Source organism: Carya illinoinensis, chromosome 12 (genome assembly GCF_018687715.1).
Source record: "Carya illinoinensis cultivar Pawnee chromosome 12, C.illinoinensisPawnee_v1, whole genome shotgun sequence".
Taxonomy (NCBI): Eukaryota; Viridiplantae; Streptophyta; class Magnoliopsida; order Fagales; family Juglandaceae; genus Carya; species Carya illinoinensis.
Window position 1 is genome coordinate 10,215,825 of NC_056763.1, and position 144,179 is coordinate 10,360,003.

Below are 144,179 nucleotides of genomic sequence, written 5' to 3' on the forward strand. Positions count from 1 at the left end.
GATAAGTTCAAATGTTCAATCAAGAACAAGAGGAGATAAACTCAACTCACAATAAATAAAATTCATCAATTCTCATAAACTTTCATATATTGTATAACCTGCTCAAATGAGGCTACAAGTGGTTTAAATAAACAATCCCTAAAAACCCTACTGAATAGTGTCATGGGTACTGTAGCGTGAACAGTGCCGCACTACAGTAACCTCTAAAACCATTGTTCAAATAAAATAATAACTTTCCAAATAAGCCCTTGGCCAAAATACAAGGTCTTCCCAAAAATCCTAATTCATTAGAAATAAGACGTGTGGGCTGAACATCCCCCAAACCCAATTATTCTAGATTAATTCCTATGACTAATAAAATAAGCCCTTTTGATGAATATGGCCTTCAATAACAATAGGCCCAAGTCGTGTCTTCCATAGCGTATCACATGGATGAAAACTGGATCTTCTTCTCTCAAGCCCATCTTGAATATTGGGCTCTTGCTAGACTCGAACCAAGTGGATTGCACCAATCCTTGCATTGCTTCCCTGTTCTTCTTAGCTCTCGATTTTGTAATTGATCCTTAAGAATTGGTCTGCCTTGGGGCCCATCATTGTATGACCGAATCTTTTAAAGGATTAAGCCCATAAAATACTTTTTTTTCCATATGTGTATGTTCACTTGTATATTTTCAGCTAATCATGTATGTTCATTGATAAAGTTTTATTAAACACATTAGAAGATTCTAAGTTCATGAAAAGTTGGTGAAATGTGTATTTCAAGATTGTTAGGTTAACCATGAATGAAGAGCTATCATTATGTGATTTAAGTTCTAGAGGCATAAGACCAATTATCATGCATGCTAGGGTTTATATGTTTTGGCCATAGCATAATACATGTGAAGTTTTAAGTTTTGTCTCTTGCTTGTTACTTGAACGCCTTAGAATTTATGATTAAGAACATAGTTGCATGTTCTAATATTTTCAAGTCATAATGCGACATGTATATGGTTGCGCCTGATTTCTTGATGTATGGCTATGTTAAGTCTCGACATGCATTAGTATGTGTCTCATAAAAATGCAAAGTTTTATAGTCCATGTCACATACATTGGGCTGTGAGCTGTGAGGTATCCAATTATATGTTAAAGTCAAAGAAGAAGACATTGAGCTCTAAGACACGTTATACTATGTCATATGAACAAAAACCTGAGCTTGTGTGTATGTTTTAAATATACAAGAATGAAAGGCCATGGAAATACATTTTATGAAAAAGGTTATAAAAGTTCTTATACACGTTGTGTTTTCAAAAGTCAAATGCATAAGTAAAACTTCAGGTCCATGAATTAATTTTGGTTTGCTTTTATATACTTATGATAGATATTGCACGTTATTTGTTTACTTACTCAAATTTCTTGAGATCTAACTGTGGTAGTTTCCACTACGATTCCGAGTAAGGGAATGGTAGAAGTTGTGATAGGAACTCAAGAGGAAAGTTGTAACAGCCCGCTAAAAATTTACTATTGAAATTTCTATTGACTTTAGGAATCTCATAAAAACCCCATAAGTTGTCACGAATCGACCAATCGCACAAGTTTTAGTCTGTCAACTTAGTCAGTGTTATCACTCACTATAGTGAAAGAAATGCTATTTTAATTTTAGAGGTGGTTAGAAGTGTCAGAATACATTATGGTCTATGCCACTAGACTCAGTTGATTATTTAGGATTTTATGGCACAATAATCCATTTTCATAATTTCAGACAAAATGTTTGTTCGAAACTGTGAAATTATTTTTAGGGGCACTTCGGGATTGAATTTTGATAAATGATTTTCACTGTAGGTTAATATGAATATTTAGGATTTTTCAGTACTAATTTTATTATGCATTTTTTTGGAGCGAATAGTGTGATACCCCCAAATTTCGTTTGGGATCGGACAGACATTTGAAACGTCGAAACATGCAACACAAGATTACTTGCCCCCGTTCATGACATATAAGATGCAATGTTCCTAACATGCATCTAACATTATGCAATATTCACAGCAGATAAATTTTTTTCTTTAGCAATACTAAGCACCAAACTAAAAATATCTCAAATGCTTAAAACATATTTCATACATAAAGACCCATTGAACAACTAAGATCACAACATTAGTCCAAAATGGCTATGATCCAAAAGAGTACTGGAGATGCAACTCCATAGTACAAGTAGTAATTAAAGTTAACTACTATATTAACATTGACGTCACACCGTCGCTCAATCGACTGCATCTAGTTGGTCAGCTCCCGATTCTCCTTCCAGTCCTATAACAAGATTTATCATTCGGGAGGAATGGTAATTGGGACTACCACAGTGAGATTTAATTACAAATCTTAGCAAGTTAACATAAAACCTCCACACAGGTTAATGATGCATACATGGTAGTAAAAGCATGAATTCATAATCACAATCATAAGTAAGTGTAGTATAACTTAACATAAAACATAGCATAACTTTACGTAAAACATCGTATAACTGACATAAATTAACTAAAACATGAACTGACCTTGACTTGCTTGACATGAACTTGATCTGAGACTTGACTTAACATGAACTTGATCTAAACTTGACTTAACATGCACTTGGTCTGAAACTTGACTTAACATAAACTTGGAATCTTGATTCTTTAACTGCTTAAACTCAACTTCTTGACATGAACTTAAACTTGAACTGAAACTTAACTTACCATAAACTTGATCTGACTTATTGATTTAGCATAAACTTGGACTTGAATTCTGACAATTAAAATGATTTCGCCAGTCATTTCGTCAGGAATAGTGAATAATCAGAATGATTCCATCATGAGTATTTTAAAACACGTACCCTAACAATCAAAATGATTACACCAGGAGTACCTAGTAATACTCTGACAATCAGAATGATTCCATCACGAATATTTTAAAACACGTATCCTAACAATCAGAATGATTACAACAAAAGTACACAGTAATACTCTAACAATCAGAATGATTACATTACAATATTTTAAATAAGTACCCTAACAATCAGAATGATTACGCATGAAGTATCCGCATAACTGAACTTAAACTAAATTCTGACAATCAAAATGATTTCGTCAAAAGTAACTCACATGAATTACAAAAGGAGATGCTCAGACAATCATAATAATTCCATCACGAGTATCCTAGACATAACAAACTTGAACGTAACTCAAAAATCATAATAATTACATCACGAGTATCCTAGACATAACAAACTTGAACGTAACTCGAAAAACATAATGTACTTGAGATAGAAACATTTCGTAACATGGTATACCATGTAATATACAACATATTTAACATGACATACTTGCAACAGTGAATATTACATGACTTGACATACATGTAATAGATGGCATACTTAACATGATGTACTTGTAATGTATAGCAATACATGACAGAATATCTTGTGTAACAGATGAATAACTCATGACAGACTAAATTATGTGTAACAGAAAAATATGCGATAACTTGACATGGCATATATTATAACATAAATACATACACTGTAGTTCCTTTACTTATCACTCATACATAGTAAACTGCTAGTAAGTTAAGAGCTAACTTACCTCGATCTCTGCATTTTTATGAAAACTCAAGCGCAATCACGAGGAACTGTAATTAGTGATTCTAAAAGTTAGAACTAAATTACTAATTCTTTTACATATGAAAAAATACTAACTTAAGAGTAAAATTACCATTTTACCCTCTACATGTAATGACCATTTTACTCCTAATTTAAGGATTTTGCATGCTAACTCCAAAAGTCACCAAAATTTACGTGCCTCATTCAAATTTTATCCTAAACTCAAATATCAATTTAGAAAATTTTAAAATTAATCACAACTATTAAAACTCCATAGGGCCGAAATTTTCATATGTTATTTCCATTGATTTGTTTCTAACTTGTTTTGATCAACCTTTTGATCTATGACTTATAAGGATGTGATCTTCAAACCAAACCATCACATGATTTAAAAAGATGTCCTAAAACATATATAAGCTTCTAATTCAAGATTACATGGCCAAAAATCAACCAAAATATAAATTTAGCCAAGAACATCTACACCTTGGCCCATCTGAATATCTCTTTGCATAAAATTTCATACTTTTGAAAATAACATCAAATATCTTCAAAATAATACTCTAACATGTATATAAGAGGCTTTGGATCCTCAAATAAAATTATCAAAGCCATTGGAATAGATTTAAACCACCAGAGATTTAAACTTTCTCAAAACAGAAACTGTTTTTCCTCTTCCAGTTTCTAAGTTTCTAGATTTAAGAAAATATTTCATCAAAACCTTTAATCATGCAACAAGTCCTTAACCAATAATCATATACACATGTTAAAAATACTCCATAAAAATTTCGGACCAAGATCTATCCATTAGCTTGGTCAAAAACTCCAAAATATAACACACTCTCCAGTTTATCACCCAGAATGACCTTTCTAGAGTTTAAGCAATATTGGACTAACCAAATGATCTTCAAATGGAACAAATAAGCTATCCATGTAAACTAGACAAAAAAATTAACAACTTTTATGAGGAAACTTTATGATAAAACACTTAAAAAAGCTTTAAAATGGGCATGCAAAAGAACACCTAAAAGCTGTCTGAGAGAGTGTTTGGTGTTCTTTCAATGAAAAGTGTGAAGGAAGATAATTTCATGGAGTGGGCTGGAGATATTTTTGTACAAGATATGAAAGAGGATAAGGCTGAATTGAGGCTTGAGTGTTGGCCTTTCTTACCCAATAAAATACACAAAAATCAGCCTAAGATATTTTTTAATGGTGGAGTGTAGACTCGGAAGAGTGAGATGGCTCTTTGACTTTTCCCTTCTAAAACCTAGACCCTCTTGAAGACATCTGATTAGCCATGTGGGGGGATGAAATTACTTGACCAAAATCAATGCTAAGGTGCCCAATTTAGTGGGCCTTAGTGGGCCTAAACCAAATGGGCTTCAATTTGGGGTTTTAAGAGGGTTTGGGTTGCTATCAAGCCCAAATCTAATTTCTCTTAATCCAAGTGTCTAATACTATTCATCATGTGTGGTTACGATATTTCCATGTGTCCAATTAAAACTTCTCTAACTTAATTTAGACATTCCACATTGTGAATTTTGAAACTATTGCATTTGGTGCGCTTATCAATGTTACTATTCACTCCAAAAAAGTGCATTGTAAACTTGGTATCGAACAATCCTAAATATTCATATGAAGCTACAATGAAATTGTTTATCAAAATTCAACCCCAAAGTGACCCTAAACATAAATTCACAGTTTCGAACAGGCGTTTCGTCCGAAAATATGAAAATGAGTTATTACGCCATAAAATCTTAAATAATCCACTGAGTCTAATGGCACAAACCATAATGCATTTTGACACTTCTAACTAACTCCAATACTTAAAAACACACTTCTAATACCATAATGAGTGATAACACTAATTATGTGGTTAGACTAAAATCTATACGATTAATAGATTTGTGAAAACTTATGGGGTCTTCACGAGGTTCCTAAAGCCAATAGAATTCCACCATTGAATTTCTAGCAGGCTGTTACAAATAGTAATCTCGATAAGCGTACTAAGTGTAGTGTTTTCAAAAAATCATAGTGTGGAATATCCAAATTTGGTTAGAGAAGTTTTATTTGGACACATGGCAAGATCTTAGCCACACATAGTGAATAGTATTAGATACTTGGCACAAAAAGGAACCATTAGATGGATTTGTGAAGGAAATCAAGGTGTGAGATCATGCCACCTAAGTAAAACTTTTTTTCATCTGATCAACCAAATTGTCCTAGGCCAAAAAGGGTTTCAATCCTATCGAGACCCTAAATGGTTGAAATCCAATTGAAACTCCAAAAGCTTGGTTGATCCAATTTCTAGTATTGTGTTTAATCACTTGATTAAATCACTTCCCCATACTATTAATTCACAAAATTCTTGTTATGACATCATTATCCAACCTTTTAAACATTGAAAAATTGATTGGGCCAAAAGAAATTAGATTTGGGCTTGATAGCATCTCAAAACCTAACCAAACCCCATTTAAACCTCAAATTGAAGCCCACTTGGTTTAAGCCCACCAAGGCCCATGAATTTGGCCACCTTGGCAAAGCTTCTTGAAGAAGTTTCCTCCCCCACATGATAGACCATCCACTGCCCTTGGCTGCACCCAATAGTGCCTTGATGTGAAGGAGAAATCCACCTCATCAACCTCCATACCTCACAACTTCTGCGGACAGTCCTTTGCCCCTCACTATTCTCCACTTTATGTCACATATCCATATCCAATCAAGGGTCATTGAAGCTCATATCTCCCCCCTCCAAAATTCTTGAGTTGTACAATAAATATTTCACTCCCTTTCATCTTCTTCACCCCATTCTTAGAGAGAAATCCAAAAAAGCTCTCTCGGGCAGATTTCTAGGTCTTTTTGTGTATAGACTTTAGACCCTTTGTAAGTATTTTCACATGATGAATCCTTCATAAACGTTGTTCATAATTGAGTATCATTTCTGTAGATATATTATTTGTCTCATTCCATGGTGTTTTGGTTGTAAAAAGTATTTTTAACCATAGAAATGTCATTCAGGGCTTGAAACTGGAGAGTATGTTATGGTTTGGAATTGTTGACCAAGCTAATGGACATATCTTGGTCTGAAAATTTTAAGGAGTGTTTTTAGCATGTTTTTATGAGTGTTAATTGAGGTTTTGTTGCATTAATAGAGCTTTTGATGATAGAGTTTTATAGATCTAGAAACTTGAAAACTGGAAGTGGAAAAACAGTTTTTATTTGGAGAAAGTTTGAATATTTCGTGATTTGATCTTACTCTAAAGGTTTTGATATTTTTATATGACAATCCTAAGTCTCTTATTTTCATGTTAGGATGTTATTTTGAAAATATTTAGTATTAGTTTTAAAGATATGATTTTTTTATGTAAGTGGATTTCAGTTAGGCCTAAGATTTTATGTTTTTGGGTTAGATCCATGTTTTATTGAGTTTAGCCATGTGATTTTAAGTTTGATGGTTGGATCTTCTTTAGGACACATTTTTAAACCATGTGATGTTTTAATTTGATGATCTCATCTTTTTAAGCCATGGATCAAGAGATTGATCAAAGCTAGTTAAGAAAAACATTTCTGTTTTTGGACTAAGTGTAAAACCAAAATCTCCAAGTGTTATTTTATGATTTTGGTGACTTTAGTTTGATGATTTAAAACATGGTTGATCTTAAGATGATGTTATGATGTTAGAAGTAAGATTTGATTTTTTTGAATTTGGGAAATGTTTTGATTTAGGGTCAAAGCTTGTGATTCTAGGGTTTGGATCTTTTTGCAAAAATAGTTTGGTGTTGATTATTAGCTTTCCCTAAATGGATGTTTTAAGTATGGTTTTAAAGTTAGGATAGGAAGATCTTTGTTGTAAAATTTTGGTTTAAGCATGAGTTTTGAAGTTGGAATGAATTGTAACAAAAATAAGAGAAATGGCCTATGGATGTTTCGGCCATAATGTGTTTTCCATAGTTGTAATTTGTTTTAAATTTCTCTGAGTTGATATTTGAGTTTAGGACAAATTTTACATGAGGAATGTAAATTTTGAAAATTTTTGGAGTTAGGATGTGAAATCTTTAAGTTAGGGGTAAAATGATCATTTTTCCACATGTAGAGGGTAAAATGGTAATTTTGCTATAAGCTAGCTTGTTTTCATGCTTCTAATTGTTAGTGATTAAATTTTTAATTTTTTAGAATCACTATTTTCAGTTCCTCGTGTTTTGCACTTTATTCTCGTTGAACTCGACGATCGAGGTAAATTAACTCTTAACTTACTATCAGTTTATTGTATATGTGCAATGGGAAAGGGAACTACAGTTTATGTTTGTATGTTATTATATATGCCATGCCATCACATGTTTATCTATTACACAAATTATTCTGTCATGAAATACTTATCTGTTACACAATATATTTTGTCACATGTTACTATTGATTGCAAGTATGTCACATTACGTATGTCATCTGTTACATGTATGTCATGTCACGTATTATTCACTATCACATGTTATGCCATGTTACAAAATATTGTCTATTACATGTTATGCCATGTTACGAAATATTGTTTGTTACATGTACGCCATGTTATGAAATATTGTCTGTTACATTAATGTCTCAAGGTACATTATGTCTATCGTCTTACGTTCATGTCACGTTATGCTACATCAGGACTTCTGTCCTTTCGTATTCGTGTCATGTCCTGTCTTGAATACAATTTGTGTATCTCGAGAATAGTCATGTTAAGTTATTCATGTCAATCACGATCCTAAGTGCTAGGATGGGGTAATATCTTAGTGGAACTCCTTTGTTCACGCTAAAGTGTCTAAATAGATGTGAAATTTTCTGGGTTGATGAAGTACAGTCAATAGGTTGCGAATGGGGCCCAATTACTCAGTTACCGGAGCGTGCCAGACACTAACACCGATGGAGCCATATTTTATTTTACTTGTGTTCACAGCAAGTGTGGCACAAACAATTCATGGGGCCACAACGACTGTGGAGCATACACTACGTGAGGCACAGTAATTGTGACACATAGAATACGTAGGGCTACAACAACTATGGAGTATGTATTAACGCACTCACAGCTAGTGTAGATACCTGTGTTGTGATGCGATAATCGGCAGGGACACACGGTTCAAGGGGACCCGTGTAGCACCCATATGGTCACTTTATTAATTAAGTCTATTGAATAAGATTCCAAGTTCATCTATTTCATGCTCAAGTCATGTTTCACGTTACATTATGTTCAAGTTCTTATTCATGTCAAGCTTCAAGTTCATGTCCATGTTATGTTTCAAGTTCAAGTCCATGTTATGTTCCAAATTCACGTTCATGTTATGATTCAAGTTCATGTCACGTCAAGCTAAGTTTCAGTTTCAGTTCAAGTTATGTCAGCTCATGCCATGTTATGTCAAGTCACGTTATGCTTATTATTTCATGCCATGTTATGTCAAGTTATGTTATGTTTACTATTGACTTTGATGGTGCATTCATGCCTTTATTGCTATGCATACATCATTAACCTGTATAGAAATTTTCTATTAACTTGCTTAGATTTGTAATCAAATCTAATCATAGTAGTCTCAACTACCATTCCCCTTAAATGGTAGGTGATGTGTCAGGATCAGAGCAGAGAGCGAACATTGATAGACTGGAGGAGGTTGACTAGACGCCGCAAACAAGATGCAGAGCTTACAGCTTCTATAGTTAGTTTTTTTTTTGGACAGTATTCTAGCCTCATTAGTCGAATTACGTGAGTTACTCAACGAACTGGCTCAATAGTATATTTTGGTAATGTAAATATGGAGTCTAATCTCCCATGTTTTGAGATTACAGTCTTTTGAGACCCGTACTGTAATCATGGATATTTATTTTGTTAAGTATGCATGGATTATGCTTTAGTTATTTAGGATATTATAAGTTTGGTGCATAGCATTGCTAAAAACATTATCCGCTGCAAATATTGCATAATGCTAGATGCATGTTAGGAATATTGTATCTTATATGTCATGAATGGGAGCGAGTAACCTTGTGTCGCATGTCCCGATACTTCAGATGTCCATCCTATCCCAAACAAAAATCTGGGGGTGTCACAAAAGTCATGGAAAAGTGCAAGAGATCAGCTCCCTAGATCTCTAAGGAAACTCCAAAGAGATATGAAGTCTCTCTGGAGCCATCCATTTTGGAAAGGTTGGAAGCTGCAGACCAATTTTTCACCGAAGTGTTGCAGCTCTTTGAGGAGTTGAGAAGGGTTTTGAATTAGGATAATGCTAAGTAGGATTAGCCTTGCCAGAAGACATTTTGATATGGGACCCCTTTTGATGATGTATAGTTTATTTTGATAACAGTTGAAATGATGGTCCCATGTTTTGAGAGTTCTTTTGGAAAAAAAAAATTAAGTCTTTTGAAAGATTTTGTGAAAACTACTATTTTGAAATTTTGTGTTTCGGTACCATGATATCTATCTTATTTTATTTGACCTAAGTAGAATTTTTGCTGTGATATACTGCATACTACTAGATTAATAGGTGCATTGTATCTTAACTATTATGTACAAGGGATACGTAGCCTTGTGTTACATGTCCCAATGCTTCAGTCACCGTTCAATCCCAAGCAAGGGGATTGGAGCATCATAGAGTGGTGGTGGGCCATGGGCATTGCAACTGCGCTGCCGTGCTCCCTCTCCCTGCGTAAGTTAAAACTAAAGAAAAAGAAAACTGAGAGCAAAACTAAATTACTTTACTCCTACTCCTACTCTCACTTTAACTCTACCTTCCAAAGATGAAGAACACCTCTCCCTTTTTTATCCATTTCAAGCATCCAAAAGCCAAAGAAAATTGCATTCAAGCATATATCTTCGTGTGCTGTTGTAACCATGTCCTACTACCAAAATTGTCTCTAAACCTGAAATTCCTATGCGCATTCCGTCCATCTCGTTGTTGTTTCATTTCTTCTTTTCAAAACACCCATGTGTGTTTGTCTTCTTTCTTTCTCAACTTGCTGATGTAAAACATAAAAAAGGCAACAGCTAAAAGGGAGACCATGTTGCTATGTCCGTGAAAAACCAAGAAAAATGAATAAAGCTACATCTGTGATGTGCATGTGAGGAAGAATAGAATATAAAAAATGTGATGTATGTGAGAAAATATTTTTCAATTAAATCACAAGTTATAAAATTAAGCATAAAACATGCTATTAATCAATTTAAATCACAACCTGAATTTATGCTTTTTAACCATTTTTCCATCTAACAATAATAATATCATGAAATAATTAAAATATACTAGTTCTAAATGTATGAAATATGTAATAATTTAGCTCAATCATCTACGTTTTTGTTTAACTACAATTTTTATTTTTCATTGTTTTCTTTAAACAATTCCACATCACAGGCTGATAATAGGGTATGCAAGAATATTAAAATAGTGCACTAAGTGTAGAAATGTTGATCTTGTTATATATCCATACTATTCAAAATAATGTACTAAACTTTCAGGTAGGGGTGACAAATCATGTTAACGGATCATGTTCGTGTCATATCAAGCCGTGTATATTAAATGACATGGATCAACCCAAACATGACCTTTTAAGCTTAATGAGTCAAATTTCTAAACCCTAACATGATCTATTAAAATAATGGATTGACATGACTCAACCCGATCCGTTTTGAATTAATTAAAAATATATCAACACGACACGATCCATTTTGACCCATGTCAACCCGTTTATATAAATGGATTGAATTGACCCAAATAATCTATTTGATCGGACTAACATAATTTTACATAAAAGTTAAAATCACAATATCTCTAAAAAATATAAATTAACTACATAAGTCCAAAATTACAATTTAGAAGAAGTGTGAGAAGCGGTCGTGACTCGTAAGAACTAACTCAAATGAGAACTAAGAGAGAATGAGGGTCTAGAAGAGAGTTAGGAAATATGAAATAAGGTTAGGATTGTCTTTAGGTTAAAAAGGATATAATTATAATTTTGAGTAAAAAGTTTAACGAGCCACTAATAGGTCAACCCGAGCCATTAATGAATTTTATATTAACAAATCAATCCGTTTTGACCTGAATATTTTAATATCAAACCCAAGCCTACTAATTTCTTATCATGTTCGTCTGGATTAACAAGTCATGTCAGATATTGCTATCCTCTACTTTCAAGGCGGCAGAAAGGACGACATATAAATAAGTCTACTCGCAAACTTGTTAATTGACACACCAAACACATCTTTGATGTACAAATCTGACACATTATTCTACATAAAAAGTATTGGTATAACCATTTTACGAACATAATGGATCCCTAAAATTAGTAGTATGTTACACACCAAGTCTTTAATTGCATAAGTGAATATATAAATTATATAAATAAAAAAGAAGTGAAGGAAATAAAAATAGTAAGAAAATAAAAGAACCTACACGAGTGTATCAAATTAAAATTCTAAATAAATATATAGCAGTTACATTTCAAAGTCAATTAATAATAGTCATGTCCTTCCCATCCTAACCTTATTTATTTGCATGAAAATCTCTGTATATGTTAGCGTGCATTAGTGCAATTCTTTTTACATACTCTGACAGTTGACCCTCCTAAAAATATCGGAGATTCTTTTTTTCTCCCATCAATTAGAATGAATAATCAATTTCTTGGCCACCAAGCGAATGCCAGCATTTTGCAGATAATCATATGCATCCAAGGAAACGAAAGCATCCACAAAGGTCCCGGAAGTGAACATAGTATCAAGCTCTTCTGCATCAAATTTACTGAACACAAGCCTTTGAACCGCACCGGATGATTCTTTTTGATACATCTCAGTCCCATAAACAGCAGTATCCCCACATTCAGCGGTTGGTATGCTATTGTTACAAAGGAAACGCAGACCAAATCAGATGACGCTTCAATTAAAAACATGACAACACTTTTTTTTTTTTTTTTTTTTTTTTGGTCAAAATTAAGAAATTTTTCAAAAATGCAGAGAAAATGCACAAACCAAGTACACAAGGAAGTAAAGGGAAGAACTTGACAACACTAAAGTTAATACTTTATGTGCTAGCAAGTTATAAGAGAAACACAATAAAGAGAAATCTGAAAGACAATGACTGCGATTATATAACTCAAATGGTTGCAACTGCTAAATTCCTTCTTGCCTTGTTTTCAAAGTAACCGAATGAATCATATATATAAAAATCACTATACTTTGACATATGATTTAGTTTCCTTTTCATCCTCTTAGAGAAACTATGACAAACTTAACTATAGCTGACATGTTAAAAAGCATGTATGAAAGAGCATGCAGATTTCTTTGAGTGAGTGTTAAATTAACATATTTTGTGTCTTTACTGTGTGATTTTTACATGCTAAATAGACATTCACAAGTAAAACGAAATCCAATATTGATGATACTGCTTAATGAGGTTCCTTTGTTTTACCTTCTAGGAGAGAGAGAGAGCGAGAGAGAGAGAGAGAGTACTTACTGCAATCTCACTGTAGGGTGGTTAATGAAGCCATTTTTCCTGGTCACGACTGGCTTCCATTCAGAGCTGCTACCAGAATCCAAGGAGAGCTTCTGTGCTATTGCATCACATGCATCAAGAACCTTACATAAACTTTGTGATGCATTAACCACAAAGTTCAAACGCGGTCGGCCAGCATGATCAACAAACTTTGTACTTAAACCAAACCGCACTTTCAACCGAGTACAACAAAGTTGCAAAATGGCACCTTTATGCAGCAATTGTATCTTTTGACTCCCACAATGAAATGGAACAAAACATGCACCTATAGCAGAAATAGAAACTTCATCAGGCTCTAAAAAGCCCCCTGAGTTGCAGGAACCACTGGAGATGGGAGCTGTGGAAGTAATCTCAGAAGACTCCAGCATTCCTTCCATGGTGGTGTTGGTTTGAAGGGATTCAGATTCAATCCTTAGCAGGCCCATGTCAAAAGGATCTTGTCGAGATGTATTAGGTTCAACATCTTCTGCGATGCTGTGAGTCATAGGTGATGATATCGGACGAGTTTCCACCTTTTGTTTATTTGTTTGAGATAGCATCAGATCATTTTTTAACGTGGAACTTGATGAGGGCATATTCTTGTATAGGCTCACGCCATCTGGAGATGAATTTGCATTTCTGTGACTGCTTGCAGTAGCATTTGGAGAAACCCAACTGTTTGCCGTGAATGTATCCGGCAGGCTTGACTCCTGCATTTTTACATATTTTTGTCAATAGACCATAAACAACCTTATAAAACATGCAATTCGACCGGCAACTCTACTTAGTCTCATTCAATGTCACCAGGATGGACATAACACTTGTCCTGCCAAGCAATCACAGATGGGGGTCATCTGAGCTCACAGTAGATGGTAAGGAAAACTGGTAAAACTTTGAAAGACAGTCAGACCCGTATTAAAAGATAAAAGAATGATTACATCAAAAGATTGAATTGAAATACAAAAAGATAAAAGAAAAATTACTAAATTAGACTCCATTGATTCTTCCCAGTGGTGCCTCAGTATTTCAGGTCTTAGGCAATCTGAGTGCAATTTCGAGAAAGAAGATGGATGCCAAAGTAAGCCCATTATATATATATATATATATATATAGAGAGAGAGAGAGAGAGAGAGAGAGAGAGAGAGAGAGAGAGAGAGAGAGAGAGAGAGAGAGAGAGAGATGATATTTGGTAGCAATTAAATGAGAACCAAATCAACCCATGGAACAAATATGTCAGGAGCATATACGCACAAGCAAAGTGGAATTGATTAATTATTCGCTTCTACTGAGCTTTATACAGGATTTTTGCCTACCACCCAATTTTATGGCATGATGTATGATAGCATTGCCAAAAAGTTTTGAGTAATAATGTCAAATTCATGGTGGCATGCACTCAAGAATAGGTTCTATAACTTTCAAATTTATAGAATTACCAAGAATAAAACTGTCGCACAATACTTGAGAACTTCGAGATTCATCCGAACATCATCCAAGCTCCTGAAGAACCATAAACAGTTTTGAGGAAACACGAATTTGGGCAAGTCTAGAAGCATAGTGAGAGTAAAATAGTTCCTTGCAGGTTGTAGAGCACCTGTGAGTTTGCTGTCCAAGCCCAAAATAACTCGCAAGAGTGGCCATCTGAAACGAAAAATACAAGTATATCAATACTTTGAATTTTTACTTCAATTGCACTAAAATACAACTAGCCTCAAAACTTCAACATGACTATTTTAAGATTTCTCTGACCATGTATAGACAGACATAATAAATATGTTAAGGAAAACCATTAATAAATTGATAATGTTAAAGAAAATTCACAGGATTGCTAATACACATGATTGGGTGCACAGACTCCAAAGATATGAAAAATCTGTCAGATATGCAGTCATGTCTAACTAAATTTTTGTCAATAACCTAACACAGATACAGGCAGACAGCTCGATCAAGCTCTTGATTTTCTTCTTTAATTTTCTGTTACTTTCTTAGAAGGCTATAGCCTTGTATGCCTCATACATATAATTGACTTCTGCCACTTCAAAGTGAATAAAATTAGATGACAGATGATGTGAGAATCTTTTCTTTTAAATAATAAATATTCAATTCACAAGGTGATCTCCAAATTGGAAATTTAAACATTATTCTTAGCAGCATAAACAATAATGTAACAACCAAGGATGGCCAAGGCACATGTGGATTTATATCCCAAGAGGACTAATCATTTTGTTGGAGTATAAGCCCAGATGTGGCTTGAGTTTTGCTTGGGTCATTACAGATGGTATCAAAGTCAATCTCAGCCATAAGTATGGGATGTATCCCATACAAATTTAAAACGGGAGAGATTGTGATACCCCAGATTGTGCATAGGAGGCTAGTGAACGAGATTCCACATTGCCTCGTAGGGCTTAGTTCTTACAGTTCTAATGATTCCAATGGGTTACAATCGTCATTCACCACTCTACTGTACTCAATCTGTGGTCTTATAAATAGAAAAGAAAGAAAAAAAAAAAGAAGGAAAAAAATCCAGTGATTCACAGAACATCATATAGCTCAAGCCTCACAAATATATGCATACAGTTCATATAGCTGAAAAGTGCACATCCAAACGGCTTTTAAGTTTGCAATTGAACTTCTTTTGTCATAAATCCAAACTCATCCCAATTGTTCAACTTATCCACAGTTTTTTAATCCTTTTTATGGTAATGGACGTGGCTTCTAGCTCAGTCTGGAAGTCTGTAACAATTATCATTCAACAAGATGCTCTGAGTTTCATCAAGAACATAAAGTTTTATACCTTCATGTCACCAGCTCTCCTTCCAAACTTCTGAGTCAACAACGCCAACGAATCAATTGTGCCCTTTGGCTCTGGTGCTGGCCTACCAATCTCTGCAAATGCCTCCCGTATTCGTGGACAATCGAACTTCAGTATATTGTGTCCTGCCCAAATCCGTCCTATACACAAAATAAAAATAAAATATTCATTTATAAAAAAATATAAGATGTAACCAAAAATAAGACCTAAAACCATAATGTTAATCTGTCTTTCTTATGTGGCAAGTTGGCAACTTCAAAAATGGGCAAGTCAGAAGAGGAAGATGATAAATGTGATTATGAAAATGTTATCCATTGTCTTTATTTTTCCACTTTTAAAATGTGATAGAATGACAAATAGGATAATAGAAATTTTATATCCATAGAGTTCTCCCACAACTGGATAAGAGGAAATTCTCCCAGCAAACTTTATTGAACTGTCGTCTTAAAAAGATGAATTGTTAATCCCTGTGTCCCTGCGTCCCTGAGCATGCTCGCATAAAATGTAATAAAGTGAGTGTGAAGAATTCCTAGTTTGGAGGACCTCTGTCAGTTTTAATTAGTCATAAGCGATTAATGATAGGCATACCAACCACTGAATTTGAAAATAACAAGTAGTATTCAAAGAAATGGAACTAGACTCAGAATTTAACATCTTAATCCTGGCTGACAGTCCGGGATCACATAGTAAAAGAGAAGACATGCGTCCAACAAGTAAGCGTAATAATAATAGTTGGCCATAACGGAGCTGAGAAAATGCAGAGGGTAAAAACGTTTGCAATAAGAATTATTTTTTTATTTTTTAAAATTATTTGGTCTGTGGCCGAGAATAGATGATTCTCACTTTAACAGACCCTAATTCATGTGCCTAGCATGGTTAGTGTCTTTCATTTTCCTCAGATTCGTAGTAACCAAACAGACGGTAAGCTCTAACTTAGTCTAGCAATTGACATAAACGCAGCCTTAAAAGCGAAGTTATTGCTCATTCAACCAGTTTCTCAGCAGCCAAACCAGAGAGAGTGAGTGACTGACCGTGGAGAATGTCGTAGACCCGGTCGGCGACCTCTCGGAAGGTCGGGCAGGAAGCAACGGCCTCCCGGGTGATGCCGTTGCAGCGTACGGAAAAGGAGGAGATGAGAGAGAGGTTGGAGGGTCGGATCAAGGTGGAGTAGCTGTGCAGCTCCTCCAGTTTCCTGGGGCATACAAGGATGGCTCCGAACTCCAGGATGGAAAATCCCTGTCCGGGTCGGGTCGGCACCGTCGTCTCCACATCGAAGAAGGCGATTTCGGATCTTTCTTCACTGCTCAGCGTACCCATTTTGGCCTAAGCAAAAGAAGACAAGAGAGTTAATTCGGTTTCTGTGCTTACACGTGTGTGTATATATATATATATAATAAGCACAAGACAACAGAAGTTGGGTTTCTTCTCCTGTGGCGGCTTTGCCGCTTTAACCCCACGTAACGAATAATTCCTATTCCAAGGTTCTCCTGCCAAGCATCCCTATTCCCTTCAAAATCTTTTAATAAAGAAAAATCTTATATTGAGTTGGGTTTGTAAATTACATTTTCTTTTTATTGATACAATTGTTAAAAAAAAAAAATTAAAATTAAAATTTTATATAAATTAAATTTTATCATATCAATAAAAATAAAATGGATGATATGCTTTGTACACAACTTAATAAATATGCAAAAAGAATATTTTAACAAATAAATATATAGAACAAGTTAACATTAATATAAACATATGGAACACTATAAAATATTTACTAAGCCTATAATTAGATGTTGAATTGAGTTGAATTGATCTGTACTTAATTTTTTATGAAAAGTAATAAGTTGAGATGATAGAGTAAGTTTTATTAGATCCATTTAGAATAAATTTAAATATATTTGAATATTCAGATGAATTTAATACTATTTATGAGGAGTTGAAAAAGGTTATGTGTCCCACGTATAAAGAAGTATTGAGTTAAAAAATATTATAGATATCATGTATAAAAAAATTTTAAATTAGAATGAATTTAATAATTTTAAAAATATGTATTTAAATATTAGATTCAATTTAAAATTAAATTAAAATAAATTAATTTTAATACATTCTAACAATCAAACTAACTTTTGGCTTAATATATTTAATTTATTTGTACGAACCAAATCTGACATTTACTTTTTTTTAACAGTAGTTTTTTAAATATAAATATCAAATATTGCTATAAAGCTATTATTTTTTAATAATTTCTTAAGAAAGTTATATTTTCCACGATACGGCCACGTGCATTTAGTTAACATTAAGTGGAAAAAAAATTATCGACCTGTCTTCTTTCTAATAAACTAATCTACTAACTTTGATCGAAATTATCCCAAAAATAAAAAAGAAAAAAAAAAAACAGCCTACAGTTACTAAGAACTCAAAAAAAAAAAAAAAAAAAACCCAAATATTGGGAAAGATATAGATGATGACAAGTCTGATCTCCTTCCAAAGTCTTACTACATATTCGATATGAATAAAGGTGGGTAAGTAGATCAAAAAAAGCCTATGGGCTTTTTTAGAATTGTGGTATGAGTCTTTAAAAGTGATTAAATAACTTAAATTTTTTTTAAAATTTTTAAGGATATAATCATAATTTTTAGAAGTTTAAATAATTGTAATTTTTTTATTTAAAAAGTACTTTTTTAATTTATTTCCAAACAAATGTAACGTGTTTGAAAGTGCTTTTAAATATATTATTATTTAATAATAAATAACTTTTTATTAGCAAAACTTATTTCTTAAATTATAAATTATACATTCTAAAATTATAAATTATATAATATATTTTTACCACAGTACCAAATATTGTAAAACTGCTTGATGAATAGGGCGATAAATGAATCAGTCTGTTCGATAGCTCGTTCGGTACTCATTCGGTTAAAATCGAATCAAGCTCGACTCATGAAAGAACAAATTTGTTCGTTAAAGCAGATACTCGCTCGATTTGTAAATGACACATACTTAACAAAACTCGACTCGACTAAAACTCGTTTACGCTCGCTCATTTATGCTTGAGTCAACTCATTAGCTTGACTCGATTAAAATTCATTCATATATTGATAAATATATATATACACCTATACATGTATATATGTATTAGCTAATAATATAAGCATATCACTTTTATAATTAAATATATAATATGTATTTTAATTACTTATATCTATACAGTAAATATACTTCATAAGTATATTTTATAATTTGTATAATAATTAGTTGATAAAATTTAATAATTTCATATATTAGTACGTGGGAATCATATATGAAAGAGATATATTCTATTATATTAAGTGTATGTGTTAATAATATATGTAAGCATATAATATATTGTTATTTTAGATAAATATCAACTAGTTAGATATTAATTATTTATAAATTTTTTAAAATTTTAGAATTTAATAGAGGTTCTACTTGTTAGTTATATAAATTCAATATTAGTTTTTTTTTATTTATTTATTTAATTTATTAATTATTAAATCTTATTAAAAAAATTTAATCTCAAGTTTGAGTTCGGTTCGACTCGAACTCGTTTGTGGGATGAGTTCAAATTTAAATTTAAATTAAAATTTTAACTTATTGAGTCGAGCTCGAATAACAAATTAAAAAAAATCTCGAAGTCGAATATTTTGACTCGAGCGACTCGTCTCGATTATGAACACTAAGCTAAGTATCTAATTCCTTGTCTTTGTGTACAACCAAAGCTTTGATAAAAGGCCAACTTACAAGCAATACCGAAGCTACTAGATGGCCTTGCCCTATTCTCCACGTCTCCTTTTTTTTTTTTTGTGTTTTTAACGTCAAATCCAAATACTTGAATGGATTCCTAATTAAATCATCAACAAGCTAAAGGTTACTGTCTTATGGTGGTCCCTGGTCTGAGATATTTTCTTCTAGGTTCGATTTGGATAAACGAGTTGGAATTTGAATTTGGATTTTCAATCAAGAGATTTAAAATGTTTTGACTCTCTAAATGTCTTGATTTTATATATTTTTGTTTGGATGGGTTTTTTCAAATAAAAGGATATTCATTGTAACCTATTCGTTAGAATAATTTGAAATTCATTTTCATTAGATAGAATTTGATTCAAATCCAAATCTCATTTTTATTTTAAAGTACTATTAGAAATCTAATGGAAATTGTAATAGAAAATTTTAACTAAGGAAACCTTCTAATTTTTAGAGAAAATCAGCACCTCCAATATGGAGTGAGCCTTGTATTTCTTGTCTGTACATTCTTCTCACACTTATTATCTAAAGCAAAATAGATTAAATTGGAAATTGCTAAAGTGCCCTTAACAGGATAACGGGCCCATCCAAACACGTAATGCTATCTACTACAATTTCTAAATCAAGCCTAGAGTTTATTACAAAACCCTAACGTAGAGGCCCATGACCTAGTCCATCAGACTAACCCTTACTTTTGTCTCTATCTTCAACTCAAAGACATAACTAGTTCCTTCTAGAAGTCTCTAACACCGACCCCCTTCTCAGAAGACCTTGCCCACAAGGGTAACTGCCGTCGTAGCTACTCCACTGAAACTCATGAAGAGTCTTCTTCTGGTGCACTGCTCCATTTGACAAAAAGCTCAATCAATGGACGGTTTTGAAACTCTCTCATACACCGGTCCAAGATCCTCTTGGGTTCAACACAAAAAGCTCCATGAGGATCAAGAGGAGGCAGATCTAGTGAAGGCATGATCGTGGATTCAAGGTGTTTCTTGAGGAGCAAGATGTGGAACACCGGGTGGACAACTAAACTTAGTGGTAACTCCAGCTTGTATGCTAAGTCACTGATTCATTGTACTGTTGCAAGAGGACCAATGTAATGGGACAAAGTTTGGAACTTTGGCGTGTAATGCCATCCTTGTGGTGAGATTTTAGAAAATAATCTTATTTCATAACCTTATTTAAATATCATTTCATAGGTCATTTAAGTGTCATCTAAATGTCATTTTATTGTGTCATTTAAATATCATTTTATAACCTCATTTAAACATCATTTCTTAACATCAAGCATAAAGCTCAACAATTTACTTTATGAAAAATAAGACAATAGCTATTATATATAGCATCTATTTCACATGTATACAATTATTTTTGAGGTGCATAAATAGAGGCTGCCAAAAAAAGCCGTAACATACATATATATATATATATCTTAAAACATTATCGCTTCAGCATACTTTCCATTACATTATGACATTTTCCAAGATTTTTCATAAAAACTTTTCATTTTCAATTTCATATCATTTATAAAAAAAAAAAAATATTCTAGAAGAGTATAAACATAATAATTACCTATATTCCATGCTATTTTTATTTAATGCAGTCCATTTATATGCATGTTAGATTACAACATTCATACATAACTTAATGTCATTTCATTTTTAAGTGTATATACAACTTAAAATTATAAATGCAAAAAACTATTCTTGACTTATACTTCCTTCACTTAAACCCATTCAAATCATACTTCCAGCACATGACATTCAACTTGGTGTCCTTATACCTTAAAGTGAATCTCCATGCTTCATTTTAAAGATTCAAGCACAATCTATAAACTAAGTCACTCCCTTGCTCCATTCTTGCATAATCTAACCAACACTTTATATCATAATTTAAACCATGCATAATACACAACTTAAGTCAACCTTGATGCTCAAATATTGTATATTCATTCTTGATACAAATTATTTATTACATATGGTAAATCTATCACATACATGCATCCAACTAATTCATACATGTATCCTACCCATTTTATCACCCAGGATCAAACTATAGTTCACTAAAACGTCCACTTATATATACAAGCTTCATACACACTAACGCTAACATCCAACTCAAATTAAACATATACCCTGTCCAATTTTCGCCTAAGTTCAACATACAATCTACCCAAAATATCCACTTGTTTTTACAAGCTTCCTACAAGCCAACACATTCCTTCACATAGCACGTCCAAACCAGATAGTTTATCTCGACACTTCATGTGATGCCCCCAAATCCCCACGCATGGATACGGGAAAATCAAGACGTCCAAATGATGACAACATGGGTCACCACCCTATCGACGAGTGTCAAGTATGTGTAAAAGTAATAAATGTGCAAAAGAAAACACAGCGGATAACGAAAGTCATATAACTAAATACTAGAATTTTTTTTTTAGTTTAATACAAAGCTATTTAAAACATACATAATAAAATATTACAAAACACAAATATTATTCAAACCAACAACAAGCTTAAACTTCAACTCAAAATTCCGGTGGAGTCGCATCCTCGGGCTCAGCCTCCTCCTCCTCCTCGAACTTTGCATCAAAATCTACGGAACCACAAAATGGTGCCGCAGGTAAGTAAAATCCAAACACCACCAAATAAAAACATATAAAATTCAAACAATATGTATGAAAGGATGCCAATACACAAAACCCATAAAACCATATTTTTCCACGCATGCCAAAAATCTCATTTGGCCCAAAAACATAACCTTTCCAAATATCACGCCAAAAGTCTCATTTGGCCCATATCCAACTCAATCCATTAACCAATTAATCCGTATGCACCATGACCTCCCTTAGGGGTCATCCGCACACCCTGGCTCCTGTGCCACACCGCAGGTAACGACCACGCGTGTGACACCTAAACAAGCGATGCCTAGTTCCGTGCCCCGCGCATTCGTAGCCAAGCATCCTGTAGCCCTCGCCAGAGAAGGGCCACTGAGTCGGTGCATAGAGCGATGCCCTGTTCCGCGTTCGTAGCCAAGCATCCTCTAGCCCTAGCTCCCGTCGTCGCCCAGGGCCAACTCAGGGGACGTCACTCAGTATATTATGCTCCCGAGTGACCAGAGGAGTTCCACCGAGATAATAACCCATCTTGGCTTGGGCTCGTGAGACACACGCACCTGAAAATCTATTTACACCAATAAAACAGGATTTTCTCAATTTAAATAAAATGCACGTGCAGGCACCATGTAAATGCAATCTCAATGCACAAAACAACCAACCAACCATAAATCAACAAATCAAGCAACTCCGTCCTCAATCCATCCGACCCCCAAACTCCTCGGACTCAGTCCGGAATCAGCCAACCAACAGAAAATATTTATTATAAGAGTAAAATACATTTAAATCTAAAAGTAGAGTTTGAAAAATACTTACAGCGCTATACGATATTTTTTGAAAGCTCGCGGCGTTGCAAACGACTGAAGAAAAGCAACGTAACAGTGTAATTTACATTGTTTCCGTGGGTAATAAATTACCCACTTTCGAACGGGAACAAACCAAGGCAGGAAATTGATAGGGAATGGTCTTGAAATATTTATGAAACTAAGGGAAACGAGTTTTGGCCATGGGTGGTGGTGGAAATGGCGGTGGAAGGTCAAAAATGGGCTAAACGGAGATGAGCTCGTGGGAGCTGCTCCGTCAACGGATCGAGGCCGAAAATGGGTGGGTTAGGTCAGCAAGAGGTAGGGGAAGAAGTTGTGAAGAGATGGTGGCCAGAGGTGGAACGATGGCGCCGAAAACGGTGAAAAATCATGTGGCTTTGAGGAGCTCGTGGTAGCTAACGGTGGCTCGGATGGAGGTGAAACTTGGTAGGGATGTTCACTGGTGAGAGGGAAAGAAAACTGGGTGGGTGGTATAGGCCACGCAGCCGGCGAGCGGCAGTTCTGGGCTGCGAAAGCAACCGGCGACAGGGGAGAAAAACATGACTGGTGCCGTGACTTCCAGCCGTGCGTGGCGGCTAACGGCTAGTCCGATGGCTCTGAAAATTGGTGGGGATGATCTCTGGTGGGAGGAGAAGAGAATGGTAGAGGTGGTGTACTACACCCACCATTCTCTGGTGGACAGCGGAGAACTGGGCGGTCAAAGGGGCGACGACGAAAAGGAGAAAAGGAAGAAGAGCTGCGGGGAGAGAGAAACCGGGAAGGAAAGAAGAAGAAAAAGAAAGGAAAGGAAAGAAAAGAAGAAAAAGAAAAAGAAAAAGGGAAAAAGAAAAAGAGAAAAGAAAAGAAATGAGGTCCAATCCTCACTCCAAAAACCAAAACAGATCCGCCGAAAACGATTTTAAAAACCGTAAAACGACTAAATAAATTAAACACAACATCAAATAAATTAAAACCAATTTAAAATACATTAATTTAAAATAAATAAACCAATATATTAATTAAATTAAAAACAACCATTCAGTGAAAATACACGTAAAAGTGGGTCATCACACTTGACACAACATACAACTACATCACAACTAGACCACATTCCATCATGTCACACAGTTCACAACCACTTTTCAAACTACATAGTGATCCCATCACTTCACACTACACAACCATATCACAACTTCATATTTAATACACATCGCACAGCTCATAATTCACAATCATCAACAATAGAGCACATTTAGCAACACCATTTCAGTTTACAAACGTAATATTTGTGAGCTAAAGTGATAGGAATTTATACCCAAAATCAAGGTGCTGAATTGCTAATTGCTACTTGTTGTCCAATGGTCTCGTGGTGGTGGCTACAAACCTACAAGGAGGGGCTAGGTTGTGGTTTGAAAGAGACTTCCGTAACTGTGGGTGTTGCTATTAACCCGGTTTCTTGAGCATGGAAGTTTGATGTTTTGTTTTCGTGTAATGACGATGATGGTGTGTGACGCCCCCAAGACCCTACTTAGGATTGAACAGTGACTGAAGTATTGAGACATATAATACAAGGCTACATACTTCTCGTACATGATAGTTAAATGTAATGCACTTATTAATATTTAACAATATGCAGTATATTGCAGTGGAAAAATTCTACTTAAGTCAAATAAACAAAATAGATATCATGGTACCGAAGTACATAAATTCCAAAATAGAAATTTTTCATAATAATCATCAAAAGGTTTAATTGTTCCCAAAATAAACTCCCAAAATATGAGACCATCACAAAAAGTGTTATTAAAATAGGTCATCCATCAAAAGGTCCTATGGACCAAAACTGAGATCCATCAAAAGGGTCCCCATAACAAAATCCTTTAGTAAGGCCGATCCTACTTGGCCTTATCTTGATTTAACAATCTCCTTAATTGCTCGACAAGTTACAACACTTCAGTAATAAACCGGTCGGTAGCTTCCAACTTTTCCAAAATGGATGGCTCTTGAAAGACCTCGCGTCTCTTTGGAGTCTCTTAGGAATCTGGGGAGCTAGTCTCTTGTATTTCTCTATGACTATCTTCTTGAGCTCTTATCACAACTTCTACCATTTCGGGTAGGGGAATAGTAATGAAAATTACAACAATGAGATTTCGAGAAATCTCAGTAAGTAGACAAATAAGATGTAACAAATACTATAAGCATATGAGAGCAAACTTAAGGAATGCATGGACATGAAACTTTACTCATGCATGTGACATTTTGAAAACACCACATGCATCAAAACTTTCACAACCTTTTCCTTTTCATAAATATCTTTTTATCATTTCCTTTTTCTTCTATAAAACATGCATGTGAGCTCGAGTTATTGTTTATATAACATAGTATAATATGTCTTAGAGCTCAAGGCCTCAATTTTTAATTTTAACATATAAATGGATACCTCATGGCTCTCATTTGCACTGTGTGTTTCTTACTAGTAACCACATTAACCATTGGCCCACTTTGACCAAGGTGACTACATCTTACTTATTATCATTCTTACTTACAATCACCATAAGGCACTGACTAGCTTTAGGAGCAACCCGCTCCAGCATCCTGTCCTTTTAGGAACCATTCGAAATCCACTAACTATATTTCGTCGACTCAGGGGTTGCCACTCTATTTTAGACACTCCTGAGTGAGCGGAGGAGTTTCACTAGGACATTTCCTTATCCTAACTTTTGGGGTCATGGAAAAACTCTTAAAAGACTCTTTTACCTTTTTAGAAAAGTTTCACAAACTCAATGCATGTGACATGAACTATGAAACTTTGAACTTTTATGGGACAGATGAAATGCCGAAACTTAATTGTGACCATATAACAAATAATCATGCATATCCACGTACATCTTATGTTACGGCATGAAAATATTAGAAGATGCGATTATGTTCTAAATCAGAAACTGTAAAGCATTTGATCAACAAACAAGAAGCGAACCTTCACAACTTCACTTACATTATATAATAGCCGAAACTATAAACACTACCATGCAAGAGAATAAATTCCATGCTTTCAAAATTTTTAATCACAACATGCTAATCCTTTTATCTATGGTCATGGTCGAACTCTCATAGTATTAAATACATGTTTTTCCTCCATTTCCATGAACTTAGAATCTTCTAATGTATTTAACAAAATTTTTCCATATATAGCTGAAACATACAAGTAAGCGTGCTTAGGAAAAATCAAGCATTTTCTTTGAGTTTAATCCTTCAAAAGATTAAATAATGAACATTCTAAAAATCATGCAAAAATCGAAACCCTCAACATGGCTATCCATTCCATTTTCATGATATAATCTAACATCAATGAACACCATGTATGGCCGAACATATGAATAAGTATATTCATAGAAGAACAATCATTTCCTGGTTAGCATCTTATAAGAAACTCAATAATACAAAAAACTCCATAAGTATAGAATATTTCTTGCAAAGTTTGAAACCTTAGTTTTGCCTTTTTATTTCATTTTTGTCACATAAAAATAACAACATTTAACCATTATAATCATGAGTTGAACATTCACACAATAGATACGAGTGTAACATCATCATTTCATCAAGCAAAACCGTGCAACCAACAAGTAAGTTCACAAAGCATATACATCAAATATATCAAGTACAAGTTAGAAGTTTACTTAAAAAAAAAAAAAAAATCCACAATCGAAACACAAGCAAGCTGAAAATAAAAATATTAAAACGTTAGGTTCGGTTTGTGAGAAACCCTAACCATGTGTGTACGTGTAAGCTCATGGCATCTAGTCTAAGGAAAAACTTCCAACATTTTGGGCCTTCACTCACCAAGTCTGAAACTTTCATCAACTCAAACTCTAGTTTAAAAACCCTAAAACCATGTGTGTATAGGTGTGAGTTCATGTGGAAAAAGTCCTTATAACATAAGCTAACTCCGTCTAACTCAAGTGTGTGTGTGTGTGTGTGCGCGCGCGCGCGTGTGAGCATAAGTTCATGATAAACTTGCTAAAACTGAAAACTCCTCCTCTCAAAGCCGTGTGTGATAAAATGGAAAAGTGGGTTTTTTAGCTTCATACCTCTTATGAATCTCTCCTTAGAAGTATCCTTTAACCTTGCTTGCCTTCAAAATGGTATTTGAATAAAAAGAGAATAGTGGGAATGGTGTCTGGTTGGTGAGAAAGTGAAGGAAAGTGGAGAGGAAGGTGGTGGCCGAATACTTCACAAGAGAATTCTCCAAGTGACAAAAATGATATGATTTTCAGCACCCTCCCCTTTTTATAAGGATAAAAAGCTTGTTGCACAAGCCTAACACATTTGCATGGATGCCAAGTGGCATGTCACCCTAAGGCCTCTTCCTCTTCCTCCATCATTTGTGTGTATTGGAAACACAATAGCACTTTTGGACAAGTGGTGCCTTCTTCCTCAAAACCGAAACCTCCTTCTACTTTTGCTCTTCATTTCATGTCTTGGTTCAATGAACCTCATGGCTATTTGGCCTTTTCTCTAGTTAGGATCTCCCTCAATCTCCTACATGTGTGCATGTATGCCAAGTGGCATGTGAAGAGTGTGTGTGTGCATGGTGGCCGAAATTCTCCCTCTCTTCCCAATGTGATCTTCTTCCACCAATATCTTGGATATTGTGTGATTGGTCACACGGGTGGCAAAATGCCTCAAAATCCATGCCCCAGCCATCCACCTTAATGGATTCTCTTACAAAAAAAAAAAATCCTTCTAGTAACCTTAGTAGGTGTATAGCCCATTTTTCCAACAAGATCTTTCCATTTCCCAAGACAAACTCTTCACCTACTGTGGCTCCTCTGGCCCCCACTGGGGATTTGGCAATGACTGTGAAACCAGGACGTGCAACACAAGACTACACACCTCTCGTTCATGATAGATAATATGCAATGCTCCTAGATATTCTAGTAGTATGTAATGAACGTTCACAGAAAACAGTAAAAGGTAACGAGAAATCTAAGCAATACGTTAGGCAATTGCAAAGTATATGGTACAAAAAAATAAAAATAAAACTTTTATCCCAAACCTTGTCCCACACATCAACATCCATAACATGGGAGTTTTCAAAATATAGAAAGAGTTTGCAATTCTCAAAACATGGGACCAAAATCTCTCTCTCTCTCTCTCTCTCTCTCTCTCTCTCTCTCTCTCTCTCATAGTAGTTTTTCCTTCACCCACTTCTCTAAAGCCCGATCTTTATCCCTATTATTGAGGTGTCGGAAGTCCTTAATGAACTAGGGAATCTTAGAGATCTCATGATCTATAGCCTCCAGGTGCTCCAAAATAGTGGGCTAGAGCCTACTAATGCTCATCTTAGGCACGATCCTCTTTGGAGGAGGGGGTGCCGTTCTCTTCCTCTTAGTTATCGTCGTTATTCTCTATTCCTGTAACAATTTCTACTATTTTGGGAAGGGAATGATAGTGAAAAAATACAATAGTGAGATTTCGAGAAATCTTAATAAGTAATTACATAGCATACCATAGTTAACACAAGCATACAATAGGTATATGATGCAATGCATGTATGGACATGTAGTTAACTTATAACTAAGACCGAACTGAGACTCATGCTTTGACCATTCTTTACACTTATAACAGAGACTTAGCTTTGTTAGAAAACCATACTTTCATCATCTTTCATATCTTAGTTAATCACGTGATCTGGAATATATCATATCATATCATATCTTATGATTTGTAGGCGCGTGGCCTTTATTCTTACAACACTTGTGGACACATTACGGCTCCCCTATGCACCATGTGTTCCTGCTAATTACTGTACCATCAACGATTCGTGCACCGTGATGACTACGTCTTAACATAACTTAACTTATTAACTTGAAAACACTTTGTTGGGTTACATGCCTTGTGCACCCACTAGTATTAGGCGCTACTCCACTCCGACATTCTTGAATCCATCCAAGGCACATCAACGGTTCTTTGTCGACTCAAGGGTTATCACTCAATTCTTAAACACTCCAGAGTAGACATAGGAGTTCCACTAGGACATTCACTCGTTCTAGCATTTGGGGTCATAATAATTTTTTTCTTTGAAAATCACTCTTCCCACATGCTTGCGACATGAGACTTAAGACATGTATGCTAGTACTTGACATATGCCATATGAGATACTATGCATGAAATAACCAAGCATAACACGTTTGATTCATGGCATGATAACATAAAACACATGAGATATCAAAATACATACATGAAACTAGGAGATTAAGCCTTGGCTGAAACATTTATTCACAAAAACATGAAAGATCATCACTTGAACATGCTTCAAACCTCATCCAAGGTACTTAGAATTCATGGCATGGTAAAACAAGGCATGAAATCATGGCATTTGAACAAGATCTGAATCACTCAAGGCATGGTAAAACTGAATCATCAAAAATTTTAAAGTATCAATATCTTCTTCTTCAAAACCAAAACATATAAGGAATCTTATCACAATTTTTCATCATAAACCGGTTCATATTAGTCATTCCATATTATATTCCAAGTTCATGTAAGAGTATTTAATCAAGCAAACAAGAATAGCAATCAAAGTAATATAAACAAACAAAGGATTTACACAAAAATATACATGCATTAACAAGAAGTAAGTTGAGTATATACTTACAAATATCCTCGTAAAGAAATGAATAGAAAGTTGTAAATAAATATGTAACTAGTTAGAATGAAGGTTTTAAAAACCCTAATCCATGACTCTTAAGTGTGTGTGGTTTCTAGGGTTATCACTACGCTCAAACCAAACTTAGACCATTAGGCCTCTAGGGTTTTGAATTAAGAAATCCCTTGTTTCGCTCCTAGACTTGACCCAAACTTAGAATGAGACAAGAACATATGATGGGGATCAAAAATAGGAAGGATAGACACCTTCAATCAATTAGCTTCATGGGTTTCCAAGAAACCCTAATTTGGTTTTTGAGAAAATGTGAAGGATACGCATGTGCTTAATCACCTTTGAACTCTCTTGAAATTTAGATCTCATCTTTGAGTTAGAATGATGAAGTGTTAGAGCAAGGAACTAAGGAAACCAAGTCTTACCTTGGTTTTTCTTGAAGATGTCGAAATCTTCTCCTTAGATGAACTTTCCTTGTTTGGTTGAAAAGAAAATGTAAGAAAGTGTAAGGGTCCTCAAGTGAATGGGTGGATTCGGTTCAGAGAGGATGAAGATTCATACAAGTTTAAAAAATGGCAAGACTTAGGCGTGTTCTCCTCCCCTCTTATATACTTGGCCCCTTCATCTCCTTTTTTCTTAAATGTTACTTAGGTAAAACAGCTCATGCCTCTTCCTTTTCCCAACAAGCAAACTCTTGGCATGAAAGACAAGTGGCATAGGCGTGTGCCTTGCCCACAACTGTCCACCACCTTTTCATCTCCTTCCATTTTGTTGCTTCATTTTCTCAAGATAACTTCTCATGTGCCATTGGTTTACTTTTGAAACAACATGATAGGTGGCAAGCAAGGGTTAAACTTGTACTAGTAGTGGCTGAAAATTCAAGGGTAAATCAGTCCATTCCACAAATGTCTCTTCTTCAAATCTCCTAGAAACCCATGGCATGTTGGACACTTGGCAAAATCTGAAAACATTTTGAGTGTAAGCCAAGAAATTCGTAACCCCCTTGTGTCCCTTTAATTTCCCTATGCAAATCTCCTTGGAACTCCATTTTTGTCTTCCCTAGGCTCCCTTTTCTAGAACCATTGACATAGGAACTTAGTTTTTGGCCAATTGGGTGGTTCTAGGCATGTGGGGAAGGCAAATCCGAAAATCCCTTAGTCTTCCCTAGGTCATCTTTACACTTAGTTCTTCTAGAAGCTCCATGCATGTAAAACAAGTGTCAATCCCACTAGGGTAGGCGTGCAAGCCATCCCTTGGCTTTCCCTACACTTCTCTCTCCCCCTTAGTCCTCTATCAAGTTTAGATACATAGTGCCTTACATGTACGAAACATGGCACCATTGACAAGGGCATGGGTCTTGGGCTTTGGGCCATTGGGCTTGGGTTTCTCGTAGGGGCCGAAAGTTACTAAGGATTTTAGGGCTAGCTCTCTCTCACTTGGGCTCAAGTTTCTCTACTAAACTTATAAGGTCTCATCTTTACCCAAAATACTAAGGCCCTAAAATACTATGGCTTTGTAAAATAAAATATGACCCATGCTCTATTAGGTTTGGGTTATCACACCTACCCTTTTGTATATATGACACATGGCAAGAATCAAATCACTTCCCTCATAGTTGTCGTGCATGCCCTTTGGGCTTCCCTTAAGCTCCATCTTTTCATACCTTTTCATCTTCCCTCTTTGCATGCATGACAAATGACAAAATCAATCATGCTTCCCTTGTGCTTGTTGTATATGCTCTAATTCCATGGGCTCAAAATCCTAATTTTGCTATAAGGCCAAACCTTCCTGGGCTTGAGCCTTCCTTAATGCCTCTCATGCTTTCTAATCCAACCAAGCTATCACAAAAGGTTATTATTCCTTTCTTGGCCCAATGATCAGAGAAAAAAAAAATAATAAGTAAAAAACTTGGCAAAAACTTAGTTGTCACATGGTGCCTCATGTCATGGGCTTTCCTGGTGGTTTACTGGTGGTGGGCAGCTGTTCTGGGTGGAGTTGAGTTGTGGAGTAAGAAGACTTGCTCTGTCTTTTTGACTATAACGACAAGGATTGCTTGGGTTGCTAACTACTGATGTGAGATGGAGGTTTAAGGGTGGCTTTCGACAGTGCCACAAGCAGTTATGGGTGGCGGCCAAAAATGACAGAAACAAAGGGGGAGAAGGGAGATCTGGAGGGGACTAGAGAGGGAGGTTATGTTGGGGCAAAAACTAACATGGGGTGGCTTGATAGGTGGTGCTAGGCCGTGCTGTGGGCTATGCCGCAGTGGTGAGTGGTGGACGACAACAGAACAAAGGAATCAAGAGGGAGAAATTGAGAGAGAGATAGGCTGACGATGAGAGAGTGAGGGCCTGAGGGAGATGAAGGGGTGGTCATGGCATGGTGTGGTGGCGGAGGTGGCTCGTGGTGGCATGCATGATTAGAGTTTCTGGGCAATTAATATAGGGCCTACATCTTGGGATTCCGAATTTAAATCCTATGGTGGAGATTAAACATGAAGAAATAAACTAAACTAAACAAGTAGGAAAATGAAATAGAAATGCAATGGGGCTAAATCTAAAATTCAACTTAGTTTTATTAGTCCAAAAATAATACTTTTTATCATCAATTAAATTGATTAGTTTTAGTAAATATTTCTTAGCAGAAATAAAATTATCTACATGAGTTTTTGACATAAAATAAAATGATGAATATTGAATAATATTCCTAAAGAAATATCATCATTTAAATAAAATAATTTTTTAAAACTTTATTATTTTCGAGGCTCCAAAAATTAAAGAGGCTTACTTTAAAAATTAGGCTTGGTTCAATGACTGTAAAATACCCCATTAAAATCAATTTTGGACTCAAAAAAATATCTAGAAGATCTTAAAACGCTAGGCTCCATTTAAAAATCATCCACTAAATTTAAAAATAAATATTTAAGATTTAAAATGTAAAGGTGAGACTCGTGACCAATCGAGAGGAAAATGAGCGGTTGGTCACATGGGGCCTAAAGACACTCTACTGCCTATACTTCTAAAGCTTGAGATATACCAAATTTCCCACTTCGAATTCATGTTTGATATGGTACTTATCATATTATTTTTTCATTACTTCTGGTGCTGCCTGTAAATTTCTCTTCAATAACATTAAGATCTATTCCCTTGACCTCAAATGTGAATCTGTGATGCCCCCAAATCCCCACGCCCGAACACGGGGAAATTGAGATGTCCGGATGGTGACAACCCGGGTCACCATCCCATCGACGGGTGCCGAGTGTGTGCAAGGCAACATATGTGTACAGAGAAACATGCAGCGGATAACGAAAGTCGTAACTAAGTACCAGAATTTTTTCTTAACGTAATACAAGCTGTTTAAAACATACATAGATAAAATATTACAAAACACAAATACAGTTTTGACAAATATAAAACACCACATCAGCAGCCCGGCGGAGCCGCATCCTCGGGCTCAGCCTCCTCCTCTTCGTCCTCTAACTCTGCACCAAAGGCTACGAAACCAAAAATAGTACCGCAGGTAAGTAAAACCCAAACACTACTAGATAAAAACACATAAAACTCAAACAAGATGCATGATACATGCCCAATGCACAAAGCCCATAAAACACAAGTTTTCCACACACGCCAAAAACCCATTTGGCCCAAAAACACATCCTTTCCGAAAAACACGCCAAAAGTCACATTTGGCCGCCAAAAGTCCATTTGGCCCAATATCTCGCCAGAAGTCCATCCGGCCCAATATCTCGCCAGAAGTCCATCTGGCCCACGCCAAAAGTCCCATTTGGCCTCACAAACCATTATCCAATTTTAACCGCGTGCACCATGACCTCCCCTAGGGGTCATCCGCACACCCTGGCTCCAGTGCCACACCGCAGAGTACCACCGCGCGTGTGACACCTAACAAGCGATGCCCAGTTCCGTGCCCCGCGCGTGCATAGCCAAGCATCCTCTAGCCCTCGCCAGCGAAGGGCCACGGAGTCGGTGAGTAGGGCGATGCCCGGTTCCGCGCCCGGCGCGTTCGTAGCCAAGCATCCCCTAGCCCCACTCCCGTCATCGCTCTCGACAACTCAGGGGACATCACTCAGTTTATTCCGCTCCCGAGTGACCAGAGGAGCTCCACCGAGATAATAACCCATCCCGGCTTGGGCTCGTGATACACACGCACCCGTAAAACCACTCACGCCAATACACAGGCTTTTCACACAATTCCACAAACACACGTCCATGCACCATGAAATGCCATAACAATGCATAATAAAATAAACCAACAATCATAAATCAAATAAACAGGCAACTCCGTCCTCCATCCATCCGACCCCCGAAACTCCTTGGACTCAGTCCGGAATCAACAACCAACAACAGTAAATAATTGAATGAGCAGTATATATTAAAATCTGAAAATAGGGTTTGGAAAATACTTACAGCGCTATATGGCAATTTTAGAAAACAAGCGGCGTTGCAAACGGCGGAAAAACAGCAACGTCACAGTGAAAATTCACTGTGGCCGTGGGTTTGAAAAACCCACTTTTGAACGGGGACAAACTAGGACACGAGATTGATAGGGAATGGTCTAGGGATGGTTGTGAAGCTATTGGAAGTGGTGGTTGGCCGTGGGTGGCGGCGGAATCGCCAGAAATGGCCGGATTACCCAAAACGGAAAGCTAGCTCGTAGGAACTGTTCCAGTGGTTGTTGGAGGCCGGAAATGGGTGGGTTAGGACAACAAGGGACCGGTGATGAAGTGGTGAAGAAATGGTGGCCGGAGGTGGAGCGACGACGGCGGATCGGAGCAAAATCCGTGCGCCCTTCTTGGAGCTTTTCCGGCCAAACGGCCGGCCGGTTGGGGGTGGGCTTTGGAGGGGTGGTGCACCGGAGGGAGGGGAAAAGAATGGGACCGGTGGGGGGTCAAACGGTGGCCGGACGGCGGCGGTCTGGGCTGTTGAAGGGACGTCCGGCGTGAGGGAGAGGGAGGAGAGAGAGAGAGCTCGGGGGGGGTTCGGACGCGGGGAAGAAAGAAAAGAAAAAAAGAAAAAGAAGAAAAAAAAAGAAAAAGAAAGGAAAAAGAAGAGAAGGGAAAAAGAGAAAAGGAAAAAGAGAAAAAGGAAAAAGATGTAAAAAGAAATGAGGTCCAATCCTCACTCCGGGAAAACGAAACAAACCGCCGAAAATGATTAAAACCACAAAACAACTAAAAGAAATAAAACACAACCTCAAATAAATTAAATTAAATTAAAAACCAATTTTAAAACGCAAATAAATTAAAATAATAAACTAATATATTAATTAAAATAAAAACAATTATTTCAGCGAAAATACACTCAAAAGCGGGTCATCACATCCTCCCCTCCTTAAAAACAATTTCGTCCTCGAAATTGCAAATCAACCACCAACTTAAAGCAAGCCACATAAACGCTCATAAACCAACTGAGATCAAGATTAAAACACATACCTTCCTTATTCGAACAAATACGGGTACTGCTCCCTCATGTCCGCTGCTCGCTCCCAAGAGAAGTCTTGTGCTAACGGATCTCCCCAAGCCACTTTAACCAAAGGTATCGTCTTGGACCTCAACTGTTGCTCCTTCCAATCCAAAATGTGCGACGGAACAACTTCGTAAGTGAGATCCATTTGCAACTGAATACCTGCTGGGTCGACGAAACGTGGCTCTTGCTGTCCAAAGCTCTTCTTCAGGGATGATACGTGGAAGACATCATGAACATCTCCAAAATAATCCGGCAAAGCAACTCTATAGGCGACGGACCCTACTCTCTCCAGAATCTGAAAAGGGCCGACGTACCTCGGATCTAGTTTCCTCCTCTTACCAAAACGCTTAACACCTCTCATGGGAGAGACTTTAAGATAAACCCAATCACCAACTTCAAATGACAATTCTCTCCTCCTGGTATCAGCGTAGCTTTTCTGGCGACTCTGAGCTGCCGCCATTTTATCTCTAATGATCCGAACTTGGCTTTGCATTTCTTGAATTATTTCAGGTCCAATTACCCTACTCTCCCCAACTTCATCCCAACACAAGGGCGACCTACACTTTCTCCCATAAAGGGCTTCATAGGGAGCCATCTGAATGGTCGCATGGTAGCTATTATTGTAGGCAAACTCAATGAGCGGCATATGATTTTCCCAACTCCCTTGGAATTCTAGGACACATGCTCGCAACATGTCTTCCAGGGTCTGAATGGTACGCTCTGACTGGCCGTCTGTCTGCGGGTGATAAGTAGTACTGAACTTCAACTTAGTACCCAAAGCTGCCTGCAAACTCTTCCAGAACTGCGACGTAAACCTCGGGTCTCGATCCGACACTATACTCTTTGGTACGCCGTGTAGTCGCACTATCTCTTTGACATACAAACGGGTCAACTTACCCAAAGAGTCGGTGTTGTTAACAGGCAGAAAATGAGCACTCTTCGTTAACCGGTCCACAATCACCCAAACAGAATTCTTCCCACTAGGCGTTCTCGGCAAACCCACCACGAAGTCCATCGTGATATCATCCCATTTCCACTCAGGAATAGGGAGGGGTTGGAGCATACCTGCAGGTCTCTGATGCTCGGCCTTCACCTGACGGCACGTGTGGCATTTCTCCACATATAAGGCAACGTCCTTCTTCATTCCATCCCACCAGAAAGTTTTCTTCAAGTCTCGATACATCTTTGTACTGCCGGGATGAACTGAATACGGGGCCGCATGAGCTTCCGCCATGATCCGTTCTTTGAAATCTGAGTCCTTTGGGACCACTCTGCGATCTCGGAACCGAAGTATCCCATCACTATCCATGCTATAGTGCAACGACCCTCGAGATTTTCGGACTCTTTTCCTGATGTTCAGCAGCTTTGGATCCTTTCTTTGGAGAGCTTTCAATTCTTCAAAATCAGTTACCCGAATATCAAGAACTGAAGACAAAATCTCCACTTGCTGCGAACTCTCTATAAAGAGCCTTCTCATCCCACAAAGCAACGATTCCAATTCTGACGACTCGGCTTCATCTTCCAAATGAGACTTCCGGCTCAAAGCATCAGCAACTATATTAGCCTTCCCCGGGTGGTACTTGATCTCACACTGATAGTCACTGATTAGCTCCAGCCAACGACTTTGCCTCATATTCAGATTTTTCTGAGAAAACAAATGCTTCAAGCTCTTATGATCAGTAAATACCTCGCAAGCTTCCCCATACAAGAAATGCTGCCAGATCTTAAGGGCAAAAACAATCGCAGCCAATTCTAGATCATGCGTCGGATAATTCTTTTCATGGTCCTTTAGCTGACGAGATGCATAGGCTACAACCCGTCCTTCCTGCATAAGGACACAACCCAAACCAAACTTAGACGCATCACTGAAGACTACGAATGGCTTATGCGGTTCTGGGAGTGCTAACACTGGTGCCGTTGTCAACCTGTTCTTCAATTCCTGGAAGCTTCTCTCACATTTCTCTGACCAAACAAATTCTGTATTCTTCCGAGTCAAAGTTGTGAGAGGTCCGGATAGGCGAGCAAAACCCTCTACAAATCTTCGGTAATAACCGGCGAGCCCCAAGAAACTCCGAATCTCGCGCACTGTAATCGGGCGCTGCCATGACAATATGGCTTCTACCTTACTAGGATCAACTGCCACTCCGCCCCGGGAAATTACATGCCCAAGAAATTTAACCTCTTCCAACCAGAACTCACACTTGCTGAGCTTGGCGTATAGCTGGTGTTCTCTCAAACTCTCAAGTACCAGACTAAGATGATACACATGCTCTTCAACATCTCGGGAATAAATTAGTATATCATCAATAAATACTACCACAAAGGAATCCAGGTAAGGTTGAAACACCCTATTCATTAAATCCATGAAGGCAGCAGGGGCATTAGCTAACCCAAACGGCATCACCTTAAATTCATAATGCCCATACCTCGACCTGAAAGCAGTTTTAGGCACATCCTGGTCTCTGATTCTCAGCTGGTAGTATCCCGACCTCAGATCAATCTTAGAGAATACGGCTGCTCCTTGAAGCTGGTCAAACAAATCATCAATCCGCGGGAGAGGGTATTTATTTTTGATGGTCACCTTATTCAATTCCCGATAGTCAATGCACATACGGAGGGTTCCATCTTTCTTCTTAACAAATAAAACTGGTGCACCCCACGGCGACGTACTAGGCTGAATAAATCCCTTCTCTACTAACTCTTGCAACTGAGTCTTCAACTCTTTCAATTTAGCCGGTGCCATGCGATAAGGAGCTTTATGCACAGGAGCCGCTCCAGGTTCCAAGTCTATAACAAACTCCATCTCCCGAACAGGAGGTAGTCCGGGCAAGTCATCCACAAACACATCGGGGAATTCTTCCACAACTAGAATGTCTGCCAAAGACTTCTTCTCAGACGGCGTGGACACCATCTGCACCAAGAATGCATCCGCTCCCCATGCAATCTCTCGTCTTGCCTGAATCGCCGATATAATTATCGGTTTCTCTTTTAATCTACTCCCCACAAATTCTAGACAATCACCATCTGGAAGCTGAAAGCTAATTATCCGACTTCTGCAATTAATACTCGCAGAATATCGGTATAGCCAATCCATCCCGAGGATGATATCAAAACCCAACAGATTGAACACCACCAAATCAGCATCCAAGAATCTTCCCTCAAAATTTAACGGGCATCCCAAAGCAACCTTGGAACACCACACCATCTCGCCATCGGGTAGAGCCACTACCATAGACTTCGGCAACGGTTCCGTGACCAAGTTACACACCCGAGCAAACGTGGAAGACACAAACGATCGTGAAGCACCGGAATCAAACAAAGTACAAGCATAAAACTCATACAAACGAACTCTTCCTGAACCAAACACACAACCCATGAAATCCAAAAAAAAAACAACGAAGAAACCAAATGCACCAAAAATTAAATCCAACTTAAAAATTAAATTAATCCATACCTGTGATTACTCCAGCATCATGGGTCACTGGTGCCTCATCATCCACCTCTCCGGGTGTGACAGCATAAACCCGGGCTTGCACTGCTTGTCTCGGGTTGGTCCTTCTACCGTGTCTACCTCCACGGCTTCCTTGAACTCTGACGGGGCAATCCCGAGCAATATGTCCCACTTGGCCGCACCGATAACACTAGGGTCCGCTACTCGTCCGACACTCGCCCTCATGAGCTCTATTACAAGCTCCACAAACAGGCACACGTCCTCCCATGCGAACACTTGAGGATGCTTGAGGTCGAGTTCCGGTCCGCTGAACAAACTTCTGAGGCGAACCCGAGCTGCTTCCTTCACCAGAAAAACTCCGCCTCTTTTGCCCTGGAGGGGAGCCCATACTCAGATTATTTTCCCGCTCTATAAGGGTGGCCACATCCACTAACTCCTGAAAAGTGGATATCTGATGGCTGACCACCATACGGCGTATGTCATGACGCAGCCCCTCCTGGAAACAATCTGCTCGCATCTCCTCAGTGGCGACAATGTCAGGAGCAAACCGCTCAAGTTCTATGAACCTCCGGGCGTACAGCTCCACTGTCGCGCCCCCTTGGACCAGATTGGAGAACTCTCTTGCCTTTTGCTTCCTTACCAATGCAGGAAAGAAGCGGTCATTGAACTCCTTCTTGAAACGCTGCCAGGTCACCGCAGCGAAAGATCCCAGTTCAGATTCCAACAGCACTCTCTTGGTATCCCACCAATCAGAAGCGGTACCTTGCAAGAGATAGCTGGCGTAAAGTACTTGCTGTGCCTCAGTGCACCCACACACCTCAAAAGTCTTCTCCAGATCTTTGATCCATTTTCCAGCCTGAAGTGGATCCTCATTTCCAGTGAAGTGTGGAGTCCTATGCGCCAGGAAGCGCTCATAGGTGCATCCGGCTTGCACCATGCTACTGGACCCTCCTGGATACATCCAAGGCCCTCCCTGATATGGCCAGGGACCTCCTGGTTGTGGCCAATACCCTCCTTGTTGCGGACAAGGCTCTCCTGACGGTGGATAAGGCCCTCCTGATGGTGGGCAAGGCCCTCCTGATGGTGGCCAAGGACCTCCTTGTGGTGGCCAAGGTCCTTGTGGTGGCCAAGGCCCTGCCTGTTGAGACCTCGCACTCTGTTGCATAAACTCCGTCATCTGCTGAATTGCTTCGGCTATGGAGTCATCCCTGGAGGTATTGTCCTGTGGTTCCTGAGTATTTTTCCTTGGTCTCCCTGGTCTCCCCATATTTCTGTCACAACACCACTCTTGACCCTCCTTTAAGAAAACAAATAAAACCATCATAAAACCAACAAAAACAAAACAGCACCACACAGCAAGAAATAAAAGAAACTAGCATGCCGAAACATAACTAAATAAATAAAAACAAGCAAACAAGCTCACACAAATAAAACAAATAAAACAACTATACTTAACATAATTTTCAAAACACAACTTTAAAAACATTCTGGTACTACCTACGGGACATGTGGTTTTACCCAGAGCCAAACCGCTCTGATACCACCTGTGACGCCCCCAAATCCCCACGCCCGAACACGGGGAAATTGAGACGTCCGGATGGTGACAACCCGGGTCACCATCCCATCGACGGGTGCCGAGTGTGTGCAAGGCAACATATGTGTACAGAGAAACACGCAGCGGATAACGAAAGTCGTAACTAAGTACCAGAATTTTTTCTTAACGTAATACAAGCTGTTTAAAACATACATAGATAAAATATTACAAAACACAAATACAGTTTTGACAAATATAAAACACCACATTAGCAGCCCGGCGGAGCCGCATCCTCGGGCTCAGCCTCCTCCTCTTCGTCCTCTAACTCTGCACCAAAGGCTACGAAACCAAAAATGGTACCGCAGGTAAGTAAAACCCAAACACTACCAGATAAAAACACATAAAACTCAAACAAGATGCATGATACATGCCCAATGCACAAAGCCCATAAAACACAAGTTTTCCACACACGCCAAAAACCCATTTGGCCCAAAAACACATCCTTTCCGAAAAACATGCCAAAAGTCACATTTGGCCGCCAAAAGTCCATTTGGCCCAATATCTCGCCAGAAGTCCATCCGGCCCAATATCTCGCCAGAAGTCCATCTGGCCCACGCCAAAAGTCCCATTTGGCCTCACAAACCATTATCCAATTTTAACCGCGTGCACCATGACCTCCCCTAGGGGTCATCCGCACACCCTGGCTCCAGTGCCACACCGCAGAGTACCACCGCGCGTGTGACACCTAACAAGCGATGCCCAGTTCCGTGCCCCGCGCGTGCATAGCCAAGCATCCTCTAGCCCTCGCCAGCGAAGGGCCACGGAGTCGGTGAGTAGGGCGATGCCCGGTTCCGCGCCCGGCGCGTTCGTAGCCAAGCATCCCCTAGCCCCGCTCCCGTCATCGCTCTCGACAACTCAGGGGACATCACTCAGTTTATTCCGCTCCCGAGTGACCAGAGGAGCTCCACCGAGATAATAACCCATCCCGGCTTGGGCTCGTGATACACACGCACCCGTAAAACCACTCACGCCAATACACAAGCTTTTCACACAATTCCACAAACACACGTGCATGCACCATGAAATGCCATAACAATGCATAATAAAATAAACCAACAATCATAAATCAAATAAACAGGCAACTCCGTCCTCCATCCATCCGACCCCCGTAACTCCTCGGACTCAGTCCAGAATCAACAACCAACAACAGTAAATAATTGAATGAGCAGTATATATTAAAATCTGAAAATAGGGTTTGGAAAATACTTACAGCGCTATATGGCAATTTTAGAAAACAAGCGGCGTTGCAAACGGTGGAAAAACAACAACGTCACAGTGAAAATTCACTGTGGCCGTGGGTTTGAAAAATCCACTTTTGAACGGGGACAAACTAGGACACGAGATTGATAGGGAATGGTCTAGGGATGGTTGTGAAGCTATTGGAAGTGGTGGTTGGCCGTGGGTGGCGGCGGAATCGCCGGAAATGGCCGGATTACCCAAAACGGAAAGCTAGCTCGTAGGAGCTGTTCCGGTGGTCGTTGGAGGCCGGAAATGGGTTGGTTAGGACGGCAAGGGACCGGTGATGAAGTGGTGAAGAAATGGTGGCCAGAGGTGGAGCGACGGCGGCGGATCGGAGCAAAATCCGTGCGCCCTTCTTGAAGCTTTTCCGGCCAAACGGCCGGCCGGTTGGGGGTGGGCTTTGGAGGGGTGGTGCACCGGAGGAAGGGGAAGAGAATGGGACCGGTGGGGGGTCAAACGGTAGCCGGACGGCGGCGGTCTGGGCTGTTGAAGGGACGTCCGGCGTGAGGGAGAGGGAGGAGAGAGAGAGAGCTCGGGGGGGGTTCGGACGCGGGGAAGAAAGAAAAGAAAAAAAGAAAAAGAAGAAAAAAAAAAGAAAAAGAAAGGAAAAAAAAGAGAAGGGAAAAAGAAAAAAGGAAAAAGAGAAAAAGGAAAAAGATATAAAAAGAAATGAGGTCTAATTCTCACTCCGGGAAAACGAAACAAACCGCCGAAAAAGATTAAAACCACAAAACAACTAAAAGAAATAAAACACAACCTCAAATAAATTAAATTAAATTAAAAACCAATTTTAAAACGCAAATAAATTAAAATAATAAAGTAATATATTAGTTAAAATAAAAACAATTATTTCAGCGAAAATACACTCAAAAGCAGATCATCACAGAATCTCTCTCTGCATTTTGAGTAGTCCCTAAAACATATTGTGAGAGTGTGAGTGGAGGAACCCTATATAAGGCTTCAAATGGGGTTAATTTGGTAGAGGAATGTGACTTACTCAAAAATGAGTAGCACAAAAGCTATCCCAAGTGCAGGAGAATGTCGTGTAATAATTAAGAATAAAATTCCTAGATCGTCTCCTCGGGAAAAGTTGTTTAAATCCAAACTCGTACTAAATGGTGCAAAGTTTCACAAATAAAAGTGGTGGTATATACAATGAATGGAATGATGCAACGGAAATAAAAAGGGCACTAGTCATAGATTATATTCATATTTTTGGATTTGTTTTAGTGTCGAAATGGAACGTAAAAGACTAATAAATTGAAATGAAGAATTAAGAATTCAAGTACTCTAAGTAATTTTAATTAATCTGAAAATTAAATAATAAAATTGAATTTAATATAAATGTAATAGGAATGCATATTTAATAGAAGTTTAAAGAAACAAGAAAAATAACTAATATAAAATAAAATAAATAGCAAATAAAATGTCCAAACTTTTAATCTAAAAATATCAAGAATACACCATAAATTTCAAATTGAAATTAAATAAAAAGTAGGGAATGAAAAAATCAACCCAAATGAACGGAGATGGAGATTGAAAGCAATGGAGGAGGCTGGACTATAGCAACAATTGGACCCCTCAAGGAGCTATGCAATGGTGCTATAGCGTGAATGAAATTGACTGTATGAAAAGAGGGTCTGCGGCATTGAATATACCCAAGAGAATAATAAGGTGCAGCTGAAAAATGTCCAAAGAGTGAATAAAATTGTTTGCTACCAAAATGCCCCCAAAATAATAAATTGCTATGTGTGGCGCTGGGTGAAAATAAAAATGGAAACATATGTGTGCCGCATCCCCTAGGTTCAATCTTCTCAATAGAAAGAAAAGTGTTGTGACCATTTTGAAGTCCAAAAACTATCATTTTAGACTAATCCGAATGCCTTTTTCTTTTTAACATTTTTGACTTTTCTCTTTTCTAATTTTTGTATTATTTGGAAATAAGAACAAAAATAAAATAAAAAGAAATAATAGAATATCAAACTTGTGTTATGCATGTAAAAAAATATTACTCAATTAAATCACAAGTTATAAAATTAAGTATAAAATCATGTTATTAACCAATTTAAATCACAACTTAAATTTATGCATTTTGACAATTTTTCCATTTAAAACCAATAATAATGTAATAAAATAAATAAATTATATTGGTTCTAAATGTATAAAATATGCAATATTTTAACTCAATTACACCCTCCTACTAGTATTTTGCTAATCCTTGAGCAAAATAGTGAAAATTTAGTTGAGATGAATATTGCATAAAGATCAAAATTCAAACAAAAGCAATCAAACACAATTCTGAATTTTCACAAAAGGTGATCCATGATTACTCAACCCCAAGAGCTATACCCACTAAGACTGTCTCAACAATCCTTCACATAGAATTAGGGGAAATGTCTCAGAACTCAGATGTGTGTGTAGTTACACGGTTGTGTGTTCCTTATTACTAGTCAGGATTTGTCATAGGATTTTTCAACATTAAGATTAATCATTGCTGATTCTAACTACCTCAAAACTCAAGGGACTATCGGTTTTCACATCAACTCTGTTTAAAGGTTGAACACTCAACTCCCAAAGTTAGGGTAACTGTTTCTAGCCCTTTACTTAGGAAAGTTCACTAAGTTACATTTATCTTCTTCTGCTCTTTTTTTTTTTTCTCGATTCTTTTCGAATCCTTTCTTTCTTTTTTGCTTTTTTTCTTTTTTTCTTTGTTTGTCTTTTTTTTTAGCATGACTCGGTAATTCTGTAGTTTACTTCTCCTGTATTAAATCAGTAGACAATAAATGATGAACATTACAGGTGTAAGCATGTACAAAATGCCCTTCAAACTCTTCCATTTGTTCTATATAAATCTTATCAAGTCTCATCTCAATAAGTATAGCAGCTTAGTGTTTCAAACCATATATCAACTAATATGATGCATCAAAAATCATGTTCTATGCTCAAACTTGAAAATAAATCTTCATAAAATAATTATGCTGAACCACTCCACCTAGGTGCTCAAATTTCACAAAATACTATAAATAAAGTGTGTGTCAATCATATATGTATCAACGAACATTACATTAATGCAATTTTTTTTTTTAAATTTGTGCACACTCACTACCCACCAACTAGTGAGAGGTGTGGTTCTCAATGAATTGAACGAAAGAAAACAAAGTGCACAAGAATAAATAAGTAACACGGACAACCAATTACGTGATATAAAATAAAAGCAAAACAACAAATATAAATAAAAGATAAAATACAATTGAATAAATAAATAAATAAATCAAAATAAAAAAAACTTCCCCAGAGTCTTGCACAAGCAAAGATCTCTTTGCTTGGATCGAAAGCAGTTATAAATGGCTTTAGACATTTTCCATTGACTGTGAAGCTATTACCATTCTTTGGATTGACAATGTCTACCGTCCTGTGAGGATGAACCTCCTTTACAATGTACTACCCACTTCATCGAGATTTCAACTTCTTGGGAAAAAGATGTAGCCTTGAATTATAAAGGAGCACTTTCTGATCAGGGACAATATGTTTATCATGGATTTTCTTGTCATGCAAGGCTTTCATTTGCTCTTTTGCCAAGTGAGAATTGTCGTAGGCCTCCCTTCTTACTTCATCAAGCTTTGAAATCTGCAGTTTTCTTAAACCTTTGGCAGCATCAAGTGAAAAGTTAATTTGCTTAATAACCCAAAAAGCATGATGCTGAATCTCAATAGGTAAATGACAAGTCCGACCATAAGCCAATCTATAAGGTGACATCCCTAAGTTAGTTTTGAATGCAGTCCTATAAGCCCAAAGAGCATCAACCAGTTTTTCAAACCAATCATTCCAAGTGGGTTGGACAATTCTTTCAACAATAAGTTTAATCTCTCTATTGGCCAACACAGTTTGACCATTAGTCTAGGGGTGATATGGAGTAGAAACTTTGTGGGTCACTCCATATTTCTGCAAAAGTTTTTGAAAATGTTTGTTACAAAAATATGAACCCCCATCACTAATAATCGCCTTGAGCATGCCAAAATGTGCAAACAATTCTTTTAAGAAATGGATGACAACCTTATGATCATTTGTTTCACAAGGTATGGCCTCTACCCATTTTGAAACATAATCCATAGCAGCTAAAATATAAGAATTCCCAAATGAATTTGATAATGGTCCCACAAAGTCAATCTCCCAACAATCAAATATCTCAAGTGTAAGAATAAGGGAAATGGGCATCATGTTACGTGCTATAATTTTTCCAAGTTTCTGACAAGGCTCATATACCTTGCAAAAAAACTCCACATCTCTAAAAATAGTGGACTAGTAGAGTCCATTTTGTAAAATTTTGGCAATAGTTTTCTTAGCTGCAAAATGGCCTCCACAAGCCCCAGTATGGCAAAAGTGAAAAATAGAGGTAAACTCATCATCAGAAATACATCGACACACCAATTGATCATCACAATACTTAAAAAGATAAGGAGTGTCGAAGTAATAAAATCGTACATCTACAAAGAACTTACGCTTGTCCTGAGTTGTCCAATGCTTGGGCATCCAGTCAGTGACAAGGTAATTCACAATGTCCGCGAATTATGGAGCACGCGGCACTGCAAAAAGATGCTCATCAGGAAAATCTTCATTCAATGGAAGAATGGATGTAGACACATTAGGTAGTTGCAGTCGTGATAGGTAATCGGCTACCACATTCTCGACTCCCATCTTATCCCGAATAGTAATATCAAATTCTTGGAGCAAAAGAATCCAACGTACCAACTTGGGTTTGGCATTTTTACTTGCCAACAAATATTTAAAAGCAGAATGGTCAGTAAAAATGATAACATGAGACCCAATAATGTAAGAGTGAAATTTATCTACGGCAAACACAATAGCTAATAACTCTTTCTCGATGGTGGTATAATTTTTCTATGCGTTATTCAAAGTTCGACTTGCATAATAAATGACTGAAAGCTTATTATCCACTTTTTGGTCAAGAATGACACTAATAGCAAAATCACTAGCGTTGATCATAATTTCAAATGGCAAGTCTCATCGATGCCCAAGAAACAAGAAACAAGAATACAAAAAAAAAAATAACTAACATAAAATAAAATGTTGAACCCAAAGTTTCAAGGTTCGTGTAATTATATATCTACACATAGATTTTGATGATAACAAATGAATTTAAAGAATAAACGAGTCTCAAGGTCAAGTTGTCTACACAATGGAGTCAAGCACATCAAGGAACTAAGTTTGAGCAAGAAGGGAACAAGTTCATATTAAAGTCAGAGTAATGTTGTAAATCTCTTAAAAATTTAAAATTAGGATTAAAGCTCAAAATTAATATTTTATCATAAAGTATTAAAATACATTTTCTACATGTGCATATATTTTGAAAATTTTGAAAGATGATTGATTGTTATTTTTCACATGTACATGACATAATTAAATGTTTGAACTTTGAAAATATTAAAGATGATTTATTGTCATCTTTTACATGTGCATGCTTTATTTGAATATTTTTAAAAGTGATTGATGCTCTTTTTAACTTATGCAAAAAGTAAATGATTTTGTTTGAAAATCTTGAAAATATTAAAGATGATTGATTGTCATTTTTCACATGTGCATGCTTTATTTGAATCTTTTCAAAAGTGATTAATGCTCTTTTTTACTTATGCAAAAGTTAGATGAATTTATTTGAAAATTTTGAAAAGTAAAGTGTTCTTCTTTTGTCATATGCCAAAAGTAAAAGATTAGATTTAAATTTTTTGAAAAAGTAAATGATGTTGTCTTTGACATATGAATCTTTTTAAATTTGAATATGAAGTCCCATATGCCTATAAATAGATCATTTGAGAGCTTCACATTTACAATATCAAAAACATATAACATTCATTCAAAACTTTTATTCTTTTTTCTCTAAGTATTGGGCCTTAAATCTTGTTCATTTTGAGAGAGATATAGTTCGTACTGTATTTTTCTTATTTCATTCATTTAGAAGTGTTTTCTGATAACCTACCCACTATCAGTTCTTGTATCAGTAAAAGAGTGTATAACCCTTGTGCATGTAGAAAGTATTTTACACAGAGAATAGTTGAAATATGACGTGTAAGGTGATTGCAAGTGTAAAAGGTATTCTACATGGATCCTTTGTAGCAGTGTTGTTCAAATGTGTAATAAGTTTCTATCTCTATCTGAAGGAGGTTGAATAGTGAATTTGGGGATCCTCAAGGGGTAGCTTGAGACGAGAACGTAGGCAGTGGGGCCGAACCTCGTTTACGTACTGTGTTTGCTTCTCTCTTATCCTTACTCTTTATATTTATTGCTATTTTATATTTTATTGATATGTTATATTGTGTATTTGATTTATAATTAATAATTTTTTAAATATAACCCAATTCACCCCCCCTCTTGTGTTAGTCATCTGGGTAATATAAAATAAATAACAAATAAAATGCTCAAACTTTTAATCCAAAAATATCAAGAATACACCATAAACTTCAAATTGAAATTAAATAAAAAGTAAGAAATAAAAAGATCAAACCAAATGAACGGAGATGGAGATTGAAAGCAGTGGAGGAGGCTGGACTGTAGCAGCAATTGGACTCTTCAAGGAACTATTCAACAGTGCTGCATTGTGAATGAAACTGACTATATGAAAAGAGGGTCTGCAGCGCTGAATATACCAAAGAGAATAATAAGGTGCGGTTGAAAAATGCCCGAAGAGAGAATAAAATAGTCTGCTGCTGAAATGCCCCCAAAATGATAAATTGCTATGTGCAGTGCTGGGTGAAAATAAAAATGGAATCATATGCGTGTTGCGTCCCCTAGGTCCAATCTTCTCAATAGAAAGAAAAGTGTTGTGCCCATTTTGAAGTCCAAAAAGCATCCTTTTAGACTAATCCATATGCCTTTTTGCTTTTTGACGTTTCTCTTTTCTAATTTTTGTATTCCTTGAACCTAAAAGAAGGAAATAAAAAAAATAAAAAAATAAAAAGAAAGAATAGAATATCAAAATTGTGTTATGCATGTAAAAAAATATTACCCAATTAAATCACAAGTTATAAAATTAAGCATAAAATCATGCTATTAACCAATTTAAATCACAACTTAGATTTATGCATCTTTACAATTTTTCCATCTAAAACCAATAATAATGTAATAAAATAAATAAAGTATATTGGTTCTAAAGATATAAAATATGTAATATTTCAGCTATGTTAGACCATGACTCCCCCCCTCCCCCAACAAAAAGGCAGCCAAAAGGCCCACTCCTTCGGCCTATGGTGTACAAATCACCTAAGACACTGTTGTATGTAACCATTCACCACCTCATTCTGGCCATTAGACTAGGGGTGGTAGACTGAGCTGTAAGACAATTTAGTACCTTGTAACTTGAACAACTCCTTCTAGAAGGAGCTTGTGAAGATGACATCATGATCAGTGACTATGGTGAAAGGCATTCCATTTAGTCTAAATATTTGGAAAAATAAAAGACGTGCCATTGTAGATGTAGTGTAAGGGTGAGAGTGGGAGGAAATGGGCGTATTTTTTGAATCTATAATCTATCTACCACCACTAAAATTATAGAAAACCCATTGGATACTAGTAGGATCTTAGTGATGTCTATCTAGCTTCTAGTGGGAATTGGTAGTGGTTGAAGTAAGCTTGTAGGGTCCAACTTCTCTAGTTTGCATTTATAGCATACTAAGCACTCCTTAATGTATGTTTTAAGGTCCTTCTTCATCCCTGGCCAAATAAAATCAGCCTTAATCTTGTGCAATGATTTACAGTATATGACATGTACCCCATAAGGGTAGTCATGTATGTAGTGTAGAACTTGGGCCTTAAGGGGAGAGTTCTTTGACAAATAAACCCTTCCCTTTCTTAGTAACAGCCCATTCAATAAAGAGAACCCCTTATCAGTCCTGTAGGAAGCCTTCAAATTTTGTAATCACATAGGATCTAAGACTGTGATTCCAGCCAAGGATCATTCCTCCATTGTCTCGGTCTGTTTGGATAAGGCATTAACAACCTTGTTCTCCCTTCCCATCTTGTACTCTATCACAAAATAATACCCCAATAATTTGCTGATCCACTTCTTTTGAAAGGTCCCTATCTTTTGTTCCAATAAAAACTTCAGACTCTGTTCGTTTGGTTTGATGATAAAGGGCATTCCCAATAGATAAGGTCTTTATTTCTTCACTGCATACACTAAGGCTAGTAACTCCTTCTCATGGGTAGATAGATCCAAAAGCTCTCCCTTAAGAGCTTGACTAAGGTAGGCTAAGGGTCTACCCTCCTGCACTAACACAACTTTTATACCCACACTCGAGGCTTCACACTCGATAAGGAATGACTCGGAGAAATTAGATAAAGCCAAAACTAGAGGTTTGGTCATGGCTGTATTCAACTTTTCAAAGACTTATCATTAATAGTTTCCTTATTTAGTGCATTGTAGTCCACACACATATGCCAATTACCATATACTTTCCTGACCTGTAGCACAAGTGAGGAAAATGGTGATTAGCTAATTATTAAATTCCAACAACCTAAAACTCTTGAACTATTTTCTCAATTTCTATCTTCTGAAAAAATGGTATCTATAGGGCCTCACAGATATGGGTGCAATCCCCTCCTAGAGCTTAATAAGGAGGTCAAAACTCCTCTTAGGTGGCAACCCCTTTGGCTCCTAAAAAACCCAATTAAACTTGCTCAAAACTCCCTTTAACTTAGAAGGCACATTTGTATCTCATTTTCCAGTATCCAACTCAAAAATCTATAGGAGCATTCTCATCCTTTCTACTTTAGTCATCGGGGATAGTTTTGCTCAATCTATCCGTTCATGGGGCTTGGGATTCAGACCTTTGGAAGTCACTGAATTTATTCCCATGGTGAAAGTCATGGTCAATGAGGCAAAATCCCATAGTACTGGACCAAGGGTCCTCAACCAATGTATTCCCAATACTATATCACATCCCTCTAGAGGCAACAAAAAGAAATTAGTAGTAAACATATGCCCTTGCACTAGAAAATCTGCTCCTACTAGTTTACCTCCACTTTTTATTCTCTCTCCATTAGCCACCCTCACCTCTATTTGCTTCAATGAATTAATGGCTAACTTAACCTTAGAAATAATAGTAGCGTCAAGGAAGTTGAGGATACTTCCAATATCTATAAGAATCACCACTTGTTGTCCCTTCATTCTGCCCAACACTCGCATGGTACTTGGGTAAACTGAACCAACAATTGCATGGAGTGATATGTCAGATGTTTCTCCCCCAATATTTTGCACAATTACTTCCCCTTCTTCCTAATCTAGTTCCACATTTTCCTCCTCAATTATTTCACCCTCTTGTGAGAACTTCATTCCTTCCAGTGGGGTTCCATTTTTCCTCACAAAAATAACAGATGCCCTTATCTCATCTTTCCCTCATTTCATTGGTACTCACCCTTTGAATAGGAAGGGTTCCTTTGAAAGAAAATCCCTTGAAAGTTGTAAGATCTTTCTTGGGTGCAGGAGCTACTGACCCTGAGCCTCCTCCCTCACTATAAGAACCTTGGGAAGGTGAACTTTAATAATTTCCAGATTTGTTCTCTCTCTTTTTACTATTAATATTCCTTTTGGATTTTTGCTAGCCCAAAAGCTGAATTTCAATTGTGGGGCCTAAGCATTCTTATGGGAAGCCTAATCACATCCTTAAGTTCACTAAGGAAATAAATGAGTTTATAGTTTTTAGAAAGCCCTCTAAGATGATTCGAAAGTACCTTAAATTGAGTCATGTAAGTTGAGACAGTCATGGTTTGCCTCAATCTGGTAATAACCTTCAAGGGAACATCGTATGATGAACTCCCAAACCAAATCAATTATGAACTTCCAAACCGAATTTGCAAAGCTTGAATGAAAGAATCTCATGTATGGAAACTCCCCGTCTCCTCAACATCCTGAAACCAAACCAGAACATTTCCCTCCATATAGAAGGAAGACATCAATTTTTTTTTGTGATTTGGTATTGGGTGCAGTGCAAAATAGTGGTTCACTTTGTAAGCCCAACTAGTGGGGTTTTCCCCATAAAATTTGGGGAAATTAAGCTTGATTGAATGAAGTTGCGTTCCCCCTAAAGCTCTTGAACTTTCAATCTATAATTCTTCTTCATGCTTTCTGTAGGATCTTCAGCTCTCATGCCAATTTTGTTAGAAAATAGAAATTGTAATAAATAAATTGTAACCTTCTGATTTTTCAAGAAAATCAGCACCTCCAATATGGCGTGAGCCTTGTATTTCTTCTCTGTAAATTCTTCTAAGAACATTCTACTACACTTATAACCTAAAGAAAAACAGATTGATGCAGAAATTACTAAAGTGCTCTGAACAGAATATTGAGCCCATCTAAAGTATTGCTATCTATTACAATTGCTAAATCAAGCCAAGAGTTTAGTGGCCCACAGCCTGGCCCATCAAATTAACTCTTACTTCTATCTCTATCTTCAACTCAAAGACATGACCAGTTCCTTCTAGAAGTCTCTAACAAGTACCAGACCCAAACCCTCCATTCCAAATCCATCTATCCAAACGTACCACTAGAGGTTTGTTAGATGCGAATTTGTAAATTATAATATGGTCACTACTTTTCTAAAATCGTTATATTGCAATGGAAAAAGGGTAGTACTAATGATGTTTGGTTTGAATATGATTCCGGTAGTAATCTTTGGGAGTCGTAATTAGAAATGTTTTTTACATAGATAGATTACATTTGAAACAAAATTTTGATTCATTTGAATTTATCATCAGTTCCATTATCTTCTCTATTTGAATCTCACTTGGGTTGTTCTCTGAGATAACTTTAGGTTATTTATCCTAAGATATGTTTAAATCTTCATGTCTCTCAACACACCCCCGCAACTTCAATGGAAGCTTACGGAAAGACTTGATCTCTGATGAAGTAAGAGTCAATGGAGATGATTTTGGTGAGAAAGTGAAAATTGGGATTGGTTGCTAGGTAGGTGGCACCAACATTGTTGCACCATAAAATTAGGACTTGAGGATATTTTATGCCAAGTGCTTAAAGTAGAGATTGGGCCCAAAGGACTTCTATAGTGGCATAATTAGCGAGGGCCATGTATCAGCCTCGATGTTGGAACGGGATATAATTCATTATTATTTAGTGCTCTAGAATAGAAAATTACTGCAAAATAACACAAGTGGTTGTTGATAGAGCGACAATCATTCGGGTAGCTAGCCCAATTAGCATCGGAGAAGACTTGTAGTTGGGTTGAAGATGATCAGAGGATGAGGAGAGCATGGTTAATGGTAATCTTTAGATATCAGAGAATACTCCGATGAGATGTTGTTGGGTGGTGCATAAATTGGCAGACGGCAAATGGCAAAGGTGACGTCTGAATGGTGATGCTCAAATACGGCAAAGAACTTACCATACTTCAGTACAAAGTGGGGTTAAAAAAAGGTTCATCAGAGAACTTTGAAAGAGAGGCAAATGAAGACATCAGGAGATAAGAAGGGTTTTGCATTCTGCAAATTTTTTTTATATAGTAGATCATGAATGTACTAACGTTGGTTGAGGTTGTAATTCCCAATATAGCTTAGAAAATAATTTATTTTGTTATTATTTGTATTATTATTATTGTTGTTATTGTTAATGTGGTTATTTATTGTTGTTGGTATTATTTTATGTGTAATTTTCTGATATCATTTTATGTTAGTTAAATTATTAGGCACTTACAATCTTTTTATTTAACGTATTTCTAGGAGCCTAGCTAGGATTTGGAGTATTTAGTAGGCCTAATTATTTTATGGAGGTTAGATAAAGAGATTCGGATTTTGGGTCGGAAGGTACTTTAGGGTTTAAAAGTATCGGTTTAGATCTTGTTGAAGGATATTTTTGACTACGATGATGATTGTTAGCTTATAGGCCAATCCCATTAGGCATGTGAGTTAAAGAACTAAGACCCATAATCCACTAGAAGGCCCCGAACCGGGATCCGATAGACAAGGAAACCTTGATCCAAATTGTGATGCTCCCGTACATGACAGTTAACATGCAATACATATAGCATGTTTCTAATTGTATGTATAAATTATAGTGAAAAAAAAGGGTCTTAAACAATATATATATCGTACCAAATAAAGTATTCTATTTCATTCCAAAATAATGTCTTTAACAAAAGTCATACATCGGAAATTTCGGGTGCTAAACATTGACCCTTCATAGAACCACAAAATTCAACATATTGTTTTATGCTACATAGTTAAAACTTTATTCTACTCTTTTCAAAATCTGCTTGATTTTCACAATCAACTTTAGAACGATATCTACATAATGGTCAGTCAACTCAATCTTTTATCAAAGGTAAGTATTTCTTCAACTACCGACAACCAGTAGGGCTTGTGTTTTTCCATCTTAATTGCCATCTTCCATCACAACTTCTACCATTCCAGGAGGACGGTAGTGAGACTACTTAGTGAAATTTCTTAAAATCTTAGCAAGTTATACCATGAACTTATACAAGGATAACATAAGCATGAATAAGATAAACATAAACATGAATGCATGAGTACGATTGTGCATTTTCATAAAACTGTATTTTTTTCTCTTTTAATTCCTTTAAAAAAACATGAGACATAAATGCATAAAACTTTTCATTTCTTTTCTTGTTCTTTTCTCAATCTATACATGCATAAAACTTTTCATTTCTTTTCTTCTTCTTTTCTCAATCTTGTACATACTTATGGGTACCTCATGATTTCCCATAAACCATGTGCACCCGCTATTTACAGTACCACTTCACAATCATTTATTTATCTTTAATACAATCTCAATCTCCATGTATTCAGGTTCTATAAAGACATATGGAGGCAAAAACCCTAATTTGTTCTGAATACAATTATGTTCCTATCACAAGATTGCTTATTAACCATTTTCAACTTAGGATCCAAAACCCCTTTGAGACTTATATACATGAAATCATAGAACTTAAAACATGCATGGACTTGATCCAAAAGATTCCACACCATTATCAAAACTTTCCTAACCCATGAATGCATCCTTTCTTTCTTTGAATCTTACACAAAATTGTAAAATATCAAACACCCTTTTCAACTAACATGCTAATTGAATCCTTGAACCCATATAGACTCCAAATACTTTCACATCCTCACACCATGAAATCAAAAGAAGTAGAGAGGATAAGGATGGCTTCATGAGCTACAAGTCCTTGGGCTAGGTTTGGTTGCACCACTTCAATCGCCGACTTTCAGTTCTAACCAAGTGTGTGCCGCGTTGCTATGGAATGAAGAACAAAATCTGAAAAATTCTTAGATGTGTGTGTAAAGAGAGGAGAGGAGACTTCACAAATAGCTTTTTGGTTTTCCCTCAAGGGAGTAGGGTGGCTATAAATGCTAGGGTTTAAATACCTGCACAAAGCTCTCTCTCATTATTGCTTCAGATGCTAAATTCGAGATCCTCATTATTGCCTACTTCTACAAGGCTAAAGGGCGCTGTAATCTACTTGCGCAAGAAGGACAAGTGAAAGTTTGGGGCAAAAAGAGTGGTTGGTGTGTGGCTTTCTTCTCCCACAAGCTTTGTACTTAAATTGGCCAATAAAAAACTTCTATAACTAATGATTGCACTTATTCAAATCTATATGCCAAAATGTGCTTAAGCCTATTTGGCTTAGGTGGCCGGCAAGGTGTACACATTGAGCCCTCCGTTAAATGCTCGGCATTGGCCTTTGTCGTGTAGCAAGGTCCCACGAGCTCCCTATTTAATTCCTTACAACTTCCCATAATCATTTAGGGCTCTTCATTAAATGTAATACAAAATTTCATGAATCATTAATGATGCCTTATGCAGCACAACTTTTCATGAGTCCCTTAATGGCTCCTCATCAATAACCCAACCACTACTTAAACACTAAGTAACCAATTAGTGGACGGTGGGCAACAAAAATGTAGAGACTGGGGTGAGATTCAGCTAGCCCCTTTTCATCTTTTCATGCATTTAATGTCCCACCTTCATGAATAAGAAATCTAGTGTAAATGATTGCTCTAATTAATCATTGTCTTCTTAAAAATCATAGAGTAGTTTGGACAGCATAAACCATTTATGGCATGGGGATCAAAATCTGAAATGTTTTTGGAAAGAGCTCTCTTGCTAAGTGTCAGGTAAGATGATGGCAAGAAATCCAAGATGACTTAGCCCTAGATTAAAATAACCTATAGCTTTTGTCTAAGCTACCATAAATGATTGGATATCCAAAATGGAAGGACAAATTGATCGTCCACATGTAAACTTCGAATTGGGCAGCTTAATAAGTTACTTTGAGCTACTTTCTTTGCAATTATTCAAACCCAAAGTTTAATAAGCGAAACTTAGAGCATCACACTAACAGTTTGATCCAGCATCTAAAAACATGTTATAAAAAAACCACCCAGCCACTTGGTTCCATCTTCGTGCAAGTACATGCAACCTCCCCTAGATTTTTCTCTTGTTTCAATTCCAACAGCCTACAATCCTCACTACCAGGACTCCAAGCTCTACCAGGCCTTCTTCGACTGCTGCCCAAGCCATTGGTAAGTTCCTCACGCCTCTACTCCATACACACAAGCAACACGCATAAAAAACACGTATCTTCGCTCGATTTCGGTGGTAACCACCACCCACTGAGCCAAACTGAGGAACAAAGGTCATAGGCCACCCAATGAATAAATGGTCCCATATGACGTGCATGACTACATCTTGAGCCATCAGTTGTTTCCACCTCCACCCACTGCTGTTTGGACACCATTTGGCCCTAGGTGAGCTTAAATGCATGTTTGAGATTATAGTGAATGGTATAGCTTTTAGCTTCGAGTTTTTAATTATAGAGTTTAAATAATAAGTTTTACTATTAAAAAACTATTTATTATTCAGTAACCATATCTCTAAAGCATTTTCAAACATCTCATATTTGTTTGGAAATAGTATAGAAAGTTACTTTTTGAGGTAGAAATTATATAAAAGGTCAATTGAAAGTTGTAGTGCCATGTAAGTGAGAAGATCAAAAGGCAAAATCATAATTATCTGAAAGTTATATGGGTATAAACAGTAAAAATGACAGTAAACAGTATACAAATACTATACAACCCACACATTTTTCAAATTTCAAAAATTAAAAACTATCTCATCTCATCTCACTATCTAAATACATATTTTTTTCTACAAACTATTTTACTTCATCAGAACTGCATAACCAAACGCCCTTAAGGTTGGCAAGGGAACCCATCATGAACGAAAAAGGACGAGATCAGGATTAAAACCAGCATAAGAGCAGATAAGTCGTTTCGAAGATTCATGACTAAAACTGGGCTTGTTGTCGGGATGCCTCTTTAATATTGCCTTGTGGAATCCAATACCAAGTGCATATGGAGTCGGATAAGGTAAAAAAAATTTATAACTGGTGAGGTTTTAGTGTTTCTCATAAGGTTATAAACTCGTGATTTTGATGTAGTCACTAATGTTTACAAAACTAACAATCATATTGTGTCCCTGGTAGCTTCAACAAGCTTATGACCATACATCTGATCTTCAGTTTGGGGATTTCTGTGCCTTTCCCCCCGACTTGGAAAGCTCCATTTGTTGAGCAGCATCTACTAGTCAGAGTCGGAATCGGATAGTTGTGCCTGGCATGCATCTTTTGGTTCGACATCGGTCATGGAAGGGCCTTGATCGTTTCTTGATGCAACTCTAGTCCTCTCTCTCTTTTGTGGTCTACTTTCATCCTGCAAATGTGCATGTCAGCTTTTTACGCGAGTGGTCAACACATCTAAATTGCAGAGTACACAAAACTGTGCATATTCAATGGCACTGACTAGGATGGTTATACTCAACCAAAAAGAAAAAAAAGAAGAATGGTTTGGATTCAATGACGAAGTACATCCCTAAACAAGTGCAAGTCAAATAATCCAATATGGAAAATGTTAATTGATACCACGAAATAGCATTGTAAGTTGAGTCCCAATAATTAGAATTACATGAACAATAATAATCATTGCAGTTGGTAAGAGAGGAGCAGCAGAATAGAGGAAAGAACGTAAGAGTTCTCTTTTTACAATGAACATATAGAAGTTGCAAATACAACTGATAAAGCTTAAATAAAATTAAAGCAAGATATCCAAAGCTATCACTTACTTCTCTTGGTTGACTTGGCTGATTTGACTGACTTGAATGAGTTTGTTGACTCCTCCTCAGCCAGATGGCACCAAAAGACATCAATGCTCCTAGAAGCAAGTATGGACCATTCCTTGGATCTCCCAGGCGATCATTGATTCCCCTTATGATGCCACGAATCCTTAGCTTCATTGAGTTTGGTGAAAGAACCTGTTGCGCACCTTTAAACCATATAGGTTCAGAATCCTCGGGAACAAGCTCCGGACTTTTTGTTCTCTGCATTTGACAGACTGAAGAGCATGAAAAATGGGTAGATGACTCAGAACTGCACTTCTTAAATCCAGGTTTTTGACATTTTAATATTAAGCACAATGTAATAGCACTGATGGCTCACAATGCGAGCAGTCACCACCTCCAATTCCTAAGGGATTAATGCAGAAAGCCATCCAGGCGAAGTGGTACCATCGTACCATGATAGTTCCCCATATGAATATCAAAATTAACTTTGAAAATACTTTTTGCAGCACCCAAAATGCAAAAGGCTATTCTATTCCTCAAGCTTAGTATTGGTTCAAGAATCAGCTAATAGGACCAAGCAAGTAGCTTACGAAGGAGGGCAGATCCCTGGAGTCACCATCTCTGATTATTCCTGAAATCCACTCGATAATCTGTTGTAAAAGGAAACATTAAGTAGGCATCAAGAAAGCGCACCTTGTCATAAAGATGGTTTTTACATGCAATAAATCTTCTGGCTGAGCTATGTTTAAAATGATAAAATGACCACCAGAAAATATTTATGTACAGCATGTGTAAGTGAACATGGATCGAGGATTTGAAACTAAAATCAGCCAATTTTATATAAGTCACTATTCTACCCGCAGTAGAAAATTAACCAGAAGGCTTTTTATACCTGTAAAACTTCACTGGAACCATTGTACCTTGCCACTAGCTGTGATGCAGGATCCAATTCCTTACCTTGAAATGTATCCCATATACTTTGTGGCCTTTTCTCAACTTCAACTGTCATATCATCCTCAGTGGAATTCCTTTTGTAACGAACAATAAATAACCTAGGTACATCAGTCAGATCTCTCCTTGGTCCACAAGTTTCATACACAGTCTCTGCGCTAACATCAGAATGGAGACAGAAAAAGCACAATCCCTGGATCAAAAATCAATTATTAGAGTAGTCAGGGTTCTAGACAGTCACAATGGGAAGGATAGCGTAAATAAAGTAGTCAATTTCAGATGTAAAGAGATGTACAAGTCCACAACCTAACAATGTGTCTGGGAAATATGGCAAGGAAAGCCAAGACTATCACTCCTAGGGTTGTTCCCTTAAAGGAGAAAAAAATTAGTAAAGCACGAATACGTACATGAAACAAATTTCAGTCGTATGACAGATTGTATCTTGTACACCAAAAACAAAAAATAGTATCTTGGAATGTGATTCTCTTTGAGGGGAACCCAAATCACCATAAAAATAATAACAATACCAATAAACTTGATATATCTACATTTTCTTGCTTCATACACAAGAAGAAATTGCATTCAAATACCATTTTTTTTTTTTTTTTATGTCGGGGAACCTCTTCAAGGCAGGGCCCTTCGGACCCACCACCCCTGTAGAGTGAACACCAGTCTTGTGCACCGCACCATCGGAAGTTTCCCTACATGAAACTGGTTAAATTGCTGGATTTTCACTAGGGGGTGTGGCCCCAAAGAATTGTTTGCACTCATGAGGTGTGGAACCTTGGACCTTGAAGGGAGTGATATCCCAAAACCAAAGCCTTCACCAAATACTTTATATGGTGCAGCCAAAAAGCACCCTATTTTTGTTTGAACAAGACCATTTTAGAAATTAATCTAGCAAAAACACTTGGCATGCAATACTTTATAATGGCTGTCAATTCAGTCCAAGCCCGTTTGATGCAACCAAATATAACATGTAGCTAATATCATTGCAATAAAAATTATATTAATTAAAGCCTTAAAAATTCAATTCACCAATTGGGCAAAGGTTTTGTCATATGCCTATCTTCTGGATAGAATTGGACAAACCCTTTTTAACCAAGTGCTATCAACACGCATCATCACTTGCAAAATACTCGTATTATTCATTGACAAACCGTTCAAGTGCATTCAACAAAACTTAACTTCAAATCAACAGCGTGAGTGATGCAATAATTGAAACTAGAAACTCACCTTTTGAGCTTCGCCATCAAGCCAAGCAAAAGTCAACCGCTTGGTAGTTAGAGCTACAGCTGCAGGCGAGACGGATTCTTCTTTATCAGCTGCCTTTGACTCACTGTCATTTGACAATAATTTTTGAACCCTGCGCATGGTCTATGAACCAATGAATTTAAGCCACTTCCTAAACTAGAACACATGGCTCATAAACAGCAAGCATAAGTACATTCAATTGATTTCAGACAATTTGGATAAGAACACTTATACCAGGTTTACACTGACCATATTTACTTATTCCCCTTCCCACTCTTTTCTTCTTAGTTTCCATTCTTTAAGCTTTTTGTGGGGGCAATGTATCTATTACGTATACTCTGATACATTCAAGGTAATAAAAAATGGAAAGGAATGTAAATACTTAAATTAGGTGCATATATAACAAAGCTCTATGAAACTATCTGTATCGCCTATTAAAAAGATTCAAAATAGGCTTTCCAATCTGATATTCTTGTGCAGTAAAAAGCCACCAAAGTGGTAATTATCAACTTAACCAATGCAAACAAAAAGAAAAAAGGGGAAATGCTTTTCTTACAAATAATTTTTACAAAAAGATTTGGAGCCCTTCAATAAATTTTACATGATTAACACAGAACCACAACCCCCATGAATTTGGTGTGCAGAACATGCCACCATCTCATCCATTATGCATATCAAATTTGAAGTATTGTCTTCACATAAGAATGAACCACGTCACCACCACAACACTTTCTTCTAATAAGTTTTATGATTTAAAAAGTTTTGTAACTTTCATTTAATCTTATTACCCATCTTCAAACTCCATCACTTTCAATCTCCAACTGATTCAACATCCAGCCCCTTAAGTTTCCACTTAATTGTATCATTCCTTCAAAGCCATTGCTCTCTCAACTTTACAATTCATGAAACCTGCAAATAGTCACGCAGGCAATTTGTGGCAGAGAACTCCGGCTTTGATTCTGATGAGTAATCAAGCTTCAGGTCAGTAAAGCCCAAATCATCCATATAATTGACATCACTCTCTTTAAGCGAGAAAACACGTCAATTTGCTCCATTAAAACCAACATCAGGCTCAAGAAGGCCACCGCTCTTCAACCAATTCAATACTCTCCGAGCCCAACACTGAATGGCTCTCGCTCAGCTTTATGAACACTGCTAGGCTTCCAAGAATCAATCTCTCTGTGGCACAGAGAGAGCAAGAGAGATGAAGGAGAAGCTGATACCTCAGCTGGAGTCGGCGATGGCTAGACTAGAGGCGCTGTATACTGGGTTTGGTTCAGGAGGTGTACATGGGATAGATGGAGAAACGGCATAAGATTGGGGAATACATATTGGAGACCACAAAGATACAGCAAAATGCCTCTCAATCTGTATCATTTGCATTTGGTGCTTAAAACAAAATCTCAATCTGTATCATTTGCATTTTGTGTTTGTGCAAATTGTATTATTTTTAGCTTATGGCATTTATAGTATCACTGGCTGAATCACCATGTTTTGATACTGAAATTGGTCAAGTTGAGTGAATTTGATTCTGCTATTTTTGCGCGGATAGCATAAGTTCTATGTCTTATATTCTTCTAACAAAATTGGAAAGTATAGAACGAAAATTTGTATGGATCTTTCTTACTTGGATCTGATCTGGTGAGTGTTCATTTCTCTAGTGCAAACTGCTGATAAGTAAAGTCGATTGGCTCTACTGTGAAACCATGGTTTGTTTTTGAATGCCAGTAAATTGGCCAGAAATTCCAGTGAGAATCATCAGAAAGTTGTAAGCTAAGTTACAAGGCTTTTTGTTTATCCTAAGTAATTTCTCGAGGTTAATGGTTCTAAAAATTGTAGTTGTGGAATATTACCACTTTTTTCGGTAACTTGATTTCTATGCAATCATTTTCTTCTTGGAGTTCAAATAGCTGGAAATCTCTGTTTTCTTTTATGCATCTAAGTTACTACAAATTTCATGGTAATGTGATTGCTTGAATACCATATTGATTTCTGACTAATAGCTAGCTCCATCCAATCTTGTAAAAAAATGATTTCTTGTTTTGGTTTTATATAGTTATATTATCTTTAGCAGTAGTGCTGCCTGTGAGCTAATAAGGGCCACGATTTTCTTGTTTTCTTCTTATTTTTCATAAATATGATCTTACGTGAATTAGCTGAATTTCTCGAGCCCTAGAGTGAAGTGATCATGAAAGCAAATAATGCATTGACAGAAGGAAGGTGATCTGATTTCTTCAACCATTTGAAGTCCACTGCAGATAGTCTACCAAATGGACATCTGTGGTTGTTTGAGAATGCTGGATTACCAAGCCTGAAGTTCTTGCAAATGCACATCTAGTTAGTTGTTTTATTTGGGTGAGGTGGTGTAGGGAGACCAATGCAACATTTATCAGCTTGCTTTACCTTGTAAAGAATGTTTGTTTGATCTTCACAGTTCGTTTGCAGAAGTTTAAAATCTCTTCCTAGATAGGTGTTTTCTCTTGTGTACACCCTGTACATGTACTTGGCTATGCCTATTAATAAAATTTTACTTATAAGAAAACGAAATTTATAATCTTTAAAATGTTATAAAATAATAAAAGTTAATTAATTAAATTTTAAACCTTGACCTGCGCATCGCGAGAGTCTGCGAGTAGTTTTGGAAGAAATCCCACACAATTTATCTGAGCACAGAAGCACTCACAAGAGTTTACTGGATGGATCAAATTTGTGGCTTCACAGGGTAAGAAAAAGATACAATACATGATTTCATCTATATGTAATACCAGAAACACCAAAGTTATGATGTTGAAAAAGAAAAAGAAAAAGAACAAGAAAATCAATACATCCATACCAAACATATCATGATTCACAAAAGCAGAGGAGAGATGCTTACTTCACGCATCTTGTCAAGTTCAGTGCCTGGCCTTCCTGCCAAAATAGCACAGTACCAGGTTGTGGTATCCACTCCAGCACGAGAATAACCCCGAGCATCACAACCCAGCTCCATTGATGTTACACTTCTTAGTTGAGGAAGCTCTGGAAACACAAGGCTAGAAAAATCAATTAAGTGCCATTCTGAATAAATAAAAAGCTAAGAAATAAAAGTTTAGCATCATATTGATAAACAAATCTCAGTCATGCTTTTGAATTTCATGGTTCAGTAACAAAGAGCTGATTCGGTGAAGCATAACATCATTAGTTAAATGGAAATAAACATAATTAACTTTTAAACATGCATGAGATTGAAAGCTAGTTATACGAACCCCCAACTACCACTTCCATGCCCAACTTTTGATGACAACACATCACCTAATTACCAACCACAGACTTGGCTAATTGACCAATAACTCATTTTGATTTGTTTTATTACTTGACAATAAGCCAATCCATAGAACTTAGTGCATGACTGATGTGTGACTGAATATTATATTTTATGATTATCTACTAAACTAAGGCAAGGTTAATGTAAGAAAAGAATAATGAATGGTATGAATATGTGTATTTGACAAGGTTAAAGAACTGGCCATATGAGGATGAGGATGGTACCATGAGGTTGGGAAGGATGGCAACATTGGAATGCATCACTGGCGCTGGTGATGACTCATTCCCGAGGTTGGTTCTATTTTGCTAGCTACAGCTAGAATCATTGATTGCAAGGGTCGCCAACAGAGTGTAACGGCCATAATTATGATGTTAAGGTAATGAATGATTAATGATTGAGGTTAAGGAAGATAAAATGCTTAAGCTTGAGGTTGAGGTAAAAGAATGTTTCTTAAATGCTTTAATATTAATGTCTTGTGTATGCTTAAAAGGTGAGTTTTCTTAAAAGAACTTTATATGAAAACCTTATGTGTATATTATGCTTATTGCATGATGTGGTTCTTTTTGATTATTCGACTCATTTTAGGTGTTTTAAATATTTTCCCACCCGAGATGAGGAAGAGCTAGGGGAAGTTGCGGTCAAGGATGCTATCTAGGAGGTTGACATTCGCAACAAGACTTGAGGCTTCGAGAGAGAATTTAGGTTTTGATCTTTACTATTAAATGATTTACATTTCCGCAATGCGTAGTACAAGTTAAACTATTATATTTAACTAAGTGCAATTAAACAAGATGTTTATTTTGAGATATTTCTTTTATTAAATATTTAGTGAGAACTTTATTTATGGGATCTTTTATGCCTAGTGCAAAGAATGTAGTTTAAAGGTTAGTAGCATCTAGTTCCTCTAGCTTTACAAACCCTAGAGGGATGGAGTGTTACATGCATAAGCTCCCAAAAAGGAATTTCCCACAAATGCACCTCAGGTAATTTAAGGGAAATTCCATAGGCTGATAGCCCATAGAAATTGTTTGCACACATGCATTCAAAACCTTAAACCAGGAAGGAGTATACCATCAAGACCAAGGCTCTTACCACTTGAAAAGCCCCTAGGGTTAGCTGTCCACTATTAATGTCCTGAAGTGCTGGCCTCTCATGCATAAAGGCAACAATGAAGGTATCGGGAAGCAACAAGCAATGGACTCCTAAAAATACACACTTGCACTACTAGGAAATTGAAACTGAGTTGGGGTAAAAAGATTTGAGCAAACACAAAAAGGATGACCAAACAAAACACATGTTCCTTCTCCTACTGAAATGTTTAGACATTTTATTACAATTTTCCAGTCACTTTCTTTCACTTTAGACCCGGTTTGGATACTGAGTAGAGTCATCTATACCATACTACAGTTTTTCCTATCCAAACATATTATATATCATCTCTAAATCTTAAAAACATCAACTTAAATAAACAGTAATTGTGATGCCCCCAGTCTCCGCTTGGGATCGAACAATGACTAAAGCATCGATACATGCAAATAGTATGCAATAAATCGCAGCGGAATAAGTCATCTCATAAAATTTTGTACAAGAATAAAATTAATATCCCAACTTCATTCATAGCTTTTAAACCATACTTCTTAGAAATGGAGTATCAAACTCCTCGTTACATCATAACAAGTTTGGTCTAAAAAGGCCTTAACAAAGAAAATTATTAAGGCATCTTTCTGATCTCAGCTTCTCCACGTAGATCATGACTAAATCTGTTCATTCTCTGACTTGAGCATATTTTTAGCCTTGATCATCCTCCTAACTTACTACTCTTGGTCCTGCCACAACTTCTACCATTTCAGAAGGGGAATGGTAGTGGAAACTACCACAATGAGATTTCGAGAAATCTCAACAAGTACGCACACAACATACAGTGATTACATAATTCTTTGACTTTTCGGAAACACATACTTTTGTCATTATTTATATCTTGGTTAATCACGTGTTCTGGAACATATCTTATCGTATCACATGATTTCTATCATGTGATCCTTTTCATATCATGTAGGAGCATTGTTTTGTTCTTATAACACATGGATACATCACAGCTCCCCTAAACACCGCGTGTTCCTGCTAGTTACCACATCAACCATCGACCCCTTTGATCGAAGTGACTACATCTTATCATAAACATTTTCTTTTATAGCAGTTTGCTAACTTTGCTTTTACCATATGACACTCACTAGTGTTAAGGGCAACCTTGCTCCGGTATCATTCCATAGGAACCATTCGAGGCCCTTCGATTGTACTCTGTCGACCCAGGGGTCTCCACTCGACTTTAAACACTCCAAAGTGGACAAGGTGTTCCACTAGGACAATCCCCCATCCTAGCATTTGAGGTCGTGATAAAACTTTTTGACTCTTTTCCTTGAAAACACTTCTCTCAAATGCATGTGACATGAGACTTAAGACAACGTTCTTATACTTGACATATGACACATGAAATGCCGTGCATGAAATAACTAAGCATAACATGTTCGATTCATGGCATGATAATTTGGAACACATGGAATATCAAAATACATACATGGAACTATGAAATTAAGCCTTGGCTGAAACATATAGGTGCAAAAACATGAAGAACCATCACTTAGTCATGTTCCAAACTTTAAAAATATTACTTAGAAATCAAAGCATAACAAAACAAAGCATGAAATCATAGCATTTCGTTAAGATCTGAAACCTTTTACACATCGCATAGCCGAATCATCAAGTATCACAAATTAACACCATTGTTTTCCTTAAAACTAAGACATGCAAAGAATATTCTTGCCATTTGTATCATGAACCGAATCATACTAATCCTTCCATATTCATATTCCAAGTTCATGTAAGAGTATTCAAGCAACAAACAAGAATAGCAATCAAAACAACAATAACAATAAAAGGATTTACACAAATATATGCAAGTATTAGCCAAGAGCAAGTTAAGTGTATACTTACAAAACTCCACGTAAAGAAAACGAATAGCAAGTTGTAAATCAAAGTGTAACTAGTTAGAATGAGGGTTCCAAAAACCCTAATCTATGATTCTTGAGTGTGTGGGGTTTCTAGGGTTACCACTAGGGCTCAAACAAAACTAGACCATTCAGACTCTAGGGTTTTGAGTCAAGAAACCCCTTGTTTTCCTCATATTCTTATTCATATCTCGAAATAGAGTGAAAAAGAAAGTGGTTGGCTGAATACATGGAGGATTTGTGTCCTCAACCATTCTACTTAAACCATTTTGAAGAAACCCTAGTTGGTTTCCCATGAATAAGTGTGGAAATCGTGTGTGCTCCACCATATTCAAACCCTTTAGAGATCCTCATCTCTTCTTTGAGTTGAAAATGTGTTGTGTGTGAAGAAAATCAAGGAAAACCGAGTCCTCACTGTCTCCTCCTTGCTAATGTCAAAAATCCCTCCTTGAGTAAAGCTTCCCTTGTTTGGTTGGAAAGAAAGTGTGAGAAAGTGGAGAAAATCTCCAAATGGTCGTGTAAGAGAGGGTGAGAGCATAAAAAATCCAAAAATGGAAAAAGCAAAAGCCCTTGGGCGTGTAGCTCCTCCCCCTTTAAATAGAGCTCTCCAACAAAATCTCATTGGTTGCCAGTAACCCTTTGCATGAAACTCAAGTGGTGGCGTAACTAGTGCATGTGGGACAAGTGGCACTTGCTGATGCATGCGGGATATGTGGCATGGGTCCTTGGAAATCTAAGAATATCCTTGCATGGGCACCATGTGTCAAAGCTCCTTTTTTTTTTCATCCTTGCCTCTCCTTGGAAAGTCCAAAAGATCCTCTGCATGTGTGACAAATGGCATGGTTCTCTTGCCAAATTCGAAATCCTAAGAGGCTCCTTGGGCTTGCCCCCCCATATGGTCCATATTCAATGAATCTCTAGGGCAAAATTGTCATTTGATAAATCCTAACCCTAGGCTTGATCCTTGTAGACTTGTGCATGCTTGCCAAGTGGCAAGTGGCATGTAGGATGTGGGTGTGTGTTCTCCATGCATCCTTCCCTTTTCCCATGTGTCTTTTCCTTCTTCCCAAATGTCTTTTCCTTTTTACCATGTGTTTCTTCCTTCTTCGCATGCATGTCTTTTTCCTTTTCCCTAACCAAGAAGTTTCTTCTTCCTATGCATGTTCCCTAGGTGGCTCTCCTACTTCCTTGTGCTTATGAAAAAACTCAAAACATGACATGTGGCATTGTGGTGGCCAAAACCCTAGGGGTACAAGGGTAATTTTCGTGCATTGGATCTTCATCTTTTCTTCTAAAAGCTCATTGCATGGTTGACACATGGCAAAACTGAAGATATCTTGAGTGTAGGCCAAATTTTCGAAATCCCTTTATATCCCTTTCGTTTCCCCATGCAAATCACTTGGAAAATCCTCTCGTCTTCCCTAAGCTCCCTTTCCAATAGCATCTACCTTGGGGATTGAATTTTAGCCAAAAGATAAGGTGTAGGCATGCAAGCCATCCCTTGGCTTCCCCACACTTCTCTCTCTCCCCCGTAGTCCACTATCATAACTAGATACATAGTTCCTCACATGTATGATACATGGCACTAGTGGCAACGGTTTGGGTCATGAGCTTTTGGCCATTGGGCTTAGGTTTTCTTATAGGGACCGAAATTCACAAGGCTTTCTAGGGCTAGCTTCACTTGGGCTCGCTTCACTTGGGCTCATGTTGCACAACATTAATTCTAAGGCCTTCCCTTCAAATAAAAATACTAAAGCCCATAAAATACTATAGCAACTAAAATAACCTATGAACCATAGTTAGCCAAGTTCAGGTTATCAAATGTGGTTACCGAAACTATATCCCCTCATTTTCTCATCCATTTTTACATCCAGGTTCAATGTATCTAGATGTGAGGAATGCATGTGAGACATGTGGCATGTGGGTTGGTGAAATGGGCGTGTGCCTTAGGTGTGTACCGAACCCTACATCATTTTTCATCTCCTTAGCTTCTTCTAGAAACTTTCAAGCATGCTTGCTAAGTGGCACCAATGTGCTAACCAAGGTGCATCTTCCCTAGGTTCCTAATGATGGGAATTTCTAGGGAATTCTAAAAGCTTTTTCGTCTTCCAAGTAGACAACTCCCCCCTCCAATGATAAAATTAAAACTTTTGTCACTATTAACAAATGTTTAATCAAGCCCATCGTCACTGCTGAATAACTCAAAAACAACTAAAGAAAATTATTTCCAGCAATGGTCACCGAAGCTTAATCAACTAAAGTAATGAATATCAAATTACAAAAATAGAGAAGTAACAAAAAGTCTAGGGATTCTCCTATTTCCGAGTTAGCAACCTACTGAAACAAATTTTCTATAAAAATGGACGATTTTAATTTTGTAAGATAACAAGGCAAAATTAATTTGGATAGCAGCAATACTAAAAGGTCAAATACTTAATACGTAAGGAAAAAACAGCAATACCTTGCTGCTTATTCTGTTCCATAATATTTGAAAACCATGAACTGTTAACCAGACCTGCAACAAAACTCACAGCTTAGCTTGTCACAAAAGTGCACAACTTAGATCAGACTGATTTAAAGGCACCAAGTTAAACAGAGAAACATGCCATGGTGAACGATAGGTTTTACTCCTGGATCTTTCAAAAAAACTATAGCAGGTGCAGATTCCACCTCTAGCCTGTAGTAATCATAGCAAAAAGTGTCAAGATCCAGAAGTAGTATAAACGTTGATTTAAAGGCAATCAATGATGCAAAATGTGGAAATATGATTTAATTCTTCTTACAATTATAGACAAAATTGATAGAAAAGTACCGCTTTTTCATTGCCAGATAAAAATTATTTCTTCTATTGAAACAGCAATCACATAGGCACTGTGAAAAAAACTGAAAAGAGAACCTATTTCATCAAATCATCTATTCATGAGTCCTAACAGATACAAGTAAGCATATCCACTTACGAGTTCCACCAAAAGGAAGATTCTTCTTCGCGCCACAGTATAAATGCAAAAGAGGCATATGCCCAATAATTTTTAGCAGCTTGACGTACAAATGGAGCAGCACGTTCCCCGGTTTTTGAGAAAAAAATGACTTTTACCTATGAGCCAGGAGCATGAAACCCACAAACTCTTAGAAACAAAATATAAAGAAAAATTTTCACAAATTAATACATCCAATTATTAAATTAATTGAATCGCGTGTCAAACTACAAAAGTCATCAATCTCAGAAAGAACAAAATATCCGAAATTTAAATAGCATGTGTTGTGTTTGCCTGAAATTTAATTTGCATGCTAGGCGGCCCCTAGAACTTAATGAAATTTAAGCATAGAACTTTCCAACTACAGAGGATATATTGAGTGTGGAAAAGGATCCACTGAGGAATACCAAGTTCTTTGGATCATATTGCTTGTAACATCAACTGATGACAGAATAGTATTCCTTAGAACTCCTGGTACCAATTTCTTAAAAGATTTATAGAAGTTTTAAATTATCTTCATTTTCACTTAACACCACTTAAGACACTGAATGAATTTCCCTAAAACAATTATTCCCGTCTGTAGGAAAGGATGCAGCATAGTAGCATCAGTTACACACATGGCACGTAAATAATTTCAAGATAAGCAGTCAATGAAAAAATGATGTCAACATCCATTTTGAATAACCAAAATTAGGGAAAAAGCTAGAATAAGGGAAAATTTTGGTAAAAGAAGCATTGCATCTGTCCAAAACTAACAGTTGACTGGTTTCTAAATCTATATGATTCCAGTTTCATGATATACAAGTCAGCCAGTTACTGCAGCATGCTAGATTAACCTTAATTTTACTTTACTAAATATAAGCATGGTTAAGAAGCATGGGAGTTTTGACTACTTAAACTTGTAGAGGAGAGTGGTAAACATAAGCACCCCATAGAAAATAGATATGCTCAACTTGACAACGCCTTGAATAAAAAGAAAACCATTCACAATTTCGAAGACTTCCCTGTTGGAGAAGTTATCACATTCATAATAGTTGCAGTACAAATTTGGATTAATTACTTGATCTCAATTCAAGAGAAAGAGAAAACATTCCTGACAAGTACAGCTATAGCTACAATCTACAGTTCCTCTACAACTAACAAAGTGGTCATTAATAAATTCAATTCAATATTGTAACTATGACTAGTAATCAAAGCACAAGAGATGGAAAAAATGCATGATAAAATATGGAAATAAAAAATAAATAAAAATAAAAAGGTGGAGGGGGTAATTACCTTATGAGGACCACTTTTCACCAGAAAATTTGGCACCTGAAATTGAAATTCAGTTACATTTCATTCAATAAGGACAGAAAATAAAGGCAAAAAAAGAGAAAAAAAGTTCAAATAGACAAGGTGATCTGAATACTAAATCAATCAGAGAAGGACTGCAACAAAGAGATTATAAAAGCAAGCTATTTCTATTGCATAATTAATCTTCTTGTCTTTGCTTTTTTTCATATCAACTGATTCCCCAGACAAACCATTCCAAGAAACCATAAACATGTATCTTTCTATGTATGTAAAATCACAAGTGACTAACAATAAAAAATGAGGAGGGCCTTCCAGAGATGTTTCATGCACCAAAAGGGCTTGAGCAACAGCCTCATGGTTGAACACAAACACAGTTTTCAGAGGGCATAATTGTATTAAGCATACCCTATGAGGGTTGAAAAGATTTCGAAATACCCAGCATTTTTGCTCTTTTCCATTTCCTCTTCTTTCTCTTTGAACCATAACTTCACCTGGCATCAGTGTTGCCAGTGATGGTTTCATGGTCTCACTGTGGGTGTAATGATGTTTTTGATCATTTCCATCGCTGACTGGTGCAGGTGGCTGTTGTTGGTGGGACCCCTCCTGTGCTAGCTATTGAGTTCTTAGTGGTTGAAGATGCTTAGTAGCATTATTTTTCATTGATGGAGTTGAAGAAAGGAGTGTGTTTGGTTGCTTGGCTTGGATATCTTGTAAATCTGAATTAAAAGTTCCTTCCTATTCAGAATGATAGCTTTCTTGGCAAGGGGAATCCATATCCATAGCTGGTATATCATTGGTTCATATTTACACTTATATGGCTTAACCCATTACCAAACCCATTTATCTGGGTCAATCTATGTGATAACCCGAACTTAGCCAAGTCCTCATCTATTACTTTCATTATGTTTAGTCTTGGCCCACTTAGTTATCTGTCCAAGTTTTGGCATGTAGAGAACATAGAAAGCAATAAGGGCCTTGCCCATCTTAGAGAAGAGACACCCAAGCCCACTAAGAGGCCCATCATGGGCTAGTGAAAGTCAACCACTAAGGGCCTTGGGCTTAGGGAAAACCCTAATTGGGGTTTTGGCATAGGAGGCGTCTACTTGGAAGAGGAAAAAAGCTTTTAGCTTTCCCTACAATCCCCATCATTAAGAACCTAGGGAAGAGGCTCCTTGGTTAGCACATTGATGCCACATGACCAACATGCAAACCAACATCTAGGGTAATTGAACCTGGACATGAAAGTGGAAGAAGGGAGAGAGAGAGAAGAGGGTTTCAGAACCCTAAGAGTCAGACACCACACCCATGCACTTGTGTGTGAGTTCTTAGAAGATGCAATGATATGGGGCGCCTAGGGAAGGTGCAAAATCAGAAGCATGAGGTTCTAAGAGGCTCTAGGGTTCAGCCAAAGGGATTACATGCCTAACTATGAAGAGCCAACAACCACTTTTGCCACTTATCAAAACCATTTGAGTTCCAAGGAGATTGAATGGGAAAGTGGCGCATGGGGGAGCTCAAGGGGCTAAGGCATGTCTCACTAAGAGGATTAGGGTTTTGGCCAAGGTAAGATGCATGCCCATCCTAGAAAGATCCAACAACTTCTTTGCCAAGTGTCACATTCATTCAAGATGGGGAGTTTCTAGAAAGAACAGATGATTAGGATTGGAAGAGGCACATTGGGACAAGGCAAAAACCTAGTCCCTAGGTTCGGCCACATACATGCATGCCACTCTCCCAACACACACTGGTCCCAAGTGTCTAGAGGAGAGGAAAAGTTGCCTAGGGAACCAATACACACGCCACCCTAGTCTAAGGAAGAGGAAGAGGCCTTGTGGGGAAATGAGAAGGTTCGGTCAACACATACACAAGCGCCACTTGCCAAGTGGTAAGCATGCACACACACGTTCATCCTCCCAAGGATGATTGAGATTTTTGTGTATTGACCTTTTTAGCCATCATCTTCAGGGGTAAAGATGATATCTTACATCCCATTAAAGAGGCTAAAGTCTCCGTGCCAGGGACAGCCCCCACCAGTTCAGACTTTGAGAGATTAACTCTCAAGCCCAAGACAGCTTCAAAACTAAGAAGTAACCATATTGCATGGAAGAACATCTGGCCCTGCTTAGCATGGCCATTTGTGAGGATAATGCCTCACCATCATTTTGCTCTAGCCCACCTCCAGATTCAGCTTGATCACTTTTATGAAGGGGCAAATATGCTCAATAATTGTCTCGCAAACAGGCCACTTCATCTTCCATTGCTACTCCTGCTTCATCAATTACTCCATCCACGTCTTCTTCCTCTTCCTCCATGACTTTTTTTTCTAGAACCTTATTTAATTTACATCATAAGGAATCTTCAAAAGATGTTACTCATTATAATAGTTATATCGCTAAAATTGAAGGCATTGGATTCACTAAACTCAGTGATTCTATGTCTTCATCATCTGTTTTATGCGTCAGTGGCTTTCCATTGAGTTTGTTGCCTGTTAGTAAGATTACCTAAACTTGTCAATGTTCAGCATGCTTTTTCCCTCTTCATCTTTCAGAATCTCAAGACTGGAAGATTGTTACAGGTGATGAATGTTGCGACCTATATTATCTTGCAGCCTTAGCCCATATGTGCATTGTTGTCTTCGTCATCCCTCCCTCTATTTGGAATATCGGATTAGGAATATTGTAAATGTATCTTGTTTCCCTTTTGAAGTGTGTCAAATTAGTCAATACTACCGTGTCTTTTCTACCACAATTTGATAATCAGTTAGATATCATTTTTGTGACATTTTTGGATGATCATTCTTGTATGATATGGTAGTCATGAAGGCCAGATGTGGGTGCTTTTCCATATTCGAAGTGTTTCACACAGAAAGTAAAATCAAATTTAGACACAATTCAAATCTTGCATTCAGAGAATGCTAGCAAATACTAACCCACTTCCTTTGCTACTAACATAAGTAATATGGCATTCTTCATCAAATCTAATATACTCACACCCCACAATAGAACAGTGTTGCTAAAAGAAAAATTCACCATTTATTACATACTCAAGGGGTTTTACATCACATGCATGGCTATAAATGATTCTAAAGAAAGTCGGTCCTGACTTGCCACCTTCTTAACAGCATGCCTTCCTCAATTCTAGATGAAGTCTCTCACTTTCTGTTTTCAGCCTAGACTTCCTTTTCTATTTCACCAAAGATGTTTGGGGGTATTTATTATGCTCAACACCGAGGCCCTGGTTTTGATAAACATGATGAATGTGCTACAAAATGTATCTCTTGGTTACTCTCAAACCCAGAGTGACATTGGTACTACAATCTTGCTCTTCGACAATGCTTCACTGGTATTGATATTACCCTATTTTTTGCCATAGTAGTGAATGTGATCTTGTAGCGTCATCATCCCTTAACCCTTACTCTTCTACCATCACCATCTGATCCTACACCATTCCACTCTTCACTAGCATCTTCCATAGTTCCCTTGCATGTTTATTCTTCTCACCCAAGGCCACTGGCACCAGTTCCTCCACCATCTTTGTCTCTCTCTTCAGATCCAGATTTACCAAGTGCTTCAAATTACAACCTATTGCTCTCATAAAAGTGTTCGTTTTTGTGTCACACAACAGCCTATTAGTCAGTCTGTTTCCTGGCATGCCTTATCTACTTCAATGTGGAGAAAAATTATGAATGTAAATGGGTGTATGAAGTTAAATTCACTATCCAATACAAGCTTTTGGTCATGTATTGATATATAGGCCAAAAAGACATCTCATAATGGAAGCATTTTCAAATGTTGATTATGCAGGGTCTCCTTCGTATAGAAGATCTACTGCTACATACTAAACCTTTTTTAGAGAAATTTGGTTTCAAGAAAGAGAAGAAAACAAATATAGTTTCTCGTTCTTGTACAGATGCAGATTGAAAGTATTTCATAGCACAAGGGGTTCTTTCTTTAAAAAAATCATAGGTGCCTAATTACAATCATTACAAATCACGGGGAGAAGGGAGAGAAAGGGGGGGGGGGGGGTCAACTGAAGTTTCTCTCTTTTTTTTATAAGTCTAACTTCTAAAATGCCTAATGCAGATTTATAGGGGAAAATGGGGAATGCAAATTACAAGAGGCTAGATAAAAAGAGCAAAGCTTGTAACGACAAATGGAAGTCCAAGCCAAATCTAGGCTTATTCTCTAGTAATCAAGGATACAATTGGAGCCTCCAAAGAATCATTATAAATGTCAAGTTCTCTATTCAAGGTAATGAGAAAATTATTCGCCACCCAAACCATGTGTTGGAATCTCCCCCACTTGTATGCCTGATGTCTTCTATAGGTCATTCTATTGTGGTACATTCCCGGCTAATATTGGTTTTCATATCATTTGAAATGAATCAAAAAAGGGTCAAACCACATCTAGGCTTCATACTACCAAAGGACAGGTCAAAAATCAATTATATATGTCAAAAACATCTCCATCCCAAGCAATCTAAGAACTGATTTACCAAGCCATTATTCACCGCCCTCCATACATGTGGGCTGTTACACGGCTCAAGAACAAAAGATCACTTATTACAATTGTGATTCCACATGATTCCCAATTGAACTCTATAATAGGTTCACCTGCAACATAGTCATTAGATTTCATCACGCCAGTAAGATGTTGAGCTCTAATTTATCCAAAATTGAGCATATTTTGGGATGCAAAAAATATTGTGTACAGACTCTATTAATAGGCCACAGGCCATGGACTTTGATTTTTAATGTATGGGCGTAATTATATTTCAAGTCCATTACTTGCTTTCTTTAGTAGATTTATGCCATGGTCATCACTAGGTGTGATTGCTTAGGTTTCTCTTCTTTCTTGATACTTCATCTGAAAAATAATAAGGATAAGCTATACTAAAGCCTACTCTATCAGGATTGATGGTGCCTCACTCAATTTAGCTTGCGGCAACATAACTTATATATAAGTTTGCAAAAATATTGATAAATAGTAAATGCAGGTAACTTCCAAATTTCGTTTGAATTAGTATAGCTGCATTATTTTTTATTGAACTTGAATGGTGATGTAAGTGTGTTTGCCCATATATATTTTAATTAAAAAAAATTATAATAGAAAATAAAGTGTTTGATGCATATCTTTCATTATGTTATCTCTTGGATAAGACCTCTAAACTGAAATCTGTTCCAGACTTCTATTAACATATATGAGAAAGGCCTAGGTCCCATTAAATTAATATGCACAGTCCTGTCATTATTGTCCAAGAAAAATAAAACGTATACATCCCCACTACTCTCTTTTATCAAGCATTCACCACTCTGTGACCTATCCACATCAAACCCTAACACTATCAAAATTCATGGTTATTGAACCTAAGAAAATCTTACATCAAAGTAAAGCAATAAGACTTCAAAGTTTATATAATCAACCCGGTATATGATTTCACAACAATCAATATAACTTAAGACTAGAAATTGTAGAAAGTAAATATCAAAATGGAAGAGCCTGCTCAACCTTAAAAAGATTGAGCAATGCCTTTCATTAGACCTCCTTTATGTAGGTAGTTTTACCACAACTACCTAGATAAATAAAATGATATATATACATAAAGACCACAGAGCATATATATCCATGCAAATTGTAATTTTTTAATGTGGCATACCATAAAGGATTAATTAAAAAAAAATCATGAGAAATCACAACTTAAAAACCATGAAATTATATAACTTCCCCTCGCTCAAGACTGTCTTAGACTCACTTGCGAGAAGTAGATACCATCTGATGCAAAATAGGGGAAAGGTGAAACTATTAGCCAGGCCAAGATGAAAATGCAAAGATCCATGGGATGGCCTTTTCTTAAAAGACATTTGAGTTCATTTCTGTAACTTCTAATACCACAGTTCTTTCAAATTCTCTAAGTTAATATCAATGCTGCACTAAAACACATCCATGAAAAAAAGAAATATTTGAAGGAAACAACATTATGAAGAACGAGATATAGACATCAGAGATATCCTACAAATTACCAAGGTGTCCCTCGTGTAGTAGAGAATTCGTGGTAAACCAAGTACCGTTGTTGCAACCCAATCTGTAACTGCATCTACAGAAAGCTCTCCTTCAAACCTAGAAAGAAGATATCTATCGATGTCAATCCCTCATAATATCTAGTAGAAACATGACCTTTTGGAGTGCAACAAGCCCCCAATATAAAGATACTGGACATTGCTCTTATATAAACCAAAACTCACCTTATAAGACAATCTGCAGTTTTACAACCTTGAGGCAGAGCAACAAGTGAAGGAAGGCCTGTGTACATTACTAACAGCTTAGAAACAACAAAATTATAGAGTGCTTGGACATAATCAAAACGCTTTACCAGAAACACCACATAATGCTAATAAATTTATCATCCATCTGCTGACAATTCCATTCTATATAGCTAACAAGATGCCATGGATTTGTCCCTTCTATATGATTAACAGAATGCATTTATCATTTTTACTAAATCGACCTTTAGATGTAAGAGAATGGTGTCAGAGAGCAAAACAATGAAGGAAAACATGGAAAATCCAATAAGTTCAGTGTAAAAATGATTTTCATAATTGAAGATCTACATAGAGAACCGACGGATGGCACAAAAGGACTACATCAATAAAACATTTATTATTTTCTCTTATAAGGAAAAATAAAAATAAATTCATTGTGGCTTACTAAGATGTTCAATGATGTAGCACTCACCATTCCTAAAGAAAGGTTGCCCTGTTGGTTTTTTCTCAGCAAGGTAAGCTGCAAGTTGAACATCACCAAGTTCCACCACACCAGTATTTGCTACTCCATCCAGCAAAGCAACTGGACATAGGGGCATGAAAACAAAATAATCATAAAGTGGCAACAATGTTTTATATGATACTGCCTCCAATTCAAACTGATCACACAAAAGACAGGAATTTACTAAATGAACTAATTTAGTGTTCTTATTCATTGAACGTAGCAAACTTAAAACCTATTTAATTAAAAATGCAAAAATAAAAAGTGCAGAGTTGAAAAAGTAATATATATTTACCAATGACATATAACTGACAAAAAAGTAATCAAGGAAGATATCAATCCATGTTAAGTATATTATCTTATTTCAAGGAAGAGATCAATCAATCTTAAATATATTATCTTAACATATGTATAACTTGTTTTTGAATTTTTCGGATATTTTATTTCTCCTATGGACGTCCTTTCACTTATCCTTGAAAGGGTGGAAAGATGAAGATATGGACAAAACGTGAAACTTTGTGTTAGAAGTATGGTAATGTTACTTCAAAACAACCCATTAACTTATTTTATATACACTAGAATGTGTACATATGCTGAAGAATGGAGGACACTCCTCAAAATTTCCATTGATCTAAATGCAAACTTAAGGAATCTCCCAAAATCCTGATGTAATGGGAGAAAAATCAGTGATGTAAATAATACTGTATAAACCATGGATGCATGGTGTCAACCATATAGTCAGCTCTGTGATATTCTCACCGCTTAGGAGCTCAAAGTTTTCATGTTTTATTTTACTCCAGAACAGGGGTTCTATTCACCCTTTACTCATAGTTCCAGTACACACCACTCTATTCAAATATGGTATGCCAAAAGTTAATATTTAAAAAATGGCTATCCATACAAATCTCACTACATCATATCAAGGCATATATTCTTGGCCTCTTGACTCTACTTGTTTCTTTTCTTTTTTCCCTTTTTTTCCTGTCACTCACCCACTTATTTTTTTTTTTGCTGCATAAAGTAGTGATCCACAGAGCTCAATGCCCATGATGTCGATGGCATCAAGATCACTATTATCAGTGGTAGGATGTGGCTGTCATTACCACCATATGTTCTATTATTGCCGGTGATTGTAGTGTCACTAGCAGAACTTTGAGTGTGAAGCAACACTTGTGGTATTTTTTTTTTTTTTGATAATTAATAAGAGATTTATTACCAAGAATCAGTATAGCTCGAGTACACGGGTATACAAAAGGAAATACCTACATACACTAGCTAAAATGACAAAAAAGACTAAAGCAAATCCAGAAATTCTTCACCATTCATTACAATAGCCTTAGCCCACAAACATAAAGTATTAAAGAAAAATTTCCTAATTTCTCCCATCAAACGTTCTCTGTCTTCAAAACACCTCCCATTCCCTTATAGCTATCAACAACATATCAAGCACAAAGGAATCATCTTCCAAAGCAATACATTGTCTCCCCTCTACATCTCTCCAACAAGCGCAAGTAGATCCACCACCTGCTTAGTCTCCACCCCAAGCAATACCCATCCTACCAAAATTCTTGTTCCACAAAAGCTTTGCCACCTCACAATGAAGAAAAAGGTGGTTTACTGATTCACCATCTTTCTCGCACATGGAACACCAATCTACGACGCAAAGTCCATGCTTCCATAAAATTTCCCTCGTCAGAATTTTATCAAGAAACACCAGCCAACAGAAGAAGGCCATCTTGCTAGGCACCTTAACTTTCCATATGCTTTTCCAGGGGTAATCACAAACACCTTGGCAGGTTAACGCCTTGTAATAGGAACGAACCGAAAGTCTGGACTTTCCTGCATGAATTCACAGCAAGCTATCCTACCTTGAACAATCTTCAACTCATATAATCTTCCAAAAAAATCAGAGATTACATTCCCTTCCTAGTCATGCACATTTCTCACAAAATCAACATTCCATTTAGGACTATTACTCAAAAAAGAAAAGGAATTAGCCACTGCAGCATCTTGGTCCCTTGTGATCCTAAAGAGAGAAGGGAACACAATCTTAAGGGCTGAATCACCACACCAAATGTCATCCAAAAACATATCCTCGATCCATCCCCCACCTTAAATTTAACATGATTAACGAACTCCCCCCGACCCATCCAAATGGACTTCCACAATCTCACCCCATATGCTCCTCTTACTTCATTAGAACACCAACTCCCCCACTTTTTCCCGTATTTAACATATATCACATTTTTCCATAATGCGTCCCTTTCTAATATAATATCTCCATAACCATTTCCCAAGAAGAGATTTGTTAAAGAGCCTCAAATTTGGCACTCCGAAACCTCCACCAGAGAAACTTCCTTTCCTCCCTTAACAACCAATCCCCCCTCCCACACCCCCCCCCCCCCCCCCCCGGGGTGCCCGCAGGGGCAGGCACAACACACACAAGAAATTCTCTTCTCAATTGTAGTTGCTACCCCAGCCGAAAGAAAGAAAATATGTAGGGAGATTAGACAACTACTCTTTATCAATGTAATTCTACCCCCTTTAGACAAAATTAACTTTGTCTAACCAGCTAACCTCCTCTCAATCTTCTCTATCACCCCATCCCATATCATAACAGATCTGTGAGGGGCACCCAAGGGAAGACCAAGATACCTCAATGGCAACGAAGATATCTTACACCCCAAAATATTAGCCAAATCTGAAATATTCGAAATGAAGCCCACTGGAACAATTTCAGACCTGGCTAAATTAATTCTAAGGCCTGAAACAACTTCAAAACAAAACAAAAGAGCTCTCAAAGACCGAAGGTGTTCTTGATTGGCCTCACTAAAAATTAAAGTGTCGTCAGCAAAAAGGAGATGTGAGACTTTTAAGCTACTCCTATTTCCCACCCCAAAACCCAACAAAAAGCTTTCTTCCACCACCACTTCAATCATTATGCTCATAGCATCCATGAGAAGAACAAAAGGGAAAGGAGATAGTAGATCTCCTTGTCTCAATCCATGTGTATTGTTAAAGAAATCAACCAGGTTGCTATTCACCAAAATGGAAAATCTCGGCATTGAAATACAATGCTTGATCCACAAACACCACTTCTCTCCAAAACCATATTTCCCAAGTAAATACAATAGAAACTCCCAACTAACATGGTCAAACGCCTTTTCCATTTCCAATTTAATCAAAACTCCACACTCACCCATTTTAATTCTACTATCCAAACATTTGTTAGCTTTTAAGACTGTGTAAAGAATTTTTCTCCACCTCACAAGCTCACAAAAGCATTCTAGGACTTCAAAATAATCTTTTCCATCACCACACTCATATGATTAGCATGCATCTTTGACATTATCTCGTACACCTCATTAACCAAACTAATCGGCCGAAAATCCTGCATTTCTGCAGCCCCCACCTTTTTAGGGATCAAAACTATAAAAGTCACATTGAAACTTTTCTCAAATTTCATAAAAGAATGAAATTCAAGAAAAACCATCATAATATCTTCCCTCACAACGCCCCAACAAGCTTGGAAGAAAGCCATAGAAAAACAGTCCGGGCCCAGAGCCTTGTCCTTTTCCATTCCTTTAACCACATCAAGTACCTCATCTTCTTCAAAAGCTCTCTCCATCCATTCTACACTTACTTGGTCAATAGAATCAAAAAACAAACCATCTAACTTTGGTCTCCACGAGTATATTTCCCTGAACATCTTCTCAAAAAAACTGACAGCATGCTCCTTGATGACCACTTGATCCAAAGAATGTTCTCACCATCTTGAATAACTTCAATAGCATTATTCCTTCTATGAGAATTTTCCATTTGGTGAAAGAATTTTGTACACTTATCACCTTCCTTCAACCAGAGAACCCGAAATTTCTGCCTCCAAGAAATTTCCTCCATTAGAGTGCTTTTCCAATTCAGCCACCACCCTTTTTTTTCTCTCCAACTGCTCACCTGAAATAAGCCCCGACAGCTCCTTATCCTCCAACGGATAGTATTAATATTAAGTTCTTGTGGTCGGCCTTTGTGGCGGTCTGTGGTCATTATGATGGTTGATTGTTTTGGTGGCAAGCTGTGTATTAATGAAATAACCTGTAATCATCTAGGTTGTTGCTTGCTAGTTGTGAAAATCACCCAAGCATTTTCAGCAAGTTTCAAAGGTGAAGGCCTTGGTTTGGTTGTGGTGTTTGGTGTTTCCTTATCAGCATCCTTGATCCAACCCAATTCAAGGCAAATCTCAGTCCAACCCATTTAAGTATAGTGGTTCCTGCCTAATTACATAAGGATCTTAGTCCTTCCCATTTCAAAATATTTGGTCCAACACAAACCAGATTCAGGTCAGTCCAATACAGCTCAAACCCAACATCCATCTGGGTCTTTGGATCAGCTAGAGATACATTCGGGTCAACCTGATATCCGTTACATTGACCCTCACTCAATCACCCCTATTGGCGCGTTCACATATGATTTCAGTAAAGTTTGGGCCGGTTTTCTATATTTTTCAGCGTGTTTTGGCAGATTTCAGCTGGTCCAGATTATTTTTTGGTATTTTCAATTGGTTCTGTGCAGTTTTCACTACTTGTTGGGGCAGACTAGTGTTTCAGGAGTTTCCACTTCATTGAGATGATATCTTGGCTTATTTGCTTAGGTTTGACCTATTTTAGGCCCATTTCAACAATGTATGTGGTGTTGTATTCTTCTTTTATTGCAATTTTGCCATTGGTTGCTGGTAGCATTGTGTAAGCCCATGATTCAAAATGTTATAGATTACTTGTTCATGTCATTGCATTTGTTCGTGACTTAGTTATATCCGATAGCCACTAAATTGGATATCATTACGTTGACAACTCTAGCAAAGGCTCCTATGACTTCTGTGCAACTGAATGAGAAGAACTACGTTTCTTGGGCACAATCAATGAAAATATTTTTCGAAGGAAAAGGTTTTTATCACCACTTAACAGCAGGAAAGCCTAGCCTTTGAGAATAGGAAGATAATTACATTATCTCTCTTAAGCAGTATGAGCTTCACATTTGATCCTCATAAATTTATCTTCCTACTGCTGCTATGAAATTTTGGGATCATCTCCAACATATGTATTCTGGTTCTGGGAATATCGCTTAGATTTTAGAAGGTGCTCAAACAATTATTTGGATTTGAGCAAAGTGATCAACATGTGGACAAGACTACAATCAGGTTGTGGGCCTTGTGGCCCCCTATGAGGAGAAGAACATGTATTAGCCACTCCATTGACTTGAAACTGTGGAGAAATGACATGAAGATGTGGATGTTGTTCAGTTTCTTATCGTCCTAAAATCCAAATATGAGTTTGCTGCATAGTAGTTCCTAGTTGAAATCTGACCATAGTGGGAATCGCTTTGCTTTGTGTAGGGTCTCCCTCAGATAGACAGTTTAATACATGATACTGTAAAATCTGAGGAGATAACCTAGTTGCTTACAAAAATAAGAAACAAATAATAGTGATGTGGTCTAGTGCTAGAGCAGAATATAAAGGGCAATGGTATATACTGGTAGTGAACTAACACGGTTGCACCACTTATAAGTACTCATTAGAGAGACCAGTTGAAATGTTTACAAAGTGCTATCCGTTAAGACTTTATTTTCTCTAAGCTGTGCATGTATGATATGTATGCTCTAGCTTGAGAGGAAATGCTAGAAGAGTTTGGTGGGGTTGAAATAATACGTTAGTAATGGAGATTCATTTGGATCTCCCCCTTGTTGGGGGTGTGTTCACATGGTTCAATAGTTGGGGTTGATCAAGATTGGATAGATTTATTGTTTTTCCTTCTTGGGAGGTTTATTACCTAGAGTTGTGTCAAAAGAGATTGTCTTGTGTATATGTTCAGATCACTTCCCTATCTTGTTGGATTATGGAGGTATTCATGGGGGTCACAGGTACTTAAGTTTGAAAATATGTGGTTAGGAGCTAATGGCTTTGTTGAGAAGGTGAGAGATTTTGGTAGTATTCTTATCAGTTCATGGGCACTCCTAGTTTTATTCTAGCCGGCAAGCTCAAAGCCTTGAAGTTTTTGAGAATGTTAACAACCCCAAGAATTCCCTTATGGAAGAGCTGAATGACTTGGAGGTTCGGGAGGAGAATGGGGTTCCTTCTTAGGAGGTTTTGTTGAGGAAACGTTCGGTGGTGGCTGAACTTGAGAGGGTGCTATTGATGGAGGAGATTTCTTGGTGGCAAAAGTCAAGGGCTCTTTGGTTGAAAGAGGGGGTTAAATGCACTAAGTGTTTTCATAGAGTGGCTTATTCACATTGGCAAAGTAATGCTATTGAGATGCTTCATTCAAATAATTGTGTGATTTCCTTTCTACCTAAGATTCAGGATCATATTGTGCAATGTTATGAAAGTCTTCTCATCGAACTAGCTACACGGAGGCCAAATCTAGATGGTTTGGCTTTTGAGTCTTTAGATCCTCAAAGTGCAAGATGATTGGAAAGAATTTTTGACGAAGATGAGGTTCATCATGTGATTAGTTGGATGACAAAAGACAAAGCTCCTGGTCCCGATGGTTTTTCTATGGCATTTTTCAAAGCTTTTTGGGGAAAATTGTGAAAGAAGATGTGATATGGGCTTTTAGGAGTTCTATTCTTAAAAGAAGTTTGAAAAATGCCTTAATGCAACTTTTATTGCTCTCATCCCAAAGAAACCTGGGGCTTCAAAGGCAAAGGATTCTGGTCCTATTAGTCTCATGAGTGGGGTTTACAATAAAATTTTGAAGCTTCTTGCTAACCATATGAGCACGATTGTGGAGGAAAAAAAAAGTCTTTATTTGGGGGATACAAGTCCTTGATTCAGTTTTCATTGCCAATGAATGCTTGGATAGTAGAATGAGGGGAGTTCCTGGTATTCTTTGTAAGCTTGACATGGACAAGGCATATGATCATGTGAATTGGAAATTCCTCTTTTATATGCTTGGGAGATGTGGCTTTGGGGGGAAATGTCATTTGTGGATTAGGCATTGCATCTCTATTACTCAGGTCTTAGTGTTGGTTAATGGCAACCCTGCTGGTTTTTTCCATAGCTCTTGTGGTTTGAGGCAAGGGTACCCTTTGCCACCCGCCCCCCGCCTTTCTTTTTCTCTCTATTATCATGGAGGCGCTCGGTCAAATGATGGAGGCCGCCATTGGGGGAGGATTTATTTTCAGTTTTTTTTTTTTTGTGGGAAATGCTAATAATGGTTCTACCATACTTTCTCATCTACTTTTTGCATATATGATACTCTTCTTTTTCTGTGATGTGGATTGTGGCCAAATTCAAGCTTTAAGGGCATTGCTATTATGTTTTGAAATTGTTTCAGGTCTCAAGGTAAATCTTGGAAAGTCTGAGATGGCTACAGTGGGGGTGGTGCAAAACATTAATAGCTTGGCGAGTTTTTTGGGTTGTAAAGTTGCTTAATTGCCTATGAAATATTTGGTCCTTCCATTGGGGGCGATGCAAAACATTAATAGCTTGGCGAGTTTTTTCGGTTGTAAAATTGCTTCCTTGCCTATGAAATATTTGGTCCTTCCATTGGGGGTGCCTTTTAAGGCTAAAGTTAATTGGGATGGGGTTGCAAAGAAAATTGAGAAAAGGTTGGCTAGGTGGAAACGGATGTATCCATTGAAAGGGGGTAGAATTACCTCAATCAAGAGCACTTTTTTCAATCTTCCAACTTATTTTCTATCATCAAATCCTTTGCTTGCAAGGGTGGCTAACTGGATTGAGAGATTAGTTTGTGCTTTCTTATGGGATGGAATGGGGAGGAAATTAAGTTCCATCTGGTTAGTTGGAATAAAGTTTGCTCTCCCATTTCTTATGGAGGTTTGGGGGGGGGGGGGGGGGGTAATTTGAGGATATTTAATAAAGCCTTGTTGGGGGGTTATGTTGATATGAATCAGAAGGGGAGTCACTTTGGAGGGAGGTTATTGATTGTAAATATAGAAGTTCTTGGGAGCTTAGTGTTCTAATGAGGAAAGGGGGTGTGGGTCTATGGAAAATCATTAGAAAGGGCTGCGAGAGTTTTGCAAGCCAAGTTAGCTATGCAGTTGGATACAATTCTAGGATCCGATTTTGGCTTGACAATTGGTTTGGTGAATGCACTCTCAATAGGGTGTTTCAGGCCATCAATCATCTGGCTTCTTATCATCATGCCTCTGTGTCGGATCTGTTAGTCCTTTCTAACTGTTCTTACCAGTGGGATGTTTCTTTTACTAGAGCTGTATAGGATTGGGAAATTGATGAAGTTTTAGCCTTTTTCAGTTTTTATATTCTTTGAGGCTTGGTAGGAACGATGGGGATAGGATGTTGTGGAGGCCCAAAGGGAGCAATAAGTTTTTTTTTTTATAAGTAAAGAACGGCATATCAAAGGGAGAAATAAGTTTACAATTCAATTGTATTCTAAGCTTTTGACATCTCAGAAGTGTTTTTCTTTTCCTTGGAAGTGTATTTGGAGGTCTTATGTGCCTTCCAAAGTTGCTTTCTTCATATGGACTGCCTCTGTTGGGAAAATCCTGACGACAGACAATTTGAGGAAGCAGAGTCTCATTGTTATAGACTGGTGTTGTATGTGTCAGAAGCACGGGTATGGCGGATCATTTACTTCTGCATTGCAACTTATAAAAAAAAATGAGATTCGTTAGGGTAAGTTTGGTTGATTTTAGTAAAGCTCGAGAGAGGCAACATAAGTATCCTGCCTCTTTTTTCATTCCCTGCAAATTTCACCACACACCAAGCACCAGAAAACACAAATTAATTCTAGAAAATGCTTTACATAGAGACAAGCACAAGCTCAATGGAAAATGTCATTTATTAATAAGCGAGCAAAGGTAACCAAGAAACTACTTTACAAACATCAAATGCTTCCAAGAATAATAAGTGTACAATTCAAACATCAAATCCAATTGCAGATTACTGGACTTAGTTGGACAGGTAATAACACAACTCAAAACCGTTTGCAGCTACTACCAATCTTCAAGTTCCATCATGCTAAACACCAACACCTAATTTTCTCAAATACAACTATGTTTGAGTCCTAATAACTATTAAATTTCGTACATATTTATCCTAATAAATGCTTTATTACCTTTAGATTTGAATGGTCTCAGCTTCCATGACTTCCTTGTAACTGTTTCTAATTCCTAAATAGGTGTATTCACATGTATACTTCTAATGTACCTGGGTTATGTCTATCTTCATATCAATAAAATATCTTATTACTTGTCAATAAATAAATAAATGCTTTATTACCCAGTACTAGATTGTATAACTAACAAACTAGAAAATTAACAATTTAACAAACAAAGTTTGTATACAAGTCAAGATACATACAACAGATATGGTAATAGAGATGACCAAGAAATCTTTGGGGAAGAAGCAAGCTCCAATAATAAAAAAATAAAATAAAATAAATGGAATCCACAAAAGGGTGGTTGGAGTAATGCATATCTAATATACAAATTAGTAAGAAGAACCAAAACACCTGAAATGATGCAGTTTGGGGATAGAATTTAGGCAGGTAATATGAGACAAGGTACAAAGGGAATTTGCAGCCAACACCATGTAGTTTGCAGGGTTCACTGATTAGAGTACATAAATAGGACAGAAAAACAATTCACTTCTTATCTCAACAAAATTTACTCATATGCAGATAGGGTAATTTACATCACATACTTGAAGAAGAAAGAACATACCAATCCTTTTCCAGACAACTGAAAACTGTGCACAGCGTTTGCTCCCAAATGAAAACAACTACACCAATTTCAATAGGCATTCACTAGGAGTCAGTACGTATCATTAAAGGAAAAAAAGATTATATAAAAACAGAATACATACTGTAGTGACAACACAATTCATTAATTACAGCGAAATTCTACTCATTCAGGCACCAGCATGTGGTATGCCCATTTTGCTTAGACATTGAAAGGAAACTAACCCAGCAATTAAGATAAAGAGAAAGGATACTCCTTACTATTTCTTAACAAAATGGGGTTATTGAGCTGATTTAATTCCATGAAGGTATTTTTCTTTATTATTAGATGTGCATTTCTGGGAGAGAAAAAGATAAAAGCAAAAAAAAAAGATGCCCACCAAATATAATATTCATAACATCTGAATATCTGTAGCTATTACTAGTACCTGAAACAGCCAAGGGTCAGCATTCTGTAAAATCGACTGAAAATCTTTGGAGGCAATGACATTAAGAGTAAGATCTTCAGTCTCTGATAAAAAGACAAGGGTAAAATAATAATAACCCAATTTCCCATAACCAACTTTATAAGACATATTAACTCAAATAAGGTAATGAAAATTAAAAAAAAATAACTAACCAGGAGCAGCATCTAACAGAGGAAGTTCTACTTTTGAATAACTTTCACCAGCATATTGCCCTTTGAACTTTTCAACAACATGCTACAGCCAAGAAAACAAGCCATTTAATTGATGAATGCAATGCTACTCACAGAGTTAGAGAAGAAGGGCAGGATGCAAATGTTAAATGCCACAGACAAATAAGCCAAGTGCCTTAATTACTCACTAGTTGCTCATCGATGCCAAATATGTCATAGTTCCTTTTCCATGAAGGATTTGACAGCAACTCGTAAGCATATCGAACCTACAAATTTTGAAGTAGATTGACCTCTACGGTTATGAAACAGTTGAGAAATATCATCCAAATTGCATTCAGATGAAATTCAGCTTCTACATTAAGAAAACAAATTCAGCTCCATTACCAATCCATAGTTAAGTACACTTGTATTTTTATAAAATTACTATTTCTAGATCACTGTTATATATTACAATGCTTGACATGAAGACTCTTTAATAAAGTTCATATTTGTATTTCTAACAAATGGTTGACAGTTTACACAAGCTAACACATCATAGGGTTACAGCGTAAAAATCAAACCAACTTAGTCCAAATTGAAGTAAAATTAAAAATATTTTTTAGAAGGCAGAATCTTTAGAAAAAATTTCAAAGGAAGGAACAAATGAATAGACATATCTACTCTGAGAATTATTTCCTGGGACGCAGATCAATAGCACAAAATATTAAAAATACTACCTTTACAAGAGGAAGTTACATACCTTAACAAAATCAGTAGCACTAGGAATCTCCTTGCCTGAATTCCTGAAACCGCCAATTTGTTTGAATCTTACGATAGTAGTAAATACTACGATTCCGAATAACATAAATGAATATACCCATACTACTAACAAGCTTCTCATCGAGTTTTTCATAGCACATATCTACACCAACTCCCACTGTTTTTAAGACATCAGGCTAGTAGCATTTTTAATCTATTTTTCCAACTACCTATAAAAAAAATCAATTTTTTCCACTAGATAGTAACAAATTTATCAAAAAAAGTCCACAGCCATAGTAAACCATATCTTCACCTATTTGAAGGAACTGCTTTTACTCACAGATAAACAAGCTATAACTACATTGATACTACTGTAATAGCCTTTCCAAAATTCAACAAATCAAGTGGCAATAGTTATAACTTGATTTCCATGCCACAAAACTTAGGTATCCTTTTTTTATAAATAAAAAAACTTAGGTATCCCAGTTACATAATACCATGTGATCACAAAGGCGGTAGTACGAAGAACTAAAAAAATATATAAATAAACAAAGCCACTTCCTTGAATAGAAGCTCGCTAAATACTAAAAGAATAAATCAGCACGAGAGCAATTACAAGAACATTTGGCACCCTTAGATCTTGCAAATGAGTTGTTCGGTAATCAATTTCTAAAACTCTCATCAAATTGATAAGATCAACAGCCATTCTGTTGCTATTTTGATTATGTAATTGGTATGGTTTCATGAGGATATTGAATGAACAGTATATCCTGGGACACAGACTACGGGCATGAAAATATAAATATTTGTTTGAGTTCAATAAATGTGGAAGTGTGCAAGTCAACTAAGAAAGAAAAAAACTGTGTGCAAGTCAAGCCATAGAGGTCCTAACGAGTGCTAACTATGTTAGTGTATGTGTGTTCGGGTTCGAGTCCATACTTATTTCTATAGTTGATTTTGAAATATAAAAATAATAAAATGCATTTATAAAAAGTTTAGATGATGTTAATACTCCCAATGGTGATATATGAATCATCTAGGGGTGAATTCTGAAAAATATTGATTAATTGAGGAATCACGAATGGTCTAACTTTTTTTATAGTGGTACACCCCACTTCCAACCAGCTTAACATTTTATGAAGTCCACTGTCAACTTACATGTTACACAACTTTCCTTTTTATTAAAGTCTGAGTTTCATCCCTTGATAAAAATGTTAATTTTAATATGGTGAAATAGCATTAATTAGTTAAATCCCAATAATCAGCATTACATAAACAATAATACTCATTACAGCTAGCAAGAGAGGAGAAGCAGAATAGAGGTACAAACGTAAGAGCTCTCTATTTCAATAATTCCTATCCCTCTTATCTCCTAACTTTCTTAGTGTGTACTATGCAAATTCATGCAACTTAATTCACCTAAAGAACCTCGGAACACTTTCATTAGAGCAAGACAATTATTAGATTCATTTCTCTTTGTTCTGAAACAGTTTAAAGTTGAATATTAAATTGGCCAAGTCAAAGCTATTGGGTAATGTGGATCATGTCAATAGCTTGGCATGCATCCTAAGTTGTCAAGTGTCTTCTTTGTCGATGACGTACTTAGGCCTTCTGTTAGGAGCTCATTTTATGGCCAAGGCAATCTATAAGACAATAAGATAGATAAGCTGGACTGTCTTTTGGTGGTATGGAAGATATCAAAGGGTAGCCGAGTAACCTTGATCAAGAGCACTCCTCTCCCTATAGGCGTTACTAACCTTACTGCGAAAACCTTAATAGGGACTTCTTGTAGTGCATAGGGGGAGCAAAGGAAATTTCATCCGATGAGTAGACACCTATTGTGTTCCTCATATTCCAAAATAAGAATATTGATTACATTCAATAAAGCTCTATTGGGAAAATGGCTTTGGTGTAATGTGAATCCTAGAACTAGTCTGGGGAGGGAGGTGATAGAGATGAAAAGGGAAAGTAAGTGGCTTGATTGGTGCTCTTACAAGGTATATCTAAGTTTCAAGATTGCCAAGGAAGAACACCAAAAGAGGTTGAAGGCAATATTCCAGGTATATCTAATATGAGGTAGGAACGGAACTAGGATAAAGTTTTGAGATGACATATGGTCTGGCAACAAGCCTATTAGAAGGGTTTTCTCAGACCTCTTTTTAACATTTCTAAATATAAGAATGCATTGCTAGCAGACAACTTACAACTTTCAAATTTCTCCTCTCAATGGAACTTGTGCTTGTTCAAGCAGCATGGGATTGGGAGGCTGATCTCTTTACTATCTTTTACACTAGACTTAATTCTCTTTTACTTAGATTAGGAGGGGAAGATAAGATGCAATGGAGCAATGGAGCATATTGAAGAGAGGGGTGTTTCTCCAATCCCTCATGACAACATTACTTTACCATGGAAGAGGAAGTAGCAAGGCCCATTAAGAGCCACATTCTTTGTTTGGATAGAGGCAATTGGGAAGATCCTTAACGGGGGGAGGTAACTCAAGGCTTATGTTTTAATTTCACTATGCCACTGGATATATTATTACCTTTTTTAATAAGTAAAAGAATGATTATTGTGAACAAATGGAATAGGCACAGCCCAAATACACATGATGTATACAATAGGAAACACCTAAAAGAAGTTAAGTGCTTGAAAAAGAATCAAGAAAATCATGAAAACTAGCACCAATGAAATCAATAACAGAAGCCCATAAATATAAATATTCAAAAAGAATCTTCTAACTTCTTCTAGAGAACATTCCTTATCTTCAAAGCTCTGATCATTCCTCTCAAACCAAATGCACAACATAAGGCATAGGGGAACCATCTTCCAAGTTGCAGTGATTCGGAAGTTACACTGGAGGTCTCTCTAGCTGGCTAAATGATCCATCACCCTCCTAGGCATCACCCATGCAAACTTGAGCCTTCTGAAATCACATTCCATAAGGCCTTGGCCGCCTCACAATGAAGCAGCAAATGGTCAACGAATTAACCATTCTTCTTACACATACAACAGCAGCAATTAACAATAATAATCTGCCACTTCCTTAGATTATCCATAGTGAGGATTTTCCCAAGGGAGGCTGTCCAACCAAAGAAAGCAATCTTGAGAGGCACCTTACTCCTTCAGATATCCTTCCAAGGAAAAGGGTTGAAATTCTGACCCATCATAGCCTTGAACAGAAACCAAACAGAGATTTTCCCATTCCCAGAGTGGATCCAAATCATCTTATCCGCAGCGAAATTGCTAAAACTCATGGAATACAGCTGGCTGAGAAAGTTGGAAATTGCATCCATCTCCCAATGCTGTGCAGCACTGAGGAAACTAAATATTCCAATGCAGAGCATGCATGTACCCTCTAGCTTCACTTACCAGGATTTTTCTGCTCTTTTCTCACTCTCATTCAGTGTTTTCGTTTTATACATCCATGTGCCTCGATTAGGCCTCTTTCTCTTTGATTGATCATTAGTAAAATCATCTTATTTTGTAAAAAAAAAAAAAAAAAAAACCGAAATCATACAAGTTCTTTGTATGCTTATCATATATGCCAAATTTTGCATTAATCAAATATCATTAATTGTCCAATTAGAAAATCATTTATTTGTATACTTTTAAAATTTAAGGAAGAAAACATGATTTGAACATTCTTTAGACGAGGTACTTCTTAATCTGCAATTATCTCAATATTTAGAAAATATTATGCAGCATTTGGACGTTCTAAAATTTGTTTTCGTCAGAGAATGACTATTTTGTAAAAAATTAGTAAATGGAAAATCGTCTAACATAGTGATTAAAAAGTTACATCAGGTGCCTGATCATAACCTTAATAAAAAAAAAGACATATTTTCCACATATATTAGTACAACGATCTGCTCTAGCAAGCGGGAGGATGAGAGAAGTGCTCTTATCCTCCACATTGTTAATTTAACAGACAACTTCGATGATCGAAAACCATATAATCTATCCAAACGGAAGGCGTTTGAAAACTTAATATCAAGGAATAATAGCTGCATGATACAATAATAATGGAATTATAGATATTACCACTTGGACGAAAGCTTCTCGTAGGCCTCCTCCACTTCTTCAATAGAACTGTACCACGCGATTCCAAGAACTACAATTCAGCCCACCAAAGAAACAAGTAAACAAGCAAATAACAAAAAGCAAAACAATCACACAAATTTATTTTTGTGTGTGTGTGGAGAGAGAGAGAGAGAGAGAGAGAGAGAGAGCGAGTGGAGTGATTCACCGTCATAGTGAGTGGGAGGGAAGGACTTGGAGATAACAAAGAGCTGATAGAACATAGCGGCAGCGAAGAGAACGAGAGGCAAGGAGTAGGCTTTAATCTTTGACGCCATTGTTGACCTCGCCGCCGATCCTGATGATACCCTAGCCATGTTGGTGAAGGCTCAACAGAGAGAGAGAGAGAGAGCCTGACAGACGACACAACATTTCCATATGCAATATGCGATTGGCACCCTTTATTCTCGCACTTTGAGGTGGGATCAGAGAACGCAAGGTTCCATGAGTTCTGGCACGTGGAGCGACGTTACTTGTTCGTTTTAGAGGGCGAGTGTAATGTAAGATTTTATTAAAGATAAATGCAGACGATTGCGGCCTACGTGCAACGGATTCTTTTCTTGTTTGACTGTAAATGTACGGATACAGAGGACAGAAATGGATGCCGGATTACCCTTTAGAATGCCACGTGTCGTTTTTCCCCAAATTTTGACAAGGAATGCAAAATAAAAATACGATCGATTCTGCACACTAAAATAAATATTCATCTAATATAATTAGTCAAAAGATTAAATTTTAATAAAAATAATATTAATTTAAATTTTAAATATAAAATCAATAAAATTGATATACAGATTCGCTTATACAAAACAAAACTCGAATGAAAAGTGGTGAGTCTACACCAACCCTAGGCCTTTTTCTATTTTTTAATATCATTTTTAACACTTTTAAATATTTTTAAATAAAGAAAAAATTTTACAATATTATTAAATAATATTTTCTTAATCACCAAGTAAAAGAAAAAATTCAAAAATAGAGCGGCAACTCCCATCGGATCCCTAATTTTTTCCAAAAAAAATGCTAAGGTTGTTTCAACATGCTAGAGTTGTTCATACCAAGCGGGAAAAAAGTAACATAGCTAGTTAATTACCTAATTGTATGTTTGAGATTAATATAAAAAATATAACTTTAGAGGTTATAATTTATGATTTAAATAATTTTTTATACTATTAAAAAGTTATTTACTGTTTGATAATTGTTAATTGGAGGGGCCCCACGTGGGACAGACCCCTCCTTTACTCTGCCTAACTCATGGCTTTAAGCCATGCGTTATTTGCTTGTAACGCATGGCTTAAGCCATGCCATGCGTTTCTGCCAAATAAATGGCAGATTAAAGGCCAGCCGTGTAGGGGGCTATATATAATTCCCCTCTTTTGATTCTTGGTAATCATCTGAAAAAGTAAAAAAAAGCTCTCTCTTTTGTTCTCTCTTAAAATAGTATTTAGGCTGTGGATTTGTTAAAACGTTACTCTAGTTTTACACTACGTAGTACGCTTTACCACTAAGTAAAAACTCTTGAGATTTGTCAATATGGAGAAACTTGTGCACCAACTTTTTAAGCTGAACTTGAGATACTTTCCGCTATGTTTTCTTACATTGGTATCAGAGCATTTATAATTGCTTCCAATTTCTTTTTGGCATATGCATATAAACTGCGTTTTTTTTTATTCGCGCACATGTGGTGCTGCAGTGTTTTCTTAGAAAAAAAATCTTTTTTTTGGCTGAACCGTGGTGCAGCGGTGCTGCGCTCACCACCCACACACGGTGGTGCAGCGAGCACCACCTCTGCTCTCGGTGGTGCAGCTTGCACCACCTGTACATGGGAGGTGCAGCGCACACCAGCAGGTGCCCACGGTCCTCCATGCACTGTGGAGGCACCTGCAGCACCACCTCGGTGCTGTGCGCACCAGAGGGGTGCTGCTAGCACCAGAGCAGCGCTGACTCGGTGCTGCGCGCACCGTGAGGTGCTGCCAGCACCACCTAAATGCTGCGGCAGTACCCAGCTTCCTCTGGAAGTAGTTTCCGGCGATTGGCGGCGCCAATGACATCCATAAACGGCAGCTGAAATTTTTTTTTAAGTTACTGTTCACGTGAACAGTACTTGCGGGAGGAAGGAGATGACTTGAGTCATCTACCCTCTGATAGGCCGGGTTGGGCTTGGGCCCTTCCGCCCACTATGTTTTGGGTTTAAGAAGAAAGAAAAAAAAACGGGGGCTGGGCTTTTAAGCCCAGTGTTTTTTTTCTGTAAGTTTTTTTTTTATTAAAAACCGAAAAAAAAAAAAGAAAAAAAAAGGTGGCATAATGGGTTTTGAAACCAAGACCTACCACTAAACTAAGGAGAGGGCGCACCTATGGGCTGCGAATATTCTTTGGTTTAGGTGGGGGTTTTAAATGTTTTTATAATAGGTTTTTTTGGTTAAATAATAATAAAAATTTAAAATAAAAAATAAAATAACATTTTTTTTGGCATGATTTAATATATGCTTAGATATATTGTTATATTACATGTGATCTTTTATTTAATGTTATAGATTAAATGTGATAACATGTGAATATTTGTTTATTTTCATGCTATTTTTTCCATAATGTTCTATTACATATGATCTTTTATTTAATTTTTAGATTAAATGTGATAACATGTATGTGTGTATTGAACATATGGAAATATGATTATTTTATCATCTATGAATGTTAGACTTAAATGTTTAGACATTAGTCTTTATTTCTTTTAGTGATAAAATAGAAAATCCCACTAAATAGTCTTAGTTAGAATTGTCAGTGTGAATGATAGGCTGAAAGAATTGCAGTAACCCCAGTAAGAACTGTAAATGCATTGTATAGCCAAAAGACCATGGTGACTCCAGTAAAAACTGTAAATGCACTGCATAGCCAAAAAGATTACAGTGGCCCCAGTAAGAACCGTAAATGCATTGATGGAACAAGAAAAATAGACTATAATAGTCTCATATGAACCATCTTTGTAGACTGGCCCAACAGGTTGCTGTAGTCTGGCTGTTTTTGTAGACTGGCCCAACAGGTTGCTATGGTCTGGGTAGCTGTCCTTGTAGACTGGCCCAAAAGGTTATTGCGGTTTTAGTAGGTTATGTCTTTACATGTGACTAGGCTTAGATGACTACTTAAGATAGTGGGAGTATGGTTGAGATTTATGATGATAAATTCTCCCATATTAATTTTTTAAAATTTGCGTGGGAATTGAGCTAGAAATCTAATAATTGGATATTGTGGCGCAAGAGATGATTTTGAAGCATAGAGATTTTTCGATCTTGTGATATGTCTAAATTATTTTTTTTCTAATTTGAAAGGACGCGGCAGATTTCTTAGGTGTGTGAGTAATATCTCTTCTTTGCGTATTATAGTGAAATGGCATCCATAAATATTGTTGTCGACTTGAACAAAGGGGAGAAATTAGATGGGGAAAACTATGACATATGGCATCGCAAGATCCAATATGTCTTAGATGAGCAAGAGGTCTTTGAGGCATTATCTCACACCCTTACTATGCCCAAGGAAGGGAACTCGGAACAACACAAGATAGATCAACAAGCCTATACCCAATGGGCTAAGAAAAATCGGTGCGTGCGCATAATTATGTTAAGCAGCATGCACAATGATCTAATCATGTGTGAGTTCGAGGTCTATGACACTGCCCAAAGCATGTGGGAGGCTTTGAAGTTGAAGTTTGGTGGAACCTCAGCCACTAGGTTGCGTGGATTAACCATAAGGCTCGACTCCTATAAGATACGCTCTGACCACACGATGAAGCAGCATCTTAGGGCTATGTCAACTATGATCCGCGAACTTAGGTTGGCAGGAAACAACTTGACAGATGAGCAGCAAATACAGGCAGTGATAAGATCACTACCGAATTCTTGGGAGAATATGAGTTAGAACCTGACGCATAACGAGAATATCAAAAACTTTGATAATGTCTAGCGTCATTTGGAATTGAAGGCTGAGCGCCTAGAGGCTGCTAAGCCCAATCATACGGCTTATGTGGCTAATGCTGGTTCGCGCAAGGCATCAAGGTCTAAGCGCAAGAAGTTCAAGAATGGAGTGGCTGCTGGATATATTAAAAAAGTGTCAGGAACTTCTCAGTGCACCAAGAGGGGCAAGCGCGGGAAAAAAAAGTCAAAATTAGAGTGCTTCAACTGCGAAAAGATTGGCCACTTTGCTTGTGACTGCACTGAGCCGAAGAAGGTACACTCTGACTTTTCTCGCATTGCTTTTGTAACTAGCCATGTGATGGTTGCTGACTCCTATCCTTTGTGGACTGTTGATTCAGGAGTGACCGAGCACATAGCGCGAGATAGAGTCGGATTTATGGAATATCGCCGGATTCCAACTGGGAGCCGTGATATCAAGGTGGGGAATAGAGCTAGCGTGGAGGTACTGGGACTTGGTACCTACAAGCTGGACTTGCAGGGTGGCAACACTCTTTTCCTCCACAATGTGCTATATGCTTCTAAAATCAGACAAAACTTACTTTCAGTTGTTACTCTATTAAAACTTGGTTTTCGGATTGTTTTTGAAAACAATTATGTTTCCTTTCATTTGGGCCATGTGTTTTATGGCAATGCTTTTCTTCAAGACGGTTTTATGATATTGGATTTGGTTTATTCTAATATAAATGAATCTATTGTTTTTCTTTCTTCATCTATTGATAATTTGGATTCATACACATGGCATGCTAGGCTTGGCCACATAGGGCAAGATAGAATGACTCGATTAGTTAGAGAAGGCCTGATAGGCAATCTCGCTAAGGTCATTTTGCCCACGTGTGAACATTGTCTAATAGGAAAAGCTAAGAGAAAACCGTTTGGAAAAGCCACTAGGGCATCTTTTCCACTGCAATTAGTCCATTCAGACATCTGTAGTCCAATGAGTGTGAGGGCAAGACACGGAGGTGTCTACTTCATCACTTTTATAGATGATTTTTCACGTTACGGTCATGTCTACTTAATCTCCCATAAGTCTGAAGCATTGGAATGTTTTAGGCGATATCTAAGAATAGTCGAGAATCAGTTAGATAAGAGTTTAAAAACTCTAAGAACTGACCGAGGACGAGAATATCTTTCTGAGCAATTTAAAAGGCTCTGTGATGGAAAAGGAATCAAAAGACAGTTAACAATGCCGAGTACGCCACAGCAAAATGGTATGGCGGAAAGGAGAAATCGAACACTGCTTGAGATGGTTAGGTTAATGATAGCGCAAGCAAACCTACCAATTTCTTTTTGGGGGGATGCACTTTTGACTGCTGCCTATATTCTTAATCGAGTGCCCTCCAAATCAGTAACTTTCACCCCATATGAACTATGGACCGGCGAGAAACTCAATTTGAATAACTTGCGGCCATGGGGTTCAACAGGTTTTGTTCATGATATTTCTCATAAGTATGGGAAATTAGGCTCTAGAGGGAAGAAGTGTATCTTTATAAGGTACTCAAAACACTCTAAAGGGTATATGTTAATAGGTGAACAAACTGATGGAAGTGTAACTGAGATTGAATCACGAGATGTGGAATTCATTGAAAATGAATTTCCAACTAGAGGTGAGGTTGATAGGAGTTTAGAACTTCATGAGATTGTGGAACAAGAGGAAAGTGCTCCAAAGAATTTAGTTGAGAATGAGGAAGAAATTCTCCAAACTCCTACAAATGATAAAAGGGACTTAAATTCGAGTGAGAGCACACCGCTTGTCAATCAATCACAACAATCTCAGCCGCGTAGAAGCACACGTGAAAGTATTCCCCGTCGTCGTTTTGAGATTGAAGGAGAAGCTTTTATGGTAGCTCCGCATGATAATGATGAGCCTAGGACAATTCATGAGGCTCTCTCGTCTTTTACTAAAGATGAGTGGATGAAAGCTCTTAATGATGAAATTGAGTCTATAAAGACTAACCAGGTCTGGGATCTGGTTGATCTACTGACAGGGCGTAAGACTATTGGGAACAAATGGGTTCTTAAAGTCAAACGCAAGTCGGATGAATCGATAGATAAGTACAAAGCTCGCTTAGTAGTGAAAGGATATACCCAACAAGAGGGTATAGACTATGAGGAAACTTTTTCACCAGTGGTGAGGTTTGCTTCAATTCGCCTGATTCTAGCTATAGTAGCAAATATGGATTTGAAACTCTACCAAATGGATGTTAAGACAGCATTTCTCAATGGAGAACTAGATGAGGAGATCTATATGGATCAACCAATGGGTTTTGTGGTCAAAGGTCAAGAGCGCAAAGTGTACAAGCTCAAACGATCAATATATGGCCTAAAACAATCATCTAGGCAATGGTACCTCAGATTCCATCGAGCCGTTCTTTCGAATGGGTTTATGATAATCACAGAGGACCATTGTGTCTATGTCAAAAGGTCTAAGAAGAGTTTCATTGTGTTGTCATTATATGTTGATGACATACTACTAGCTGGAAATGATAAAGGGTTGATAGTAGCCACAAAAGAGCGATTATCCTTCAATTTTGAGATGAAGCATATGGGTGAAGCAGGATACATTCTGGGAGTTAAGATCTACAAAGATCGCTTAAAGAGACTTTTGTGTTTGTCCCAACGACTTACATAAAGAAAGTCCTCGAGCGTTTCCTAATGAATGAATGTAAACCCATTGACACCCCTATTGCAAAAAGTGAGAACTTATCTAAAGAGTTGTGTCCTAAGACTCAAATAGAAAAGGAAAAGATGGCCCATGTCCCTTATGCTAATGTTGTGGGTAGTCTGATGTACGCAATGATGTGTACTCGGCCTGGCATATGCTATGCAGTTGGCTTAGTGAGTAGATTTCAATCTAACCCTGGACTGGCTCACTGGAAAGCAGTTAAGAGGATTATGCGATATCTCAAGAGAACTGCAGACTATGTGCTGTGCTATCAAGGTTCAGATTTGCAGCTAAAAGGTTACATCGATGCCGACTGGGGTAGTGACCTAGATGAGCGTAAATCAACCACTGGGTTTGCTTTTCTGCTCAACAATGGTGCCATTACATGGAGCAGCAAGAAACAACCCTGTATAGCTTTATCCACCATGGAGGCAGAATACATAGCTTGTTCTGTAGCGATTCAAGAAGCTGTTTGATTACGAAGATTCCTCAAGCATTTAGACATTGGCAAGGATTCTTCAGATCCGGTGACAATATTCTGCGATAGCATGGCTGCTCTCGCATATGCTAAGAACTCTAAGTACCATGGATATCGCATATGCTCTCGCATATGCTAAGAACTAAACACATAGATATCAGATATCACTACATCAGAGACATGGTAGCGCGAAAGGAAGTGGTTCTGAAACACCTCTCTACAAGTCGCATGGTTGCTGATCCCTTAACGAAACCCATAACAAGAGATGTCTTTGAGGCTCATGTTAGGAATCTAGGACTGCGTAGACTGTAAATGTTTTTTGTGTTTCAAATGACATTGAGATGTAATCTTTCCTTTGGGATATTAATACAATATGATTCAGTTATTGTCTTTATCGTATTGTCTTTCTAATTCACACACAAGATATGTCAACAGGCTTAGATCGGCTCACTCACATGAGCAATCGCCTCTAGCACTTAAGAAGCGAGTAGAGATGAGACATTGTGTTCTTAGATACTTGTCCAAATGGATAAGTTAGTTGACACAAAGATATATCGTTTTAGTGAGAGCTAAGATCAGGTCCAATGAGAGGACTATGCATAGGTTACCCCACAACCTATGTAGCCTGTGGTTAGCTAGATGTGAGATTCTCTTTGACGCCTTGGAGGCGAGCAAATAGAGGAACTCGGGTTAGACGCTTAAGGAGAGACTAGACTAAGATCTGTATGGTGTTGATATAGACATATGCTCTTTAAGAAAGAGAAATCCACCGTAGCATGTGTTTCATACTACATGTGTTTATTCGACTAAATGAGTAAGTGAGTAAATGGTTCCCCTCTTTCTCACTGTGTGAGTCTCATTTTTTTTAAGTGTCCTTTACTTTTGACTATGTCACAAGATGAAGGTTATGATGTCTGCTACTTTGGCATGTTGTCTATGGCCATGATCAATACGGTCTAAAGAGGCATTGCTAGGAAAGCGGTTTGACCAAAATTGAATGATATGAGTGCAAAGGAAAGATTCTTCGATATCGCATATTCAATAGTGTTTGCTGACGTCAAACTATGACGCTACATATTGGTAGTGACTAAGGTTGTGAACATATTGAAATGATTTAGAGATAGTCAAGCATTGTTTTGAGTTTTCTGAAACTCAAGAGGGTTTCGAAAATGCTTGAAACTGATGCGATCGAATGAGTCTAGGACATAACTAGACACTTTAGGGATGTTAGTATGCTAGTCTTCTCTGAGAGAGATTTAGTATATGTACTCCCACCTTTCTATAGATATGCTTGGTGGTCGCACGACCTATTTACTTGTATGAATAAGATTGAGAACATTAGAGAGATGTTGACTTGGGGTCATGTCCACTGTGTACGAGTGGGAGATGTTAATTGGAGGGGCGCCCACTTGGGGCAGACCCCTCCTTTACTCTGCCTAACGCATGGCTTTAAGCCATGCGTTACAAGCCATGCATTTCTGCCAAATAAATGGCAGATTAAGGCTGGCCTTTAAGGCTGGCCGTGTAGGAGGCTATATATAGCCCCCCTCTTTTAATTCTTGGTAATCATCTGAAAAAGTAGAAAAAAGCTCTCTCTTTTGTTCTCTCTTAAAATAGTATTTAGGCAGTAGATTTGTTAAAGCGTTACTCTAGTTTTACACACGTAGTACGCTTTACCACTAAGTAAAAACTCTTGAGATTTGTCAATCTGGAGAAATTTGTGGAGCAACTTTATAAGCTAAGCTTGAGGTACTTTCCGCTGTGCTTTCTTACAATAATCATATGTTTAAAACACTTTCAAACATGTTACATTTTTTTGAAAACAAATTAAAAAAGTGTTTTCTAATATAGAAATGACGATTATTTGAATTTTTAAAAATTATGGTCATATTTTTGAAAGTTTGAAAATAATTAACTTAAAGTTATATGGATATTTCCATCCATTGACTGTCTATTTAAAGTTCCAATTACATTTCATATTATCTGAGAAAGCACATTTGAAGTGTACTTATTAAGAACATGTCTCATCACCACAAATACAACCGTTCACCTGTAAATGTTAAGAAGTCTTCGGCGTGATACACCTGAGAATACTCCGATATTTAAATCAATTAAGTGTATCACTCAAGTAATTTAGAATTCAAATGATCTATCGTTTTTGGAGTTACCTGGTACATATAGATAATTCTTTTTAAATTAGATCAATACTATATGAGATTACTTTCCTGTGATATTGATGAGTGTGTAAAAATGTATTCTAAATATCATATTATTGAATTAAAATGTTAAAATGTGAATAGAAATAATAAAATATAATTTATATTATTAAATTTAATATTTATTCACATTGAGATATATTTGAGCATGATTTTATAATATTTTAAATCTTAATTATTGTATTATTGGTTGGTGAGAGATAATTTTACAATTAGGCATTACATTTAACATATTTTGAAATTTTACTATTCGGTTTTTACATTTAGTTTTATTTCGATGGCAGCCGCATAGAGTAAAATGAATGGCAACATACATATAGACGAAAAGAGTTGGAATAGTCGTATATCACTTTGGGTTGCACGTTAGATGAGTCATCAAAGACAAGACGCAAGCAAGCTGGAGGGAGTTGTTGGCTATTGGACGTGAGACGAGGAGCAGCTTCATTTATTCTTGGACATGGAACCAAAAGAAACGGAGCATGTAGTTCCGTTGGACGTGAGCTATTGGACTTGATTGGCATGGGCTTTTTGGGTTTTAGACGGAATTACACAAAAAGGGAATGAGAGGACGTGGGCCCGGAGGGAATTGAAGGGACTCGGTTACTTCATGCATGAGAGGTAGGACTGTTCATCCGGGTTCCAACCCGAGAACCCGGGTATATCCGGACCGGAATCCGGATTCCGAATCCGGGCCGGAACCCGGACCACATTGATCCGGGTCAGACTTGGGCCGAAAACCGGATGATTCCGGGTTTCTAAAAACCCGGATTCCGGGTTCCGGGTTTAAATCCGGTTTTTTTTTTTTTTTCTCTGTATGTTATTATTGATTTTGCAGGAATATATGTTTATAAAAAATCCTATATTTTTTTGTTGAAAAGCAAAAAATTTTTGTTATATAAAACTCTATATTTCTCATTGTCCATAATGATAAAAAATATCAAAATGAAAAACTAGATTTATGTTAAGAATAGCAAAGGCTATAAACAACTAATGAAATTTTATAACTAAATGCATGTAAAAAAAAAAAAAAATCCACTACATATTACATTGTCTGAACAAATTTGCTTAGAACAAAACAAAACACAATCATTGTTTTAATTAAACTCCAATACACAACAACAAATATGAACTACTTTACTACATCATCGAGGAAGGACTTTGATTTGCTATCATCATGAAAATAGTCCCACATTTTGATTTGTGCCATCCACCTGCAGTTCATCAAAAGAAAAACAGAGAGAAGCCACCACTTTTGATATGATTGGCATAACTACTTCTACTTCTTAATTAAGCATGCATCTTATAATTGATGTAGTTATGTAGATACCATTGTTTAACATAGAAGCTGGTATCTTAAGCAACATGTTTTTATTTAAGAAAAATCTATGGCAAGTCACTTCTCAACTAAGCTCAACTGCAATCATAAAAAGTCAGTTGGTTCTGGTTATCCATCTTCAACTATAATTGATTATACATATGCACTATAGGAAAAAGGAAAACCTACTTTCGGATGGCATGCTTAAGAAATGTGAAGGCAGCAATTAATACACAGTCCTCATGCCATTATTTTCCCCCCTAACAAACAACATCTAGGATCCAAGGTTTTGAAATGCCATTATCTTGAGCAGTCTAAATTGCACCCAGATAACTCTTCGCTCAAGTAGGAAATTAGTAAACGAAATGGAAAAAAGAAACCACAAAAGACTCTGTAATAAAACCTAATTAAAACAGAAACAGAAACTCTGTAATTTGAAGAATTCATGCTAAGACTCAATTACAACAAAGAAGCAGGTAAACAAAGAAGTCGTCACCGTCACCGCCCTGGGGCTCACTCAAACCAGTCTCGTCGTCGGAGCTTATGTCCAATATCACGGGCATGGAATCCATTGAAAATATTCTTTCCCAAAAACAAAATCGCCACCTAGGGTTTCCTAAACAGAATCGAATTTCTCATGCGCTTTCTTGGGTGGATAAAGATTTCCCGAGAAAATCTCAACAGTACCAAAAAGAATAAACATGAAAAAACCAAATTGTGCATGAAAAATTTGGAAGAAAAAATCTAGAGTTTCGAGGGGCTTAGGGCCATTCTGGTGGACAGATTTTAGGGTTGCTTTTCGATTTGGACGAAAGGGAAAAGGGTGGACTGAGCAAGTGTTGTGTGAGACGAGAATACAAAAATGAAAATCGAAACGAAAAAATGAAAGTTAAACAAGAAGACTGGGCTAGTGGTCGAAACGAAAAAACCACTAGAGAAATCCCCAAAAAAAACCCTAAAACTCCCATTCGGCAAATCACTAGATCTATCCAAGCACAGAGAAACCCAATTCACCAAATCACTAGATCTATCACATTTACAGGGAGAGAGACTTACCGAGAGGGAGAGAGAGAGGGTTTTTCTTCATCGGCACTAGAATGAAGACTCAGACCGCGGGATCCCAAGCTCAAGCTCGACGACAGAGAGATCGTGGTCACTGGTGGGGGAGTTGGGGAGTGAAGAACGAAGGAGGTTACGGGGCGGCTAGGGTTTCGTGTGCTCAAGAGAAAGAGAGAGAGGACTGGGAAGTGGGGAGACGGGGTCACGGGACTCGGGAGACGAGGCTTTAGAGAGAGAGAGGGTTTTTTTGAAGCTTTTATACAAACCCGGTTAACCGGGTTCTAAAACGGAACCCGGGTTTCATACCCGGGTCCGGTCCGGATCTATCCGGTTTTGCAAATACGGAGTCCGACCCGGATTTTATCCGGGCCGAAAACCGTAACCGAAAATCCGGTTTTCCGGATTCCGGGCCGGACCGGATAAAAACCGGTCCGGATGAACAGCCCTAATGAGAGGGCATCTCATAACAAAAATTAATAAAAAAAAAGAAAAAAAAAAAAAGCGAGAGGAGAAAAGGGAGAACATCGCCGTTGTGGGAGCACAGACTGAAGAACGAAAAGAATTTTCTCAATGGCTACCATTTGCTCTATGTTTTTCTTGATATTTTTGTTCTCTAATATATGTATAAATAATTAAATTCTCAAGTAGAATTAAAGATGAATTTATATATTAAGTGGTATTTTTAATTTATATATTTAATTTTTAATTATTAAAACTTTTTTATTTTATTATTCTCAATTCATTATTGATGTTTTCTTCTCTAAATAATCATAAAATTTATTATGTTTATAGATTTAGTTATAATTTTTTTATTAAATGGATTAGTTATTTGATTATGTTTGAATCAATTATTTATCTATATTGATTTAATTCTTTGTTGCAATATCACTCCCTGAATATATTGTCGTCGTTAAATTTTCTCAATAGTGATAAAACTTACATATTTTAAAAGTGGTGACTGTTTTTTCAAAGAGCTACATTTGATTTAATTTTGGTTTATAAATCTATATTTTTCGATTGAAAATTTTGGGAATTAAGTTATCAATTGAGTTATTCAATAAATTAAAAATATTTAAAATATCGGATTTGTGCAAGGGATTCCCGACGCTCTACCCTTCGTCAAACTTGAATACTTCTTCCGTTAGTCACTTTGCTTCACTTTAATTTTCATTTAAAATTAATTTTTGTTCTCCATTAATCATTTAATATTTTTATTTTGTTTCTTTGTTCATTCTGCTATTTTTTAATTTGTCTTTATGTGGAATTGACACCCTAAAGCTGTGCTACAACTACCACATTATTTTTTGGGCATATTCAAATTTTGGCACCGTTGTTGGGGGAGTCGCTAGAAGAATTGCTAGATAATTTTTCTTTTCAGTAATTTGTAAAGGTGGTAACTCTGTTTCCTTTTCTAGCTTGCTGCATCTTTATTTATTTATTTTCGTTTTATAGATTTTTTTTTCTATTACTTTTTTCTCTACCTTGTATGTATAGGTATAGAAACGCCTTGGATTGGTTTGCTTGTAGACCTATGTCAGAGTCAAAGTCAAAGTCTAATTTTTCTAATAATTTGTTTAATAATTTTTTTAATTCTGAGGAAATGAGTGAACATGGAAATTGTTGCCCAGATAGGGGTGTCAAATCGTGTTAACGGTTCGTGTTCGTGTCGTGTCAAAACATGTATATTATAATATATAGTTCAACCCTAACCCAACCCGTTAAGTTTATCATGTCAAAATCTCAAACCCTAATACGATCTATTAACATAACAGGTCGTGTCGTGTCAACCCGTTTTGACCTGTTAGTGAATATTATGAAATAGGTTAACATGACACAATATGACCCTTTCAATTGTTTAAATAAATGGGTTGAATAGGCCAAAAATTAACCAGTTTAACCTGATTAAATTTAGCATAATTTTATATAAATTTTAAAATCACAATATTTATAAAAATTATAAAACTAAATGCAAGTCCAAAATTACAATCCAAATAATAAAAATATCGAAATTAAAATTATAACAATTTTACTTTTAGATATAAGTGTATAATTGTAACTTTAACTTTCTTAACGTGTCATAATGGGTTAACCCGTTAAAGCAATCGTGTCTTAACGGGTCAACCCGTTTTGACCCTAACACATTAAGACTAAACTTTAATCCGCTATTATCGTGTCGTGTTCGTGTTGGGTTAACGGGTCGTGTAATATATTGCTACTCCTATGCCCATATGACTAACATAAAAGAGGGGTGAATTGAGTTTTATTTAAAATTTAAAAATTAAAAATTAAATACACAGTATAAAATATAAACAAAACATGAAGCAGCAATAAATATAAAAAGTAAGAATAAGAAAGAAGCAAACTCAGTATGTTAACAAGGTTCGGCCCCACTGCTACATCTTGAGGATCCCTAAATTCACTATTCAACCTCTTTCAGGTGGAGATAGAAACCTATTACATTTTTAAACAACATCACTATAAAGGATCTGTGTAGAATATTATCTACACTTGTAATCATTTTGTACGTGGTGATTCAACTATTCCCTGTGTAAAATATTTTCTACACACACAAGAGTTATACACATTTTTTTATTGATACAAAAGTTTATAGTGGGTAGGTTATCAGATAACACTCATCAATAAATGAAATAGAAATAATACAACACTTAAGTATTCAAGAAGTGACAGAAGTCCGTCTCTTATGTACCAGGAAACCGAGGAAGGAACTAGTCTTAAGTCTCGGAATTGAACTGTGAACTTCTTTTCTGAACTGCTACTTAAACTATCTACTTATGGCAGGCCGTATGCCCATGGGTGCAGGATTCTTCGAAAAAGCGCGGGCTGACTCGGAGACCTGGGACCTTGGCTTAGCAACGAATGAAGGGGAGCTCTTCGAGCTTTCTCCGCCAGCGGCTTATGTAGTGGTCGGCCTTATAAAGCTCGCGTAGCAAAGCTTCCCTCCCTTATTAAATGAAGTGGACAGTCTTCACTTAGTAGTCGACATTCTATAATGCCTCCCTTCATTTGCTTGCCTACTTCCAGCTTAGAATGCCTAATGCCTATTATATTATCTAGTTCTAAAAGCTAATCGCCAGAAGCTCACCATTCGGGTGTCGCTTCCAGCACAGGAGGCCAAGCATTCTGCCAGACGTCCCGGCCTGGAAGCCCCGTTCGCCTTTGGTACTTCAGTAGATCTTAAAAAAAAAAGGGAAAGCCATTTGTTTTTCTTTAAGAGACTTTTTTCTCTGATTCAAACTTAAATATTGGAGCTAGGGCTTAATTCTATGGGTAAGGTCAAGTTGATAAGCCGCACAGGACCTTCGTTCGACCATGGGGCGTATTCTACCCTTACTGAATTCATTCTATTGAAGCGTAACGTAAAAAGCTCCTTCTCATGTTGCATTTTTTTGGTTTGGAAGTTCCAGAATGTTGTTTGTGGATTTCTAACAAAGGAAAGCCCCCTTATGCCATTTGATTAATTAAAGTTCCGTGTTGCTCGCCACTCCCCGAGGCCAAGGACGGGGTCGAACCGTCATTCCAGGATTTGCAGTCCAATACATTTCCATTATGTTACCTAGCCAAAGCCGCCACCTCATGTGCCAAAGTCAAACGGTTGTTCTTCCTTCCCTGTTCCCTCTTTTTCTACATATGCGGTAGCGAGCGGAGCACTCTATATGACCGGCGGCGGGTTCTCAGAGAAGAGGGGACAACTTCTTTCTCCCTTGCCTTGCTCAATTTTCCTTTTATGATTGAAAGTAGCAAGCTACTCCACTACTGGTACAGAGGCCAAAAAGAAGGTTGCTTCCTCTATATGTTCAGGCAAAGAACATCTAGAAGCTAGCTTTTGTCTTGTAAGCAACCATGCCTATATCATCGAATTTTGCTTACCAAAGTGGTCTTACTAAAAGTAAATAAGCAACCCCACCCAAGTGACATGGCTTTTCACTATTCCTTTCCAGAGAAGGTGGCTTATCCAGCCCAGCGGATCCATTGTTTATGCGGCAGTGCGATGCAGCTGAAAAACGTAAGCCCCTTTTTATAAGGTTGGTATAGGTTGGGGAAAACTCCAAAACTAGGGTTCCAAAAAGCTTACCTTACATCAAATATAAGTTTGAGAAAGGGGCACCCCTACTATACCCCTCAACTACAAGCTAGCGCGCAATGGCTTTTTAGCCGTTGTTGCTTGCTGCTTGCAGGCTCAAAAATCTCTCTTTCGCCTCTCCTCCCTGTCTCCATTTTGATTGATTCGCTTCTTCCTTCATGCAAGCTCTTGGTTCGCCCCTTGTTGTGTTGCATTTTGTGATCCTCCACTTCAGTCTGCATTTTTCGGATAGCCGGGATCCGACGTTGATTTTCGATTGAAATTTCAGCTCCAGGTTTTGGGCAGCCCACTGGTTAGTTCAGCTATCACTGCTGGAAGCCCTTGCGGTTGTTCGGCTGCTTACTCCCCGTCCGCGTATCTCACACTCCCAAAGCATCTTTTTTATTTCATTTTCCTTTTTTGCATTTTTCTTTCTATCCATAGGTCAGCTTCGTGCAGATAGATGTTTGCTGGGGGAGATTGGTGCTCCTAAGGTATGTGGGTTGTTCTCTTCTTTGTCTTTTTCATCCAGTGCTTGCACTGCGTCAGCAAATCTTCGTCCTCGATTTCTCTTCGCAATGCAATAAAGAAGTCTAGCAGTTTCTGCGTTCACTATTAAGTCATTGATCTCATATCTATAAGCAAGGGGGTCTGCGTTCACTATTAAGCCTACGCCCGTCCATTCCTTTCAAGCTTGATCCCGCCCTTAGACTCGTTACGCTGTTCGATTGAACTCGTTGGCTTCGCGTTCTATTCGGTCGAAACCCGGTTTGAGAACCTTCTCTCATAGATTCCCTTCATCAAGTCATCTCCAGCAATCTGCTCTTATCCCTTGGTGTCAAAGGGCGAGTTCCTTTCTTGTCTTGCCCGAAAACTTTCTTTATTCTCATTGGAGAAAGACTCTCCTGCGGCAAGGTTTTACACATAGGGCTAGCTGCTTTCTTTATCTCGCTTGCTGTTAGTCCGTCTAGCGCCTTTCGGTTGGGGTCCACCCCGGGGGTTAGACCGCTTGGATTATATTTGAAAGTCTCGAAGGCAGTCAACGTGTCAGCCATTCTTCTCCCATTAGATTGGGTTTGTGTTCGGTGTGGAGTAGATAGGGCTATTCCTTAGCAAGGCTATTCAGTAAAGGCGAGAAGGGATCTATAGCAAGGGTAGTGGCAGCCCGGGTCTACCCAAAGAAAGGCAGAGTTGAGGAAGAGTGGCAACCCACAGGAAGATAGATCAAACAGCCTTAGCGCTTTAGCTTGAGACTTGGGATCTCAGCAGGAAATGCGAAGGTTGCTTAAAGCCGGTCGGCCGATAGAGAATCAACTAGTTTAGTTCTGATCTGAGTAGGCTTATAATAGGGAATACTCTAACCCTGGGAACCGAGGCCTGGCCATCCTTCATTTGCGGTCGACGTTTCGGCAAAGTTTGTCCGTCGACAGTTGAATGTTTCGATCTGGTTCGATTCATAATCGTATCTGCAAACGTTTTCCCGTGGGCCGACGCCCCCCATGAGACTTTATATTCAAATTTAAAAAGATTCACATGTCAAAGACAACATCGTTCACTTTTTTAAAAAATTCAAATAAAAATTTCTTCTTTTTCAATTGTCAAAAACAACATCATTTACTTTTCAAAAAATTCATAAAAAATAGTTTTCTTTTTCATTTGTCAAAAACAACATTATTCACTTTTCAAAAATTTCAAACTTAATCTTTTTACTTTTCGCATATGACAAAAGGAGTACTATTTACTTTTCAAAATTTTCAAACAAAATCATCTACCTTTTATATAAGTCAAAAAGAATATCAATCACTTTTAAAAATATTCAAATAAAGTATGCACATGTGAAAGATAACAATCAATCATCTTTAATATTTTCAAAATTCAAACTTTTAATCATGTCATGCACATGTGAAATATGACAATCAATCATTTTTCAAATTTTTAAATTTAATTTTTAAAATATTCATGCACATGTGGAATATGGCTGTTCATCTGGGTTTTGGACCGGATATCCGGATATACCCGGGCTGGGTTTCGGCCCAAGTATATGCAGGTTATGACCCGGTTCGGAAACTGGATGTATCCGAGTTTTAAAAACCCAGAATCCGGATTTCGGGCTGTACACCTTTTTTTTTTAATCCTGGAAAGCTTTTTTGTTTTATTTATTTATTTATTTTTTAAAATTTTGAAGCCTATATCCTATAACAAATTTTTCTTCAAAAAAGTTCGAAAAATATATTTTTTATATATAAAACAACTAACCATTTTTTTAAATAAATGCATCTAAAAAAAGATATTCAATATTTATCATATAAAATTCATGCAACACATAATGCAGCTCCCTACCACATATTACATTATTTGATATTTTATACATTACATTACAAAACACAAAATTACAAGCCATTGTTATGATTGATCATGAGTTTAATCAAGAAGAGGTTTTGGAATAGTTGGTGCTAGATCTCCTTCATTGCTCCCCTTGCACATCAAGCTTCTATTACAATTCCAAAATAGGTCGAGCTTCTAGAAACTAGAGGCATGCCACAACATCCCCTTGCACATTAATATATATAAAGCAAAAGACCTGGAAATCAGTTAAATAAATACTGATTGTAACCCCACAACATCCTACAAAACTCCATCTCAATCCACTTTGAAAAGACTCCACCCTGAAAATACTCCCAGAGAGAAAAACAGGGCAAAAGGTATAAGGAATATGAAATCTTAATACAGAGTCCAAAATTAATCATAATATTCCACAATATTGCTAAATAATGCAGAGAAACACTGCATGCTTCCTACTTATATTAACATTTTACAATGGCTTATGATCAATATAGAGTCCAAAATTGATTCTAGGCATGTTACCAGTAATTTTTAAATTAACAACAGCATCAAAGTTGTCCTAGATAAAAAATAATACACCCTTCACTAATTAATTCTCTCAATGACAGCTTAGGAAAAAAATTATTCCCTTAAATAGATGTCCCCGTTTTCAAAAGTTCTCTTGTGGTCAATTCTATATGGTTGTATTAATGTCACAAAGAATCCATGAGTTGTAAAAGCTCAACAAATGGATACCAAATGTTGATCTTCCTAAAGGTTTATATGACTTCAAAGATGAACTCAATCAAAAGATATAAAAAGAAGAAGAAGAAGCTTAATGATGTTGTATTAAATAAAAAGCAACCAAAAGAGGATCAGAAGTTCAAAGGAAATTAATATGCAACGTTACATTTTCCATTTTTTAATTAGTTTTAAGTATATATTGAGTCATCAAAATAACACAAGTTATAGATTTGTCGCATCGAAGACCTCTTCAACACCATTGAAGATACACATTAAACAACCAACATGACTCCAAATTCTTGAATAAAGCTATAAGAATAGTAGAGGAATACAACCATTTTCAGCAAAGACAGATATAACATACTTCTAGTGGTTCACGAATGTGCTCCACCCAGTCGTCAACAGAGCATAATAGCATAAAAGAGTTCAGATAGCAAAAATCCTATTATTTCAGATAAGCTTGTTTGGGTAATCAAAATTAAAATGCATTTTGCTCTCGCAAATTACAATATCATCACAGATATATTGATGAGCCAAACCATATCTATTGCAAAATCATCTCAGATCTCTAAAGATGATATACTTTATACCCATGTTTATCATAATAACAAAAAAAAACCCAGATATATCCAAATAACAGCTTATACATTATACCCATGTTTAACAACGTAACAAAAAAGACCCAGATCTATGGCTAAATTCAAACATCCAAATATTCAAATCTGGTTAAAAGATTTATGGTTAAATCCAAACATCCAAATATTCAAATATTCAAATTTAGTTAAAAGATCTATGGTTAAATCCAAACATCCAAATATTCAAATCTAGATGTAGAGTGATTAAATCTCAAATGTTAAACTTAACAGAGTGAATAAATGTCAAATATAGAAATTATCATGATGTAGGGGATGCAGATCTGGACGAAGGCACAAATACCTCAAAGTAAACATAATAGGTTGAAGATCTCTGACCATTCATTTATATGGCTATTAACAACAAATCATGAGAAACAGAAGAAAAAAAACGTAAACCCTCAAAAACTTAAAAAAAAAAAAACCCATGCTTAACAAAATAACAAAAAATACCTAGATCTAGCAAAATAACAATATATACTTCATACCCACATAAGATTTGTTCAAGGCATTACTCACAGATCGAGTTTGACACAGAGAGAGAGAGAGAGAGTTATCAAACCCAAACCAAGTTCATGTAATAAGCCAAACATCCATCAAATATTCAATATGAAGTATCGACCCAGTTACCAGTAGTGGATATCAAAAGACATAATGAAAAGAAAGACCCAGAGTAAAAGAGAAGGAAAAAAACTGACTTCGATTGGCGCACAAGGTTGAAGACGATGGAATTGAACTCGATCGACAGAGGAGGCTACGGTTTCGGTGTGGGTGAGAGAGAGAGAGAGAGAGAGAGAGAGAGAGAGAGAGAGAGAGAGAGAGAGAGAGAGAGAGAGAGAGAGAGAGAGAGAGAGAGAGAGAGAGAGAGAGAGCGTGTGAGAGGGTGAGACAGAGAACGACGTATGCGGCATTTTAGGTTAGGTTTTTTTATTCTTTTGAAGAAACACGGTACGGGTTTTAGGTTATTTTGAAGAAACACGGGTACTGGGTTTTAAACCCAGTTCCTAGTTTAAACCCAGTTCCTAGTTTAAAACCCGGTACCTGGACCAGGTTTACCCCGGTTTAGGAATGAGGGTTAAAATCCGGACTGAAAACCATAACCAGGAACCCTATTATCCAGGTTCCGGGCTGGGCCGGGTAAACCTTGGCCCTAATGAACAGTCCGAATATGGAAAATGTATTTTAATACTTTATGATAAAATATTAATTTTGAGTCTTAATCCTAATTTTAAATTTTTAAGAGATTTACAGCATTACTCTATGAGCTTTAATATGAACTTATTTCCTTCTTGCTCATGCTTGGTTTCTTTATGTGCTTGACTCCATTATGTAGACAACTTGAGCTTGAGACTCCTTTATTCTTTGCATTCATTTGTTATCATCAAAATTAATGTGTAGATATATAATTACATGAAACTTAAAACCTTGGGTTCAATAGAAATCAACCCATCAAGACCCTTCAAGATTACTTCCACCCTACACGTATAACCACATGCATCATGTTTCCAGTTAATACTCACCAACTGGATTTTAAAACATGGATGATACAGTTATTCCCTAATTTTTATGGCTTGAAAAATGAAAATACATATGTGCACATTAGGAAGTTTGAGGAAGTAGTTGAGACTTTTCATAGTCAAAATGAAACTGATGACGTTATGAAACTTAAATTCTTTCCTTTTTCTTTAAAGGATAGAGCTAAAAGTTGACTATACTTGCTGAGACCATGATCTATTAGATTATGGAATGAGATGACTTAGATATTCTTTAATGAATACTTTCCCCAACATAAGACCAACATTTTGAAAAGGCAAAAATCTTTACTTTTGCACAAAAGGACAGTGAGACTTTGTATCAGTCTTGGGAGATATTTAAGGAGTTGTTGAGTATGTGTCCTCACCATGGGTATGAGAATTAGTGCTTAGTGAGCTATTTTTATGATGAACTTATATGTAGAGAGTGCCAATTTGTGTAGATAATGTGGAATGGTGAGTTTTTACAGGAAGATCCTGATGAGGCCATAGAATACCTCGATGAGCTTGCTGAAAAAGCTCACACTTGGATTGGACCTAGTGCTACTGAGAGTACAAATAGGTTAAGACTTGCAGGAAACTCAAATGGTGGTGGAATTTACTATCTCAAGGAAAATGATAACATAAAGGCTAAAGTTGAGATGCTCACTAGGGAGCTATATGTGTTAAAGACTAAGGACTTAAAGCCAACACATGTGGCTAATCATGTAGAGTCTTTTGGACCATGTTTTGTGTATGGCGGAATAGATCACCTAACCCAAGATTGTCCCACATTTATTGAGATGAGAGGGATGTATGAGGAACAATGTAATGCCTTATCTCTGTATAAGAAGCGTTTTAGACCTTTCTCTTATACCTATAATTCAGGATGGTACAATTACCCCAATTTTATCTGGAAGTCTAAAACCAGCCTCCTGCACAACCTTCTAGATCATATCCTGCACCATATCATGCACCTTCATCTTCTATGAGTCCTTTAGAAAACATTTTGCATGCTTTTATTGAGGCACAAGGTAAGACTAACCAAAAGTTTGAATACTTGATTACGCAGGTTGTTGAAAAAAACAAAGAGATAAATAGTCATATGTCCAAATTGATGAGCTCCTTGAGTGTGAATGAGCAAGGTAAGTTCCCTTCTCAAACTCAGTCCGCACCCCATGGTCAACACATGGTGCAAGAGAATTTGAAGGATGTGAATGTCATATTGACACGAAGTAGTAAGTCATTACACATCCCAACAACGAATAAATCAGCAAATGTGGAAAAGAATCAAGATAGTAGTGATGTTGAGCTGCCCAAGGAACCTGAGGTGACAAAGGGCCCTGTTAAGGTACCATTCACTCAAGCTTTACAATCAATCAAGCAAATTCTGGATCCTAACAATGAAATACTAAAGAATCTAAGGCAGGTAAAAATCAATTTTCATCTTTTGCATGTGATTAAACAAGTTCCTACTTATGAAAAAGTTCTCAAGGATTTGTGTACAATTAAAAGGAGGCACCATGTGAAGAAGACAGCGTTCCTAATAGAGCATGTTAGTGCTCTAATCGAGCAGTGGATTCCTCCCAAGTACAAAGATCCTGATTGTCCAACCATTGCATGCAATATTGGAAATCATGAGTTTAGGCAAATTTTGCTAGATTTAGGAGGTAGTGTGAATCTAATGCCATATTCTATTTATTTGTAGCTAGTGTGAAATTAAACCAACCACTGTGGTATTGCAATTGTCTGACCGTTCAATCGAAGTACTCCAAGGGGTGGTAGAGGATGTTCTAATTCAAATTGATAAATTTTATTATCCTGTTGATTTCCTAATCCTTGACACTAACTCTGTTGTTGATACTACTTCTAAAATTCATTCGATTTTAGGTAGGCCTTTCCTTACCACTGCTAATGCTCTTATTAATTGTAGGTATGAGCTTATGAAGCTGTCTTTTAGGAATATGACTCTCGAGGTGAATATCTTCCATATTGCAAAACAACCAAAAGATGATGGCGAGAGTTACCAGACATACATGATTGACTCACTCATGGATAGGGGAGTTTCTTTAGATCATGATTTTGATCCCCTTGAGTGTTTTCTTGTTAATTCTAAGTTGATTCTATTAGTAATCCATCTGATGTAGTTGATATGTGTTACTTTTTATAGAACTCAAGATTATGGCACTCGGGCATAGCAACCGAAGTTTGAGGAGTTTCCTAAGAAAAGTGAAAAACAAATTCCTTCAAGTGTGGAAGCACCCAAAATTGAATTAAAACCTTTGCCTAAGGGTTTAAAGCATGCTTTCCTTGGTCCAGGTGATACTTTTCCTGTTATTATCTCATCTGAGTTATTTAAGTTTCAAGGTAAGAAATTAATTCGGACCCTAAGTGAGTCAGTCTTAGGTTGGTGCATTGCTAATATAAAAGGTGTTAGTCTATTGGTCTATTCTCATAAAATTAATTTGGAGGAAGGCACTAGCCCTCGTAGAGATCCCCAGCGTAGGTTTAATCCCACTATGAAAGAAGTGGTGAAAAATGAAGTGTTGAAACTATTAGATGCAAGAATCATGTATCCTATTACTGATAGTAAATCCAACATAGATTGTTCCTAAAAAGTTAGGTGTTATTGTGGTGGATAATGACCTGGGAGAGTTAGTCCCTACAAAACTTGTGACTGAGTAGCGGATGTGCATTGACTCAGAAAATTGAATGCTGCCACCTGTAAAGACCATTTTCCTCTCCCTTTTATTGATCAAATTCTTGAATGTGTGGCTTATCATCCTTTCTATTGTTTCTTGGATGGTTATTCTGGGTTATTATCAAATTGAAATTGCATAGGAAGACAAGGATAAAACCACTTTTACTTGTCATTTGGTACTTATACTTTTTCTTTGGATTGTGTAATGCATGTGCTACTTTTCAACATTGCATGATGAGTACTTTTAGTGACATGATTAAAAATTGCATGGAAGTTTTTATAGATGACTTGTCTATTTTTGGATCTTCTTTTGATGCATGCTTATTAAATTTAGAGAGAGTGTTGACTCATTGTGAGGAGAAGGAATTGGTTTTGAATTGGAAAAAATGTCACTTTATGGTACCTTCAAGTATTATCTTAAGGCATATTATTTCTTCCAGGGGGATAAAGGTTGATCAATCTAAGATTAAATTAATCTCCAAGTTGTCTACACCTACGACAGTAAAGGATGTGAGATTCTTTCTTAGCCATGTAGGCTTTTGTAAGAGGTTCATACATAATTTTTCCATCATATCTAGACCACTATGTAACCTCCTAGGTAAATATGACCCATTTGAGTGGACTCAAGTTTATCAATAGGCTTTTAAAATGCTAATTGGCTGTGACGCCCCCAAATCCCCACGCACGGACACGGGGAAATCGAGACGTCCGGATGATGACATCACGGGTCACCACCCTAATGACGTGTGCCAAGTGTGTGCAAAGGCAACATATGTGCACAAAGAAACACGCAGCGGATAAGCAAGTCAATACTTAAGTACCAGAATTTTTCTTGTTTAATACAAAGCTATTCCAAAACGTACATAAATAAAATATTACAAAACACGCATGTAATAAAATATCAAATACAAAGCATAACTTCAGCAACCCGGCGGAGCCGCATCCTCGGGCTCAGCCTCCTCCTCCTCATCCTCGAACTCTACACCAAAAGCTACGGAACCAAAAATGGTACCGCAGGTAAGTAAAATCCAAACACTACTAGATAAAAACACATAGAACTCAAGCAACATGGATGCAAGGAAAGCCAATGCACATGTCCCGCAAAACCATATTTTTACCACACACGCCAAAAACCCATTTGGCCCAATAAAAACATATCCTTAAAAACCACGCCTCACCATTATCCCAGATAATGGCCCAAACCACCATTTTCCCAGAAAATGGATCAAAGCCTCGAAAAACCAACATCGCCATTTTCCCAGAAAATGGCCCACATCCGAAAACCATAAAAACAAACAGGTTATACATGCACCATGACCTCTCTTAGGGATCATCCGCACACCCTGGCTCTGTGCCACACCGCAGGTAACGACTATGTATGTGACACCTAAACGAGCGATGCCCAGACTCGCGTCCCGCGTGTACCTGGCCAGGCCATCCTCTAGCCCTCGCCAGCGAAGGGCCACAAAGTCGGTGAGTAGAGCGATGCCCAGACTCGCGCCCTGCGCGTACCTGGCCGGGCCATCCTCTAGCCCCGCTCCCGTCGTCGCCCAGCGACAACTCAGGGGACGTCACTCAGTATTATCCACTCCCGAGTGACCAGAGGAGCTCCACCGAGATAATAACCCATCCCGGCTTGGGCTCGTGAGACACACGCACCCGAAAATCCATTCACGCCAGCAAAACAGGGTTTCTCAAATAAAATAAATACACGTGCATGCACCATGAAAATGCAATTATCAATGCACAAAACAAACAACCAACCATAAAACAATAAATCAAGCAACTCCGTCCTCCATCCATCCGACCCCCGAACTCCTCGGACTCAGTCCGGAATCAACCAACCAGCAGCAATAAATAATTGAATGAGCAATATATATTTAAATCTGAAAATAGGGTTTGGAAAATACTTACAGCGCTATATGGCAATTTTAGAAAACACGCGGCGTTGCAAACGGCGGAGAAAAAGCAACGTCACAGTGAAAATTCACTGTGGCCGTGGGTTGTGAAAAACCCACTTTTGAACGGGGACAAACTAGGGCTTGTGATTGATAGGGAATGGTCTAGGGATGATTGTGAAGCTATTGGAAGTGGTGGTTGGCCGTGGGTGGCGGCAGAAACGACGGTGGGAGGCCGGATTTCCCAAAAAGGAAAGCTAGCTCGTAGGAGCTGTTCCGGTGGTTGTTGGAGGCCAAAAATAGGTGGGTTAGGACGGCAAGGGTCCGGTGATGAAGTGGTGAAGAAATGGTGGCTGGAGGTGGAGCGACGGCGGCGGATCGGAGCAAAACCCGTGCGGGCTTTGAAGGGCTTTTCCGGCCAAACGGCTGGCCGGATGGGGGTGGGTTTTGGTGGGAAGGTGCGCCAGAGGGAGGGGAGTCGAACGGTGCCGGCGGTGAGTCGCACGGTGGCCGGACGGCGGCGGTTCGACGGGTTGAAGATTTCCGGCGTGAGGGAGAGAGAAGAGAGAGAGAGACCGAGGGGGTCGACGCGGGGAGAGAGAGGGAAAAAAAAGAAAAGAAAGAAAAAAAAAAAAGAAAAAGAAAGGAAAAAGAAAGAAGGAAAAAAGAGAAAAAGGAAAAAGAAAAGGAAAAAGGAAAAGAGGTGTAGGGAAAAAAGATGAGGTCTAATCCTCATTCCGGAAAACAAAACTAAACCGCCGAAACGAGATTAAAACCACAAAACAACTAAAAGAAATAAAACACAACATCAATTAAATTAAAAAAAACAATTTTAAAAAGCAAATAAATTAAAATAATAACTAATATATTAATTAAAATAAAACAACTATTTCAGCCAAAATACACTCAAAAGCGGGTCATCACATTGGCAAGCTTACCTCAGCACCCATAATGTAGTCACCTGATTGGACTTTACCTTTTGAGATCATCTATGATGCTAGTGATTTTGCTGTAAGTGCTGTTCTTGGACAGCGAAGAGAGGGGAAGCCTTTTGTCATTTACTATACTAGTAGAACTCTCAATAGTGCTCAGATGAATTACTCCACCACTGAAAAAGAGTTATAGCTGTAGTGTTTGCTTTGGATAAGTTTTGTGATTACATGATTGGTTCTCCTATTATTATTTTCACAAATCTCTTGAGGCTCATAGTTGAGGACATGTCTGACCACCTGCCAATCAAGAATGATTTTCCCGATGAGCATTTACTTTCTATTACTTCTTTACCATGGTTTGCTCATATTATGAATTATTTAGCTGTAGGTGAGATGCTGGTGGATTGGAGTGCTCAGGACAAGAGGAGGTTCATGACTGAGGTACATAATTTCTATTAGGATGACCATTTTCTTCTCAAATACTGCCCTAACCAAATTTTAAGGCGTTGCATCCTTGATGAAGAGATTGCTAGTGTCTTGAAAGTTTGTCACTCCCAAGTTTGTAGGGGCTATTTTTCAATAAATAAAACCGCTGCAAAAATTATGCAGTGTGGATTTTATTGGCCCACCTTGTTTAAGGATGCAAATATCTATTGTCGCTCAGGTAAAAAGTTTCAAAAGTTAGGAGTTATGTCCCATTGTAATATGATGCCCTTAAACCCAATTTTAGTGATTGAAATCTTTTATTATTAGGGTATTGATTTTATGGGAGCATTTCCTCTTTCTTTTAGAAATCAATATATTATTGTGGCTTGGATTATGTGTCAAAATCGGTAGAGTCAACAGCTTGCAGGAGCAATGATAATAGGACGGTAATTAAATTTCTCAAAGAGAACGTGTTATCTCAATTTGGTGCACCATGTGCTATCATTAGTGATCAGGATACACATTTTTGTAACCGTTCTTTTGAGGCTTTGATAAAAAAAAATATGGGGTGATATTTAAGATTTCTACTTGCTATCACCAGCAAACAAGTGGACAGGTAGAACTTGCAAATAGGAAAATTAAACAAATTTTTAAAAAAAGGTCAACCCAGATCATAAAAATTGGTCTTTGAGACTAGTTGATGCACTTTGGGCCTACTGTACAGCTTTCAAAACTCCCTTAGGCATGTCACCTTATAGGCTTGCTTTTGGAAAGCCTTGCCATTTGTGTGTGGAGCTAGAGCATCGAGCTTATTGGGGCATCAAATAATTCAATTTTGACATCGGAGAATCAGGTAAGCTTAGAAAATTTCAATTGACCGAGTTAGAAGAGTTGAGAAATGATGCTTATGAGAACTCTAGAATATATAAGGGTAAAACAAAAGCGTTTAATAATAAAAATATTTTGAGAAAAACGTTTAAACCTAATGATTGAGTGTTCTTATATGATTCAAGACTCCATAAGTACCCAACAAAACTTTGATCTAGATGGACCGACCTTTTTGTAGTAAAAAATATTTTTGCAAATGAGGCAGTAGAAATAGAGGATCCTAAAGATGGTCGAATTTTTAAAATAAATGGTCAACGCCTTAAAGTATTAATTGATAGGCAAGTTTTGAAAGTGAAAGACATTTTACTTGTGGATCTGGTCTATCAACCTTGACCACACCACACAGGTTTATTTTTCTTTATTTGTTTTGTTTGTTTTGTTTTATTTTTGTTTTCTCTTATTTTCTTTCTTTTCCTTTTTGTTTGTAGATTAGTTTTATTTTGTCATTTCAAGTTACCATCCTTGGTGCTTAGCAAGCAACCCAATTCACTCATCATGTGTATTCTATTATTTTTAGCTACTCCCTTTTCAATTTTAATTCTTAAATAATGAGGACAATGTTTCATTTAAGTTGGGGGCTAGTGGTGCAAATTCAGTATTTGAAATGCTTATTGGAACTCTGCGGCATATTTTCATGTGTCAATTTTTTTAAAAATTTGCATCACATGTGCATCCTTTTCATATGTGTACTCATTCTTATCAATAACTATCTTCATGAATTCACCAAACCCACTATAATCAGTTTTTGCTAAAGTATTCACATAACCCCTAATGCACTCATCTAAGATTTGTGGTAAAATGGTGGTTTGACACATGTAACTAGAGAACTCTTTTGCTTAAGTATTCATGTGAGTTTTGGAGATGATTGAGAGCGTACAAATACAGTAAATTACAATAAGTGTTCATTGATCTATTGAATTGGGCACTTCTTTTGAGAATATCATTGCATGATTTGTAATAAGATGGTAGATATACTTGGGATATGACGAAGGTTAACTTAGGATCAACTTTTGAGCCTTTCAACCTAACCATTTCCATCATAGAATCCTAGTAGCCAACTTTGAGCTAATAAATACATGTAGTTTTTTCTTTTCATATGTCCACATCATCAATGCCTCTTCACATTGGAGTATAGTCTATACACTGATTTTTCTACCTTTTTTACTTCCAAGTGTATATTAGGTATAGAATTTGTATTTTCTTTCTTTTGTGTTGAGTTCTTTGATTAAAAAAAAAAGAGTCACGGTTGGGTAGAAATGGAAAGAATACTAAAGTGGTGTGTGTTTCTTCATCAAATTGTTAAAAAAAGAAAAGAAAGAGGAAGAAGAAGGAAAATCATTATTATTCAATGATATGAAAAGTTAGAGAGTACATCAAGTGAGAAGTGTGGTCTATTGAGATATTTAATAAGATTGATCTCTCTGTATGTACTTGGAAGTTTTTGAATCATTTTCATCTTTTTTTTTTTTTTTTTTTTTTTTTTCATATAGCCCCTAACCCAAGCCACGTTACAACCTTTTGTGTTAATCGTTCTAATCCTAAGTAAGTTTTTGGAAAGAGTGGTTGACTCACTCAAAAATGAGTAGCACAAAGGCTATTTCAAGTGCAGGAGGATGTCGCGTAATAATTAAGAATAAATTCCTAGATCATCTCCTCATGGAAAGTTACTTACAATCAAACACGTTTAAAATTGTGAAAATATTCACAAAGAGAAAATAAAAATGATAGTATGTGCAATGGATGGAAGAGTGCAACAAGAATGAAAAAGGGCACTAGTCATGGACTATATTCATATTTTTAGATTTTTGAGTGTCGATATGAAATGTAAAAGACGAACAAATTGAAATTAACAATAAAAAAATCAACTAAACTGAACAATCTTAATTAATCTAAAAATTAAACAATAAAGTTGCAATTATTTAAGTTATAATTAAACTTTAATCAATCTAATATACAATGGAACTAAGAGATTAATAAAACTAAGTTAATAATTAAATTAAATTAGAACGTAATTAACAAAATATGAACTGAAAATTGAAAAGCTCCAAAACCAAAATTCTAGAGTTCATCTTTGTATTCAAATCACAAATTCTCAAAATTAATCCATAGCAATTGTAATCACTATAAAATGAAAGTTAAAAAAAAAAACGAGAAAAATAAATAACACGAAGTAAATAAACAGAAAATAAATTACCCAAACTTCTAAGTTAAAAATCTCAAAAATATTCCATAAATTTTAAACTGAAATTAAATAAAAAGTAGGGAATGAAAAGAACAAGCCAATTGAATGGAGATAGAGATTGAAAACGGTGAAGGAGGCTAGACTGTAGTAGCAATTGGACCCCTCAAAAAGTTATTCAACAGCATTGCAGTTCTTTTATAAAAATAGTATATGGCGTGAGCGAATTAATGCCTCAAAAGAGAGAAACTTGTACAGCCTGAAAAATACCCAAGAGATAAAAAAAGTTTTGGGCATGAAAATGCCCAAGGAATAATATACCATTGTGCGGCGCATAGGTGAAATAAAAGTGATCCTTTTGTCTTCAACTCCCCCTCCACAAATAATAGTGGGCCGTAGGTGAAAACTCCACCCAAGGAAAAATATTTTAGTCTTCCGTATAGCATTTTGAGTCCCCATATCCATGCCACGTGTGAGTGACCTACAAGCCAAAAAAAACAAGTCACATTTAATATCTTCAAAAGTCAAATGAGTCTTACGGAAAGAAAACAAAAAAGCAACCCACTTTTTTTTTTTTACTTTTTATATTTTTCTACCCACATGTTTCATCTATTTATATATTAAAAAAATAAAAATTAGAAAAAAATAAAAATAAAGAATAAAATATTAAAGATATGTTATGCATGTGAAAAAAATATATATAATCCAATTAAACCATAAGTTATAAATTAAGCATAAATTCATGCTATTAATCAATTTAAATCACAACTCGGATTTATCCATCTAAAATCAATAATAATGTAATGAAAGAATTAAAATATATTGGTTCTAAATCTATAAAAATATGAAATATTTTAGCTCAATCACACCCCCAACTAGCATTTTGCTGATTCTTGCGCAAAATAGTGAAAATTAATTGAGATGAATATTGCATAAAGATCGAAATTCAAACAGAAACAATGAAGCACAATTCTGAATTCTCACAAAAGTGACACGTTACTACTCAACCCAAGGGACTAGACCCACCAAGACTAACTCAACAATCTTTCACATAAAATTAAGGCAAATGTCTCAGAACTCAAATGTGTGTGTAGCTAAACTGGCTGTGTGTTCCTCATTACTAGCTATGATTTGTCATAAGATTTTTCAATCTTAAGATTAATCATTGCTGATTCTAACTACCTCAAAGCCCAAGGGATTAGCAGTTTTTACACAAACTCCATTTTTAAAAGTTGAACACTCAACCCCCAAAGTCTTAGGTAACTGTTTCTAGTCCTTTTACTTAGGAAAGTTCACTAAGTCGCCTTTATTCTTTTTTTTTTTAATCTTTTCAAATCTCTTTCTTTTCTTTTTTTCATTTTCTGCTTCTTCTTTTTTTCTTTCTTTTTTTTCTTTCCATTTTTTTTTAGCATGGCTCAGTAGTCTTGTAGTTTACTTCTCCTGTGTTAAATCAGTAAATAGTAAATAAGGAACACTACAAGCATAAGCATGTGTAAAATGTCCTTCAAAATTTGCCTTTCGTTCTACAAAAATCTTATCCTCATCTCAATAAGTATAGCATCCTGATATTTCAATCCACACATCAACAACAAATATGATGCATCAAAATCATGCATTATGCTTAAGCTTGAAAATAAATCTTCACAAAATGATTCCGCTCAACTACTCTACAAAGATGCTTAGATTTCATAAAATATCAGAAATGGAGTGTGTGTCAATCATATATATATCAATGCACATCATATTACTTTTTAATTTTTAATTTTTTTTAATTTTTTTTCAATATCTGTGCACACACGCTACCCCCGACTAGTGAGAGACGTGGTCCTCAATGAATCGAACGAAAGAAAACAAAGTGCACAGAAATAAGCAAACAAAAAATAAAATCAACATAAAATATAAAATCAAAGCAAAATAACAAATAATAATAAAAAAAATGCAAGTAAAGAAAACTGTAAAGAGGGAAAAAAATCAAAACACTTCCCTGGAATCTTGCACAAGCAAGATCTCTTCGTGTGGATCAAAGACTTTCAGAAATGACTTTAGACGTTGTCCGTTGACTAGGGGTGAAAACCGATCAATCGGTTTCGATTTTGGACCAAAACCGAAACCGAACCAATATCATTGAAAGATGATAAATCTCGACCGAAACCGGCCTTTTAAAGGGGAGAAAACCGTCTACATCGGTCTTGGCGTCACTCCGGTCGGTTCGTCTACGTCTTCGGTGGCGACAGAGCCTATTTTCAGGTGATGACGTCGCAATGACTGCCGACTGGCTGAGACCGTGAGAGACGACGCCGAGAGCCGAGAGGTGTGACACTGCTATTTGAGAGTGAGAGAGAGAGGCCCTCCACCTTGCCAATTGCCATGGTTGTGTGGGCCGTGAGAGAGAGAGAGAGAGAGGAGAGAGAGAGAGAGAGAGAGAGAGAGAGAGAGAGAGAGAGAGAGAGAGAGAGAGAGAGAGAGAGAGAGAGAGAGAGAGAGAGAGGGGGGGGGCGGCGTCTGATGAAGAGAGAAGAAAATCGAGGAAGAAGAATGGTACCCTGGAGACTTTAAATTCTAGAATGAAATGGCACCATTTGGCTTAAGCCAAACGGCACCGTTTCATTAAGTTTTTTTTTTTTTTTTAAACTTCAGATATTAAACGACGCCGTTTCACTTATTTAAGTGAATAATAAGTGAAACGGCGTCGTTTAACTAAGGTATAAATAAAAAATTATATACCTTACTAAGTCGGCTGGTTCAGCGGTTTGAACCAGGGTCAAACCGCTGCCGAACCGACATTGATCGGTTTTGAAGAATATCTACCGTCCGCCGACCAGTTCATAGGCAGTTCCGGCCGGTTCCTGACGTGGCCAGTCGGTTCGCGTTGGAGGCGGCCAGTGGCGTCGATTTCTGTACACTCCTACCGTTGACAGTGAAGCAATTTCCATTCTTTAGATTGACAATGTCTACCGTGCCATGAGGATGAACCTTCTTTACAATGTACGGCTCACTCCATCGGGATTTCAATTTACCAAAAAAAATATGTAAGCGAGAGTTGTAAAGAAGAACTTCCTGGCCAAGTGTAAAATGTTTTGGATGAATTTTCTGGTCATATAGAATTTTCATGCGTTCCTTCATCAGCTGAGCGTTGTCATAAGCATCCCAACGAGCTTCATCCAATTCATTGATCTGCAATTTTCTCAACCCTAAATCTTCATCAAGTGACATGTTAACATGTTTTATAGCCCAAAGAGCTCGATGCTGAATATCAACAGGTAAATGACAAGCTTTACCATAAACTAATCGATAAGGGGACGTCCCTAGATTTGTTTTAAAAGCTGTCCTATAAGCCCACAAAGTATCAAGAAACTTAACTAAACAATCTTTTCTATTAGGATTGATAGTTTTCTCTAAAATGATTTTTATTTCTCTGTTTGCCAATTTTGTTTACCCATTTGTTTGAGAGTGATAAGGAGTAGAAACTCGGTATGTGATACCATATTTCTTCATGAGTGTAGAAAATGGTTTGTTGCAAAAATGAGAACCCTCATCACTTATGATAACTTTGGGCATGTCAAAATGAGTAAACAGATATTGCAAAAATTTTAGAACAACACGATAGTCATTTGTTTTGCAAGCAATAGCCTCCACCCATTTTGAAACATAATCCACAGCTAATAAAATATATGTGTTTTCAAAGAAAATTGGAAAAGATCCCATGAAGTCTATTCCCCAACAATAAAAAATTTCTAAGGTAAGAATAGGGGAAAGAGGCATCATGTATTTTTTGCTAATGGATCCCAATTTTTGACAAGGCTCACAAGCCTTACAAAAATTATAAGCATCTTTAAACATGAAAGGCCAGTAAAAACCGCTTTGCAAAATTTTAGCAACTGTTTTCTCTGCTGAAAAATGACCACCATATGCACCCATATGACAAAATCTCAACACCGAAGAAAACTCATCATCAGGAATGGATCTTCGAATCAATTGGTCCGAACAATATTTGAAAAGGTATGGATCATCAAGGTAAAAGTATCGTACCTCAGAGAGAAATCAACGCTTATCTTGGGTGGACCATTCAGAAGGTATTCGCTCAGTCACTAGATAATTGACTATGTCAACATACCATGGAGCTCTATTAATCACAAACAACTGCTCATTCGGGAAACTATTATCAAGAGGAAGGCTAACATTTGAATAAGAGGATGATGGCAATCTAGAGAGGTGGTCAGCTACCACGTTTTCAACTCCTTTCTTGTCCTTAATGTTGATGTTGAACTCTTGAAGTAGTAGAATCCAGCGAATCAAGCGTGGTTTTGCATCTTTCTTAGCCAACAAATACTTAAGTGCAGAGTGATCAGTGAAAATAGTAACAGGAGAACCAAGAATGTAAGTTCGAAATTTATCAAGTGCAAAAATTACTGCAAGTAATTCTTTTTCAATAGTGGTATAATTTTTCTAGGCATCATTCAAGGTTCTACTGGCATAATAAATCACAAAAAGTCTATTATCCACACGCAACTCCAAAACAGCTCTTAAGGCATAATCACTTGCATCTGTCATGATTTCAAAGGGAAGGTCCCACTGCGGAGGTTGTATAATAGGGGCAGTGGTAAGAGATTTTTTAAGGTATCAAAAGCTTTTTGGCACTCATCGATCTAAAAAAATTCAATATCATTTTGTAAAAGAGTGCACAAAGGTTTTGCAATAGAACTGAACCCTTGAATAAACCGCCTATAAGAGCCAGTATGACCAAGAAAAGAACGAATATTCTTAATCGTTTTAGGGATAGGAAGTTTAGATATTAATTCAATTTTTGTCTTGTCGACCTTTATACCTTCAGAAAAAATAATATGTCCCAAGACAATGCCCTGAGTAACCATAAATTGACATTTCTCCTAATTAAGTAAAATATTTTTTTTCTCACATCTCTGGAGAATACGTGCCAAATTATGCAAACAACTATCAAAAGATTTTTCAAAAACAGAGAAGTCATCCATGAATATTTCACAAATATCATCAATCATGTCAGAAAAAATACTCATCATGCATCTCTGAAAAGTAGCTGGAGTATTACACAAACCAAAATGCATTTTGGTAAAAGCAAAGGTGCCAAAAGGACAGGTGAAAGTGGTTTTCTCCTGATCCTCAGGTGCTACAGCAATTTGATAATAACCAGAGTATCCATCCAAGAAGCAATAAAATGCATTACCTGCCACTTTTTCTAAAATTTGATCCAAGAATGGTAAAAGAAAATGATCATTCCTACTGGCTGAATTAAGTTTTCTATAATCAATGCACATTCTCCAACCAGTAACCATTCTAGTTGGAATCAACTCATTTTTATCATTTTTTACAACAGTTAAACTAGATTTTTTTGGTACCACTTGAGTTGAACTTACCCACTTATTGTCTGAGATGGGGTAAATGATACCCACTGCGAGCAGTTTAAGCACTTACTCTTTAACAACTTCTTTTATGGTAGGATTGAGTCTACGTTGAGCATCATGAACCGGTCTAGCATCATCTTCAAGATGGATTCTGTGGGTACAAACAACAACATCAATACCTTTGATGTCAGCTATTGTCCAACCAATTGCACCTCGATGCTTTTTTAAGACTTCAATCAAGTGGGCTTCATCCTTCTAATTTAACTTTGAGGAAATCACCACAGAAAAAAGTGCCTTTTTGGGACCAAGAAACACATATTTTAAATCTTGAGGAAGTGATTTCAGTTTCAACTGGGGAATTTCTTCTTCTGAAGATTTAAGTATGTCTGGTGGTGGTAGAGTTTCAAACTGGGGTTTCTATCTTGCACCTGTAAATTGTACTTCAAGTGGTAAAGAAGAATCTGCAAAACAGTCCAAAAATTCAATATGGTCAATTTTTTCATCAAGTAAAAATTTAGGTGTCTGAAAAATAGAATCATTATCAGAGAAAAGAAAAGTTGAGCAAATAAATTCTGTTGGTGTCAAACTCTCCACAGCATTCAAATCACTTGTGTCATCAAAATGTGTTGGCATCTTACAAGCATTGAAAACGTTCAACTCAAGTGCCATGTTCCAAAAAGTAAGTTTCAGAACTTCACTTCTGCAATTAATTAAAGCATTTGATGTAGCTAGAAATGGTCTTCCAAGGATGACAGGAGCTTGGTAAATAGTGGAGGCTGGCTGCTGCATATCAAAAACTACAAAATCCACTAGGTAGTAAAATTTGTCCACCTGGACTAGCACATTCTCTACAATACCCCTCGGCTCCTTAACTGATCTGTCAGCCAATTATATAGCATGATGGATGTCTTTTTCAGCTTACCCAATCCTAACTGCTCATACAATGAGAATGGTAGCAAGTTCACACTACTCCCCAAATCAAGTAAAGCTCTCCCAATGTTTGACTCACCGATCATAATGGAAATTTTGGGAGAACCGGGATCTCGAAACTTTTGAGATCCTTTAGGAAAGCTTTCTTCTTTACATTCAGCTTCCTCTTCACTGTGCACAAGTCGTTTAAAAATTTTGGATATGAAGGCACCTGTTGTATGGCATCCAAAAGTGGAATATTAATCTTTACTTGCTTGAAAATCTCTTGAATCTCAATGTGGTATTTGTTCTTTTGGCCAGCTGCCAATCTCTGAGGATAGGGAACAACAGGTTGGTACCCCATATTAATTTCAGCCTCTCCACTCACAGGCTTCTTCGACTCTAGTCTCACTACCTCTGGTTCTTTCTCAACTTCATCAGTCTCTATTGCATTTTCAGGTGTAGGAGAAACTACCTGTGTGTCTATGGTCATCTTAGGTTGGGGAACTTCCTTCCCACTTCTCAAAGTAAGAACGGCCTTTGCTGTCTCAATAACGTCCCTTGAGACATTATGCACTAGCTGTTGTTGTCGCCTGTATACTTAAGGATTAGGCTGAGGCTGTGCTGGAAATTTTCCTTTCTCTAGAGTGCTCAAGGTCGTGCTCATCTTATTAATAGTGCCACGTAACTCATTTATGGCCTGAGTGTTTTGATTGTTTGTGGTGGCCTGAATCTGCATGAATTGATGAAGTGTATTGGCCATCTGTGCCATACTATCATCTAGAGACTTCTTTGCAGATAATGAAGGCTGAGAACTCTGTGCAGCTACATGAGACTGAAATCTAGGAGGAGTTACAAAAGGATAGCTCTGAGAACTTTGATATGGCTGATACTGGTGCTAAGGAGCACCCTGATGATATGGCTACTGCTAATATGGTAGAGACCGGCTAGGCTGATCATTTCTCCATGAGAAATTTGGGTGATTCCTCCACCCCGGATTATATGTGTTAGAAAAAGGCTGATTCTGTGCTCTGTTAACCCAATTAGCTGATTGCATCTGCTCAGACCCACTTTCTTAAAATACTAGCATAATCGGGCAGTCTTAGGTCTTATGGTTTGATTCAACACATATAGAACATGCATCTACTACTTTCACAGCTTTCACTTTTTCCATTTCCATGACCTCCAGTCTTCTAGTTAAAGCAGTTATTCGGGCTTGAACATCAGTGTCTTCTTTAAGCTCATATCTGCCCCTCTAGAAATAGCCCTTAGTGACTGTGCTGTTAACGACACTCGATTAGTACGAGTGTTCCACTGTTGTGCGCTCTTAGTAAGATAGTCAAAAAATGATAGTGCTTCATCAGGTTCTTTGCTAAAGAATTCCCCATTGCACATCGTCTGAACAAACTGCTTGCATTCTGGAGTGAGACCAGTGTAAAAATAGCTCACCAACCTCCAAGATTCAAAACCATGATGTGGACAAATTTTTACTAAATCTTTAAATTTTTCCCAACTGGCCTAAAAAGTCTCATTAGGTTTTTGATTGAATTGACCGATTTGCTCTTGTAAAAACTGAGTTCTCTGAAAAGGAAAACTTTTTTGTAAGAATTCACACTGCATATCAGACCAATTAGAGATAGAATTAGACCTCAAAGAATTAAACCAAATCTTCACTTTATCCTTTAAAGAGAAAGGAAATAAACGAAGTCTAATAAATTTATCAGTAATGACCCTAGTAATAAAAGTAGTGCAAGCCAACTCAAAATTTATCAAGTGCTGGTAAGGACTCTCATAATCCATCCCGTGGAACTGAGGTATCACTGATATCATACCATACTTAATAGAAAAATTAGGTGAATCTTTGGATAAAACAATGCATGAAGGTGTAGTGGTGCGAGTGGGTTGCAAATAATCCTTAAGAGTGCGTGGTGCAGGTGCAGCTATGGTTTGTTCAATTTCAATATCCTCGCTCATAGAAGAGATAGAAGAGCTATCTACCTCTGAGCTATGTATACTACTCTCAATACTCGATGTGACTTTAAGCAACCTATTTAAACTGTCTCTCACCCATGACATTAAACATCAGTCTAAATAGCATATATAAGGTTCAAGCAACTGAGTGGTAGATGCAAATGAAATATGTAACCAACGATAAGATAGTGAAAAAAAAAATGAAAAAAAAAACAAGTTTAAATTGAAGTTAGACAACTTTTCCCGGCAACGGCGCCAAAAACTTGACTCACTCAAAAAAGAATAGCACAAAAGCTATCCCAAGTGCAGGAGGATATTGTGTAATAATTAGGAATAAATTCCTAAATCGTCTCTTCAGGGAAAGTTACTTAAAATCAAACTCATTAAAAATGGTGAAAATATTCACAAAGAGAAAATAAAAATGATGACATGTGCAATGGATGGAAGAGTGCAACAAGAATGAAAAATTGTACTAGTCATGGATTAGATTCATATTTTTAGATTTTTGAGTGTCAAAATGAAATGTAAAAGACTAACAAATTGAAATTAACAATCAAAGAATCAATTAAACTGAACAATCTTAATTAATCTGAAAATTAAATAATAAAGCTGAAATTATTTAAGTTATAATTAAAATTTAATCAATCTAAATATGCAATGGAACTAAGAGATTAATAAAACTAAGTTAAGAATTAAACTAGATTAGAAAGTAATTGACAAAATAAGAACTGAAAGTTGAAAAGCCCCAAAATCAAGATTCTAGAGTTCATCTTTGTATTCAAATCACAAATTCTCAAAATTAATCCAACGTAATTGTAATCACTGTTAAATGAATGCTTAAAAAAAGGAGAAAAATAAATAACACGAAATAAATAAATAACAAATAAATTGTCCAAACTTTTAAGCTAAAAATCTCAAAAATATTCCATAAAATTTAAATTGAAATTAAATAAAAGGTATGGAATGAAAAAAGCAAGCCAATTGAACGGAGATGGAGATTAAAAGCGATGAAGGAGGCTGGACTGTAGTAGTAATTAGACCCCTCAAGGAGTTCTTCAACGGCCTGCAGTTCTTTCGTGAAAAAAGTGTGCGGCATGAGCAAATGAATGCCTCAAAAGAGAGAAACTTGTGTAGCCTCAAAAATATCCAAGAGAAAAAAAAGTTTTCGGCATGAAAATGCCCAAGGAATAATATACCATTGTGCGATGCATGGGTGAAATAAAAGTGATCCTTTTGTCTTCAACTCCCCCTCCAGAAATAATAGTGTGCCGTAGGTCAAAACTCCACTCAAGGAAAAATACTTTTAGTCTTCCGTATAGCACTTTGAGTCCCATATCCATGCCACGTGTGAGTGACCTACAAGCCAAAAAAAAAAAAAGTCACATTTAATATCTTGAAAAGTCAAATGAGTCTTACGGATCATTTTTTTTTTTTTTTACTTTTTATATTTTTTTACCCATATGTTTCATCTATTTATATATTAAAAAAATAAAAATTAGAAAAAAATAAAAATAAAAAATAAAATATCAAAAATGTGTTATGCATGTGAAAAAAATATATATAATCCAATTAAACTACAAGTTATAAATTAAGCAAAAATTCATACTATTAATCAATTTAAATCACAACTCGGATTTATCTATCTAAAACCAATAATAATGTAATGAAAGAATTAAAATATATTGGTTCTAAATCTATAAAAATATGCAATATTTTAGCTCAATCTGTGGTGAAAGTCTCATTTGTTAGTATTACAATCATAAGATCAATGTTTACTTGTTGCTTGTACATAATTGCCTAATTTCCCATGAGAGTGTGTGTACACCCATTGTCAACTCCATAGAGAGAATCCTCACACGAAGCACTTTCATACATGTGAATTATGGAGTTGAACCTTTCGCTTGATATGTTCTTGATGTTGCATGTGTCAGGGCTTTTGGTTAGATGGATATAGTTTGGAACACACACACACTCTCTATGGATTGCTATAGGTGGATTGCTTGCAATAGGGTTATTGAATTCTTAAGATTGCTTTGATATGCGAATTTGGAAAGTGTGACTTGGTGGACTTTGTGTGTAATTTTCTTTAGTTTCTTTAGTTGTTTTGGCATGAAAATTGCTAGGGACTAGCAATGAGTAAATTGGGGGAGGGGGTGTGATGAGTGTGCGAAAATGCATTCTAAATACCATATTATTGGATTAAAATATTAAAATATGAATAGAAATAATAAGATATAATCTATATTATTGAATTTAATATTTATTCACACTGAGATATATTTGAGCATGATTTTATAATATTTTAAATCTCAAATATTGCATTATTGGTTGGTGAGAGATAATTTGCAATTGGGCTTTACAATTAACATTTTTTCAAACTTTACTATTCAGTTTTTACATTTGGTTTTATTTTGATGGCAACTGCATGGACCAAAATGCATGGCAACATATATAGGTGAAAAGAATTGGAGCAGCTATATCTCACTTTGGGTTGCACATTCAATGAGTCATAAAAGAGAGACGCAAGCTGGAGGGAGCTGCCATCGTATTCTATCATGGAAGTTTGAGAGGGAAAATGGCAAGGAAATAAGTAAGACGAGGTGCGTAAATGCCAAGAAGCCCCAGTCTTTGATGGATATAGGTGGCATTCAGCCTTGAGACAGAAGCATTTTCCAGTGAGTAGGGATGAATTCCGCATCCCCAAAGATGTGCTGGAAGTTCCTTCTTCTGGGTGTTGTGACAACAAAGGGTTCGGTGGCAAAGTTACCCTAACCACATCCCTTTTGTCCCATGGGCTGAGACTTCCCTTCTGTCGCCCTCTTCGTGATATTTTGGATTTGCTTGGTTTGGTGCCTGCTCAACTCCATCCCTTCACACTAAGGGCCTTTCTTTGTGCCCGAGTCATCTTTTGTATGGTCTTGGACCCTCGGGGATATTTGACTTGACTGCTTAGAAGTTCTTACCCTTTTATAATGAGAGGCCTGCCACCAAGGACAACGTTGTTAGCTTTCGCAAGAAAGACAAAGGGCAAATGTTGGCCCGATTTGAGACTCAGCATTCGAATGGCAAGAACTGGACGAGCAGGTTCTTCTTTATTACTGGCCAGGGTTGGGAGTTTCCCACCCCTAAAGCCCCTTTGAGAGATTGTTTAGTTACGACGATCTGGGGCACCCTTCCTAATGATAAAAATATGTGGGCGAACATGGAGCCTTTGTCAACTCGGGAGCTGGCCCGAATTGAAATTTTTTGCTCTTGGGCTTAGGCTCACCCCGACCAGCTTTGGACCGAGTTCTTACTGATGCCCACCCATATTGATCGGTTCCTGATGTTCCCCAACCACTCCTATGTTCAAGGGCACTCATTCGTGATTTCTGCCACAATTCCTCCCTCTAAATTCGACAGGCCTTTAGAGAAAGACAAGAAGAATGGCCAAGTTGCATAGGAAAAGAATAGGCAATCCGAAGAGGAAAAAGGCGAAGAGAAAAAGGACAAGAAGAGTAAGAAAAATAAAGATGAGAAAAGGAAAAGAAAGAGAAAAAAGAGAGAAAGGAGAAAGAAAGGAAGAGAAGAGGCAAAAGAAGAGGGCTCGTGCCGAGGACACCTCTAGGCCCAAGCAAAAGAAGACCTTGGTGCCCTTAGAGAGTGACCACATCCAGGCACCTACCCCGCAAGTCATTGCCAAAATTCCTATAGCTAGCGGGTCTTCTGTGCGACTACGTTCTCCCAGATTGGTAGATGCTGAGGGCTTGGCTATATTGGCCCTCTTAGATCCAGCTGTCACCTTCCAGCTTGAGCCCCCCATCAAGCACGCACCTTATCGTCCAGCCCCATTTTTGAATTTCCCATTTTTTATGACCTGGTGGGGGAAGGCTAGTTGGACCCTAAAGTTGCAGCTACCCTCAACTTGGATCCTACCGTGGGCGAAGAGGTTCGTCCACCTATGGTAGGAGATCACGTCCCTTCCCTGACTGGGAATGTTTGCGAAGGGACAATGAGTGTTCTTTCTACTGATGGGGTGGACAGAGCTCCTGCCCCCATAGGAGACCTAGGTGGTATGGTTGGGGGCACGCCACGTCACCGCGAGGATAGGGGCGATGAGGTGGGTGCCAGCTTTGTTCTCCCAAAGACCTTGCTGGTCACCATCTTTGGAGGCAATACTCCCTCGTTGCCTGGCAACGGTGAGTGCCTCTCACTTCCTCCTCTCTTTTCCCTATCCTTTGGCGGAGGTACCAAATCTCTCCTTCTCGAGGGCTTGGGCGATTTGCTGGGAGAAGACATTCACTTAATCTAGGCTGACTTGGTCTACACTAGGACCTCCCTCCCATCTGCAAGCCTTAAAGGTCCCTTAAAAGGAATGAAAAACTCAACGCCGAGGTTTAACAAAATGTCCTAGCTTGGGGGTGTTCCTAGCCCTAGGATATTTTTGGCAAGGAGGCTAGTGGTGGCGCCTCCTCTTCCTCCACTAATGCCCAAGCTGAGGCCACCACCAAATGGCTAGCTGTCTAAAAGATTGGCTTTCTGAGGTATCACCAGCAAGTGACTTGCTCTCCCTTTTTCTTTATAAGTTCTTATACAACTTCTTACAGTGCCTTTTTTTTTTTTAAACTTTTGTAGGGCATTAATGGTTTGGCTGCGTGGGTCTTGAAGGATTGAGCCAGCCTTGAGGAGGAGGTTAGAGAGTGGCAAAAGTTATGCTATATTGCCAAGCTCTCTTTCTAAAAAAGGCGGGTGGACCGATTGGAGCTAGAGATTTTGGTGAAGAAGAAGAATGAGTTGGACATACTGATAGAGCAGTCGTAGGGCTACTCCCACACCTTGCACGGCGATATGGAGATTCTCAAGGGTGAAATATTTGAACTCTGCAACACCGTACATCGTGCCCAAGAGGCAAAGATCACCCTATGGCTTCTTAAGTCAGAAAGGGACTCTGCAAAGTCCCAACTTTCTCATGCTCGGAGAGGCTTTGAATCAGACCTTGCCCACTTTAATTCTGAGCTTCTCACCTGCAATGAGTAGTTGGGTTCAACCCATGAGGAGCTAACCCACTTGCAAAAACACATCCAAGGGCTAGCTCAAGAGTTGGCACCTGCCGTATACTAGACTTGCCTCACCGCCCTTGACCTTTTTGAGGTGCAAGGGGCCTTGGTAGAACTTCAGGAACGCCACCAACAATACAAGGACAACTATCAGGATTTGGATGAGGAGCTTAGGAAGTCAAACCTGGCTTTCCTTGCCAAGGACTGGAAGCTAATGAGAAGAGGAACGAACTAGCTGTTGCTCAGGCGGAGATTGCCCTCCTACGTGGTAAACTAGTCTTGGCCCTTGCTACTAGGTATCGTGCCTTCACCTATGGTTATGGTGCTGGCATCCTAAGGCTCAATTCTTGCTTCCTGACTGACCCTAGTATAGACCTCGAGGATCTAGACCGGGACCTATTCCTTGCTGAAATTGCTCCCCACCACCGTGTCGACACCTTTGGGCAGGATGAGATGCCTGACGCTTTCATAGGCATACCTCCACTACCTCCTCCCACTAGGAATGATGCCCCCTAGCTCCCTTCAGATGGATTTCTATTGTTTGTTTCTTAACTATTCTTGTATTATGCTTACTCATTGTATTTTGTAATTCTTGACACTTTGTACTAATAATAGACTTTGGTTTACCCAAGCCTTGATGATGAGTATCTGTTGATTTTCCTGCTGTGCACCCTTGGCCCTTGGCCTTTTGTTTTATTTGAATTGCTCATTCTTGGTTTTCTGTTTTATAAGTCGCTGAGGATCGCGATAGGTACTTTAGGGAGGGGTATGGTCTAATGATTACCGCGCTCCTTTTTCATAGCACTGCAAGCTACTAAAGCTTGTTATAGGTGTTTAAGGGTAGCATGGTTTGGTGACCTCCATGCCCTTTTTCTTTATATAACACCGCAAGCTGCTAAGACTTGTCATAGGTGTTTAAGGGTGACATAGTCTGGTGACCTTCGCACCCTTTTTCATGGCACTGCAAGATGCTAAAGCTTGTCATAGGTGTTTAAGGGTGGAGTGGTCTGCTTGCCTTTTTTCATAGCACTGCAAGCTGCTAACGCTTGTCATAGGTATTTAAGGGTGGCGTGGTGACCTCTGCGTTCTTTTTTCATGGAACCCCAAGCTGCTAAGGCTTGTCATAGGTGTTTAAGGGTGGCGTGGTCTAGTGACCTCCACGCCCTTTTTTATGGCACCATATGCTACTAAGGCTTGTCATAGGTATTTAAGGGTGGCATAGTCTGGTAAACTCCATACCCTTTTTCCATGCCTTGCTTGCCCGATTTTGTGCAAATGCATGCCTGGGTGTATTTATTTTATCCAGGAAATAACCAATGAAACAAAGCATGATAGGATTTAGCATTGTGATAAGCAGGTGCAAATGCTACCGCAAACATGAATATATAAATGTAATAATGTCAACACGAAAGAAATGAAAACAAAGTAAATGGAACACTATAACTACTACTGATAAAATTTCCTTAGCTGCTCTACATTCCATGGGTGTGGCAGCTCCTTTCCTCGATTGTCTTTCAAACGGTACAACCCAAGTCTGTTATTTGCTACCACCAAGAAAGGCCCTTCCCACTGGGTTCCCATCTTCCCTTCATCTTGGGTAGTCACCTCGCTTCTCTTCAAGACCAGATTTCCCACCTTAAAAGTCCTGAGCTTTACCCTTTTGTTGAAGTATTGCTTGGCTTTAGCTTTTTCTTGCAACATTCTAGCTTTCGCTATTTCCCTTTCTTCTTCCACTAAATCAAGGTACTCCTCTATTTTCTTATCATTCTGGGGTGATGAGAAGTGTCTTGTTTGATAACTTGGGAGCCTTACTTCGACTAGGGGAACCACCTTGCACCCATATGCTAATGTGAATAGGTATTCCCTTATGGAGTTTTTGTTGATGTTCTATATGTCCAGAGTACCCCTAGCAGCTCGTCTGCCCACTCTCCCTTTTTCTCTGTGTCCCTCTTCTTCATAATTGAGAGTAATGCCTTGTTTGTCGCTTCTACTTGCCCGTTTGCTTGAGGGTGACCTAGTGATGAGTACTTCACCTTAATCTTCAACTCTGTACACCATTCTCTATAATGGTCAGAGTCAAACTAGCGCCCATTTTTTGACCCAATGCTTCACAAGATTCTAAATCTCTAAATTATGTTTTTCCATAAAAACCTAGTCACAGTCTTGCTTGTCATGCTTGCCAGTGGCTCTGCCTCTGCCCACTTTGTGACAACCATGAACTTTACTCTGCCTCTCCCTGTTGGGAACGGTCCAACCAGATCGACGCTCCATATTGTAATGGGTCGTGGTGCTATTATAGATGTTAATCTCTCTAGAGGGGCGTGCAACACTAGCTCGTACGTTTGGTACTTAACACATCTCTTAGTGAATTCTAAAGCATCCCTTAATGCATTAGGCTGGTAGTATCCTGCCCTTACCACCTTCCTAGCTAAGGTCTTCCTGCCATTTAAAATGGTTTCCACATATTCCTTCATGTATTTATGCTAAGACATACTGCACTTCTTACAGGGAAATACATTGTAGTATCGGAGTTGAGAAGCCCCTTTTATAAAGGATTCCATCGATGAGCATGAACCTTGCCGCCTTTCTCCTTACCCCCCTTGCCTCCTCCTTTTTCTCTAGTAACTTTCCTTCTTCTAGGTATTCGACCACACTAATTTCCCAATCTAGGATATTGGAGCCTGGGACACCCACTTCTTTCTTGATGGTCAAGATCTCGATGATTCTTCTTTCCACTTGCCATGGGAAAGGTGCCTCATCCATTCCTGATGCTATATGCGCCAACTTATCTGCCACTTTGTTGTCCACCTTTGGTATCTAGGTTATATTAAAACACGAGAAGAGGTCACGTGCCTCCCAGACTTGTGCTAGATGCCTTTTCAATTTCTCCCCTTTTGTAGCGTATAGGCCCAACACTTGATTTACAACCACATACAAGTTTGACTTTGCCTCTATCTCGGTTGCCCCTATCTTGGCATCTATAGAAAGTCCTACCACAAGTGCTTCATATTCAGCTTTATTATTGGTTACCTTGAATGTTAACATTGTCATGTAGTGTCGCTTTCTACCGTCAGGGCTTAGCAAGATGCGCCATCTATAAATAATACCCATGGCCTTCCCATTAGAGCTACTGTGTCATCTTGAGGGAAGCCTGAAAGCTCTGCCATTGCTTGCCCCTTTACTGCCTTTCTTGGCACATATTCCAAATCGAACTTACTTAACTCAATCAACCACACTACCAATCTTCCTGAGCTATTAGGTTTTCTTAGGCTTTTCACTAATGGGCTCTCCGTAAACACCCTTATTGTGTGGGCTTGAATGTATGGGCAGAGTCTTCTAGCAGCCGTTACAAAGGCAAAAGCTAACATCTCAACTCGAGGGTACGTGTAACAGCCCGTCAGAAATTTAATGGTGGAATTTCTATAGACTTTGGGAACCTCGTGAAAACTCCATAAGTTTTCACAAATCGACTAATCGCAAAGGTTTTAACCTATCAACATAGTCAGTGTTATCACTCGCTGTGGTGCCAGAAATGTGATTTTAATTGTTTGAAGTAGTTAGAAGTGTCAGAATATATTATAGTCTACACCACTAGACTCAATTGAATATTTAGGATTTTATAGTACACTAACCTATTTTCGTAATTTTGGACGAAACGACTGTTTGAAACTGTGAATTTATTTTTAGGGGCATCTTAGGGTTGAGTTTTGGTAAGAGATTTTCACTATAGGTTAATATTAATATTTAGGATTTTTCAATACTAAGCTTATTATGAATTTTTTCGGAGTGAATAGTAACTTCGATAAGCGTACTAAGTGCAGTGTTTTCAAAATCATAGTATGGAATGTCCAAATTAAGTTAGAGAAGTTTTATTTGGACACTTGGCAAGATCTTAGGCACACATAGTGAATAATATTAGACACTTGGCACAAAGAGGAACCATTAGATGGATTTGTGAAGGAAATCAATGTGTGAGATCATGTTACCTAAGCAAAACATTTTTCATCTGATCAACCAAATTGAGCCAGATCAAAGAGGGTTTCAACCCTAGTGAAACCCTAAATGGTTGGAATTCAATTGAAAAACCCCAAAAGCTTGGTTGAAACCGAAACCTAAATGGTTTCCCCAAACCCTAAAGTTGGCCTCCATACCCTTGTTTATCCAATTTCTAGCATTGTGTTTAATCACTTGATTAAATCACATCCACATGCTATTAATTTATCAAATTCTTGTTATGAAATCATTATCTAACCTTTTAAACCTTGAAAATTTGATTGGGCCAAGAAATATTGAATTTGGGCTTGATAGCATCTCAAAACCTAACCAAACCCCATTTAAACCCCAAATTGAAGTCCACTTGGTTGAGGCCCACGAATTTGGCCACCTTGGCAAATCTTCTTAAAGAATTTTCCTCCCCCAAATGGCAGACCATTCACTGCCCTTGGCTGTACCCAATAGTGCCTTGATGAGATGGAGAAACACACCCCATCAACCTCTATACCTCACAGCTTCTGTAGGCAGTCCTTTCCCCTCTCTATTCTCCACTTTATGTCACATAGCCACCTCAAATCAAGGTTCATTCAAGTCCATATCTTCCCCCTATAGAATTCTTGAGTCGTGAAATGTGATGACCCGCTTTTATGTGTATTTTCACTAAAGGGTTGTTTTTAATTTAATTAATATATTGGTTTATTTATTTTAAATTATTGTGTTTTAAATTGGTTTTAATTTATTTGATGCGGTGTTTAATTTATTTAGTCGTTTTAAGGTTTTTAAAATCGTGTTCGACGGATCTGTTTTGGTTTCTGGAATGAGGACTGGACCTCATTTCTTTTCCATCATCTTTTTTTTTTCTCTTTTCTTTTTTTCTTCTTTCTCTTTTTTCTTCTTTTTCTTTTTTTTTCTTTCTTTTCTCTCCTCCCCGGTTCTCTCTCCCGCGCAACACTCTCTCTCCTCTCCCTCACGCCGTTCCATCCAGCCACTCAGGACCGCTGCTCGCCGGCACCGTGAGCCACACCACCACCACCAATTTCTTTCCCTCCCTCCGGTGAACCACCCCACCAACTTTCATCCCCAACCGTGCCGCCGCACGGTTTTGGCTCCGATTTGCAGCCGTCACTCCACCTCCGGCCACCACCTCTTCACCACTTCATCACCGACTCCTTGCCGTCCTAACCCACCCATTTTCGGCCTCATTCTGTCACCGGAGCAGCTCCCACGAGCTAGCTTTCCGATTTGGGTATTTTGGCCTTCCTTCGCCGTTTTCGCCGCCATCCACGGCCAAACTCTACTTCCCTTAGCTTCATAAACATCCTTAGACCATTCCCTATCAATCCCGAGCTTTTGTTTGTCCCCATTCAAAAGTGGGTATTTTACAACCCACGGCCACAGTCAAATTTCACTGTTACGTTGCTTTTCTTCCGTCGTTTGCAACGCCGCGAGCTTTCTAAAAATACCATATAGCGCTGTAAGCATTTTCCAAACCCTACTTTTAGATTTAAATATATTTTACTCATTCAATAAATATTTGTTGTTGGTTGGCTGATTCCGGACTGAGTCCGAGGAGTTCAAGGGTCGGATGGATTGAGGACGAAGTTGCTTGATGTGTTGATTTGGATTGGTTGGTTGTTTTATGCCTTGAAGTTGCATTTATATTGCATTTATCCGCATTTAATTTGATGTGAGAAAATCATGTTTTGTTGGCGTAAATGGTTTCGGGTGTGTGAGTCTCACGAGCCCAAGCCGAGATGAGTTATTATCTAGGTGGAGCTCCTCTGGTCACTCAGGAGTGAATAATACTGAGTGACATCCCCTAGGTTGTCGCAGGGTGACGACTGGATCGCATGATACGGTAACGCTGTCGTGTCGACTCCGTGGTCCCTAGAGTGGTGGGGACTAGAGGATGGCCTGGCCAGGTACGCGCTGGGCGCGAGTTTGGGCATCTTTCGTTTAGGTGTCACACGCGTAGTCGTTACCTGCGGTGTGGCACAGAGCCAGGGTGTGCGGATGATCCCTATGGGAGATCATGGTGCATGCATAATTGGATCGTTTTTATGGTTTTCGGATGTGGGTCATTTTCTGGGAAAATGGCGAGGTTTGGTTTCAAGGCTTTTGATCCATTTTTTGGAAAAATTGTGGTTTGGGCCATTATCTGGGATAATGGTGATGATGTGTTGAGGCTTTTGATCCATTTTCTGGAAAAATGGTGGTAGCGGTTTTGGGCCATTATCTGGGATAATGGCGAGGAATGGTTTTAATGGTTATGTTTTTGGGCCAAATGGGTTTTTGGCATGCGTGGAAAAATTATGATTTTATGGGACATGTGCATTGCATTCTTTCATGCATATTGTTGAGTTTAATATGTTTTTATCTAGTGACGTTTGGATTTTACTTACCTGTGGCACTATTTTTGGTTCTGTAGATTTTGGTACAGGGTTCGAGGAAGAGGAGGAGGCTGAGCCCGAGGATGTGGCTCCGCCAGATTTCTGAGTTAAAGTTGAAGCTTTGTTGTTTGGTTTAAAACTATATTTGAGTTTTGTAATATTTTATTATGTATGTTTTGAACAGCTTTGTATTAAAGTAAGAAAAAATTATGGTACTTAGTTATTGACTTTGCTTTTTGCTACGTGTTTCTCGTGCAAATTCGTTGCTTATTCACACACTTGGCACACGTCGATAGGGTGGTGACCCGTGATGTCATCATCCGGACGTCTCGATTTTCCCGTGTCTGTGCATGGGGATTTGGGGGCGTCACATGAAAGACACACTTCCTTCCCTTTCATCACTTCTTCACCCCGTTCTTAGAGAGAAACCCGAAAGAGCTCTCTAGAGCAAATTTCTGGGTCTTTTTGCGTGGAGCTTTTCGACCCTTTATAAGTATTTTCACATGATGACTCCTTCATAAAAGTTGTTCTTCTTTGAGTCTAGTTTACATATATATATATATATTATTCAAATCATTCCATGGTAATTGGTTTGGTCAAAATTATTTTTAACCATGGAAAGGTCATTCTAGGTGTGAAACTAGAGAGTATGTTATGTTTTGGAGTTTTTGACCAAGCTAATGGACATATCTTGGTCTGAAAATTTTATGTAATGTTGTTAGCATATTTTTATGAGTTTTCATTGAGGTTTTGTTGCATGAATAAAGCTTTTGATGATAGATTTTCTTAGATCTAGAAACTTGAAAACTGGAAGTGGCAAAACAGTTTTTATTTGGAAAAAGTTTGAATATTTCAAGGTTTGATCTTACTCTAAAGGCTTTGATATTTTTATATGATGATCCTGAGTCTCTTATTTTCATGTTAGGATGTTATTTTGAAGATATTTAGTATTAGTTTCAAAGATATGATTTTTCTATGCAAGAGGATTTTGGTTAGGCCTAAGATTTGATGTTTTTGGATTAGATCCACGTTTTATTGATTTTGAGCCATGTGATTTTAAGTTTGATGGTTGGATATTCTTTAGGACACATTTTTAAACCATGTGATGCTTTATTTTGGAGATCTCACCTTCTTAAACCATTGATCAAGAGATTTATCAAAGCTAGTTGAGGAAAAAGTTTCTGTTTTTGGACTAAGTGTAAAACCAAAAAACTCCAAGTGTTATTTTGTGATTTTAGTGACTTTAGTTTGATGATTTAAAGCATTTTTGGTCTTAGGATGATGTTATGAATATGTTAGAAGTAAGATTTAATTTTTTGGAATTCTTGGAGATGTTTTGATTTAGGGTCAAAGCTTGTGATTCGAGTGTCTAGATAGGAAGATGGTTTTAAATGGATTATTAGATTTTTGTAAATGGATATTTTAAGTATGGTTTTGAACTTAGGATAGGAAGATTTTTGTTGCAAAATTTTGGTTTAAGCATGAGTTTTGAAGTTCGAAGGAATTGCAACAAAAATCAAGGGAAATGGCCTATGGATGTTTCGACCATAGTGTGTTTTCCATAGCTGTGATTTGTTTTAAATTTTTCTGAGTTGATATTTCAGTTTAGGACAAATTTACATGAGAAATATAAATTTTGAAAATATTTTTGGAGTTAGGATGCAAAATCTTTAAGTTAGGGGTAAAATAATCATTTTCTCACATGTAGAGGTTAAAATGATAATTTTATTCTAAGTTAGTTTGTTTTCATGTTTCTAATTGTTAGTAATTAAATTTTTAACTTTTAGAATACCCTCTTATAGTTCCTCGTGTTTCGCACTTTATTCTCGTAGAACGTGACGATCGAGGTAAGTTAGCTTCTAACTTATTATCAGTTTACGGTGTATGTATGATGGGTGAGAGAACTATAATTTATGTATGTATGTTATCATATATGCCATGCCATGCTACATCATTACATGTTTATTCTATATTGCTATTTATTATTGTGTATTTGTTACACAATTTATTATGTCATATATTGCTATATGTTGCACGTATGTCATCTTAAGTAAAGAAGTTAGATCACGTTCATGTTAAGTTATTCATGTCAATCATGACCTTAAGTGCTAGGATGGGGTAATATC

At 37.3% G+C, this 144,179-nt stretch overlaps 3 protein-coding genes across 4 annotated transcripts; all 3 read right to left on the reverse strand.

The window, feature by feature from the left end:
- Nucleotides 1-12,020: 12,020 nt before the first annotated feature.
- Nucleotides 12,021-17,280, reverse strand: LOC122290048 (protein NEN1-like). The gene is made up of 6 exons (XM_043097564.1): nucleotides 16,930-17,280; nucleotides 15,881-16,038; nucleotides 14,681-14,727; nucleotides 14,523-14,586; nucleotides 13,072-13,799; nucleotides 12,021-12,453 (listed from the first exon to the last, which is right to left on the reverse strand). Exons 1-6 carry the CDS (start codon nucleotides 17,213-17,215, stop codon nucleotides 12,219-12,221), a joined length of 1,518 nt encoding a protein of 505 aa, XP_042953498.1. The 5' UTR covers nucleotides 17,216-17,280; the 3' UTR covers nucleotides 12,021-12,218.
- Nucleotides 17,281-56,547: 39,267 nt separating this feature from the next.
- Nucleotides 56,548-92,805, reverse strand: LOC122290391. 2 transcript variants are annotated; one of them, XM_043098039.1, is made up of 20 exons: nucleotides 92,537-92,805; nucleotides 92,332-92,401; nucleotides 88,292-88,334; nucleotides 87,741-87,818; nucleotides 87,535-87,616; nucleotides 87,344-87,429; nucleotides 86,899-86,956; nucleotides 77,169-77,279; nucleotides 76,679-76,736; nucleotides 76,457-76,553; nucleotides 70,420-70,455; nucleotides 69,127-69,263; nucleotides 68,776-68,846; nucleotides 68,631-68,684; nucleotides 62,736-62,878; nucleotides 59,843-59,983; nucleotides 58,548-58,799; nucleotides 58,246-58,305; nucleotides 57,659-57,913; nucleotides 56,548-57,249 (listed from the first exon to the last, which is right to left on the reverse strand). In XM_043098039.1, exons 1-20 carry the CDS (start codon nucleotides 92,682-92,684, stop codon nucleotides 57,121-57,123), a joined length of 2,109 nt encoding a protein of 702 aa, XP_042953973.1. In that variant the 5' UTR covers nucleotides 92,685-92,805; the 3' UTR covers nucleotides 56,548-57,120. The 2 variants fall into 2 exon arrangements, with proteins under 2 accessions (XP_042953973.1, XP_042953974.1); XM_043098040.1 differs by having other exon boundaries at nucleotides 87,344-87,426; nucleotides 92,537-92,802.
- Nucleotides 92,806-137,116: 44,311 nt separating this feature from the next.
- On the reverse strand, nucleotides 137,117-139,038 carry LOC122289244. Its single transcript, XM_043096222.1, has 5 exons — nucleotides 138,778-139,038; nucleotides 138,246-138,487; nucleotides 137,822-138,109; nucleotides 137,575-137,731; nucleotides 137,117-137,437 (listed from the first exon to the last, which is right to left on the reverse strand). Exons 1-5 carry the CDS (start codon nucleotides 139,036-139,038, stop codon nucleotides 137,117-137,119), a joined length of 1,269 nt encoding a protein of 422 aa, XP_042952156.1.
- Between the last annotated feature and the right edge of the window lie 5,141 nt (nucleotides 139,039-144,179).

Excerpts from the sequence above, each read along its gene's own strand:
- LOC122290048 (XM_043097564.1), bottom strand. The coding sequence starts at position 17,215 with ATGGGTACGCTGAGCAGTGAAGAAAGATCCGAAATCGCCTTCTTCGAT. Across the intron at positions 14,728-15,880 it reads GGAGAGCTGGTGACATGAAG|ATGGCCACTCTTGCGAGTTA; the intron begins GTATAAAACTTT and ends TTTTCGTTTCAG. Across the intron at positions 14,587-14,680 it reads CTTGGACAGCAAACTCACAG|GAGCTTGGATGATGTTCGGA; the intron begins GTGCTCTACAAC and ends ATGGTTCTTCAG.
- LOC122290391 (XM_043098039.1), bottom strand. The coding sequence starts at position 92,684 with ATGGCTAGGGTATCATCAGGATCGGCGGCGAGGTCAACAATGGCGTCA. Across the intron at positions 86,957-87,343 it reads CTGACCCTTGGCTGTTTCAG|TTGTTTTCATTTGGGAGCAA; the intron begins GTACTAGTAATA and ends AAATTGGTGTAG. Across the intron at positions 57,914-58,245 it reads CCAGGGATCTGCCCTCCTTC|AGAACAAAAAGTCCGGAGCT; the intron begins GTAAGCTACTTG and ends TGTCAAATGCAG.
- LOC122289244 (XM_043096222.1), bottom strand. The coding sequence starts at position 139,038 with ATGTTAGCTTTTGCCTTTGTAACGGCTGCTAGAAGACTCTGCCCATAC. Across the intron at positions 138,488-138,777 it reads CTCTAATGGGAAGGCCATGG|ATACCAAAGGTGGACAACAA; the intron begins GTATTATTTATA and ends AATATAACCTAG. Across the intron at positions 137,438-137,574 it reads GGGCAGACGAGCTGCTAGGG|AATGATAAGAAAATAGAGGA; the intron begins GTACTCTGGACA and ends TCATCACCCCAG.